This window comes from Arvicola amphibius, chromosome 10 (genome assembly GCF_903992535.2).
Source record: "Arvicola amphibius chromosome 10, mArvAmp1.2, whole genome shotgun sequence".
Classification (NCBI taxonomy): domain Eukaryota; kingdom Metazoa; phylum Chordata; class Mammalia; order Rodentia; family Cricetidae; genus Arvicola; species Arvicola amphibius.
Genome location: NC_052056.1, coordinates 98,939,682 through 99,074,344, shown reverse-complemented (window position 1 = coordinate 99,074,344; position 134,663 = coordinate 98,939,682). Strand labels below are relative to the sequence as shown.

Here is a 134,663-nt window from a genome sequence, read left to right as displayed (position 1 = left end):
TGGTCTAACTGGAGACTGAGGTGCTCTGGCTGTGATGGTGTCCTCTTGGTGCCAGACCTTGTAGCTTAGAAGAAAGGGAAACCTCAGTGAGGCAAGCAGATTGCTGGGTAGCTACCATAGGGAGCCCTCAGGGCTCCCCCTGCTCAGTCTTGAGTGACCTCCTGTAGTTAGAAACATCACTGAAATGTCATCACAAGTGGGGTGCAGGAGACAGTGAGTCACGGCAGCCTTGCACCCCGGCACCCAGGCAGGACTCTACATAGATCAGCACAGTCAAGTGAAAGGAGACGGAGAAAAGGGCTAGAGGTTGTCCAGCAATGACAAGCACTTGCTGCTCTTGAAGAGGAACCAGATTTGGTTCCCAACACCCACGTCGTGGCTCACAATCTTCCAAAACTCCAGTTCTGGGAGACCTGACCGCTGTGGGTGCCAGGAATGCACGTGATGCACATACCTGCACACAGGCAAACACTCATACCTACAGAAAAGTCAATCAATTTTTTTTTTTTTTTTTTTGGTTTTTCGAGACAGGGTTTCCCTGTAGTTTCTAGAGCCTGTCCTGGAGCTAGCTCTTGTAGACCAGGCTGGCCTCGAACTCAGAGATCCGCCTGCCTCTGCCTCCCGAGTGCTGGGATTAAAGGCGTGCGCCACCACCGCCCGGCAAGTCAATCAATTTTTAAAAATGGAGACCCAGAGAGAAAAGGGCTTATTGCCAAGCCTGCCAACCCTGAGTTCAATCCCTGGGACCAGCATGATGGAAGGAGAGAATCAACTCCTGAAACTTGTCCTTTGAAGCTCCATTTGTGTGCACACATATTCACATGTGCACAGGTATACATGCATGCACACATGCACACACACCAAAATAAATAATTTAAAATTTCTTTTTGAAAAAGTGGACAGACAGCGGGCTCTGGCAACACATGCCTGGTAATCTCAGCACGGAGGAAGCTGAGGCGACGGGGGTCTTATGTTCAAGGTTAGCCTGGGGGTAGGAGGCAGAGGAGGCAAAGAATCCAGGCCAGTGGGTATATGGACTGATATAAGGAAGGTGTCCTGGGCCTGTAGGGACATCATCATGTGTGGGAACCACTGAGTACAAAGTCCCTGTGCTTCTATATTGGCTCCTTCAGCGAGAGTCTGTGGGGAATTTCCTGGAAGCCATACCATGCTGAATAAGAAAGGTTCAACTGTGTAGGGAATTGGGGCACCTATGTCAGAGTTGGGCTGGGGAGGCGGTGTGTGTTTCCTCAGATAGCTAGAAATCCCAGTCTGTGAGAAGTGTGGGGTGAGAGGGAGTCCACCTCTTACCTCCTGGGTGCAGCAGGTGTCTTAGCTGGACTCACACACTTTCTGGTCTTTTGGGGAGCAGAGGTCCTCATTACATCGATCCTGTGACGACCCATAGCCCCAAACCTGAGTGAGGTCTCAGATATGTGGAGTGGCTCCTATCATTCATGGAAGGTTACAGTTTGCCCGAGTGGTACCCAGTCGGTCCCTCAGTCCAGGCCCCTCCCAGGCACCGAAAAAGAAGCTTGGAGCTGCTGTAACAGGTGTGGAACCAGCTGGGCAGATTTACCAAGAACCGATCCTTTCCCAGTTCCCAAGGTCAAGGTAACAGCTCCCTCTGATGTTCTGGGGCTACCATCTGTTCCCAGGCAAAATGATGCCTGAAGTGGATGTGGCGTGTGGCCTGAGGGCTGTGGGGGCATCACTCAGGCCTGGAGAGCTCAAATCAAAGGCTCTGAGGCTGATCAAAAAGCAAGGCCACTCACTCAGTCTCCAATTCCCTCATGAAGGCTTTGCCGGGTCCTCACAGGAACCTCAGTGGCTTTTCTTCCAAATAAGGTCCCTTTCTCTTATTAAAATAAGAAGTGTTTCGTGGGGGTTGTTTGTTTGCATTCGTTTGTTGTTTGTCTGATAGTATGGCACACCTGTGGAGGTCCGAGGACAGCTCGCCGGAGTCAGGTCTCTCCTGCTACCCTGCGGGTCCCAGAGACTAAAGTCGGGTGGTCAGGGTCAGGCTTGGTGGTGAGTGGCGTTAGTCACCAAGCCCCTTTTAGGGGCAAGAATGTCAACGACCTTTTGGGATGCTGTTAGCCTATCCAACTACCAAAGACAGGACCTCAAAACAGGCGGTAATGATGCACGTCTTTAATCCCAGCACTCCAGAAGCAGAGGTGACAGATCTCTGTGAGTTCGAGGCCAGCCTGCTCTACAGAGAGAGTTCCAGGACAGCCAGGGCTACATAGAGAGACTGTCTTAAAAACCCAAAACCAAAAACAGCAAACACACACACACACACACACACACACACACACACACACAAAGACAGGACCTGAGAGGCCAGTTCTTCCCTCATTGTTAAATAGCTCTCCTGCCTTAGGAGTCATGGGTGATGACGTCTTCTCCCGTAGAAGACTGGGGTAGACAACCCTCCTCATGGTGCAGGTGTGCATGCCCACTCAGAAGGCCTGCCTGTTGGAATCGTCACCTGCAACCCCACCCCAGATGACAGACAGACAAACCAAATGTTCCTGTGCTGCTCCCGTTCACGCTGAGGCCCCTAGAGAGCAGCCTGATTTAAGAGACATCTATGTTCATGACCCTTCCCCCTCGGACATGCTGAGGACTCTGTGCGTGGCCTTCTCACACCCAGCCCTCAAGTCCAGGCACGAGGGCTGGGCAAGGGGCCACTGGATCTTCCGGAGTGAGGTCAGGCTCCCTGGGAATGTCCCAGCAGCCAGAAGGCACAATCTGCAGTGCGCTCATCCACATTCTCCCTGAACGTCTCATCCGTTACAGGGGTGTCCTACCCTGCCCTGTGTGTGTGGTGTTGGGAATGGAACCCCGGGCTCCGTGCATTGCTAGGCAAGCATTCCAGTAACTGAGCCGCAGCCCCGTTCAGTGTTCACTGGCCAAAGACGGAAGCGAAGGCCAAGAGGTCTGAGACCCTCGTCCGGCAGATGCAGTTTGGGCAAGCTTGAGCAGCAGCTCGCCCCACCAGCTGCTGCCCTGATTCTTCCGTGGCTTTGTCTGGGGAGGCGGTGGGAACCAGCCTTTGCTTGGCCTCCCAGCCCCCAGGCTGTCGCCCCCTGGGAGGCCTGGTCAGCAAGCTCAGGTGTCTCACACAGCCGGTTCCTCTGCCTCCTGCAGAAGAGCCAGGGAAGGTCACTCCCCAGAGGCCACAGGCGGCTCTGGCCCCGCCTTCAGGGACAGTGGACAGGTGGGGTGGCCGTCTGGTGGCAGGCGAGGCCAGCCAGACCTGATGCCATCTCTCCGTCCCCTGAGAGGAGAGGCCGCCCAGGTGTGTCTGCAGAAATATCCCCTGAGGTCCCTTCCCACGACCTCTGTGCCCACCCCACCCCCCAGGGCCACCATGCCTGCCCATGTGAGCTGTCATTTTCCTCTGTCACCCACTTCTCCTTGGGGAGCCAGGGTTATGACCCTATTTCTTTCAGATAGTGAAAGAAACGACCCTAGTTGTATGGGAGGGGGTGAACCCACACACCCCCAAGCTGTTTTGTGAAATCCATACCTGCCTTGGGTTTGATCTTGGATCCCAGTGAGAAACCGAGGCTGAGAGAAGCTTTGCTCCAGGGTGTCCACCTGTTAGCTATCTGATTCTTGAAGTCACACTACTAACACTAAACTGCTAAAAAAAACGGGCTGGGGATGTGGTAGAGCGCTTGCCTAGCATGCACAAAGCCCTGGGTTCCATCCCCTGGGCCGCAGAATCCGGGTGTGGTGACGTAACACCTGTAAGTGTAGCATTTGGGAGGTAGAGACAGGGGGACCAGGAGTTCAATGCATGTATCCTTGGCTACAATGCAAATTAGAGGCCAGTCTGGGCTACATGAGGTCTCTGTCTCAAAAACAAAACAAAAAAGCAAAGCAAAACAAAACAAACAAACAAAACACCCGACTTAGCTTTGCTAGTTATTTGCTGTGTGACCTTAGGTGAGTGGGGCAACCTCTCTATGGCCAGCATCTTCAGCTATAAAATGGGAATGTTAGGAGGATCCTGTGAGATTGATAAACAAGTACATGTGAACCCCACATACAGTTAGGGTGCCGGAATTGGTCACATCTGCCACATGACAGTCACTACAGAACTCCAGAGCCCAGGGTCTGTGGGCAGGAGCTTGAGCCTTGCTTTGACCCCACCTCCGTTGTGACCTGCCACACTGATAATCTAGAGAACCCCCCTAGCCAAGCCCTGTGTTCCTTCTGGGGTTCCACCCAGGCAAGCCCCACATGGCTGCTTTTATCCCTAGCAAGGATTTGAGCTGAGAAACCAAGGCTCAGCGAAGGCTGTGCCAGCGACACTGCTGGTCCACAGGCCAAGGAGAAGCAGGAGGCAGGATTGGGGGTGGGGACTTCCAGCTGCAACAGGCAGGAAGCTATGTGGCTTCCCAAAGTGTGGGCCCGCTCCGACTTGCAGACCAGGCTCCATTCCGTGCCCAGCCGCCCACACAGAGCAGATCCCTGGTCTCTGAGGGGCCTCTGCCAGCCTTCAGGAGAGGCTGCCTGGCTCCATCCACCACGTGGACAGGGGTCTGAGGGCAAAGGCTGTCTGTCCTCTGCCGCCCTACGGGAGGACACCCAAGAGAGCCATAGCCCTCCAATTGGACATTCATTCATTCCCTCATCCACTGGCTCACCGGTTCATTCACTCTCCCGCTCCTTCCTTCATCCACACATTTGTGCATTTTGCAGACAGCAGGAAGAGCTTCCTATGTGGCCTTGAACACATCTCTCGTCCTTGTTGGGCTGTGATGGCTCCCATTTGTCACGGGACCCTCACCTCCGCAGCTGGCTGAGGACCTGGGGACATGCAGGAAGTACAGAGTGGAGGTGATCAAGGGCCCCAACATGGTGGTTTCCAGATTGGATCTTTGTGGTCTTCCTGGATAGTTTTTGGATTCTGGCTCTCGCCCACGCACTGCTGGGAGAAGTTGTCTGCCTTCCCAGCTCCTTCTCAAGAAGGGCAGCTTATGCCCCCTTCCCTTGTTGGGTTGTAGAGGGGAGGGGAAGGTGTGCTGCTGGATCTCTGAGGAAACCTGTGAAGACAACGACTGCCTCTCAGGCCCTGTGACAGATGAGGACACTGGCTGCTTAGGAATCTGCCCAGGCTGAAACATCATTTTATTTTTTAATCAGTTTGTTGTATGTGTGTGCACACATGTGCACACACATGTATGGATACATGTGCACATGTGTGGATGCCAGAAGATAACTTTAGGTGTCTTCCACAGGAAGTTTCATGAGACTGGAGCTTGCTAGTAGGCTAGCCTGGCTGGCCACTGGGCCCCAGGGAACCTCTAGTCTCTACCTTTCCTTAGCTGGTATTGTCACTGGCCTGCAAGAGATAAAGATACTATGATTTTAAATTGTTTGTTAGTTTAGTTCGCTTTGGGTTTTTTGGTTTTTGTTTGTTTATTTTTCAAGACAGGGTTTCTCTGTGTTTCCCTGGCAATCCTAGAACTTGCTCTGTAGACTAGGCTGGCGTCCAACTCAAAGATCCGCCTGCCTCTGCCTCCTACTCCGAATGCTGGGATTAAAGGTGTGCACTACAGCCTGGCCAAATTTTTATTTTTAGGGGCTGGAGAGATGGCTCAGAGGTTAAGAGCATTGCCCGCTCTTCCAAAGGTCCTGAGTTCAATTCCCAGAAACTACATGGTGGCTCACAACCATCTGTAATGAGGTCTGGTGCCCTCTTCTGGCCTGCAGTCATACACACAGACAGAATATTGTATACATAATAAACAAATAAATAAATAATTTTATTTTTATCTTTAATTATGTGGTGTGGGGGGAGTGTGTGTGTGTGTGTGTGTGTGAGAGAGAGAGAGAGAGAGTGTGTGTGAGTGTGTGTGGTGTGTGTGTGTGTGTGTGTGTGTGTGAGAGAGAGAGAGAGAGAGAGAGAGAGAGAGAGAGAGAGAGAGAGAGAGAGAGAGAGAGAGAGACGACCCCAGATCCCCTGGAGCTGGAGTCACAGGTCTATGAGTGCTAAGACTCGAACTGTGGTCCTCTGGAAGAGCAGTATGCACACTTGACCCCTGAGCCACCACTCCAGCCCCAGATGAAAATATTCTAAAGAAACACCTGTGCCCCTCTCTTCTATCAAACTTTTGAAATGATGGGCCCCAAGAAAATGGAGTTCTCCCAGGAATTGCATGCTGGGAGAAGAGAGGCTGAAAGCCTGGGCCAGTGGAGGGTGACACTTTCTCCCTGGGAAGAGACCCTCACTGTGGCAGACTGCCCTATGGGAGAGGCAAGAATAGGTCAGGGGTGGACAGGACCACTCCTTGGCCAGAACTGCTGAGCTCTGCTTAACTCTGGCCCTTTAGTGAGTGCTCAGTCTCATTTCAGGCCCCCAAACATGGACCTGGGTGGGGTGGGAATGTCGCAGGATCTCTGTCCATTTTTCTGAGTAAGTCTCCTTTTCTGCTTTTTACTGTTAATTTGGCTGCCTTTATTGGCTTCTAAAGGATGGGGGTGCTGAACCTGGTTTGGGGCTAAGGTTGCGATCCTAATCACATGCCACGGTACTCAACTATCCCACACGGGTTCTGGGAATGGGATTCGGGCCTTCACATGTGTGTGGCAAGCCCTTTACCAACTGAGCCATCTCACCTGTCCTTTCCCCAGTGTCCCCTCACCCAGGCACATGACCTATGAGCCAAGTCAGTGACAGGCAACAAGACTGGCTGTCGGGCTGGAGAGATGGCTCAGAGGTTAAGAGCATTGCCTGCTCTTCCAAAGGTCCTGAGTTCAATTCCCAGCAACCACATGGTGGCTCACAACCATCTGTAATGAGGTCTGGGGCCCTCTTCTGGCCTGCAGGGATATACACAGACAGAATACTGTATACATAATAAATAAATTTAAAAAAAAAAAAAAAAAAAAAAAGACTGGCTGTCCCTCTCTAGCCAGAAGGCCAAGGTTCTGTCTACTGCCTGAGGTTCTACCCCATCCTCTGAGATTTAGTTTCCTCTGTTGTAAAAAGGAAGCCATTCGCCTCTCAAAATCACCATGACATTTCGTTCATTATCTGTCTATCTGTCTGTCTGTCTGTCTGTCTGTCATCTATCTATATTCATCCATCCATCTATCATTTATCTATCTATCTATCTATCTATCTATCTATCTATCTATCTATCTATCCATCTATCCCTCTCTCTTTCTCTCTCTCTCTCTCTCTCTCTCTCTCTCTCTCTCTCTCTCTCTCTCTCTCTCTCTCTCTCCATCTGAGACAGAATCTCTCTACAAAGCCCTGGCACTCACTATGTAGATCTCAATCTCACAGAGATCCACTTGCCTCTGCCTCCCAAGTGCTGGTATTGAAGCCTGTGCCACAAAGCCCAGCTCACTGTGACATTTCAAACAGTGACCACAGCTATAGACTGTTCGGAACACAAAAGTCCTTGTACCCACTGAGCACTCCTCAAAGGATAAATTACCTATTTAATACCCAGAAAGTTGGGAGTGGATTTTGTTAACTGCCTGGTGACCATTTTGCTATCTGTGGAGGCAGAACTCACCCCCCTTGTGCTATAGAAGCAGGCCTCACCCAAATGCCCCAGAATGATCACCCCACACTCTTCCCTTTCTAGACTGTTACCCATCCTTAGAGGAGATGCCATGTGTACTTTATGGCCTGCTGACTTCTCTGCAATAGGTCAGAGACCACACTAGATTCTAGGCCTTGTAGAACCCAGCCTCACGGTCACATGCACGTTGTAAAAGAGTCTCTGTGTAGTCACACCTTAAGATTTATTGTGCAGCCGGGCGGCGGTGGCGCACGCCTTTAATCCCAGCACTCGGGAGGCAGAGGCAGGCGGATCTCTGTGAGTTCGAGACCAGCCTGGTCTACAAGAGCTAGTTCCAGGACAGGCTCCAAAGCTACAGAGAAACCCTGTCTCGAAAAAAAACCAAAAAAAAAAAAAAAAAGATTTATTGTGCACCTGTCCTGGGACCGATTGTTGCCTGGAAACCTTCTCCCAGATTGTACGGGGTTTTAATCTGCTGACGATGAACCACCTGGCATTAGATGCCCTGGATCCAACCCAGGTTGCCGACATCAGTGTGCACTGAGCTTCATTCTGACCCCCTCCCAGGCTCTTCTCCCTGCCTGGGCACTTGCAGGGTCTTTCTTAACTGGAGCCCAACATGGGGCACATAACCCTTAGAAAATGTAAGAAAAGTTTTATTCAAATAGATATTGGAGCCGGGCAGAGGCGGCACACACCTTTAATCCCCACACCTGGGAAGCAGAGGCAGGTGGATCTCTGTGAGTTTGAGGCCAGCCAGGTCTACAAAGCAAGTTCCATGACAGCCAAATGACCCTAAACATGCTTCTACCATTTCACCTGAGGTATTTATGTGAAGTGGCATTCTCAGTATTGACCATCAGAAAATCAAAGTATTGCCGGACTGTGGTGGTGCAGGCCTTTAATTCCAGCACTTGGGAGGCAGAGGCAGGCAGATCTCTGAATTCCAGGCCAGCCTGGTCTACAAAGCAAGTTCCACGACAGCCAAAGCTACACAGAGAAACCTTGTCTCGAAAAATAAAAACAAAAACAAAAACAAAATGATCGACTCTGAAAAATAAATATTTGGTTAAGATTTTATATAAAAATAAACAAATCTGTCTCATTAGTATGCAAATTTGCTTTATTGTTATATGTACATACGTGTGTGGTGCGTGATATTGTGTGTGTGTAGCAGTAGTTGTGCATACACATGTATGCTCATGTCTGTGGAAACCTAAGATGGGTGGAGAAAATCTCAATCATGCTCATCGTTCTTTTGCTAGTTTTGTTGCAACAAGGTCTTGCTGTATAGCCTTGCCTGGACCGGGACTTGCTCTGTAGACCAGGCTGGCCTTCAACTCATAGAGATCCTCCTGCCTCTGCCTCCTGAGTGCTGGAACCAAAAGCATGCCCCACCCTGGCTCGTTTCAATTCAACCTTTTTTTTTTTTTTGAGACGAAATCTCCAAGTGAACCTGAAGCCCATGAACCTCGAGGATCCTCCAGTTACTGCTGGACACCCCAAACACCCAGACTGGGGTTACAAGCATGCTCCACCATGCCTGGTTCTTCACATGGATTCAGGGGATCTGAACTCTGGTCCTCATGCTTGTGTGGCCAGCATTTTACTGACTGAGTTATCTCCTAGGCCCCTCTTCTTTAATAAACTCTGGGGTCCTATGTATACTAAAGAATTGTCTTTATGATTTATTGTCAGTAAACTTTGATTTGTGGACCTGTTTTTATGTACCTATATATCTGAGATTATGTAAAAATTTCTCAAATGTTACAGTTTTTAAAAGGGGGTCATGAGAGGAAAACATTAGAAAAGTCACATTTCAGTGAAAACTGGAATCCAGGATTCTGGACCTCTATCTTCTGGGGACGGAAGAGGAGGAAGAGAGGGATCGCCTGAGTTACATAATGACACCCTGTTCCAAAGGGAAAAAAAATCTTAGAAAGGGGGCTGGCAGTTTAGCTCAGTGGGTACAGTGCTTGCCTGGTACACAGGAAGCCCTGGGCTACATCCCCAGTCCCTGTAAACCAAGACGATCACTCATATCTGTAATCCTAGCACAGTGCAGATGGGGTCCAAGGATCAGGAGTTCAAGGTCATCCTTTGCTATAGAATAAAACTAAGGACATCCTGGGCTACCGGAGAGCCTGCTCCTAGAAGTTTCAATGAAGGTACAGGGCCTGTGGCTTTGGAAATGGTGGCATTTCTGTGAACACTTGGGCCAGACTAGTGGAAGTAAGGGCCCTGAGGCGAGAGCTGGCCTGGTGCTCTCCTGGAGCAGAGACCATATTTAGAACAGAGCCTGGGGACATAAAAACAAGGTCACTAAGTGACCGCCTGATGAGCAGATCACGGCCCAAGGGGACAGGACTGGGATCCTCTTCTCCACAAGAAGAGAAATCGGCCACCTGGCTAAGTCCAATTCCCGCCAAGCCACTGTAGTTCCCAGAGAACTGGAGGGCTGGGGACATGGGGACAATGCCAGGGACAAAGAGCTGGGGCCAGGGGCCCTGGGGGTTGGATTTATGGCCTCTCCTGACCCCAGCAGAGAAACTAGCCTTGTTGGGCACAGCCAAGTCACAGAGACCAGCCTGGGGGTGGGACAAGGGCAATGAAAAGCCCAGAGAAAGGATTAGTCCAAGCCCAAAGGCCTGGCAGGTGCCATGGCAACCTGGAGCCTGAGTTGGGACAATGGGCCTGTGTTAACACCCTCCTCCGCCTCTGTGGGGCTGGGGGCTGGTTAACCAGCTTACTAGGCTGAGGGCGGCCATTCACATGGAAATACGGGCTTTGGGGCTGAGGGAGTGGGAGGTAGTAGGGCAGGTGCTGGGACACAGGGGAAGGGAGTCCCACCTTCTTGCTTGGCCCACATCCCCCAGGGTCCACACTGCCTCCTCCTCAATCCTGTGTTCTGGAGAAGAGTTTATGGGGCCCAGGGTTGTCTGGCTTGACACTGACAAAACGGGGGTGGGGGGTGTTAGTAAGGGTCCTGGGATAGGCAGTAGGGTGGGCTCTGTAGGTGGAGGTGCTTTGGCAAGGGGACATAGGGACTCCATGAAGTAAGGTGGGGAAGAAATGGACAATCAGGGCTGGTGCCCCAAGTCCTGAGGACTTGAATGATGACCCTTCGCTCTCAGTTTGCTCTCAGCTCTGTCCCTACCTCCAGCCTCCAACCCCACCCCTCTCCACCCACACCCCCAGTACATCTGGCTCCAGCAATGGCCTCTGTCTGCCAGGGGAGGCTGGTCTCAAAGTTTAGTGTTCTCCTCCTTGCCCTCTCAGCCGACTACCCTCCCCTCTGCTTTCTTGGACTTCTTTCTGCCCAGCCCCCACCTAGAGCTCTCCCACAGCCCAGCCCTGGGCTCCCTGCCTACCAGAGACCCCTTTCCAAGTCCCCTGTCCTCTACCCTGACTCAGGCACTTGGTGGGGACCTCTGATTCCTTTCAGTTTTCCCACACTACCCAAGCGGGCCACTCTAAACTGGCTCATCCTCACCTCTGGGAGAGTCTAGCGAGGGCACTCACACAGGACATGCAAGAGGACCAGTCCTGGATCGGGAGGGAGGCATGGCAACAGATCTGGTGTCTCCAAGCTTCTTCTGAGGTTGCATGATGCTCAAACAGGTGGGGGAGGGACAGAGCCCTGAGGCTCCACCATGGCGCTAGGGAAAGCCCCTTGCAAGCTGAGATGCCCTGGAATGCTTGGGTAGCCCAGAGTGACAGGGAAGGAACCAAGCAGGTGTCTAAGCCCCTGTTGATGCAGGATTACCGCCATCTGGCTGCATCTCCGGGCAGGGTCCCTCCCTCCTGGCTCTGGGAAACCACCAGGCAAGGGGAGGGGCGTAGTTCCAGCAGTTCCAGGATTACCTCAGTCTCCCCCATTGTTCCCAAGGGAGAATTTGAGGTGTAGAGAGCCAGGCTGGGGCAGCAGTAGCCTGTGTGAGGACCTCCGGCAGATGTTTTCCTTGGTGAGGAGAGGGAGGGCAAGGCTCCGAAGGAGAAAGAAGCCTTGAGAGCATGTCCAGCTGGAAGCTGTGGCAGCCTCCCTTTAGGCTCAAGGGTAAACTCTTGCAGTTTAGAAAATATTCTTAAACAGGATGGTGGTGGCGCAAACCTTTAATCCCAGCACTTGGGAAGCAGAGGCAGGTGGATCTCTGTGAGTTCAAGGCCAGCCTGGTCTACGGAGTGAGTTCTAGGACAGGCTTCAAAGCTACAAAGAAACCGTGTCTTGGAAAACAAAATGAAATATTTTTGTTGTGCATAAAGTGTGTGATGAGAGCCCGCACGGTACAGCCACAGAGGTCAGGAGTCGGTTCTCTCCCTCCACTCCTCAGATACTGATGCAGGGCATCAGGCTTGGCAGAAGTCCTTGTACCACTGAGACATCTTGAGACGGGGGTTGGGGGGGGGGCTCGTGTACTCCCAGCTGACCTGGAACTTGCATCTGATCCTCCTGTCTCCACCTCCCAGTGCTAGGGTTACAGGTCTCTGCCATCACAAATGTTTTCCTTGCAAATCTATGCAGTTATTTCTGTTCTCAGGTTCTCCATACCCCAACCCAGCTTCAAGCTCCCCAGCCCGGGGGACATGTGAGCACACACAGACAACAGACACAGAGCTGGGTGCCGTGTGGAGAATGTAGGGGCTGCTGAAGACTTAGAACTTATGATGAGATCTGAGTCTACACTGTGCTGTCTAGTTCCCCTCCCCCCCACCAGGTGATGTCACCTGTCAGATCCCAGATTTGCGATCTTCCTTGTCACCTCTTTTACCAACAGATTGTCACAGCAGGTCACTAGTTAGGAGTCAGGAAATCTAGGAGACCTCAGGTTCCTGAATCCCAACACACACACACACACACACACACACACACACACACACACACACGTTGGGTTTCCTCGGAGCAGACTGAGGCCCCAGCTGCACACAGCTGGCAGAAGGGAGAGGGCACGCTGGAAACATGAGCAGGCTCTGCCTCAACCCCCAGCTCCCAAGGATGAGCTTTGGGCATCAGAGCCTCTGGCAAGGCTAGCCACCTCCCCCTCTATCCTTTCCACGCCCCCCACCCCAGCCTGCCATCTGCCTCTGTCTCTCCTGGAGAGGGGGAGGAGCTGCCCACATTCCTCAGCATGGCTCCTCCTCACATCTGGCGCTTCCTTAGTCCCCTGCCTTCCCTACCTTGTCCAAAGGATCACGCTAGTCCAAAAAGAAGCACTCAGAGAGGCAGGCACCTCTCTCCACACATGCTGCCTTTTGGTGGGTCCCCAGATTCCCTCCCAAGGGTAACCCTCAGCCCTTTGAGAAACTTCCTAAACTTGCCAGCTCCTGCTGTGCTGGGACATTCAGGGACAGAATGAAGAGGGCTAACTGTACCCACCACATGTCTGACTCAAGCCTTTCTTTTTTCCCATGAGGGACTGAGATGGCCCCATGAGGAAGGTCCTATGGGCTAAACTGGCAAGAGTTTCAAGGAAAACGCTGGCCAAGAGTCCTAGACCCATCCTGATTCTGGAAGGCCTTCCGTGAACAGGCAACAGGACCCATCTTGTCCTTGAAAGTCTTCTGTGTAAGCACAATAGAACTTGGGGCATCTAGAGTCCCCAGAGGAAACAAAGATGCTCCAGGCTGCAGCCAATCCCTGTGCTGAGCTCTGCTGAGCCCCAGAACCACTCTGGGCATCATGGAGGAAAGGACAGGACTTAGAGGACAACACCCACTCAAAAGGGCATATCTGTTGCATTCAGCGCCCCACCCCACCACGCCATTGGTTTCCGAAACAAAATCTCAAACAGAGCGTACACACATCTCCAATCCCAGCACTCAGGAGGCAGAGGCAGGCTGAGTTTGAGGCCATCCTGGTCTACAGGGTGAGTTCCAGGACAACCAGGGGTGCACAAATATAACCTGTCTTGGGGGGGCAGGGGCAGGGAAGAAAGAAAGGAAAAGGAGAGAGAGAGAGAGAGAGAGAGAGAGAGAGAGAAGAGGAGAGGAGAAGAGAAGAAAAGAGAAAAGGAAAGAAAAGAAAAGAAAAAAAAAGAAAAGAAAAGAAAAAAAAAGAAAAGAAAAGAAACAGAATCTCATATTGCCATCGAGGCTAGTCTTGGCCTTGAAATCACTGCACAACCCAGGCTGGCCTTAGCCTCCCTGCTCAAGACTTTGCCATTTTCTTAGCTCCTATATAGACCTGACAGTTATGTTCAAACTGCCTGGGAACTTTACCAACCCAGCCTCATTGACTGAGCACCTCCTGCATACCAGGCCCCTTGCTATTCAACAAGGACAGTATAGTTCACAACGGCTATCTCTCCCTCCCAGGGAGCATTCTAGGTACTAGCTACAAGAAGAAGGCTTGACTCAGTTGGGGCAAGGTGCTTGAAGGGATGCTTGGCAGACAAGATATATGCAAACATCCTGTGGTCAAAGAAGAGTAACGAGAGAAGTCGTTGAGAAAGAAGGCTTGTTTTAGGGAGGCTGGGGCTGGGGGGTGGGCAACGCCATACCACTCGAATAGAGGATGGTTTAACACAATTTGCGGTGGACGCCAAGCCAGGAGGACAGGAGCCAGGAACTAACTTGGGGTGAGCTGCTTGTCAATGTGGTTCTGGGGCTAGGGAACACACCAATGTCACCTATGCAGACCCACATTTAGAGACATCCAGAGGTAGAGGCCAGGGTAAGAACAGCCTATGACCCATGCTGGCTCTGATCCCTGCACCCCTCCCCCTCCCCAGCTCCCCTTCCCTCCCCATCCCCCCCAGCACACAACAGCCGCCAGGCGGGTCCTCTTTCCCCTGGGCCCCCTTTCTCTAGCTCCTAAGCGGAGCAGTTGCTTGAGACTAATTGAATGTTCCGCCTGGGAAGGGTCTGGGGAGTTCAGGGCGGAGCTGGCTGGGAAGGCCTTGTTAACAAGGCGGGTGCCCTCCCTCAAGCCCTGCTCTACCCTCCCCTTCCCCTAGCGCCTCTTGTGGAATGGGGGTAGAATGCTGGGGAAGGGGACCTGGGAAAAAATGGCCCAGCCGTCAGCCCCACCCCAGGAGAGTCCTAGTCGACAGAGGAGACTCAGTTGGCAGCCCTCGGCCTTAACTGTTCTGGGAAGAGGCTCAATGGGCCTCAGTTTCCCCTCTTGCCCCAAAGAGAATTGAAACAGAGGTTGGTGCTTTTGTAGAAGCAGACTGGTCTTGTAGCCATTGTGGAGGCCACCCTGCCTTAAGGGGACTCACCCTATTGCTAAGTGTAGAAGGGTCGAAGCACCAGGCAGGGGGCCACACACAAGGATTTAAATGTGCAGAGGGCCTGTGATACTCAGTTAGATTCTTACCCAGCAGCCCCCTCTTTTATAGGCCCCAGAACCCTCACCCCTATTTGGACAATACTCCAGACATTCATAGGTGCCCGACCCAACCACATGCTATTCCTTTAGGAGCCCTCGACCCCATCAGTCTCCCAGGACCAGGGAGGCCCACGCCATTCCCTTGGAAGCTGCAAGGATGCTGGACAAGAGCCTTTGGAGACTAGTCAAATTAGGGGATTCCTCTGGCTCCTGGCCCCCAGAGTGCCTCCCAGGAGGGGGAGGTGGTGAGGGACTGTGGTGTGGCTGGCGGAGTAGTCAGGTCTCACAGAGTTGGTGACTGGATTCCTGTGCCTGTGAGCTTTGTAGGCCCAGGGCTGGCCAAGCCCAAGGAGATAAGAGACACTAAGGCCTTGTGATGGGACAGCTGCCGTCTCCATACATGTGGGAGAGGAATCCTGGGACCCGGACCAAGCTGAGAAGGTACCTGTCTGTGGCTGCTTACCTCTTGCCTCTGCCCGCATCCGGTCCAGGGCAGCATGGCCGCTGGGGAAGATGACCATTGCAGGCCTGTCTGGGTTCTGATACAAAAATTGGGTGATCTTAGGGAAGGGTGCCAGGATAGGGCAGGGACTGGGCAGGGTGACTGTGACGGGGGTGACTGGTGTTGACCTCTGAGGGGTTGTGACACAGCCCACCTCCCTCCCCCTCTCCGTTCTGGCCCTCAGGGTAGTAACTCCCCTTTCTGCCAGCCTTGAAGGACTCATGCTGGGATTCCACAGGGTCTCAATGATCTGCATAGTTAAAGGTCATTTGAGAAACTCATAGGGGACTCTGAGTCATCCAGTGGGAGCAGGACAAGTTTTGGGGACAATGGCAGTCACTGCCCAGCAAGGGTCAAGGAAGAAGACTCTTCTCCACTTTCTGTTTGTGGCATCTCACTCCCACCCCTCCCTATCCAATCATCTGTTCTTAACCCCCACCCCATCCCCAGAACTTTCCTGAATGCCTGGCACTGACCTGGGAGATGCTGGGGCACAGGCCCTGACCATACATATATCCTTCTCTGGGATCCCAAGATGACCACAACTCAGCATTCCAGGCAGGCAGACAGGGAGATGACGTGTGTGAACTGGTCCACTCCTAGTACCCATAAGGCCTGTTGACGGGTGGATTTTCTAGTGGATCTTGCGGCTGGGCAGGAGGCAGGAACCCCAGCCATTGCAAGGCAGAACATTTATAGAGTGGAGCCTTCAGAGGACCTTGGGTGTCCTAGATGAAAAAGAGGGTTTAGTGGGCAGGGAGGTGGATAGAGATGAAGACAGAAGTGACAGAAACAGAATGAGGGACAGAGACAAGAAGTCACAGAAAGAGTCGGACAGTCGGGCATGGATTAGGAGGGACAGACGGGCATAGAAGAAAATAAAGTATTCTCAGAGTCCTGTCCTCAGGGTAGGGTACACGGAGTTTGGGGCTGGAGGACTAGGGGCATCTTTGCTCCAATCATCTTTGCTCAGAAATAAACCATCCACTGGGGAGGACATGGTAGTCTATTTTTCTTTCTTTCTTTCTTTCTTTTTTTTTTTTTTTTTTGGTTTTTCGAGACAGGGTTTCTCTGTAGCTTTCGAGCCTGTCCTGGAACAAGCTCTTGTAGACCAGGCTGGTCTCGAACTCACAGAGATCCGCCTGCCTCTGCCTCCCGAGTGCTGGGATTAAAGGCGTGCGCCACCACCGCCCAGCTCTATTTTTCTTTCGTAAGCATTTTTTTCCTCATCAAATCACCCTAGGCTAAGTCCAGAGACAGGGTGATAGATATTGCTCGATAAGATGCCCTATAGTACCCTGCCAAGGGTCTTCAAGGACCCTCTCCTACAGCCTGTCTTAGAACCCAAGGCTGGCACCTTCCCCAAGCTCACAATAGTGACAGGCAGTCACACTCACTTGTCCTAAAACAGGCAGGCATTTTATACTGTGAGTATTGTCATTGGGGTCAGGACAACGCTCACGAGCTTCTGGAGACCCACGTCAAGCACAGGAATGCTCACCATGCCTCAGTTTCCCCTCTAAGAGCTCCTTCTCTGAACAGGAAGGAGGCTACAGAGGAAACCATTGGTCCCCAGGATGTGTGACCATAGTCCAGAAAGGAGCTGTGAGAAGAGGAAGGGTAACTAGGGGATGGGAGGCTTCAGCCTATCCTGTCTTCTCTCACATCCCCCATAATTCTCTGATTCTTCCCACTCAGCAGCCTGTCAACATGAGTGAAAAGAGAAACAGGGCAATGGATGGACAGAGGGATAAATGGATGGATGGACAGATGGGTGTCTGGCTGGATGGATGAATAGCTGCAGTCATGGATCAGGTGATGGATGGGAGGACACATGATTGAAGGACACATGATTGGGTGGGTAGTTAGATGGAGGGATGGATGGGTGGAGGAATACGTGGAAAAGTGCGTGGATAAGTGCATTTTGTGATGGCTAATCTTTCTTTTTAAAAAATATTTATTTATTTATTTATTTATTTATTATGTATGCAGTGTTTTGATTGCATGTATTCCTGCAGGCCAGAAGAGGGCACCAGATCTCATTACAGATGGTTGTGAGCCACCATGTGGTTGCTGGGAATTGAACTCAGGACCTTTGGAAAGAGCAGGCAGTGCTCTTAACTGCTGAGCCATCTCTTTAGCCCCAGTGTGATGGCTAATCTTGGTTGTAAACTGGACACATCTGGGAAGAGGGACTCACAAGCAAAGAATGCATTCATCCTATTGGCCTGTGGCCAGGCGGTGGTGGCGCATGCCTTTAATCCCAGCACTCAGGAGGCAGAGGCAGGCGGATCTCTGTGAGTTCGAGACCAGCCTGGTCTACAAGAGCTAGCTCCAGGACAGGCTCTAAAGCTGCAGAGAAACCCTGTCTCGAAAAAACCAAAACAAAACAAAACAAAAAAAAACCCGATTGGCCTGTGGTTATGTCTGGCACTTTCTTGATTACTGATTAATGGAGAAGGGACCAGCCCACTATGAGTGGTACCACAGTGGTAACAAAGGCTGCTGAGTGTGGCCCTGGGAGTAAGCGATCCAGTTATCAGTACTCCTCTTTGGGCTCTGTTTCAGTTTCTGCATCAAGCTCCTGCCTTGAGTTCCTGCCTTGGTTTCCCTCACTAAAGAACTGTAGCCTAAATTCTGCTATAAACTCTTTCCTGTCTTAGTTGGGATTTCTATTGCTGTGAAGAGACACCATTATAAGCAACTCTTATAAGGGAAAACGTTTCATTGGGGTTAATTTACAGTTAAGAGGTTCAGTCCATTATCATCATGGCGGGTGGCGCGCAGGCAGACATTGTGCTGGAGAAGAATCTGAGAGTTCTACATCCTGCTCCACAGGCAGCAGAAGGAGTCTGTGTCCCACACTGGGCACAGCTTGAGCACAGGAGACTTCAGAGCCTGCCCCTCACTGCAGTGACACACTTCCTTCAACAAGGCCACACCTACTCCCACAACACCACATCCACTCCAAAAAGACACACCTCCTAATAGTATCACCTCCTACAGGGGCCATTCTCTTTCAAACCACCACGCTGCCCAACTTGTTTTCGGTCGTGGTGTTTATTTATCATAGCAACAGAACAGATGGGTGGGTGGAGGGATAAATAGGCAGGAAGATGAATGGATGGATGGCCCCTAGGCTCATTCCTCGTGGGTACCTTCAGATGAAGCCTGCTGCTACAGGCTGGGTGACAGCATCTCAGGCTAGACAACTGAACAGAGGTCCAAGGTTTAGACATTCCAAACTTCTAAGAAAACCCCAGTCTCTAGGAGTGTCAGACTGTGTGTCCCAGAGCCTAAACACGAACTCGTTGAGATAGAGGTACCTGAATAGGGATTTGGAGAGGGTGGGTCAGTGGTTAAGAACACTGGTTACTCTTGTAGAGGACCAGGGTTCAATTCCCAGCATCCACATAGTGGCTCACAAACATCCATAACTCCAGTTCCAGGGGATCTGATGCCCTCTCCTGGCCTCCATGGGCATCAGGCATGCCTGCGGTATACATACACACATTCAGGCAAAACATGTGGGCGCACAAAGTAAATAAGCAAATCTTTAAAATAATTTTTTAAAAAGTCTAATAAGACTTCCTCCAGGACCACAGAGAACCCAGAAGGCCCTTGTGTGGAAGGTGGTTGGGGCCTCCAAGCAGAAAACAATCTTCCAGCTTCTCAATTTCTTCCTGGTATAAGCCCTGTCAGAGGGTGGAGGCCTGGTCAGCCACATGAGGAAGCCAAGCCTTCAAGCTCACTCCACGATAAGCAAACCCTTTAGACCCCAGAGTCTCCCCACCCAGCCCCTGCTTCCGTGGCACAGACCCAAGGATGAGTGTGTGTAAATGCCTTTCTGTGAACGTGCACTCTACACGGCTGCAGGTGACTACACCCTACCCTGCCTCTAACCTGTGACCTTGGCCATCAACTGCCCCTTCCTGGCCTCTGTGTTCTGCTAGGGACTAAGAACATGAGTCCTTCATCGGTCGAGGATAGAGGGGCTGGCCTATGTGAGGACTGTGGGGCTGGGTGTGGACCAGGTCCTCCTGGGCCAACTTGGCCCCTGCTCCTGTGTCTGACCCCCACGCTTCCTCCCTGCACCCCCTCTGGGGAGGGACCTTAATTAACATCTTCCTGTTCAGCTTCCAAAAACATATTTGGGAGGATTATTTTGCAAAGGAAATGTTTTTGAAAGAATCTCGAGGCCCGTTGTTCCAACCCAGGGAAGTGGGGGCAGCGGTCAGAGCAGGTTATTGAGTGGGGTTTAGGGGAGACCCTGATGGTCAGGTGAACGGAAATGATAAGCTCTATCCCTGAGCCCCCTTTCAGAGCTGCCATCGACTTCGCAAAATGACAGGGTCCGGGGGTGACCATGGGGAGGCTGGAAGTCAAAGGATCAGGAAAAGACAGGAGGAGGAAGGGGGCAAACAGGGGAACACGCCCTTCGCAAGCCCCAGGTGCAGCTCAGGCAGGCCCTGTGTCTGGATCCCTTACCCAACTCCTGGGCAATTACTTCCACAAACTCCCAACCTGCTCTGTTTCTCCTCCTCACGCTCCTGTCCTTCCAAAGTGACCCTGGGATCTGTGTTCAACCCACTTAGACCGTCCTCTGATCATGAAGCACCTTGGGGACTTGTCCTGTGAGGAGCCCGTGTCTGTGTGTTCACCAGCTGGGACACCTTAAGTGCATGTTGTCTTTCCCTTGAACTTGGTCCATAAAGACCCTTTGTCTACTGCTTAAGTTGCATGCATGTCTCAATCCTTCCTTCCTTCGCTCCCTCCCTTCCTCCTTCCTTTTATCTTTCTCTCTGTAAAATAAACCAGATTCGTTTTATTTCTATTTGTGTGGTATTCACGTGTGGCATGTACATATGTAACATGTAGGCACCTGTAGAAGACAGAAGAAGGCATCAGACTCCTTGAAGTCGAAGTTACGAGTGGTTGCTAGTGGGTTCTGGGAGCCAAACTTAGGTCTTCTGCAAGAGCAACAAACAAGAGCTCAGAACCACTGAGCCATCTCTCCAGCTTGCCAGCCTTCCTTTCTTTCTTTCTATGGGTTTTCAGGTATGTGGGTGGGACTCAGGCCCTAATGCATATTAGACAGACAGTCTATCAACTGAGCTACATTTCAGCCTCTTTCTCCCCACTTCCCAACATCCTTCCTTCCCTTGCTCAAGGAAGACCAAACTGATGCATCTGCCACCACCTCCCAAATGCTGGGATTATAAGCGTATACTGCCACACTTGGTTTGCGTGTTGCTGGGGAGTAAACCTGGGGCCTGGTGCATATGAAGATAGCGCTCTACCCACTGGGCCACACCTCCAGGCCACTGTGCTCTTCATTCCCCATGAACACGTACAACCTTCTGCTCACTCTATGTTTTTGTCCCAGTCTGTCACCTACCACTATTCCCTGTCCATTGTGAATCCTCCCACTAGATTTCATTCCGCAAGGTGTGTTTCATAAACTTTGCTGAATGACTAAATGGTGACTCAGGCATGGACCTAGAGTAGGGGCTCCTAAGAAATATCCGGACTGGAGAGATGACTCAGAGATTAGGAACCCTGGCTCCTCTTCCAGAGGTCTTGAGTTCAATTCCTAGCAACCACATGGTGGTTGACAGCCATCGATCAATGAGATCTGGCGCCCTCTTCTGGCCTGCAGGCATATGTACAGGCAGAACGCTGTATACATAAAACAATAATCTTACTCCCCTCCCCAAAAAAACTAGGTGGTGGTGGCACACGCCTTTAATCCCAGCACTCTGAAGGAAGAGGCAGACGGATCTCTGTGAGTTCGAGGCCAGTCTGGTCTACAAGAGCTAGTTTCCAGGACGGGCTCCAAAGCTACAGGAAAAACCTGTCTCAAACAAACAAACAAACAAAACAAAGCAAAACAACAACAAAAAAAAACAGGAAAAAAAGACTTTAGCTCAAAAGGGCACCCCTCAGATGCTCCTCAGTGCCAGCGTCTTCCTACGCCTGCCTCAGTTTCCACCCTAGCTTGACCTCCTAGCTACAAGCCAGTCTCAGTATCCACTGGCCTCTGGCCCCTCAAGCTGGGGAAATTCCACAAGCTTCATCCAGGGCTGGCCACTCAGAGGACATTTCTCAACCCCCTTGGGGACCCGAGACAGAGTCTGCAGCCAGCTGTGTGGACAAGTGTGAAGAGCACGAGGCAAAGGGACTTCTCTCTCTCTACGGGGTGGAGTTCCTCTGGCAACTCTCCTAAGTCTATCTGGGCCTCAGTTTCCCCTTTGAGAAAAGAGTTCACTGGGGCTGCCCAACTTGGGAAGGGAACTTATCGGTCTCTGTCCTCTTCCGTTTTTACCCGCAGTGTTCCTTCCTCTAGTGTTTCTACCTATCCGACAATAATGCTTTTCTTCTCTCTTCTTCCTCCCTTCTTAGGAATGAGCCTAAGGACTCACGCGTGCCAGGCAGACATCTTCCACAGGCCCTTCGTCCTTGGCCCGCGGTTTATTCTTTCTTTTTTGTTGTTTTTCTGTTGTTTTGTTTTCGTTTCATTTCAAGACAGGGTTTCTCGGTAGCTTTGGAGCCTGTCCTGGATCTTGCTCTGTAGACCAGGTTGGTCTTGAACTCATAGAGATCCACCTGTCTCTGCCTCCCAAGTGCTGGGATTAAAGGCGTGTACCACCGCCTCCCTGCTCTCTGTTTATTCTTTATATTGAGACCGAGTCTTACCATAAGTCGCCCAGGCTGGCACTGAACTCATGATGCTCTTGCTTCAGCTTCCCATAGAGCTGGGAGGCCAAACTGCTGACACCAGGCCCTGCCTTGTCTACTTTTTTCTATCTGTTGCTTCCTCTTTGTCTCCGGGTCTGCCCTCCTGTCCCCATTTCCAGCTCTTCCCGCCTCTTCAGTGTCCCGTGGGGGCCCATAGCTCCTCCCCATCCCACAGATGTCCTGGAACTGGTGTGAGGTTATTTTGGGAGTGTTGGTGGCTCCCCTGGGTCTTTCCCAAGCGCCTTGGCGGGATGAGGCACTTTGGAAGCCAGTGGACTCTGCAGCTGCCTAAGCAGGCAGCCTGTGCTGCCTGAGGCTGAGGGGAGTGTGGTTCAGGGACACAGCCCAGACTTCCTGGTGACAGAGGCTCAGGCAGTGGCCAGAGCCTGTCCCTAAGGATTCCAGGGAAGGGCTCATTCCCAACCACGGGTCCAATATAATATTTATCTTCTTTCCCTTTATCTCTTTGTTATATTTTATTTTTTGAGACAGGATCTCATGTAACCTAGGCTGACTTCCAACTTGCTATGTAGCCAAGGATGACCTTGACCTTCAAGTCTTCCTGCCTCTACCTCCCGAGTACAGGAAGGATGGGTGAGCCCCAATCAGGCCCAATTTATGCAGTTTCGGGAATGGAACTCAGGGCTTCACCCCTGTTAGGTTTCACTCTGTTAGACTTCCAAGCTGTCTGTCCACCAAACCACACCCTCAATCCCATTCCTTTTGTTTGTCTTTTTTTTTTTTTTTTTTTTTTGGTTTTTTGAGACAGGGTTTCTCTGTAGCTTTGGAGCCTGTCCTGGAACTAGCTCTTGTAGACCAGGCTGGTCTCGAACTCACAGAGATCCGCCTGCCTCTGCCTCCCGAGTGCTGGGATTAAAGGCGTGCGCCACCGCCGCCCCCTTTTGTTTGTCTTAAATACGACTGTATAACCTAGACAGACACGGACCTCCAAGTCTGCCCTGCCTCTGTCTCCCGACTGCAGGAACTGCGGGTATGGACCTGTTGCAACTGTCACGTACATTTTTTCCTAATGTTTAAAAAGTAATAATAAAGGGGCTGGAGAGATGGCTCAGAGGTTAAGAGCATTGCCTGCTCTTCCAAAGGTCCTGAGTTCAATTCCCAGCAACCATATGGTGGCTCACAACCATCTGTAATGAGGTCTGGTGCCCTCTTCTGGCCTGCAGACATATACACAGACACAGAATATTGTATACATAATAAATAAATAAATATTAAAAAAAAGTAATAATAAAAAAATTAAAAAAAAAAAGATCTGCAGGTGTAAGGGAGACAGCCTGGTGGGCAAAGTGCTTGTCATGTAAGCATGAGGGCCTGAGTTAGATTCCCCAGTGCCCCTGTAAAAGTCAGCAGGGCACACCTGTAACCTTGGTGCTGGGGTGGGGATGGGCAGAACCCCGGAGCCCCCCCTCCCCCAGCTTACCATGTTAACCAATTGGTGAGCTTCAGGTTCAGTGAGATTCCCTGCCTCAAAAACAAAACAAAGGTACCAGGAAGGCAGAAAGTGACAGAGGAAGTCACCCGACACGGGCAACCTCAGACATTCATGGACACACACACATATATATACCACACATCCATGAACATACACTTAAAATTTTGAAAATATTTTTTATTTTATTTTACATGCGTTAAGTGTTTTGTCTGGTCACCATGTGCATGAGCAGTACCTGAAGAGACCAGATGAGGACATCGGATCCCCTGGAGTTACAGACAGTTGTGGGCTGCCATGTGGGTGCTGGGAACTGTACTAGAGTCCTCTGCAAGAGCAGTCAGGGCTCTAAACCGCCGAGCCATCTCTCCAGCTCCCTTCTCCAACATTTTGTAAATGCACAGGATAGATTTAATTATATACTTCACCTAATGCAGTATGTCATCAATATAAAGATCGTCACTGGGATAATTACCGGAAGATAGTAACTGCACAAATCTATGGGTGTTACTGGGACATTTCCGTTCATGCTTGTATCGAGGGTTGATCTCGCCTACCCTTCCCTTCCTACCCACTTCCTACCTGGAGTGATGGGAGCGGCGGGTGCTACTCTGTAGAAGGAGCTGAGGGCTGCTTCCTGCCACCTGGCTAGCTTTACCCAAAATAATTACACAGAAACTGTGTTCATTTAAACACTGCCTGGCCCATTAGTTTCAGCCTCTTATTGGCTAATTCTCACATCTTGCTTTAACCCATATTTATTAATGTGTGTAGCACCACGAGGTGGTGGCATACCAGGAGAGATCTTAACCTGCATTGACTCAGAGAGGAGAGGCATGGCGACTGCCTGAGGCGACTGCCTGAGGCGTCTGCCTGACTCTACTTTCTTTCTCCCACACTTCTGTTCTGTCTCTTTAAAGACTTTACCCTTTTTTTCCTAAGGCATTAACTTTATTCTCCCTATATTTTTTCTCTCTCCCAAGCCTACATACACTCATCCAACATTGTGACCCATTATTTAAAGGTCTTTTATGTCTGAATCTGTCCTATTGTGAATCTGTAATTTTTTTACTGTCCAGGAACATTTTTTGATTTGTGCCTTTAAATCGCTAAGCGCTTAAGAATCTAAGCTGTGACATTCCTAGGTCAAAAACAGGTACTGCCTGCTTGTCCCACCCAGTCCAACATGGCAGAGCCACTTGTGCCTCTGAGCCTTGCACATTGCACCACTAGCATGGCGGAGCCGCTTGTGCCTCTGAGCCGCAGCACGCAATGTCTCCCTTTTAGGCACACAGCAAGTCTAGTTGCCATCAAACAAATGGTAGCACTTTACTCCAAATGCTCCATTCAAAAGCTCTGTCTCTCACAGGAGCCAGACAGAGATCGCAATGGGGGCACAGCCCAGAAACTGGTATTTCAAAACCACCACTTTCTAGTAGACCTGATCCCATGGCTTACCCAAGGCAGGAAGAGCTGAGCCACAGGCATGGTCTCAGCTACTTTGTTCCCGACCCCGAATGGGCCCAGAAATGCTCCATAGCCGGAGTTCGCACCGGCAACAGGGTCCAGGAAGCCGCGTTTTAAAACGGCTGGCTCAGCTTTTTTTTTCTGCCACTATTGCTGAATCAGGAAATCTCTCTACAGCATGCCCTAGCAAACAGCAAAAAGCTGTGTTAAACTCTGTTTCTTTCTGTGTTTGAAATTAAGCTCTCTCAGGTTTTATGTGGAGTTTGTTACCATATTGGGCGCCACTCTGTAGAAGGAGCTGCGGGTCGCTTCCCGCCACCTGGCTAGCTTTACCCAAAATAATTACATGGAAACTATATTCTTTTAAACACTGCCTGGCCCATTAGTTTCAGCCTCTTACTGGCTAACTCTCACATCTTGATTAACCCATTTCTATTAATGTGTGTAGAACCACGAGGTGGTGGCTTACCAGGAAGGATCTTAGCCTACATCCCTCTCAGGTCGGAGAATCATGGTGATTGACTCACTTCCCTTTTTCCCAGCATTTTGTTCTGTCTACTCCACCCACCTATATTCTGACCTATCAGGCCAAGCAGTTTCTTTATTAATTAACCAATGAAAGCAACACATGGACAAATGACCCTCCTCCATCACCTACTCCATCCCCAGCTCTTACCATCCTTAATATCCCTTCTTTATGCTTTTTGGTCCTTCTTGTTTTTGAGTTTTCCATTTTTTGTTTGTTTGCTTTTGTTTTTTGAGACAGGGTTTCTCTGTATAACAGCCCTAGCTGTCCTGGAACTATCTCTTGTAGACCAGACTGGCCTCAAAGTCACAGAGATCCACCTGCCTCTGCCTCCCGAGTGTGGGGATTAAAGGTGTGTGCCACCACCACCAGGTGAGGTTTTCCATGTTTGAAAGAAAACGTGTAACACTTGTCTTTTAATTTTTTAAAAAAATTTTGCTTGTTTTTGAGACATGTTTCATGTAGCTGAAGCTGGCCTTGAACTGCTGATTCTCAGGTGTGGTAATCAGTCAGGCCTAGTGATACATGACTGTGATCTCAGCACTCCAGGGACTGAGGTAGGAGGATATCAGAGAACTAGCTTGGGCTAAAGAATGAGACCAACCATGTCTCAAAAAAGGGAAGAGAGGACTGGCCATGTGGCACACTGTCCTTTCCTGTCATGCATGAAGCCCTGGGGGTCCATCCCCAGCACCACATGAGCCAGGAAAGGAGGTACATACCTCTAATTCCAGCACTCAGGAGGTGAAGGAAGGAGGACCAGGAGAGCAAGGTCATCCTCAGCTATTGTGAGTTTGAGGGCAGCCTGGGCTATGTATGATTCTGTCTCCAAAGGAAGAAAGGAAGAGATTATTGATATTAACTTGCAAGTTTTTGTCCTGATTTCAGAATCTAAGATGTGTTATATTCTCACATCTCCATGGAACATTCTAGATGCTTAATGGATACATTTTGTCAGTCTCTCTTTGCAATATAAACCACATGAACATAGACAGTCGGCCCTGTTTTCCCAATGTCTACCCATGCACGAATGCAGTCGGTATCCTATAAATGACCTGGCAGGACTGTATGTGACAGTGTGTGTGTGTGTGTGTGTGTGTGTGTGTGTGTGTGTGTGACCTTTGCATTCAACAATTTGAATTTCCATTATTCACATTCAATAATGAAGGAAAGAAAGAAAAAAAGGAAGAAAGAAGGAAGGAAGGAAGGAAGGGAGAGAGAGAGAGAGAGAGAGAGAAAGAAAGAAAGAAAGAAAGAAAGAAAGAAAGAAAGAAAGAAAGAAAGAAAGAAGCTGGGCATGGCTGTGCCTACCTGTAACTCTAGTGCTGTGGGGAATGGAGACAGAGACAGGAGTGCCACTGAGGCTTGGGGTCATCCTAGCCCTGGGGTCAGTTAGAGACCTTGTCTCGAAGGAATAAAGCAGCAAGTGACAGAGGACACCCTACGTCCTCCTCTGGCCTAAGCAAGCGTGCATGCTCCCATGCACGCACACACACACACACACATGCTCATGCATGCGTGCACTCACACACTCATTAAAATAAATCTTTAAAATAAAACAATCCTTCCCTCTGGTGACCCGTGTCCTCTGTCCCTCCCGGTTCTGGACGGGTTCTTAGAATTCCTGTACCTGCATCTTTAGGACGACGTGAAAGGGATCCCCCAGACGCTTGCCTCTGATTGTATTTGCAGCTCTTCCTTCCTCCAATCCAGTCCTCAGGTCTGTTTATAGCCCTGGCAGCCTGCAGTGTCCCTGGAGCCCGGCATGCATCTGGAGAAAATATCTGGCTCCCTCCAGGTCAGATGTTAGAGGGCGGGCATGCCCTGCCTGCCCAGCTGGCCCTAATCTGTGTTCTACTCATGTATCTGTATGATGGGCAACTCTCTGTACGCCATACCCGGGTGGTAGACCTCAAAGATGGCCGCACCTATGGCTCATTCACTGTTAGCATTGGATGAATTATTTTTCACAGAACAACCTCTTGTGCCTTGGATGCTTGAGATGGACTCCCTCCTCCATCCCTCGGCCTCCATCACCATCCTCTCCTGCCTTGTGCCATAACTGACTTGGGCATTTGGGCGGCTTCCTTTGACTTGGCTCCTTACTGCCCCCTGGAGGCTGTTCATAGCAACATGCCACCAGGGTAACCTCTCACACCGCCTAGCAGTGGCCTATTTCTTCATCCATGAAGGGGAAGGAAAGTTCTAGTCCAGCAGGGCTGTGGACAGATGTGAACACTCTTTGATGATTGGGAAGTTAATGGAATATTGATGAACTTGGCCCAGAATCTGACAGGTATAGCCGAGAAAAGGGATTCCTCTTCATTCTGCCCTCTCCAGGGTCTTTTCCTGGTCTCATTATGGGAAACCCTCACATGAATGTACAGCTCACTCTCCTCCCGGTCAGCTATAATGCTGTCTCCTCCAGGAAGTCTTCCCAACAGTTCATATCTAGGCCAGGTATCTCTTCCTCACCCCTTCTTTTTATTTATTAATTTTCCTTTTTCTCTTGAGATATACATACTGACCCTATACATACCGGAACCCCTATGTAGACCAGGCTGGTCTCAAACCCATAGAGATCTGCCTGCCTCGGTCTCTCTAGTTCTGGGACTAAAGGCGTGCACTGCCACGCCTGGCTCTTTCTTTCTTTCTTTCTTTCTTTCTTTATTATGTATACAATAATCTGTCTGTGTGTATGCCTGCAGGCCAGAAGAGGGCAGCAGACCTCATTACAGATGGTTGTGAGCCACCATGTGGTTGCTGGGAATTGAACTCAGGGCCTTTGAAAGAGCAGGCAATGCTCTTAACCGCTGAGCCATCTCTCCAGCCCCCTGGCTTTTTCTTTTCCTTATTCCCTCTTCCTCTTGTTCTTCTGGTTGTCCTTTTCCTGAGAAAGGGTGTCACTCGGTAGCCCAGGCTGTCCTCCAACTTTCAATCCTGCCTCTGCCTCCTGTGTGCTGAGATTACAGTTCTGGGTCACCACACTCAGGCTGTTGTTGGTTTGACACCTTCCCGCCACCCTCTAACTCCTGTTCATTCTACAATACCCACCCTCAGTGTCTCCTCCTCCTGGAAGTCAACCCTGGTAGACCCCCCCGTCCCGTGAGGGGCTGTGCTTCTGGGGGACAGTCCAGTACTGTGTTTAGGGTGGGGACTCAGGCACACGGGTGGCTTCACAGTGTTAGCCTAGCTGTGGGTCTATGCTTATACCTTTTCAAGACTATGAATTCAATTTTAGAACTAACCCTACAGGCCGTCATCTATGTAAACTGCCCAGCAGGTGCCTCACAGAGAGCAAGCCTAGGCTATGCATAGTGATCCTTCCTTAACAACAACCTGGTTGGAGGGGCATAAATCCAAAACTCAGCACTGAGTAAGTCGGAACAAGAGGGTGGAAACTTGGAGGCCAGCCTGGGCTACATAGGGGCATTCTTTTTCTTAATTTATTTTTAATTTTGTGTGCATTGGTGTTTGCATAGATGTCTGTATGAGGGTATCAGATACCCTGGAACTGGAGTTACAGACAGTTGTGAGCTGCCATGTGGGTTCTGGGAATTGAACCTGGTCCTCTGCAAGTCCCAGCCACTCAGAGAGCTCCCAACACAGGCCTGAATAACAACATGGAGTGGAGCCCAGATGTGGGCGCAAAGCTGATCTCCTCAGAGCTGCTTGGGGTTCCCAGGATCTATAGGGCTGTGGAGACTGGGCATGGGCAACGTCCAGCCAGCTCTTCTGCAGCCCAAACCGCGTTATAGCTGCAAGGGAGGTTGAGGCTCACAAAGGAACGAGACATTTGAAAGCAAGCCCTTTGGCCTCCCTGCCCCAGGTAGCAACACCTGGGCCTCCTGTCCAACAGGCCTGTGTCCCTCACCATGCCCAGGCCTCCCCTCGGTGGTTCCTAACTCAGGCCTCTAGGCAGCCAGACCCTGAGAACAAGGTGCCTGCACCAGAGTTCTTCTCATCCTAGAAATGATGGAGGTAGGGTGACTGATCCAACTCCCCCGTTCAGCTGCATCTGTCTTTGCTCACTTTCCTTAACCAAGTGGACAGGCACAGTGGGGGAGGCTAGAACTGGCAAGGCCAGTGTGAAGCAGAGAAGCCAAGAGGCCACTGGCTCAAGGTAGCATGGCCAGAGTTAGAATACGTTCAGCACTCCTGGCTGTGGGCGCTTCCCCAGCGGTGAGCCCTGGGCACTGACCAGCCCTGGGCACTGACCAGCACTGCCTTACATGTCCGGAGAATATAAAATGGACATCTAGTCTCAGCACCACTACACAGGGAACAGGAAAACGGGGTGACCATGAAACTGGCCTGTAACCTCCTACGAGGCCCTGTGGTCCAGGGGTGTTGAGTGTAAGCTTTTTGAGAGTCTCTCACTGGGGCTTCCTGATCGATTTGGGCATCCTGGCTGGCTAGAGAACTCCAGAATCCACTTATCTCTGTCTGTCTGGTGCTGAGATTACAAGCCCAGTCCACTCACTGTGTTCTGTGTTTTAGCCTGGGTGCTGGGCATCAAACTCAGATCCTCGTGTTTGCATAACAAGCACTTCTCTGACTGTACTGAGAAAGGGGTTTCACCACATTTCTCTGGGGAGGTGAGTGTGTGGGGTCTACCCACAGCAGCTAGCCAGGTGTAGGGGGCTGTGGGGGGGGGGGCTGTGGGGGCAGGCCCTGCAGGCTCACCCTGTGGAGGCTCCGTTGCCCTTGGCTGCCCCCTGCAGGCACAGCCAGTCCTGCCCCCTTCCCTGCAGCTGAGAAATACTAGGTCGCTGCGCTGCCCAGCTGGTGAGGCAGCTCAGTGTCTGGCCTTGATACCCATCACTCCCTGCCGGACAGTGTCCATGCAGCGGTACCCCAGAAGTGGCAAAGCAAGCCAGAGGTTCAGCCCTGCCAGGGACTAGAGAGGAGAATGGTGGTAGAAAGGACCCATGGGGACGGGAGGAAAGGGACGCGAGGTCAGCACACACTCATCTGCAGGCAGTAGTCCCGAGTCTAGCTACACTCTGGCACAGCTTCCCTCCTTGGAGAGTCCCACAGGCCCCCACAGCCGCCCCCACAGACTTGGGCTTCTCTCCTCTGTCCTTGAAGTGGCCTCGAGGGCCCCAGTGGACCCCTCTTATTGGCTCAGCCTAAGAGGCAGCTGGCCAGGAGGGACGTGGGGGTGTGGGAAAGGACCTCCCCATCTGTAGACTGGGGACTGGAATGTGCTGAGCAGAGCCCAGCCTAATCCCCCATTCATCCCCTTGAGGCCACTGAGCCATAGCACAGGGCAGCCCCAAGGGGGGGATTGGGAGGGGGAACCCCGTCCCAGCATGGTGGACAGTGGATGGATGGTTAGACAGAGCCCCTAAGGCCAGCCAGGGTTCCATAGGACAGCAAGTCTCTCTTACCCTTTGAGACAGACGGGCCAGTTTGGGGCTCTGGTGTAGTGCAGGGGTCATACCCTTCCTATAAAGATGGGCGCTATGTCCTCCAACGTGTGTAAGACCCTAAAACGTCACGGTGGCAGAGCCAGACAGACCTGAGGAAGTGTGTGAGAGGACCAGCGACCCCGCTGAGGATGAGCCCAGGGCAAGAGCTCTGCTATTAGGTCCTTCCCAGCTCCCTCTCCAGCAGGGGTAGCCCAACCAGGGAGGGAAAATGGGGCACAGAGGTTCATGTGACCCAGACAAGGCCCCCCGGAGGTGGGGCTCCTGTGCCCCGCCCCAGCGGGCTCTGCTATATCCCTAGCTGCCTGGTCCTTCCCAGTGACTAAGGGCAATGGCATTGCAGGTAGGTAAGATTCACTGTCGCGGTTTCATGTGCTGGAGAAGAAAGGGTGGGGGCATCTGGCAGGCCACCTGGGGAACAGCTATGTCTTCTCTTCAGACCCCAAGTGGAGGAACTATGGGGGTAAGGTCTCTGGACCACCCCACCCAGAGCAACATCAAGGTGAAGGCCTTGGGCTGGGTGGGAGTGAGTCACCCTGAATAAACAGTACACTTGGAGTGGGGTGGAGGCTGCAGCCCATGGGGCTCTGTTCCCCTGCTTTGCCTGCAGTTTGAAGCCTTCTGTGCAGGAGGCCTGGCCCCAGGCTGGAGCTTGACAGTGCAGGGACATGCAGATGCTGGAGAGGACAAGTAAGCACCTTCCTCCCTTCCTGGGGCCGTGGTAGGGACCCTCCAGCCATACTGCTGACCCTGAGCATGCTCCTCGCCCATAGGTTTGAGATCAACTTCCTAACTGATGCGGGAGACATCGCCTTCCATGTCAAACCCCGATTTTCCAGCGCCACGGTGGTGGGCAATGCCTTCCAGGAAGGACGCTGGGGACAGGAGGAGGTGTCCAGCATTTTTCCGCTGACTCTGGGAGATCCCTTTGAGGTGATGGGCCCTGTGGGAGAAAGGAGAGGTGGGGATGGGGTACCCAAAGCCAATGGAGAAGAGGACAGTGGTGGATATTTGTATGGGTTGGTGCAATGACCTCCCTGCTGGGCCTGGGTGGCCTTCCTTTCCTCAGTTTCCCTATTTGTTCACTGGGACGCTTCTCTCTGGCTGCCAGTCTTCCTGTCTTGGAGAAAAGTGGGGTCCCCACCTGCGAACTCAGGGTGAGGTAGACCATACTGTGCTCTGCCAAGTAGTCGGGCCTCTGGGGCTGGGGCCCGGGGTCACCCCTGCTCTCCCTCCCCTGCAGATGGAGGTGAGCGCAGACACAGAACACTTCCACATCTACGCCCAGGAACACAAGGTCCTCCAGTTCCCACATCGCCACCGACCACTGGCCGCCATCACCAGAGTGCGGGTACTCAGCGACCATCCGCTGGCCCAGGTGGAGCTGGTGAAACGGAGCCTGAGCTGGGGGTAATGTGCCCACCCTGCCCTCCCATACACCTCATCAGGGGGACTCCTATTTATCCGCACCCTGGGTGGTCACAGTATGCCACCCTCTCTTGGCCTTCCACATCTGTCCGCCACACTCACCCTGAGTCGTCCACATCTGGTCAGAGTGAGCGGAGGGAGTTAAGATCAGAACCTTGGACTCTTGCAGGGATGGGGGCTTCTGAGCGGACCACAGCCTCCAAGAGCCAGCCTTGGCCACCCTGTGTCCTCTGCCACCTGAAGCAATGCCCTCTGGCTGCAGGGGAGCTGAGGTTTGGTGTGAACCTCCCAGCTTTACCTTCAATAAAATATAAGCAGGTTACAGAGCTGGCTGCTGTGAAGGTGGGGAAGTGGGGCGGGGCTTGCCAGGGCAGTGGGCTGCCTGAGACCAACACCCCTTCAGACACTGCCCAGGTCCCCCCGCTTGTCCCTAAGACCCTGAGATCTGGGGTTGGACTTCAGAGGAAAACCTCTGACACTCAGGGTAGAAAGGAGACTCCAGGCGGGGTCTTGAACACACGTTGGGAGAGCTGGCACAGAGCTCTGTCTGGCCCAGTCTAAGACATCACTTCAGAGGCCTCTCAGGCTTCCTGGAAGCTTCCTCCTCCCCCTGCTTCCCTTTGGAGTCCGTCCTGTTTCCGCACGTCCCACCTGGAAGGGAGACGTGCTCCTGTCCCTGTCGCCTTTGTGTGTGTGTGTGTGTGTGTGTGTGTGTGTGTGTGACAGTCAGGCATAGGGTAGTGGGAGGAAGAGAGGACCCTGAAGGCCACGGAAAGGAACCAGTCTCCAGCCTCCGGGCTCCGCACCTTCCATGTATCCTCTTTCCAGGCTGCCCTGGAAAGCCCATGCCTGCCTGAGAAGGGCCAAGCCTTCCGATCACAGCCCAAGAGCTCCCAGGGGCAGGCAAAGGGGTTTCTGGGGCTCACTTTGACAGGAGTCCTGGTGTCTTCCACAATGTGTATTAATTTTAAGATGCTAGAATGATATTGTCCTCCACTCATCTCTTATTTGCCCAATTACCCATCTATATACCCAATTATCTATTATACATATAGTTACACAGATATATATACGTACATGCACACACGTGTATGGCACATGTGTAGGTACACACACCTGAGTGTGTACATGAGGAGGCCAGAGCAGGACCCATGTCTATCTGCCATCTCTGTCTTATTGCTCTGAAAAAGGGTCTCTCCTTGGACTGGACGCTCACTATTCGGCGAGGCTGCCTGGCCAGAAAGCTGTCCTGCACTGCTGGGGTTACAGGCATGTACAGCCAGGGCCAGCGTTTTACAGCGGTGCCGGGATTTGAACACGGGTCTTCATGCTTGCAGAGCAAGCACTCTTAATCACTGAGTCATCCCCAGCTTATTATCATTCTTCGTTCTCTTTAAATATCTGTCTGTCATCTTATCATCTGCTATTTCCCTCTCTATCTGTATCATCTATCATTTGTAAATCTTATTAGCTAGCTATAATTTATCATATGTCTCTCTATTATGTATTTATCATCTATTATTTACCATCTATACCTATTGTCTGTATCAGTCATCTTCCTATTTATAGTCTATGTTTTGGGAGATGGGCGGAGGAGGTGTTTCGAGCCAGCGTCTCCCTGTGAAGCCCTGACTGTCCTGGAACTTGCTCTGTAGACCAGGCTGGCCTTGAACTCATAGATCTGTCTGCCTGTGCCTCCCTGAGTGCTAGGATTAAAGGCATGCGCCACCACTGTCTGGCAACCTATAGTCTATTTTATGCTTATCCATTGACCTATCTGTCTGTCTGTCTGTCTGATACCTACCCATCTGTCTACACTTCCTCTCCACCTGGGAACACCCTGAGCCCAGCTCTGCTCCAGGGTCTAACCCCAGTACCAGAAGACACTGGGTGGGAATGGGACCTTCTCAGGTGAGTTCGTGTGAAGAACCTAGTTGGTCAGGCAGGGAGGACGGAGGGAAGCCCTGGACTTTGGAATAGTAGCCCAGGTTGAGTCGGAGCTCCACTTCACTCTACGGGGAAGTCACAGTAAGGTGGCAGAGCCCACCACCCACGGGGTGCCGTGAAGCCCAAACGTGTCAATTCAGGAGCTGTGCTGAGTGGGACAGCTGCACTCAAGAGCTGTCTAGGGCTTATAGCGGGGGAAACTGAGGCTAAGAGCAGGAAGCCAGCAGGAGCCAGGGAGGCACCTGGGTCCACAGCTGGGCAGGGTTTACAGAGCGGCTGGCGCCGACCCCCAGGTGAAACAATGGCGGCCCAGACTCCAGCTGTGCAGTTTCCTGTCTCTGCTCATTTCCCTAGCCTGTGTCCCGGCCCAGCTGGCCTGGGCCCCCTTCCTGCCTCCCCTTAGGAGCTCTGGCCTTTGTGTCAGCCCCAAGGGGCTGGGGGCTGTCCACAACGTGTCTTTCTTGGGCAGGCTTTGGCTTTGGTAGAGTGTGGAGTGGGTGGAAGGAGGGGACACGTATGGGACCCCCTCAGGCTGCCTGGATCCTGGGACTCTGAGTGCCCCCCAAGGTGGGTGCCGGCTTGTAGTCCCAGGCTCTCACCTCATAGCCTGAGCTGGCTTCTTACTCAATGTCTCTGAGCCTCAGTTTCCCCACAGAGCAAAGCACCGCCTCTTCATCAGCATTACATAGTGTAAGCCTGGAAAAGCTGCAGAAGGTGCCAGGCTTGTATCTGACAGGGTGGAGAAGCCCAGGGACAGGTTCACAGCAGGAAAGCCTGACACAGGTCCACCCCCGGGGTCCCCAAAGACTTAGCAAGAGAGGTTAGGTGACCTGTGCTCAAGGTTGCTCAGAAGTGAGAGAGCGCACTAGTGAAGAAATTAAGAGCCAGCACACATACCTGTGTGCACACTCACACACGTCTTTGCTCAATGAATCTGTGTGAGTGAGTACACTCATCTGTGTAAGAACACCTACATGCATGCACACCCCCCCGGGCACATGCACAGACACATCTGTGCACACATGCCTACGTGCATGCACAGACACATTCGTGCGCACATGCCTATGTGCATGTACATTCCTCTCTGTGTCTCCACCTTGGTCTTCAGTTAAAGGCAACTGTGCATAGACCATTATGGGAGGTCTCCCACTTCAACTGAGGGAGGCCCCTAGTCTCTCCATCTTTAGAATGGGGTGCAAGGGGCTGGGGTCCCAGAGCACCCTGCTGCGTGCCTTGCTATCACATCTGCTATGGCTCTCACTATCCTCTGTGCACAGCATGGGCCCAGCACTGCAGCTAGGTCAGCTGAGCAACTTGTTTCCTTGGCTGGATGACACCTCACCCAGGAAGCCTTCCCTGGTCTCCCTCCAGCTCCTGCAGTCTAGGTTTTCTCCAAGTGCCACCTTGTCCAGAGGTCAGAGGCCAGTTCTAAGCCCGGCTGCAACCCAGCTCCACTGAACTCTGGGAATATGTGTTGAATGAAAGAGCAAATGAAGACTTTTCTGGAAGAAAGCCTCAAGCCTTGAACAAGCTAGAGTCCTCTCCTGTCCAGGGCCATGGGACTCTAGGGGCATCTATTGTGAGCATGCATACATACACGCACACGTGCAAGCAACGGGAAGGTACTCAGTGCCTTTCTCCCGAGGCTTTGTGGCTCTGGCTTCCTCTCCTTCCAGGATGGCACCTCCTTTCCACCTCAGACACTGACCCCAGCTGTGCCCCAGGACATTTGCCTCAGCTTTCTCTGCACTTCCCTTTGCATTTTTAGCCTGGCTGGCTTTTCCACATCATCCCGTCCTTTGGGGGACACAGGATAGGAAACGCCCTCCTGTCCCTTCTCCCCATATTCCACAGGACAGGAAATACCCTCCTGTCCCTTCTCCCCATATTCCACAGGACAGGAAATACCCTCCTGTCCCTTCTCCCCGTATTCTAGCCCCTTACTCAAATCCTAAAGTCTGTGAGTAACAGACTGACCAGCAGAGGGTGGGTGGGACGGCAAAGGCCTGTCTGACTCTCTACCTCCAGTTTCAAGATGCTCTTCCAGCCAGCGTTGGTGGCGCACGCCTTTAATCCCAGCACTCAGGAGGCAGAAGCAAGTAGATCTCTGTGAGTTCAAAACCAGCCTGGTCTACAGAGTGAGTTCCAGGACAGCCAAGGCTACCCAAAGAAACCTGTCTTGAAACACCACAAACAAACAAACAAACAAGCAAAAATGCTCCTCCACTATCAGGATAGTCTAGCTGCATTCCTGAGCCTGTAGCCCCTGCAGGAGCCAGGACAGACCTGGTGGGAGCCCCAGTTTTCTCATTTATGTGCTTATTTGGAGACAGAGTCTCATTCCAAAGCCCAAGTTGGCCTCGAGCTCACCGCAGTCCCCCTGCTTCTGCTTCTTGAGTTGTGGGATGATGGGCTGTTTGGCTCAGCTTCATCTTTAAAACATGATGCTGAGCAGGGTGGTGGTGATGCACTTTAATCCCAATACTCGGGACACAGAGGAAGCCAGTCTGGACTCTTTAGAGAGAGGGGACAGCCAGGGCTACATGGAGAAACCAAAACAAACAAACACCAATTCTGCCAGGAAGAGCACGGGCAGTGGCCAGCAAGTGTCGTGGACACAGACCACCATGCAATGCCTGATTTCATCTCATTAGACAGCCAGAGGTTAGGCCAGCCGCACCGTCAGGCCTGAGGTCACCAGACTCCACCAGGGCCTAGAGTTCCTGTTTAGAAGGACCAGAGCTCTGGCCTAGGGTCGGTGCCGAGCTGTGTGTGATCTTCCTAACTTTTCCTCTCTGGTTGCCTTGGATTCCAGCATGGCAGATGAATAGAGACTGGGGACAGACATGTCAAGTTCAAATCAAATGTATAGGACTGGTGAGATAGCTCAGCAGCTAAAAATGCTGCCGCCAAGCCTAATGACCCAAGTTCGATCCCAGGGTCCTACATGGTAGAAGGAGAGAACCAGTTCTCAGAGATTTCCCTTTGACTTCTATACACACATCATGGAAGAAGCCCCACAGACACATATAATAAATAAGTAAAATTTAAGATTAACACCAGATATAGTGGCACACACTTTTATTTATTTTTATTTTTTTAAATATTTATTTATTGTGTATACAATATTCTGTCTGTATGTATGCTGCAGGCCAGAAGAGGGCACCAGACCCCATTACAGACGGTTGTGAGCCACCATGTGGTTGCTGGGAATTGAACTCAGGACCTTTGGAAGAGCAGGCAATGCTCCTAACCGCTGAGCCATCTCTCCAGCCCCTGGCACACACTTTTAATCCCAGCACTCAGGACGCAGAGGCAGGTGGATCTTTGTGAGTTCAAGGCCAGCCTGGTCTACAGAATGAGTTCCAGGGCAGCCAGGGCTACATAGTGAGAACCTGTCTTGAAAAGAACCAAAACCAACCAACCAAACAAACAAAAGCTTAAGATTACTATAAAGGAAGCCAGTTACCAGAGAAAGACTGGACAGCCTTCTCCAGCTTAGCTTCATCTAACAGAGCATGCATGAGCACAGCCACTATCAATGTAAAGTAATAAAAATGGCGGATGGCATGCAAACATGCAATCCATGTGCCTAGGTTCCTAAGGTTTTTGTGGCTTTTCGCTCAGCTCAGTAGCCCACTACCATTCTCAGGGTGCTTTTCTTCCTTCCTTCCTTCCTTCCTTCCTTCCTTCCTTCCTTCCTTCCTTCCTTCCTTCCTCCTTCCCTTCTTACCCCCTCTCTCTTTCTGTTCCTCTCTCCCCCCCTTCTCTCTTTTTGGCTTTTTTGGGACAAGGTCTCACTTTGTAGTTCTGGCTGTCCTGAAACTCACTCTGTAGACCAGGCTGGCCTCAACTCACAGAGATCCGCCTGCCTCTGCCTCCCGAGTGCCGGGATTACAGGCATGCACCACTGTACCTGGCTTCTTTTCTTTATTTCTAACCATGTGTTCTTGGTCACAAGAATCTGGATATATCCTTTTCCCATTTATTTATCTGTTTATTTAGTAGCGAGGCGAGGTGGATGCATGCACAGGGCGTGTGTGGAGGTCAGAGGACAATTGGCAGGAGCCATTCTCTCCCTTCACCTGTGGGTACCAGGGATGGATGTCTCAGACCATTGAGTTTGGTTGCAAGCACCTTTACCTGCTGAGGCATCTCACCAGCCTAAACCCAGATATTTGAACAGGTGCCCCTTGAGCGTTCATCCCAGGCTCTGGCCTGTGCTATTAGACCAGGACTGGTTAATACATAGGGATCAAAACCACCTCCAAGCCATGGGAGCCTGAAGGGGCAGATGGACGCAGTCTGTGATGGCAAGACTGCACCCTGGTGCAGAAATGATCACCTCCAGAGAGGCTCCTGGAGGTTCTCAACCCGTGGGTCGCAGTCCCTGCGGCAACCCCTACCAGTTACAACAGTAGCAAGATCAGTTATGAAGTAGCAACAGAAATAATCGTGTGGTTGGGGTCAACACAACACGAGGAGCTGTGTTAAGTGGTCAAAGCATTGGGAAAGTTGAGAACCACGGCCCTAGAGCAATGACGGCAACGCTAGCCCATTTTTGCAGAGCCTGCACCGAGAGGATGATCAACCGGACTCCACCTTGGCCCAGGCTGCTCACCTCTCACCCCTGACCCCATTGTTTTCCTGTTCAAGTGCGTCGGTCGGTGCCTTGAAGACGGACCCGGACCCGGAGTCATCAGGTGGATTTATCCGTTCCCCTTCCCAGCTCACTGGTTCTATTTGTGTCCCTGTTCGTTTTTGTCAGCTTGGTACAAACGTGAGTCCCTTAGGAAGAGGGGACTTGTGCTGAGGAGTCGCCCCCCTCGGACTGGCCTGTTGGACGCATCTAAGGATCCGTTTCCTTGACCGAATGATTAGTGAGGGAGGTTCAGTCGCTGTGGGTAGTGCCGCCCCAGGCAAGTGTGTGGGTGGTGTGAGAAAGGGCTGAGCAAGCCAGTCAGCCACGTTCCTCCAGGGGCTCTGATTCAGTTTCTGCCTCCAGGTCCCTGTATGAGTTCCTGCCCTGACTCCCCTCACTGGCAGACTGTGATATGGTCGGGCCATGGAAGCCAAACAAACCCATTCCTCTCCCAATTTGCCTTTGGTTGGTGTTTATCATGGCAACAGAAAGCGAATTAATACATGTCTGTTCTCTAGTTACCTACTATACATACGTGTCTGTTCTCTAGTTACCTACTATACATTCATGTCTGTTCTCTAGTTACATACTATAAATACATGTCTATTCTCTAGTTACCTACTGTACATATGTGTCTGTTCTCTAATTACATACTATACATATGTGTCTGTTCTCTAGTTACATACTATACATACGTGTCTGTTCTCTAGTTACCTACTATACATACAGAGGCGCTGGATTCTGTCCCAGCAGAGCACAATTCAGATGTCACCTCAGGCTGTAATCTCAGCACTTCTGAGGCAGAAGGAGGAGGACCAGAAGTTAAAGGTCATTCTCACCTACGTAGGAAGTTCAAGCCCAGCCTGGGCTACATGAGACCCTATCCCCCCCCACAAAAAAAATCTTAGGACAGGTCACTGTAACCTGTTGGGGCTAGTGGAGCTGGGGCAGACTGTTTCAAGAGCAGAAAGTCTCCTGTGGGAAATCAACACTGGGGTAAGCCCCAAGCATAGCTCCTATTGGGAGAGGCGTCTCTGGACCAGTGGGTAGGTACCGTCAGTCCTCAGAGTCTGCAGGGGTATGTGTTCACAAGCCCCACACATGGGGTGTCCTGCAGAAGGGACAGAAAAGCTGGCAAGTACAGTCTGAAAAACCTTGGTGCCCATAATGAGGGAATCTGATATGATAAGCCATCTCTGTGGGGTGTGACTCAGTAGTAGAGCACCTGCCTAGAATCCCCCAGTGAGGGGCTGGGGTGTGACTCAGTAGTAGAACACCTGCCTAGAATCCCCCAGTGAGGGGCTGGGGTGTGGCTCAGTGGTAGAGCACCTGCCTAGAATCCCCCAGTGAGGGGCTGGGGTGTGGCTCAGTGGTAGAGCCCCTGTCTAGAATCCCCCAGTGAGGGGATACAATACAGCCTGTAATCACCATTCACAGTTCAAAGTGAGCCTTGGTTTTACAGGGAGTTCAAGGCCAGCTCCATCTACATAAAACTCTGTCTCAAAAAGATTAGAGGAAATAAAATAAATATAATCATTAAGACAACAGTTGCCGGGGGTCCAGGAGGGAGGGACAGTGGCTCCTCTGCAGCTCTGTGGCCGGAAGTCCAGCACCCCGGCAGATGCCAAAACCATTGAACTCCACAGTACAAAGAGGCACCTTCACTGTATGCAAATTTTTAAAACAGCAGCCAGGAAGCCAGGGGAGCGGGAATGGAATGCAGCCTGCACAAGGGACACTAATTGAATTACAAACGTGTGACATCATTCGTGAACAGGGAGGGAGAAAGGGGCTGAGCTAAGCAATCTGGGACGCTGTTTTGTCCAAAGGCTGTAAGACTGGGGAGGGCCCTAACCCTGTCCCAACACCAGGCTTGGGAGGGTGAGGCTGTTTCTCACAGGCGACTGTGGCTTAGCGGTTCTGAAACCCACAGACTAGGATGGAATGAAGGGGGAGATAGGACTGGAGATGAGGGGAGCCACTCCGCTTCCCATGCCAGAGAAAGAAAAAGAAAGACAGACTCAGACAGACTAATGAGGAACGCTGCGACAACAGGACAGCCCCAGGCAGGGGACAGGCGGGACTCTTGCCTTACCCCGTAGGCAGAAATTAATACAGGCGCCATCAGAGACCTTAAAGTAGTGGCTAAAACTATTCAAGTCTTAGCGGCAAAAAAAAAAAAAAAATGTGGGGCGGAGGGCTATGACTTCATGAATAGAATCCCAAAAGTCCAGGCAATCAAGAAACATGAGAAGTTGAGCCTGATCCCAGTTTAGAACATGGGTGGATCAAGGATTCTACCAGGAGCTTGAAGAGGCAGTTCATACTGTGGGGAAAACAACTGGAAGTCAGATAACTAGGGGGGAAGCTGGATGTGGGGGCACGTGACTGAAGTCCCAGTTCTTGGGAGGACGGGTCAGGAGGACTTTGTCTGTCAATTTGTTTGTTTGTTTGTTTGTTTGTTCTGAGGCAGGGCTTCTCTGTGTAGCCCTGTCTGTCCTGGAACTTACTCTGTAGATCAAGCTGACCTCAAACTCATAGTGATCCAGCTGCCTCTGCCTCCTTAGTGCTGGGATTAAAGTTGTGCACCACCACACCTAGCAGAGGCAGGAGGATTTTTACAAGTCCTAAGCCAGTGTGGGCTACTACATAGTGAGACCCTATCTCCCAGATAAAATGAAACAATGTAGCCGGGCGATGGTGGCCCACGCCTTTAATCCCAGCACTCGGGAGGCAGAGGCAGGAGGATCTCTGTGAGTTCGAGACCAGCCTGGTCTACAAGAGCTAGTTCCAGGACAGGCTCCAAAGCCACAGAGAAACCCTGTCTCAAAAAACCAAAAAAAAAAAAAAAAAAAAAAAAAAAAGAAACAATGTAGGCATGAATCGCAAGCCAGGCAATCCTGGTACTCGGGAGGCAGGGGAGCCTTGATGCAGAAAATCCCAACCAAGATAAACAAACAGACAAATAGAAGCTGTACATGGACTAGAGAGAGTTTGATCGCTACAATAGTCTATGTTAGAAATGAGTAAAAGGGGGGATGTGGTGGCGCAGGAAGACACCTGGGTGCACACATTAACACGCATGTGTGCGCGCGCACACACACACACACAGAGAAAATAGCCTTTTTAAAAAAGGTTTATTTATTTATTATGTATACAACATTCTGCCTCAATGTATGCCTGCACGCCAGAGGAGGGCACCAGATCTCAGTACAGATGGTTGTGAGCCACCATGTGGTTGCTGGGAATTGAACTCAGGACCTCTGGAAGAGCAGTCAGTGCTCTTAACCTCTGAGCCATCTCTCCAGCCCCCAGAAAATAGCCTTTCTGATATGATATATTATTTTGAATTTTCTTTTCGAGACAGGGTCTCTCTGTGAGGCCCTGGCTATCCTGGAACTCACTATGTAGACCAGGTTGATCTCAAAACTCACAGAGATCCACCTGCCTCTGCCTTTCGAGTGCTAGGATTAAAGGTGTTACCACCATGTCTATCCTTTCTGTTCTATTATTCTATCACCACGACAGCACTCAGCATAGCTGGAGAGATGGCTCAGGGGTGACTGCTCTTGCTGAGGACCTGAGTTCAGTTCCCAGACCAGTCCAGTGACTCACTACCACCTGTAATTCCAGCTCCAAAAGATCTGACACCCTCTTTTGGCTTCTGAGGGCCCTAGACACACATGGCAGACACAAACCACACACACACACAAATTAAAAAAAACCTTACATTTTAAAGTCGCACAGTAGATTGGGATTACTTTAGTACAATCGGGATCTGAGATTGAATTCTGAAAACCAGAGCTCAAGGACATCTATAGCAACCCTGGGGACATTGGAACAACTGTGACATTAAGAACAGAATTCCCGCCGGGCGGTGGTGGCACACGCCTTTAATCCCAGCACTGGGGAGGCAGAGGCAGGCGGATCTCTGTGAGTTCGAGACCAGCCTGGTCTACAAGAGCTAGCTCCAGGACAGGCTCTAAAGCTGCAGAGAAACCCTGTCTCGAAAAACCAAAAAACAAAACAAAACAAAACAGAATTCCCAATGTCACTTTAAAAATAGTTTATTTAGGGGCTGGAGAGATGGCTCGGAGGTTAAGAGCATTGCCTGTTCTTCCAAAGGTCCTGAGTTCAATTCCCGGTAACCACATGGTGGCTCACAACCATCTGTAATGGGGTCTGGTGCCCTCTTCTGGCCTGCAGGCATACACACAGACAGAATATTGTACATATAATAAATAAATAAATAAATAAATAAATTTAAAAATAGTTTATTTATTGAAGGCACTTGCCACTAAGCCTGAGGACCTGAGTTTGATCCCCAGAACCCACAATGGTGAGACGAGTGGACTGGCTTCCGCAAGTTCTCCTCTGACCCCCACACATGCTTTGCAAGGGTAAAGCACTTGCCACATAATCACGAAGACATAAATCCGATCCCCTAAACTCCAGGTACGAAGTTGTATGGTGACACACAGTTTCCATCCTGGTGAGGTGGAGAGAGGCCGATCTTTAGCACTCCCTGGCTAGCTGGATTAGCCTGTCTGGTGAGTTCCAGGCCAAGGATCTCCAAGCAAAGGTGGGGAGTGTCCCAAGGAACGGCAACTTACATTCTGGTCTCTACGTGTACGTGAACACACGTGCGTGCACACCTGCACGTGGAGAGGCAGAGATACCAAGGTCCACACATGGGCATGTGGCTTCTTGCTTGTAGCTCCAGATGGGTGTCCAGGAGCCAAGAGGCAAACATTCCTACCTGGGGGAGATACGGAAATCAACCTTGGAGTTTGCCCCTCTGGGAAACGGGGCAACAAGTATGTCCCCGAGTTTGGAGTTTGTGGGACCGGGGACTACGCAGGAGAGGACACCCCCTGTGGCACATGTGACAGTGTAGTCAGATGTAATGCTGTCTCCTGTGTGCCTGGATGCTGAGCCCTCACCCCTTTCCTGTTGGGTCCCCACTGTCCCTTGCCCATTTTATCAGGTCAGTCACCTCTAGAAAAGCATCCTTCAGGGCCAGATACCTGCTGTGCAGAGCTGTCTTTTCAGCAGCAGGTGGGGCCTTCACTCCACCAGGGCTTTCAAGGGACCTGAGTCACTCTTGCCCCATTTAGCTATTCATGGGGGTCCCCAGGGCTGGAGGACAGAAGCAGAGCAGGCCAGGAGCCTAAAGGGCAGGAGTCAGAATACAGGGGAACCATGAATGCTTGTAGGCAGACAGGACCTGCTGGAAGTTGGAGTTTGGGTGTGACTGAGGGGTCTGCATACCTGCCTGGAACAGAAAAAGGCTGTGGCAGGGACAGGAGCAGGACAGTTGGAGTCTAGGGGCATGGGCATGGCATGGGGAATTATCCTTCTGTTAGTGATGTTCAGAGGACAGTGGTGGCCTTTTTAGGGCCTCTCTTCCTAAGTGAGACTCCAGGCCTCCACTCTTCACCCTCACCCCCGTGCTTAGAAGGCAGAGGTAAGAGGGACAGAAAGTCCCAACTTCAGCCCTTCCCCACCCAGCACCCTTGATCCCCACAGGAAGCCTTGGAACACTATAGATACTGCTCAAGGATAGCACTGCCCCTCAGTCAATGGACAGGAAAGAATGTATCCACCAATCTTACATCCATCCTGCCACCCATGTCTGCTCAGGGACATGTATGTCCCTGAAGTCACACACCTGCAGCCTGCTAGGTCTCTGGTTATGGTTGGTTCAAGCAGGGATGCTCCTCTCGGGAGGTGGCATCCCTGTGGTGTCTCTGAATCACAATTGTGTTTTTGTTAAGGGAAAAGCTGTGTTTGTAGGTGACAGGGATGGGGTTGCTCCAGCCCTGTGTTCATTAGAATCTTCAGAAGAAACTGGACAACCAGCATCTTACAGAAAGAAGAGTTTTGTTCTATTTTGTTTTGGCTTGTGATTTCAGAACTTATAGTCTGTGTTCAGCTGCTTCTGTTTCTGGGTCATCGTAGACTAGAACATCGTGGATAGACATGGTGAGGAGGGGCAGGTGCAAGAAGGAAAAGAGGGAGGGAGGAAAGGAGAGGGAAAAAGAAGGGGAGGAGGAGGAAGAGATGGAGGAGGATGGGCCAGTGAGAGGGCTCAGTGGGAATAGGAGCTTGTCACCAATCCTGAAGATCCGAGTTCGATCCCTGGGACCCACATAGTGGAGGGAGGGACCTCACTCCCAGAAGATATTCTTTCCAATTCAACCCATAGCAAGCCCCATGTGTGTTTGGACCTCCTCAGATAGGGAAGACTCACGATGCAACCCTGGAAGGCTGTGGCTTGAACCACAGCAACCAGTCTCCAGAACCTTCTTAAATATTTGAGTGACTTTGATTGGAAAAATACATATTTTAGAGAAGTAGTTTCATTTTTTAAAAATTGTGTGTGTGTGTGTGTGAGTGAGAACACACACTCATGAGAGAAAGCACATATTTGTGTGTAAGCACAGGGACATAAAAGCCATTGTCACGTTTGTGTCTAGTACCTATCAAGATCAGAATAGGGCATCAGATCCCCTGGAACTGGAATTACATATGGTTGTGAGCCATCATATGGATTCTGGGAACTGAATCCTGGGTCTCTGCAGGAGCAGCCAGTGTTCTTAACCACTGAGTGATGCATCTCTCCAGTCCCCTCTCAACTTATCTTCTTATAAAGGAATTATAAAGAGGTATTACTTTGGAGAGGACACTGAAGACCCACAGCTGGGGAAGTAGGTAGGTCACTCTGGGCTCTGGCTGAGTTTCTGCCAGTTTGAGGAGACAGGCAGGGAGTGGGAAACAAGCACAGCCAGTGGCCGGATGGAGCAGCATCCAGACCTCAAGAGTCCAGGGGAGGCCCGGAGGGGACCCATTGTGCTCTGGCCAACTGCCTAGAACATCCCGGAACTTGGAAATGGGGGCCACCTCCTTCTGAGAGCACACCAGGCCCTGTCTTTATAGAGTGGGCAATACCAGGGGTGGGGGTGGGGAATCAGGCGGCAGTACCATGGGTGTGTCAGGAGGTGAAGTTTGCCACCAACAGTCAGTGATCCAGGCTGGATCCCCCATCTGTGCTTGTGACTTGAGGACCTTGGAAACCATTCAGCTGCCCTCCCTCCACCCAGCCTCTCTCCAGCCAAGAGCCCCTTCCTTCACCATGCACTCTGCCACCCTGACAGCCAGCCATTCAGAGCCTGTCAGCATGGGCCCAGGGCCAGCTCAGGGGACAAAGCTGTCCCCAGGGCCACAGCCTCGCTGACCCTGGATGGGTAGTTGGCACCGCTGCTTGGGCAGCCCCTCACCATGGACACCACCACCCACGTTCAGCTCAGAGGTGGCCATTGTTTCCCTGCCAGTGTGTGGCAGGCACCCAAGAGCCCAGGCTGGCACAGCCATGGTGGTGTCTCAGGCCACGGAACGGAATTGAGTACTTTCCCACGCGCTAGGATCCAGTGGTCCTAGGAGGGTGAGCTAGTAGGGTTAGGACACCGGGGCATGGAGAGGAAGTGTATTAGCCATCAGTACGGGGAACTGGTCAGTGGTCACCGTACATAAAAGCCCGTTCACCCCTTCTTTTGAGGCCCACACAGTGCTCCCCCCCACTCATTGTTGCTTGAGTGACACTCTCTCCGGTCTTCCACATCCATCCAGAGGGTATCACCTATCTCTTGCCTCCTTCCTAATTCACCCCAGCTTTTCTTTGGAGACCTTCCTGGGCCACGTTGTCTTGTGCATAGGAAACTATGGGGTCTGGTCCCATGTGGCTCAGACTGAAGGATCGCTGAGGAATCTTCCAGGCTCCCTCTTTCCTCACTGGTTGAACTGCAGCCAGGCTGCTGGGCTGCATCTGTGGGGCCCTGGGTCTCATGTAAAGGCTGCAAGGGTGGTTCCGTTTGTGCTAACTCACACAAGCATCAGGACTGGGCAGGAGGCAGCTTTTCCTTAGAACCTCTGTGCCCAGCAGGCTGAGGTGGAGGTCCAGGAAGAAATGGCAGATGGAGAAGCCGTCTGAGCTGGGTTCAAATCTGTCTCTACCCTTTCCAGCAGTAATCTGACTCTTGTATTTATTCTAATCTTTAATTTTGAGGGTTTTGTTGTTGTTTGGTTGTTTTTTGGGGGGTTTGTTTGTTTTGGTTTTGGGGTTTTTTGGAGGGGTTGTTTTTGTTTCTCTCTCTCTCCACCCCACCCCCCTGTCGCCGAGACAGGGTTTTACTATGTGACACCCTGGGTTTTACTGGCTGTCCTGGAACTCACTCTGTAGACCAGGCTGGACTCAAACCCAGAGATTTGCCTGCCTCTGCCTCCTAAATGCCAGGATTAAAGATGTGCACCACCATGCCCAGCACAGATGAATATTTTAATGAACCCAAGGGAAAAAGTTGGAACTTAAACTAAGGCATAACAGGGAGGCCCTATGCTAGGCAGGGTCCAGAGAAGTTGGAAGGTTCCAGAACTGTTACTGTTCAGGGACCCAGGGAGGATCCAGAGAGCTCCGTGGAGATTGGGAACCAGTTGAGGACTCAGCAAAGGAAGGGATGGAACATTCAAGAAACAGGATAGTCTCTGAGTAGGAAGCAAGGTGTCTAGAGACAGTAGTTCTGAGATTCCACACGATGGTAAGTGGACACTGGGGGAGGCTTTGACTCCCAGCGGAAGTACTCTGGTTTACAAAGGGACCCCACTTTTAAAAGGGGCTCCCAGCAGCTGTCCCATGGTGAAAAGGTGGGATTTCAAGCTCAGAGACCCTGGCAGAGGAACCTAAGCAGAAACACCAGTGTCTTTGTGGTCACTACAACCTCATCTAGACAAGTCTGTGCTGGAGGTTAAGTTGGAGGCCAGCCAGTCACAACAGAGAGAGTCGTGTGTTCACATGCCTTGGGGATGGCTGGAGTCACTCTCAAGAGAAAGGTTCAAAGGACATCCGTGAGCCACAATGTGGCAGGTATCCAGCAGGCTTGACAATCTGAGTGAGGTCAAGCCAGAGGATCCCTGGAGTCCTCAAGATAGGGATCGAACAGTGACCCCAATAGCAAATAACGGAGGTGGTGTGAGCTTAGGTTCTGCAAGGGCTTCTGGGAACAGTATCCCTCAGGGAGCCTGTCTGGATGGGGGAATACATTCAGCTGAGCGTCAAGAGTCACCCTGGCCTCAGAAACCAGGATGGAAGGGCCCCAGTTAGGGACAGGAACCTAGTCTGTTAAGAGGATCCTCCTGACCCAGGGATGTGAGCTGCCACTTCCTGTGCCATTGGTGGCTTATTGGGATCACACACCTCACCAGACACTGCCTCTTAGACAATGGGAGGGTGGTTTCAGGACTGGAGTTGGCAGGGGCGGACTTTGCCTGCCGCCTGACTGCTCCATGCAGATTAATTTAATGGTGACCCCGATCAGGCTCATTCCTGAGGCGAGGCTGCCCCCTACTGGACAGTGCAGGGTATACAGTCCTTAAACCAAGGCTGCATCCTAATGGATGCAATGGAGTACAGGAAGCCCTCAGCCTGGTGGGCCTCTCCCAGGGAACCACTAAATAGACTTTAAAGAGGCTGGACCTGCCCCCAAAAGGGCCTGTCCTGAGGGGCCCTGGTTGCCTTCTTCGCAGACATCTGGCAGCTGAGGCCACAGACCTCATGGGTCAGTGGGAAAGGCGACATCAGTACTGACTTGTTCCTTCCCCATGATGGGCAGGTTGTAGGGGGTCACTCCCAGGGATCCAGGGCCAAGGGTCCTTGCTTCTGACACAGGCAGTCAGCCATGGCTTCTGCACAACCTCAGACAATCCATAACCTCTCCGAGGTTCCGTTTCTCCATCTGTACATGGTTGTGATAATTCCAGTACAGTGGCCACAGGCCATGTGTAAAGACATGCTGAGAGTAAATACGGACTGGCTTTTGAAGGCGCGGCAACCCCCTCTCAAAATGCAGAAAGGGAGCGGGGTGGTGGTGGCACACATCTTTAATTCAAGCGCTCGGGAGGCAGAGGCAGGGGCGGATCTCTGTGAGCTTGAGGTCAGCCTGGTCTACAGAGCGAGTTCCATGATAGGCTCCAAAGCAATACAGAGAAACCCTGCCTCAGAAAAAATAAATTAAATTAAAAAAAGAAAAGGAAAGGAGATGTGAGAGGGCAGGGAGGGGAGAGAAAGGGAGAAAAGGGAAAGGAGGTCATGAGCTGGCTTGGGAGGTAAAGGTCCTTTGAGATTCCTGATTGTTTAAAAAAAACTTTATTTTAATTTTTGTGCATTGGTGTTTTTATCTGCATATATGTGTAAGGGGGTAGATCCACTGAAACTGGAGCCAGAGACAGTTGCGAGCTGCCGTGTAGATACTGGGAATTGAACCTGGATCTTCTGGAAGAGAGGTCAGTGCTCTTAACCACTGAGCCATATCTCCAGCTCCTGGTAAAGGTCCTTTGGGCTTCAGTCAAACCTGAAGACCTGAGTTCATCCCTGGAGCCCACAATTTGCGCTAATCACTGAAGCCCACGACCTTCACAAGTGAAATACAGCAAGCATCCCCACCCCCAAACACTAATAAATGTAAAACAACATGTGGGGGGTGCACACACCAGGTGTGGTGGTAAATGCCTTCCATCCCAGCATTCAGAGGTTGAGGCAGGAGGATAGCCATGAGTTCCAGGCCAGAGTGGGCTATAGAAAGAGACTGTTTTGTAAAGAGAAAAAATTAAAGCCAGAATATAAAACATATTTTTATAAACAATGAAAATAACATCAAAACAAGGTATGAAATATCCTAACGGCAATTTTTCTAGGAATTAGAAATTTAAGATTACAAATTTTGGCTTGATTAGATCACATATATTACCAAGACTTTTGCTTGTGGTTGTCAGAACATTTCAGGCTGGCATGTCACTAGCTTAGCTGGGCTTGATGACGACACAGGTCTCTCATTCTACCTACTCAAGAGATTCACAAATTCAAAGACAGACTCAGACCGGACAAATTCCTCTCTCAAGAGAAAAAGTAAGCTGGGCAGTGGTGGCGCACCAGGAGGCAGAAGCCCAGAGCATCTCCTAGATGAGATGGGGTCTACTGAGAAAGGGCTGGGCTAGAAACCACAGAGCTTCTACCTGTGAGTGTGAAGTAGGCTCCCTTCCGGTCTGCAGGGAGTGCGGGCTCTAGGGGAAGCATGGTTAATTGCTGGTGCAGAAGAAGCTGTGGCGGACAGCATCGCTGTATCATGACACATCTAGAGCCCATGCGTCCATCCGGCTGGACCTCTCATCCTGAGAGGTAGTGTATCCCTAGCCCAGCACAGGACTCCTCGCTGCCAGCCTGGAAGTCATCACAAACCAAGACGAATGAACCCAGTGGGGCAGCAGAGCAGACCCCTCTTCTCTGGACCTCTCTCCCTAGACTGTTGTAGGAGTCCAGCTCAAGCCAAGACGACCGGTGGAACCCAGTTGTTAGAATGCCTGCCTAGCAGGCACAGAACCCTCAGATCTTTCCCCAGCGCTCAATAAACCAGGCATGGTGGTGCAAGCCTATAATCAGGAGATCAAGGCCATGCTACACAGTCAGTTTGGGGCCAGCCTAGGCTACCTGAGTCCTTGTGGGGAAGTGGCTTGGGACATGGCTCAGTGGTTAAGAGTATTTACTGTGCAAACACAAGGACCTGAGTTCAAATCCCCAGCGCCCACATAAAAAACTGGGCACGGGGGGGGGGGCGGCTGGAGAGATGGCTCAGTGGTTAAGAGCATTGTCTGCTCTTCCAAAGGTCCTGAGTTCAATTCCCAGCAACCACATGGTGGCTCACAACCATCTGTAATGAGGTCTGGTGCCCTCTTCTGGCCTGCAGGCATAGACACAGACAGAATATTGTATGCATAATAAATAAATAAATATTTTTAAAAAAATGGGCACGGCACAAGTGTAACCCTAGCCTTGTAACTCCAGCTCCAAGGGATCTGACACTTCTGGCCTCCTCAAGCATTGGCACTCACCTGTACACACTCACACACAACCTCACACCTACACACAATTAAATAATACAATAAAACAGAAGGATCCTGGACTAGCTCTCTATCCTCCTGGAAAGTTCTGACCCCCAAAGTCTTGAGCTGTCAAGGTGGCCAACTTAGATGCCCTTGAGGGCCTGGCAGGAAACATGAGGGAAGAGGGGCTGGCCGTGGGCTCCAGGAGCAATGTCGTGGCCTAGGGGTGTGTCCCACCCTCGGACACTCACATCCAGCTCTATGGGAAAGCCTGTTCCTCTTTATCCCGTACATGCATGTGTGCTTGTGTGTGTGTGTGTGTGTGTGTGTGTGTGTGTGTACAGGTGCAGTTGCCTGTGTCCCAGGTTGTCAGACTTGGCAGCGGGTGTTTTCAGCCATCACACGGACCCAACCTCTTCTCCTTCCATTCTTTCCCTTTATTTTTAATCTTTATTTATTTTTTATTTACTTTCTGAGACAGGGTTTCACTTTGTAAGCCTGGCTGGCCTGGAACTGACTATGTAGACCAAGCTGTCCTCAAACGTATAGAGATCCATCTATCTTTGTCTCTCGAGGGCTGGGATTACAGGTTTGCGCCTGGATCCTGGCCGTCACTGAACCCGGAGCTCCCTGGCTGAGGAGCGAGTCCCATGGTCTGCTGGAGTTATAGAAGCTTGCCTTCTATGTCTGGCTCTACATGGGTGCTAGGGATCTGAACTCAGGTCCTCATGCTTGCATAGCAAGTACTTTACCCACTCTGAGCCGTCTTCCCAGCCTAGTTCATCGCTTTCTATCTTCCCTCTTCCCAGTATTAACACTACTTCTTCTGGTCCCATAGTTCCTATGAGGGGTGGCTCAGTCATGCAGGACCTAAATCTTACCAGCAGGGGGCGATGGTGACGCCAGCTCCAAAGCCGTTCTACGGACTCCTGGCGCCATCCAACCCTTCACAGCATATATAATAAGGAATGATGGTGAGTTATTATGGCCCCTACCTCCTCATGGGTGACGTTGTTCCAGAACCTTCTTTTGGTTGTGCCTTAGAGGTCTGTCCCTGGGGAGCGCGTTAGAAATTATGTACACGCTTCCAAGGAATGACAGTCCTCAAGGAACAGTCAGAAAGGCAGGGCCCCCGGGCATCTTGGCAGATAAGGGGCCGGTGACTCAGATGCAGGCACCCCCAGATCTCCTTTGCTGCTGCCTGAGCACTCTCCAGCACCCCTCTGCTGCCTCCAGTGTGTGTGGGGACTGCTCTAGGAAGTGTCTCTTTCACAATTTCAAGAGCCCTGCTCGCTGCTTAGGGTGGAGCTGTGCCCCTGTGCTGGGCTCCGGTCGATGCCAGGGCCACTCCCTGGGACGGAGATGTTTTTCCTAAGAAGTTAATGTTTTCCTGTCTCCTCCCTCTGGCTCTGAGCCTCTCCACCAAGCTAGCCAACATCATAGGGCCCATTACTCCCTCCCCACCAGCACGTGAGGCCACTTTCAACTATTTGGCCTCTCTACCAGCTCCCGACTTTGCCATCAGCGTCCAGGGCAGCCATCCCAGGTGGCCTGAGGCTGAGCCTACGTGCTGGCTCTTGGACCCTGCCTCGTCCTATCCTGGCTCTTCCAAAGGTGGGGCTGGGACGTGGAGCCCAGGGCTTACTGGGAGTGAGCTGGCCCGTGCAGATCCAGTCCGGTTGGGTGCCTGCTGGTGGGCGGAGCTCCGCCTGCTGGTGGGCGGGGCTCCTGGTGCTGGGTTTTCAGAACTTCTGGGTTCAGAGCAACAGTGTGGGCTGTGTAGTCATGCCAGCTGGGGCCTCAATTTCCCCAGCTCGAACCCTTGCCAAAAATCCACAGGATTCCTTCGGGCTCAGTTCGGAATTGTCAAACACAAGTCACTACTCGTGCTTGTGTGCGCCCGTAGATTGTTTCGGGGAACAATGTCCATTGATGGGGGGCCAAGAAAACCCAGCCTTCAGGCTGAGGTCACATAAAGTGGAACCAGGGTAGGAAAGCAACTCCCCAGAAAAGAGAGCACCTTTCTTGGGTATAGGGGGACAGTGAGCGACCAAATAGCCCCTGGGGTCAGTTTGGTGGTTGGTTTTGGTTTGTTTTTAACTTTAGTCTCTCTGTCTCTGTCCTCTGTCTCTGTGTCTCTCTGTCTCTCTCTCTGTCTCTCTCTCTCTCTGTGTGTGTGGGTGTGTGTGTGGGGGGGGGGGGTAAGTCGGGGAACAGCTTATAGCTTTCAGGACTTGATTCTCTCCTGTACACTGTGGGTCCCAGGCACCTGACCTCATGCAATTGACTTGACCACAAACGCCTTCATCTCCTGAGCCGTCTCACTCTTTCTAAAGACACAAACAAATGCACCTGGCCAGAGTTACACACCAAACAGGGTAGACCAAGCCCCTTACCACTGAACATACCCTGCTGAGCCGCAGTGATCCTTCCCACCTCGAGTCTACCCACCAGCCCCCCTCCTTAAACCAAGGTTGGAGCTCTGGGCTCTGGAAGAAGTTTCTGGAACATGTCGGAACCAAAACATGTTTTGGCCCCCAAACAAACCTTTGAGAGGCTCTGAGTGTTTTCAAAGGCAGCCCAGAGTGGAACCTGACTCTTTAAAAGCCGAGCTTTGCAAATCTGCGCCCCAAGTTTTCAAAACCCAGAATTTGTCAGGAAATGGACTACAAAGGCAAGAAGCTGAGGAATAGAAGCAATTGAGATGGCAGAAGCCACCTGGAGGGATTCTCCAGCCCCACCCTAACCCCGTGTTTGCACACTGCTCTGAAAGGGGCGTGAATTTACCCAAACTGAGTACCCGTGGCTGAAATGGAGTTGACCAAGTTCTTGCTCCACGAGGATGCATTTGGAGCCATCAGAATCTAGACATCTGGCATTTTGACCCGGTGCACATCCCTTACAAGCCGTCCCCTCAGCCAGCTCTCCTCGGGTGTGCCATCAAAGGCAGAAAAATTCATTCTAAAACCAGACACAGAGCTGGAGGGATGGCTCCATTGGTAAAGCACCTGCCTGGGAACATGAGGAGAACCCACATTTGACCCCCACCCCCAGAATACATGTAAGAAAGCTGGGGCTAACTGGCCAGTCAGAGTAGACAGAGTCCAAGGGTAGAGAGAGACAATGTCTCGTAAAACAAGGTAGGGCCGGGGAGATGGCTGGGTGGATGCTTATCGCACAAGCTTGAGAACTGGAATTTGGGTGCCCAGAAACCATGGAAACGCCTGGAGGCTGAAGATCCTCAGAGAGTTGGCTAGTGAGGCGAGCCAGAGTTGCCAGATCGGGGCTGGGTTCAGAGACCCTGCCTCATGATGGAAGTTGATTCCCAACATCAACTTTGGACACGCAAAGGCACAAAGGCATCCACATGCACACATGTGCATGCACAGACAAGTGTGCAAAAATCCTCATGCACACATACATGCATACCGCATACACACATAAAATGGAAAAAGAAAAAGTAGACAGCACGCCCTCCTCTATTTCAACAGGTCCTCATGTATTCCAGGGTGGCTTCAAACAGTAGCTAAGGGTGACCCTGCACTCCTAATCCTCCTGCCTCTGCCTCCTGCGTTCTAGAATAATGGATGCGCATCACCATGCTGGCTTAGGCGGTGCTGGGGATGGAACCTGGGCTTGTATGTTAGTCAAGAGCTCTACTGACTGAGCCTCATCCCAGCCCAGACGCTGTTTTTCCTGTAGCCCTCTTTTCACGGGAGCATCAAACACTTGGTCCTCACTGCTGGCGTCTTTCTTCTCTGAGCACGGGGATGCCTCGTGTTTCAGGAGATGGTTGAGGTGTCAGGTGCTCTGGCCTAGGACCGCCATCACCCTGGATGGGACACCATGCAGAGGTCTGCTCCAGAGTGACTTATCTCCGACCGGGACCGGAGGTGTCACTTCCAGCCTAGGAGACCCACAGCCTGTGATTGACACAGAAGAGGTATGAGCAAGGTCTTGGGTACGGTGCTGTACCCACGCACCCTTTACCTGCCACCAGGAGCAGGGACTCAGTGACACATGGTGTGGTGTCAAAGCCAGCAGGAAGACAGCAGAGTGGCCATTCAGCTGGGAAGCTACTGACAGATTTCATCCCAGATCTTCATGTTAATAAAGAGTCGGAGGGTCAGAGTGGTGGCCAGATGCATAAGGTCTCTACTGTGCAAAAATGAGGACCAGAGTTCAGATCCCAGTGCCCAGATAAAAGACCAGACAAACAGGCATGGCAGTGCACCCCTGTCATCCCAGCACTGGGGGGCAGAGACAAGAAGACCAGCCCCACGCTCCTGTGAATTCCACCATGATACACTGAATACTCTGAACTGTCAGCCAAAATAAATCCTTCCATCTGGGTTGACAAGACGGCTCAGCAGGTAAAGGTGCTTGCTGCCAAGTCTAACCTGAGTCTAATCCCCGGAACCCACATGGTGGAAGCAAAGAACCAACCCCTACAAGTCAGCTTCTGAATCTACATGGAGGTTGTGGTATGTACATGTGTGTATGGACACAGGCAGGTACATATGCACACAAAATAACTGTAATTTAAATTTATTTATTTTTATTTTATGTGCATTGGTGTTTTGCCATGGGTGTCGGGTCCCCTGGAACTGGAATTACAGACAGTTGTGAGCTGCCATGTGGGCGCTGAGAATTGAACCCAGGTCCTCTGGGTTAAGACCAGTCAGTGCTCTTAATAATTGAGCCATCTCTCCAGTCCCAAATAAACGTAATTTAAAAATCAAATCTTTTCTCAAGCTGTCTCTGTCAGATGTCTGGCCACAGTGTTGTATAAGAACTAGCCCTCTCCCTGGTGATTTAAAATGAACTCTCCAATAGAAGGCCTTGGTCTCCCTGGCTGGGTCTTGGCAGAGAAAGGAAATGGTCATCAATATTCATCTGTCTTCATGAATATTAATGATACTATTAATATTTTTTTAATACTGATGAGTATCCAATGCCTGCCTGCACAAACACCACCTCAGAAGGTTCCATGCCATTCATTTTCTTTCCTTTTTTTTCCTCTTTTCTTTTGGTTTTTTGAGACATGGTTTCTCTGCTGTGTTGCTCTGGCTGTCCCAGAACTTGCTCTGTAAACCATGCCGGCCTTGAACTCACAGAGATCAATTTGCTTCTCCTTTCCAAATGCTGGGATTAAAGGCATGTGCCACCGCACCTGGCTCCATTTTCTTTTCTTTTCTTTTTTGGTTTTTCGAGACAGGGTTTCTCTGTGGCTTTAGAACCTGTCCTGGAACTAGCTCTTGTAGACCAGGCTGGTCTCGAACTCACAGAGATCCGCCTGCCTCTGCCTCCGAGTGCTGGGATTAAAGGTGTGCGCCACCATCGCCCGGCTCCATTTTCTTTTCTTAATGGGACATTTTCAGCCCATGATGATAAAATGGTAGTTTATCAAATACCAACATACTAATTCTTTTTTTTTTTTTTTTTTTTTTTTTTTTTTTTTTTTTTTTTTTTCTTTTTTTTGGTTTTTTCAAGACAGGGTTTCTCTGCAGCTTTTTTAGAGCCTGTCCTGGACCTAGCACTTGTAGCCCAGGCTGGCCTCGAACTCACAGAGATCCGCCTGCCTCTGCCTCCCGAGTGCTGGGATTAAAGGCGTGCGCCACCACCGCCCGGCCCAACATACTAATTCAACAGCATCCTCAGGACCCAGTGTATTCAATTAAACACCACACATCTACCTTTTCGCTGGGAGATTCTAGGCAGGGGCTCTACCACTGAGCCACACCCCAGCCCCTCACTGGGGATTCTAGGCAGGTGCTCTACCACTGAGCCACACACCAGCCCCTCACTGGAGGATTCTAAGCAGGTGCTCTACCACTGAGCCCACTTTTAATATTTTATTTCTAGATAGTGTCTCACTGAGTTGCTGAGGTTGCCCTTGCCTTGAATTCACTCTGTAACCCAGGCAGGCCTTTAACTTGTGACCCTCCTGCCTCAGCATCCCAAGTAGCTGGGATAACAGACCTACATCACTAGGTTGGGGCAACGGCTGTGAATCTGATAGTTAGGATAGAGAGTCAGCTTTGCTTTGAGCCTCTGACCTGACAACAGCTTACCTCTGACCCCATTTCTTCAGGGAGCCCTAAATATGGTGTCAGTGCTTACCTTTCTCAAATGTATCCCCACTTCATAAAAGGGCTTAGGGGCTGAAGAGTTGGCTCAGCGGCTAAGAGCTCTTCCAGAGGACCTGGCAACCACATGGCCACTCTCAGGCACCTGAAACTGGATTCCAGGGGATCTGACGCCCTCTTACGGCTTCTGTGGGTACTGCATGCACATGGTGCACAGACATACATGCAGGCAAAACACAATCATACATAAACAAATTTTAAAAAACATACTACAGGCAAAGCCTTTGATGACTGGGGATGGTTTGGCTATGTCACCCAGGGGTCTTGTCCTCAGGGGCCAGGGAATTCAAAGCTGAAGGAACCGATGCCCTCAGAAGAGGCAGAAGGACCACAGCCACACTGTTTCCTGTCTGGTGAGATCCTTCCCTCCTGCACATATTCTAGCTGCTGCCACTTCCCTGAGGGCCTCACAGGGCCTCATCAGGCCCTTAAAAAATTACTGAACCTCAGGATGTTTGTTATAGTAACAGCAAACTGAGACAGCTATCTTCAAATTTAGGCTGTTGTCTAGTGAAGACACTTTGAGAATGTCCCCCTCTGGGGGAGGTGTGTGTGCTGTTGCCTGACCCAAAGAACCACAAGAGCGCAAGGGTGCGGGCGCCACGCTTTACTCCAGCTCTCTCCCACTTTCGTATTAAATATATCTGAAATATATTAATCTTAGAAAACAGTATTAACAGTGTCCCATGAACACAGGCTGCGGAATAAACAAATCCAGACTGCAAAAGGGTGGGGTGTGCAAAACCCTGGAGTGTGAGGTGGTAGGGTCTTGACTGTTCTATGGTCTCCTGTTGAGAAAGGTGTGGCACCCTCCGCCTGTCACACCAGAAGGCCAAGGAAGCCAGGAGAGACCCCATCCTCAAAGGACCCCCACATTAGGACAGTCATTCAGTTTAATGGGATAGCGTGGGTGCTTATTTGGTGCTGGGGAACTCAGTCTCTGAGCAGGTTTTCTGGCTTGGGATAGCCAAAGAGAACAAAGTCAGCTTCGTAGAGTTTATAGAGCTGCTGCCTCCAGGCCAGGGGGATGTTGGCAAACCAATCCTCCTCCCAGCTGCTGGCCGTCCTGTTCCGGTAACTCGGGGGGAAGTGGAGCTGGGAGTCCACTTTGAGGGACCTCAGGAGTTGGGCAGCATCCTCATCCAGGGTCTCCAGCTTCCCCACGAAGTCATAGTCTATCTGGCACGGGTGGCAGAGGCGGTACACCTGTCGCCAGTGCTCGTTGAAGGGCGCCAGCTTCTCGGTGTGGGGGTCCAGCAGGTACTGGATGAAGTTGGCGAAGGAGACTTTGAGACCGGCGCTGAAGGCCTCGCTCACCGAGGCGGGCAGGCTGGTGTGGTTGGCATACAGCCGGAGCATGGGCACCGCGAACTTGCGGTAGAATTCCTCGTTCTCCAGCTCGAACTTGCTGCGGAAGGCCGAGATGAGGCGCACGAAGGGGTCGCGCACGAACAGGAACTTGGTGTACTTCTTCAGCTTGACCTTCATGAGGTGTCGCGAGAACTTCCCGTAGCGGCGCCAGAACTTGTTGAAAGTCAGGTGCGTGCTGGTGTTGTGCACATGCTCCCGGGGGATGTCCAGGGGGTCTCGGTAGGGGCTGCCCCGGTCCAGCAGGCTCTCGCTCAACACGATCATCACTCGCTTCCAGTTGGTACAGGCTACCTTGGGCACGTAGCAGTAGATGACCCCGTGGCGATCGTCCACGATCAGGTGGTTGAGTTCATAGTTGGGGATGTCATCAAAAGAGCGGTCCTTGGTGGGGAATGCCAGGCTGGCGTTGGCACAGAAGTCTCTCAGCAGGCTCCTCCTCTCAGCCTGCTGCCGGTCCCGGTCTGGGTTCTGCTGGGCATCATGGGTGGACCAGTCGTAGCCTCTCACATTCTCCTCCATGTGGTCCAGGACCGGCTTGCTGGGGGTGAGCACTGGGGGCTGCTCAGTTTTTCTTCTGGAATGGTCCTTCTGTTTTGCATCGGAACTAAGTAGTGTGTCCAGAAACTCGTCCACATCGGAAGTGAACACATTCTCACCACCCAGTCCTGGGGTGGGCAGGGACTCCAAGATGTGTGGTCTGGATAAGGACGTGTGCAGATAGAAGTGGGCGGTGCCCACGTTGTCCCAATAAACAATGATCAAAAGAATCATGAGGGCCGACCCCAGTACCAGCCATAGCCGGAAGAGCCGAGGCTTGGTCATGCTGCCCTGGGCAGGGTCCACACCCCGCCCCTCACTTCAGTCCTGTGTACAGCTGGGACATGGTGCTGGGAGATGAACCTGGAGAGGCCAGAACACACCAGTTAGAGGTTCAGAACAGCATGAGTTTTCTCGCACATAGAGGGCCTTGGGTGGTGTGTATTTGCTGACATTGGGACCCCCCCTCCAATACCCACCAAACATCCCCACCTGCAGGTCTAGCCTCTAGACTCCAGCTTGGAGGGTCACCTAAGTAAATAGAGACTCTTTGTCCCTTAACTGAAAAGGCCAAAGGACTAGCTAGGCAGATGTCCCAGGGGAGAGAGTTTATTGGGCGAGTATCAGGATCTGAGTTAGATCCTCAGAATCCACTTCAGCCATGTATGGCTGGCACATTGGCGCACGCCTTTTATCCCAGCACTCCAGAGGCAGAGGCAGGAGGATCTCTGTGAGTTGGAGGCCAGCCTGGTCTACACAGTGAGCTCCAAGACAACCAGGGTTATGTAGAGAGACTCTGTCTCAAACAAACAAGCAAACAAAAAGAATAAAAATAAAAAACCCAGGTGTGGAGGTGTGTGCATATAATCTCAGTGCTTGGGATGCAGAGACAGGAGGATTCCTGGGGAGCAATGACCAGTCTGTCGAGTCTAGTACGTGTTGCGGGAGCTCCTTCCGCTCCTTCAGCCAATAGCTGCTGAGATACCAGTCCATTGGTGCATGGCCTCTCTTTCTTTAAAAAAAAGCAGCAACTCGGGGCTGGAGAGATGGCTCAGAGGTTAAGAGCATTGCCTGCTCTTCCAAAGGTCCTGAGTTCAATTCCCAGCAACCACATGGTGGCTCACAACCATCTGTAATGAGGTCTGGTGCCCTCTTCTGGCCTACAGACATACACACAGACAGAATATTGTATACATAATAAATAAATATTAAAAAAAAAAAAGCAGCAACTGCCCTCTGCTCCCTCTCTGGCTGCCGGCTCTGCTTCCGGCGACTAGGCTCCCTTCCTGATTGTGAAGAGGGCTGTTGTCTGGGACGGTGATCTGTAAGTTTTTCCCCTTTAAATGTAAATAACCATTATTTTAATTATATTTCCAAACCAGTGTGGGATTGTTTGTGACTTATGCCTTCAAGTATGCAAGCCTCAAGTCAAAAAGAGAGACCCTGCTTCAAAAGAGAAGGTGCATGGTCCAAGGGACACCTGAGATTGACCTATAACTCACACACCCTACACACATGTGCGCCCCCCACACCCACTCACATACATCCACTCACAAATCCTGAGATGGCACTGAGGTTGACCTATGACCTCTAGCCTTCATATACACACTTTCTCGTATGCATACATACACATAATTTTTTTTAAATAAAAAAAGGAGAGAAAATGGTTTCCCAGAAACTAAACACACAGGAGATGGCAAGGAGGAAGGGGAGGAGGTTGACAGAAACATCCGTCGCCAGGAGGTTACGGCTGAAGTTTATACAATGTCCAAGCTATCCTTCCTCCCAAACCCCTTCCATTGTGCATTCTCAGACCAAACAAGTGCAGCTGAGCCAGGCCCTGCTGCAGCATGCAGGAGGATGCCAGCAAAGTGACCCACCACTGGAACAGCCTGGCTCCCATGCAGACAGAGTACCCAAAGGGCATGGACCTGAAGCCCCGGTCTTGGGCAAGTGCTTTGGTTCCCAGGTTCCAAAGCTGGTCTCCAAGGAAGTGCAGCTGTCCCATCACTGAGGCCAAAGCCATGCTCACAGTAGCCTAGCAACAGGAAAAATCGGTTCAGTGACATCCATTCCTCTTAAGCTAAGTACCATGGGAATGCACAGCAGGGACTTCGAGAACACCCTTCACAGAGGTATGGTATTCCCGCTCCCGCTCACCACATGCCATGTGGTGATCATGGGGCCAGAGCAGACAGCTGATCCACAACCCTCACCATAGGAGCAAGAGATACTGTGGCAGCCAGCATGGTGGTGTGGTAGCCTGGACCTTGAGTCCACCTGGTGTCAGCAGCTAGGAGGAGATGGACACCTGAGGGTGACCTCTGACCCAAACACACACACCCTACACACATGTGCACCCACGCACACACTCATATACACCCACTTACAAACCCTGAGATGGATTTTCACAGCAGGACCCAGAGCTGGGCTGAGTCCAGCATGACTCCCCTCCCCACTCTAGTGGGAGGACAGGGGACATGGAGACAGTGCTGGTTGGCACTCGGCTTTCTCCGTCCCTCTCCACTGGTACAGAAAAGATTAGTCATGCAAACATTAATCAAAAGCAAGCAGAAGCGGCTATATTAATATCAGATGAAGAAAACTTCAGAAGGAAAGAACTTAAGCAAGACGAGGAGAGATATTGCGTCATCACAGAAAACTCAACCCACAAAGAAGACATAACAACCACAAATACATATTCATCACATAATATAGCTTCAAAATACATAAAGTGAAAATTCAGACTGGGGATGTAGCTCAGTTAGCAACTACCGAGCCCTGGGTTCTATCCCTAGCACTGCATAAAAACAGGTGTGATGGCACATGCCTGTAATCTCAGTAATAGAAGGTGGAGACGGGAGGGTCAGGAATTTAAGGTCATCCTGGGCTACATCATGAGTTTGAGGATAGCCTGGGCTACATAAGACCATGTCTCAAAAAGTTATTTCATATATATTTATATTTACATATATTGTATGTGTATGTATATATAGTTGAGTTGTACTTAGGGGGAAAATTCACAATTATATTTGGAGACTTTAACTTTCTACTCTTTTCTTTACATTTGATTTTGTTTGGTTACATGTTTTTGTGTGTCTGTCCATATGGGTGTCTGCATGTGAGTGAAGGTACCCTCAGAGGCCGGAAGAGGATATCAGAGGCCCTGGAGCTGGAGTTACAGGGAGCTGTAATCCACATGATGTAGGTTCTGGGAACCAAACTTGGGTCCTGTGCCATGACAGGACACCCTGTGAACCGCAGAGCCACCTCTCCAGCCCTGACCTTCTGGTCGTGATAACCGAGAGGAGCACAGGATAGGGCGTCACTGACACGCGAATGCTTCCTGATACAGCTGATTTCACTTGTCACCTCAAGCAACACAACATTCAGCACAGGCCAGAGGTAGACACGGTTAATGGAACTGAAACATCTGGAATTATTTAGTTACAATGCTATAAAAACAAGATAACAGTATCAGAAGGGTAACAGGAGAAGCTTCAAACACAGGGGAATCAAAAGGCTTACTTCTAAATTAATCTATGGGCTACCACAAAGGGAATTTTGCTTGTTGCTTGATGAGACACTGTTTTAAAGGGAAGTTTTATTGTGTGAGGCACTTCTTCAAAGGGGATTTTTGTCGTTTGAGACATTGTTTCAAAGGGGATTTTTGTCGTTTGAGACATTGTTTCAAGGGGGATTTCTGTTGTTTGTTTTCTGAGACACTGTTTCAATGTACAGGCTCCGGGGCTCTCAATCTGTCAGCAATTCTCTTTCCTCAGCTTCCTTGCTGCAGCATGCACCAGCACCCTTGGCCTCAGAAGTTTTCTTTCAGTGCATGCATGGCTACACGCATGGGGGTGCATGCTCATGTCACAGAGCACAGGTGGAGGCCAGAAGACTTCTCTGGAGCTGATGCTCCCCTTCCATCTCGTTTTGAGGCAGGACCTCTCATGACAGTCATGGTGCTTATTACACAAGCTTCTAGCCACTTCTTCCCTCTCTGCCTCCCTTTCCACCTTCTGAGTTCTATATTAGATATTCACCATTGCATCTGGCTTTTTATGTGGGTTCTGGGGGGGTCAAACTCAGGTCATCACACCTACACTTTACCCACAGAGTCACCTCAGTCCCTTCAGAGAAAGATTTAAAAAGACACCGGAAATGAAAAATGAGAACACGATGCATCAAACCCCATGGACTCCAGGGAAGCAGGGCCCGAGGTACTGGAAAGTGAGAAATGACAGATCCGTGATCTAAACTCAGCCAGGTGTCGGGCACACACCTGTAATTCCAGCAGAGGCAAGAGGATCTCTGTGAGTTCAAGTCCAGGCTGATGAATATAATGAGACGCTGTTTCAAACAAACTAAAACAAATAAAATAAATAAATAAAAGCTCGCACCTCTCATAACTGGAAAGAGTAAGACAAACCAAATCCATGAAGGAAAAAATAACAAGAGCAGGGCAGAAATTGGTAAAATGGAAAATAGGTAAAATAAAGAAATTAATGAGGGAAAAACCTAATTTTTAGGCAAGGATGGTAGTGCCCCATGTACTGTCCCCTGGGGGTGACTGAGGTAATAGGACAGGCGAGACTGAGCTCCACAGTCACACCCTGTCATAAGTAATTCTAGAATCAGGTCTGCTGGAGAGCCACCACAGGAAGACACTGAGGGGAACTACTGCAGCCACAGCTCACTCTCCCTATGATGTCTCAAAAGGTCACAGGGCTGACAGACCTGTTTATTAAAAATATGTGGTGGGGAGCTGGAGAGATGGCTCAGCGGTTAAGAGCATTTGCTGCTCTTGCAGAGGACCAGGGTTTGGTTCCCAGTATCCACATGGCAGCTCACAAGTGTCTGGAACTCCAGTTCTAGGGGATCAGACACCTCTTCTGGCCTCCACCAGACACACAGACATACATGCAGGCAAACTTCTCATATATGTAAAATCAATAAATCTGTTTGAAGAATTTGTGGAATGAAGGAAAGCATGAAAATAAGACTGACAATGAATCCTACCTGGGTTCTTATAGGGAGAAAGACATGGTACCAAATCCCAGAGTTTTCCTTTAATGCCACACTGTGGGTTTTCACACATGATAGGTAAGTACTCTCTGGCTGAGCCACAACCCAGCCCCTCACTGGGGGATTCTAGGCAGCAGCTCTACCACTGAGCTATAATCCCCACCTAACGATTCCCTTCTGACAGTCAAACCCCATCATTTCCTCATCCAGCTTTGAACTTGCCCCTGTGAAACAATGCCTGGTCCACACAGGGCCAGACCTGGGCCAGCTGCAGCCCCTCTCGTGACTTTTTACACAAAGGTGACAAACCCATGGACTCTTTCCACTAAGACACATTCTCCTTCCAGTCTGAGAGGCCAGAGTTCATTTTTAACATCAATGCAGTCCTCTCTTGTCATGTCTGACCTCAGACAAACCACATAAACAGCAGTTACAGAAATGAGTCAGCTGCAAACAGGAGAGGGCTCTGTGACAGCAGCCCTTTGAAGGGGCCCACTCTGCCACTTTAAAGTCACCTCTCCCAGGACTGCGAGGAACAAGAGCAAAGGAAGGAAAAGGCCCGCCAGGTTAGCGCCACCAGCAAACAGCTTTGCTTTACTTTTAAGTAGTTTGGGATCTAGGAATGTCTAGCCTTGTTTCCAGACATCTGGGGGGACAACTATGCTGCCTTCTGTGAGGGGTGGGGAGTCAGCTGGGAGCGGTGGGACAGAGAACCACAGCCCTGGTCCCTGCCTGCCTCCAAAACAGTCAGGGACCACAAACGACCTCAGAGAGTAATTTTCCATTCAAAAAAATAAGGGCGTTATTTTCAAATCCAAAATCTCCCAACTCTTTCAAAACAGCAGTCAACAAAAGGCCCCGTGTGCTCCGAAGCAACAGGAGCTGCCGACTGGGGCAGCTCAGCCAAAGGAACTGCTATCAGGTAGACAGACTTGCAACAGCTGGGGGACCTGGGCTCTCCCTTCAGCAGGACGTGTCAGAGGCTGGGAGACTTTCCCAAGCCTGGGTCTCTTGTGCTCCTAAGTGTCCTGATAACCCGGGGCAGGTTCAACACCAGGCTCAACAGCGGGGAGGTGTGGTTGCATGCGACAGGGCCATCAGACACTTCTCTCACCACACACGTAACAAGGGCATAGGCAAGTCAAGCAGCTAGAGGGCAGGTGCCATGTGGGGACCCAATTGTTCCAAACCACCCATCACACCAACATGGGCGAGGAGCTGGGGACAGAAGGGCGGCCAGCGGCAGACACTGCAGTGGCCTCTGACCCATCATGCCTAGTCACCATTAGCTAATGGTGACACTGAAAGGCAGAGTCACACTTCCATAAGGACAGCATTGCTCTTTTAGAGCTCATGACCATTAGGCAAGAATGTCAAATAACATAGGAGGGTTTCTTTTGTGTGCCAACAGGACTAGACCAGTGGAAGCCCAGATATTTAGACAAAGGTTATTCCAGGGCTGGAAAGATGGCTCAGTGGGTAAAGTGGCAATCCCAAAACACAACTCTCCTCCTACAGGGGATAAGATAGTTTATTCTGGGGCCAAATGAGAAATCATAGCCCTGGCACAGATTCCAGGCTCCAATGTGGTGGCAGTCTGAAGTTGTTAATAACATCAGAACAAAGGAAGTTATAAATCAAGGGCTTAGACACACTGTTTCTATTAAGTTTTGGGTTTTGTTGTTGCTGGTTTTTTTTTTTTTTTTTTTTTTTTTTTTGTTTTTCGAGACAGGGTTTCTCTGCAGCTGCTGTTTTGGTTTTTTTTTTTTTTTTTTTTTTTTTTTTTTTTTTTTTTTTTTTTTTTTTTTTTTTTTTTTTTCTTTGAGACAGGGTTTCTCTGCAGCATTTTTAGAGCCTGGCCTGGAACTAGCTCTTGTAGACCAGGCTGGCCTCGAACTCACAGAGATCCGCCTGCCTCTGCCTCCCGAGTGCTGGGATTAAAGGCGTGCGCCACCACCGCCCGGCATGCTGTTTTGTTTTTTGAGACATGATTTTTCTGTGTTGCCCTGGCTGTCCTGGAACTTGCTCTATAGACCAGGCTGCCCTTGAACTCAGAGAACTGCCTGCCTCTCGAGTGCTGGGACTAAAAGTGTGTGTCAGGGTGATTTTCAAACACAGTGAAAGAAATGTCAGGCAGGCAGTCATAGCAAATCAAAGAGATCTCTGCCACAGGCCTCAGATGCTGGCTAGGGGAGCTAGGTGTCTTCTGTACATTCCAGAGGATTTGCCCAATAGTGGAGAGGATGTCATGCCAGACAGCCAAAACTGCTCAAGATAAACTACAATCAGGCTCTGGAGCCACACATCCCAACCTCCTCACAATCACTAACACACACTCACACGCACACATACAGACACAACACACGTGGTTATCCTGGGTGGGAAGGTGGATAAGATGAACATGGGAATGGGGAAACTGACTGCAGCTGGGATTAGTGCTATACGCTTGGCATCCCAGCAGTCAGGATACTGAGACAGGAGCATCACAAGATAGGAGGTGTACTTTGGGCTACATAGAGAAATCCTGTCTTGAAAAGAAAGGAAAGGGAAGAGAAAGGAAGGGAAGGGAAAGGAAGGGAAGGGAGGGGAGGGGAGGGGAGGGGAGGGGAGGGGAAGGGAATTAAATGGAAGGGAAGGAAAGGAAGGAAGGAAGGAAAACAGGGAGGGAGGGAAGGAAAGAAAGTGCTCTACCACAGAGCCACACCCAAGTCCCTCACTGGGGGATTCTAGGCAGGTGCTCTACCACTGAGCCACACCCCAGCCCCTCACTGGGGGATTCTAGGCAGGGGCTCTACCACTGAGCCACACCCCAGCCCCTCACTGGGGGATTCTAGGCAGGTGCTCTACCAACCACTGATCTGTCCCCCTCTTTTTCCTTTTCATTTTGATACAAGGTCTTATAAAGTACCAGGGCTGGTATTGGACTCATTATGTAGCCAGGCAATCCTGGAATTTGCCATCTTCTTGCTTCAACCTCTCAAGTAGCTGAGATTATTGGCATGAGTCACCAGGCTGGGCTTATATTAGCCGACTTTTTTACACTCAGTCTCTTTGTGCACACACACTCCTGGCACTGGCTGTTTCCCTGCAGAACTCTACCTAACTAGCAATGTTTTCTTTGCCACCTAGACTGGGGGTCTCTTTGTCTCATCACACAGAGTCCTCTGCCACTGAGAAAAGCGTGAGAAGCATGGAGGAAGGAAGCAAAGCTTGGCTGGGAGGGAGGGGAGTAGAGGCCAGCTCCTGTCTGACACAGGTATGTCAGGGGACAGCTCTCTGACACAGAACCCCAGAGGATCCAGATTCTCATTCCTTCCCAACTGAGTCACTCTGGGCTCTCTGAGCTTTCTCTTACAGGCTTATTGAGGAATGACTGACACAGAATAAAACTCCCCCTTCCTGTTTTAGTGTGTAGTTTAATATGCCACTGACTGAGTTTTGGCATATGTATACTACAATTAATATTCCCAGCTGAGCGTGGTGCTGCAAACCTATCATCTGGCACCCCGGAGGTGGGGGTAGGAGGAAGAGGAGTTCAAGGACAGCTTGCAGCACACAAAATCCAGCCTTTAAAAATGAATAAGACGTGCCTCACTAGGAGGTGGTGGCCCACACCTTTAATCCCATCACTCGGGAGGCAGGGGCAGGCAAATCTCTGTGTGTTCAAGGCCAGCCTGGTCTACAGAGCAAGTTCCAGGACAGTTTCCAAAACTACACAAAGAAACACCCTGCCTCAAATAACAACAATAATGAAATAAATAAAAATAAATAAGTAAAATTAAAATAAATAAGTTGCTGCCAACTTCTGACACTTAGCCATGGCAATTTCTACTGTTTTCTAGAAGGTAAATGGAATCATATACCAGAGAGGCTGTGCTTGTATGGCTTTCCTCAGCATAGTGCTTCTGAGGTTCACCCAGGCCATCACTCATGTCAGGAGAATGTACCTTTTCTTATTGCTGGGTGGTATTCCACAGTACTGTACCAGAGAGAGGGCTCAGCAGGCAAAGGCGCTTGCCTCCAAGCCTGACAACCTGAGTTTGACCCCTGGTATCCACATGGTGGAAGGAAAGAACTGGCTCCCTCTAACTATGTCATATATGTGTATGCACACATGCACATACACAAATATTTGTAATACTTTTTTATATAAAAAAACCACTGGGGATATAGGCCCATGATAAAGTACCTGTCTATAGTTCCCCACTGAGGGCCTTGGGTGTGGCTCAGTGGTAGAGCACCTGCCTAGAATCCCCAGTGAGGGGCTGAGGTGTGGCTCAGTGGTAGAGCCCCTGCCTAGAATCCCCCAATGAGGGGAACAGAAAGCAACAGTAGACCATGCTTGACTTCACTGTGGAGCCTGCCCATAGCCCCTCCCCGCCTAGGCCCTCTACCCACCCAAGCTCTCACAGCCCAGACTTGTATTGCTCCAATGCCCCTGCCCCTCCTACCTTCCTGCCATATTGCTGTGATGAAAGCCAATTAGGATACATCTCTTTCCCCAGTCTCCCCTTCCTGGTGTCCCTGGGTTCCTCTTGGTCACTCCTGTTTAGCCACAGAGAGGTTCCTTGTCATTCATCAGTGGCCTGGTGGGACAGGCTCCGCTGCACCGACGTCCCTCGGCTGGGTCAGTCACACCCTGGGGCACTTCAAAGCTCACTCTGTTCCAAGGCCTTCCTAGTCACGCCTCAGAAAGTGGGGCACAACTGCGGGCCCCCAACTCTGTCACCGCCCACCGTGTAACCATCTCTTCTCTCAGCACCCGTCACAGATCTGTCACTGTGTGGAGACCATCACCACTCACACTAAGCGACTCTGAGAGGGAGGACCCATCTTATTTGTCCCAGCACATCCTCAAGGCACAGGGCACTGGGGCCCACGTGAGGTAGGTGACTACAAGTCTCTGCCATCCTAATTCTGAAAGTGGGTGCCAAGCGAGAAAGGGTCACTAGCACTCCTGCCACTTGTAATTACGTTTAAAAGCTCCTTTACAGGAGCCGAGACGGCTCAGAGGGTGGGAGCGCTTCCTGCATAAGAATGAGGATGTGAGCCGGGCGGTGGTGGTGCACGCCTTTAATCCCAGCACTTTAAGCCCAGGGCTGGGTGGCAGTAACTGAGGATTAGGTGCACAGGGTGAACTGGGTGAACTGGCAATCAAAGCTGGGCATACGTGGTAGCCTTCAGGTGGCAGAGGCAGGCGGATCTCTGAGTTCGAGGCCAGCCTGGTCTACAAGAGCTAGTTCCAGGACAGGCTCTAGAAACTACAGGGAAACCCTGTCTCGAAAAACCAAAAAAAAAAAAAAAAAAAAAAAAAAAAAGAATGAGGATATGAACTTGAACTCTCTCATCTATGTAAGGAGCTGACATGTCTACACATGTACCTGGAAAACCAGCGCTGGCCAGCCAGGCCAAAACAGCAAGCTCCAGGTTCAGCAAGGGCCAGCTCACCAGTTAAAAGCACGGGCTGCTCTCTTCCAGAGGACTTGAGTTCGAGTCTCAGCATTCACATCAAACAGGTCACAACTGCCTGTAGCTCCAAGACCAGGAGAGCCAACAGCCTCTCCTAGCTTCTGTGAGCACTTGGACACAAGTGAGTATCCATACACATACACACGAATAAAAACACATCTTAACAGAAACAAAAAGGGGCAAAGATGACCAAGTGACCAGAGCTGAGACGGGACACAGAGAACAACAAGAATAATGAGGGAAAATGCACAGGAAAGCCCCACCAGCTAGCAAGAACCGAACACAAGCCGACCAAGGAGGGAAAGTTTCTTGCTCCAAGACAGCTATGCTTGGCTGAGACTGCTGCAATCTGTAGTGATGGAGCCCGGCAAGTTCCTTAGCAACCAGTATCCCTTCCTCTTTCCCTATCTTCACAGCTGCTTCTCCCTCATTCTGCTCTCTCTCTCTGAGATACGGGCTCACTGTGTAGCCCAGACTGGCCCTGAACTCAGAAATCCACCCACCTCTGCCACCTGAAGGCTACCACGTACGCCCAGCTTTGATTGCCAGTTCACCCAGTTCACCCTGTGCACCTAATCCTCAGTTACTGCCACCCAGCCCTGGGCTTTGGGTCTGACTTCCCTCTTCACAGCAGGTGACATCACAGGGTGTCCTCTTTCCTCAGGCCCCTCCCGGGCATGTCATGATTCCAATTAGAGCAGCAGCCTGTGTTTACACACACTGCCGCAGCTATGGGGGAGACTATCCGCAGCTGGGACTGCAGGGACGCCGTAATTATTTTTCTTTTCCCTCCCGCACAACAGTTTATTTTCCCGGGAACTAATAACAGTCTTGTGTTTTCGTTTGCTTTGTTGCCTGTGTTCTCAGGACTAATCCGGCCTCAACCCTGCCAACTGCGTCAAGACCCTGGCAGCTGTTCCAGTGCACAGACCTATGGGTCCATCCCCTCCGAACGCAGCATCTCCCGGAGTCCCGTGAGCTGCTGGGTCAGGAGCACCTGTGGCCATGTCGCCCTTCCGGTCCCCTGGCCACCTCTGCCTGCAACGGCTCTTCTCACCCATCTCCAGGGAGCACACTGTCCCTCCAACTATCTTTTTATGTCTAAGCTCAATACTTTACACAGGGACATAAGCTGGCCAGTTACCCTCAAGTTCAGGAGAGACAACTTTGGACAGTCTATCAAGGGCCGAGACTGTATGCTTGAGGACAGAGCTCAGCAAGGTTTTCCCTCAGGAATTGTCTACTCACTGACTTTTTTTGTTGTTCGTGTGTGTGCACACACAGATACCAGGGGCTGATGTCTGGGTGTCTTCCTCAGTCACTCTCCACTTCATGTTTTGAGACAGAATTTCTCACTGAACTTGGCACCCATCGATTCTGCCAGACTGGCTGCCAGTGAGCCCCAGGGATCCTCCTGTCTCTGCCCCCTTCTCTGCCAGCACTGAGCCTTGGGTATACATGGCCATACTTGGCTTTTATGTGGGTGCAAGTGATCCAAACTCAAGTTCTCATGCGTGCACGGTCAGCACTTATCCACTGAAATAGCTATGAAATCTTGTGTTAGGTTTCTTTATTTGAGACAGGGTCTCATGTAGCCCAGGCTAACCCCAAACCACTTGATAAGCGGCAGATGACCCTGAACTTTTAATCCCCCTATGTTCCTATTCTATGTCCACCCCCAGCCCTCAGTCAGCCTCCCAAGTGCTGGGATTGTATGTGTGAATCACCAGGCCCACTACAATTTGGGCTTTTTGAGACAGGGTCTCACTATGTAACATAGGCTGGCCTCTCCCCTCTTGCCTCAGCCTCCCAAGCCCTAGGAAGACAGCATGTCCCACCACGCCTCCACCTCATCCTGCACGGAGTTATTAATTATTTATGAGTTCTTCTTCCTTTTCATTTTCCAAGACAGGGTTTTACCATGTAGCCCTGGAACTCACTATGCAGGCGAGGCTGGCCTCGAGCTCACCTGCTTCTGCCTCCTTAGTGCTGGGATTAAAGATGTGCGCCACCACTTCCCAGCTCATTTACGAGTTACTTCAGAAACAATCGAGTATTCGAACCAGGGACTGGCCACCTGCTACTTCTAGGTCTCTTCTCTCGGGTTCTCCAGTTGTGAGAAGACCATTCATCCTCCTGGCTAAAGGGAAAGGCTGGGACACAGGTGGGCTGGTCTGGCCTGGGAGCCAGATGCTCTCACCCGTGGCTCTTCCTGGTGCTCTGAGGGCAGCACCTCCCCCACTTGCAACTGGGTCTGCAGTTTCCCATTTGGCAAGTTTCAGAGTTTCTAAATAGTTTTAGAAACCTCCCTGGCTAACAGCAGGAAGTATTATGTGAGAGGGTTAGCTATTTCCAGCCGCATCTGTGGGCCAGCATCAACCCTCAGCAGGGGTTGCACACACCAAAGGCGTGTGTGAAACTCACGGTTAGCCCCTCTAGCTCTAGCCCCTCCCCAGCTCCTCCTCCTCCTCTACCACTTCCACCTGGTCCTCCTGCTCCTCTGGCCTCCACCTTATAGGGATTACAGGCTTCCTGCTACTTGAAAGAAACTTTTTTTCCCCAGGGAGGAGTGGTAATGGTGAAGTTTCAAGGCAGGGTTTCTTTGTATAGCCTTGGTTGTCCTGGAACTAGCTCTGTAGACCAGGCTAGACTTGAACTCAGAGATCCACCTGCCTCTGCCTCCCCAGTGCTGGGATTTAAAGCTGTACACCACCACTGCCTGGCTGAAATACAAACTTTTTTTATTGTAAATAAATTTTTATTTAAGGGATTTGATTGCATTGCTCGAAATACAAACTTTTAAAAAACTGGACAGTGAAGACGTAAGCTGTTTTAAAACGATGATAGTCCAGGGCTGGAGATGTGGCTCACTTGGTTGAGGGCTCACCCAGCATGTACAGAGCCTCTAACATTGCATAAACCAGGTGTAGTGGCTCATGTCAGGAGTGCCGGCACTTGGGAGGTGGAAGCAGGGTGATCTGGAGTTCTGGGCCATCCTTGGCTACAGAGGTGAATGAAGCAGCCTGGGTTACCTGAGACCTTGTTTCAAAATCTGTATAGTGAGCTGGGCATAGCGGTGTAGGTCCTTAATCCTAGCACTCAGGAGGCAGAGCAGGCATATCTCTCTGACTTCGAGGCCAGCCTGGTCTACAAAGCAAGTTCCAGGACATCCAGGGCTACATAGAAAAACCCTGTCTTGAAAAAAATACAAACAAAAAGAAACACACATATACACATACACACATAAACACACACACATGCTTTCTCACCTGATTTCTTTTTCAGAATTGTGAGTGAACAGGCTATTTTCACCCCTACCCCCAGCATCTTCTGGCCTGCCTTCCTAGAACAACCATTGCCCCCGCCCAGCCCTGGTGATCATGTGGTAATGACCATAAACTGGTAAGTGCACAGTCTCTGAGTGTGCACTTCTCTCCTTCCTCAGGTTCTGAACCCCTGAGGTTCCAAGCCTGAGCACACACACCTCGTGCTGAAGGTCTGCAATGTCACACCTTCTTAGCATCTGAAGTTCTCACCCTGTCCCGTGCCTCTCCCGGCACCCAGCATGGTGGAGTGGCTGCCCACCCCAGATCTCACGTCACTTCTGCCTTCTGCCTAGTTCCTACCATATTCTAAGGAGAGCCTCAATGCCTCACTGCCCAGAGAAGCCCTTGGGGACTTCAGACTCCTCATCCTCTCCTTAGCTACTGTGTTATGCCCACGCTCCATGCACTGCATCTCCCTAGACCCCGAATTCACCTGCCCTTCCCTCTAGGATCATGGGTTTACCTCTAACAGACCTGGTCCTCGCTCATGCCAGACCTCAACTGCAATCTCCAGCAACTGAACTTGGGCTCCAGAACGGCATCCAGGTCCTTCTCAAGCAAAAATAGGTCTTTTCAGGGCCAGGTGGATGGCTGAGTTATAAAGGGCTTGCTCCATTCAGATCCCCAGAAGTCACAGAGTAAAAATGCCTGGCATGGTGCCGTACGCCTATAACCCCAGCACTGGGAAGGCAGAAACAGGGGGGATCCTGGGGCTCACTGGTCAGCTAGCCTTGCCAAATTGGTGAATTTCCAGACCTCTGTCTCAGTGGAGGAGGTGGTTAGCATTCTGGTTTCCATCGCACCTGCACACAAGCCTGGCCCCCACAGGGGGACCTTAGTCTCCCACTCCACCCAAGTCCCATCCCCTATGAGCGCAGCAACTCAATGTCTCCTGCATTAGCTGCTTCTTCCCCTCACACTTGGTCTCTTCTGTTTGGCTAGTTTCTTAGAGACAGGGTTTCACATAGCCCAGGCTAGCCTGCAGCTGCCTTCAGTTCTTCAGCACCACGGTTACAGGTATGTACCACGGTTACAGGTATGTACCACGGTTACAGGTATGTACCACGGTTACAGGTATGCGCCACCTTTTCTGGCGTCCTCTCTGCATAACGCGAACATCTTTTTCACACAGTGGCACTTGAACTGTATCACCGAATGGAGCAGACCTGAGCCAGGTGGACCTGAGCTGCCCAGGGCCCCTGGCTTCCAGCAAGCCACCCAATTTAGTGGTTTGCCTATGCAACAAGAAACTGATGATGCAGGACCACAGACACCGGACGACAGTAAACAGTTACTGCAGATTCAGTCCCAAATCCTAGCAACTCGTGTGTAAGGAAATTACACATGAAGATTCCCGGCAGACCCTTGGTGGGTTTTGAGATCCAGTCTCACCCTGTAGCCCAACCTGGTCTGAACCTCACTATGCAGCCCAGCAATTTCCTTGCCTCAGCTCAAAAGTGCTGGCACCACACTTGGCCTCAGGCAACTCTTGAAGTGCACTATCATTCCCTGCATGCAGGAGTTTCCCGATAATCTTTTTCCTCTCCTTCGAATCCAGACACAGGGCCCTAACTCATGTTACTAGCCTGGAGCCACACCGTAGAGCCCCAGCAATCCAAAGGCTCACAGCGCCACTCCACCCCGAGGCTCACATTCTTATTCAACCTGGGGCTCCCATCGCAATGTGGAATTATAAAATAAATAATTTAAGAAGGTTGCAAACGTTACAGGTCTCCGTGCAACAGCCAGGCGGATGTGCGGAGCCCAGGGTCTGCTAGCGATGTCTTCAGATGTCTTCGTGGCCAGAAGCCCAAAAAGAAGATAGGTCCTACTGTTAGCCACTAATGTTTGGCTTCCTGTGGCCCACCAGGCATGAGGCTGCTGCTGGGGGCAACCGCAGCAGTGCTCAGCCCCATCTATGAGATGGGGTCTGCACTGCTGTCTGTGGCCAGCCAAGTTCAGGGACAGGAGGATGCTCAACGGACTGGGGTGAGATGTGGAGCCAGTGATTGCTCTGTGCAAACACTCGCTTCACAGACAGCCTCCTGCAAGGTCTTGCCGGGACACTGCAGCACGCCAGTCCCAAAACAATTGCTTTCTCGCCTGTCCCCCCACACAGCCAGAGACAAGACTGATGTGCCCCCCCACCACCAACCTCAGAGTCGGGCGTTTCTACTGCAAGGGAGATTGGCCAAGCGACCACACCCTCTTCCACGCATTCTGCAGGGCTTCACAAGAAGATGGCTCAGAGAAGGTGTACGCTGGACCAAGGTCACAAAGCCAGCTGGCCAGAACCGGGATTCGAACCCGGGAGCACGTGGGAGCTGCCAAAACCGTGCAGAATGGGGTACGGATTTGCGTCGCCCACCCGTGGGCCCTTGCCCCCACCCCGGACCCGGGAGTCCCTCGCACACCTCACTCCACTCGAGCCTGCGCTCCTCACCTAGCGTCAGCTATTGCCACCGCCGCCGCTGCTGCTGCTGCTGCTGCTGCTGCCGCTTCTGCGGGCGATGTCGCCTCCTCCCGCTAGCCGCCCCTCCCGCTAGCCGCCCCGCCCGAGGCGCGGCCCCGCCCCCTAGCCCGACCTCCTCCTCCATCCTCTCGCGAGAGCTAGCTAGTGGGACTACGCCCGTCCTTGATGCGCCTGCGCACTCCTCCCCACCCGTGCCCCACGCCTGCCCGTGCCATGTGGCGCCTTATTTACGGCCAGCGATTGGTCCCACCCACCATCCACTGGGAGCCCCGCTCCTTCCACAGCCACCAATCCGAGGTGGGGGCGTGGCTGATCTCACGAGGCGGGGCCGGTCTCGCGATTCGAACTCCTGAGTGGGCAAAGTTGGCTGACAACCGTATCTGAGTTTATGGAGCTAAAGAGAGAGCATGCAGGTAAAGCTCTTAGTGAGAGCCAGGCATGGTGTCTCAGGCCTGTCACCCCAGCTACATGGGGGCGCTGAGGCATATAGCTGGAAAGTTCCAGGCTAGCCTTACTTATTGAGATTCTCTTCTCAAAAGCCAACCAAGGTTTGGGGAGAGGGCTCAGGGGGTAGAGTGCTGGCCTGGCGACTGTGAGAACCTGTGTTCGGAGCCCTACCACCCACGCTCATGAGCCAGGCTCCGCGATCCTGCCTGTAATGCCAGCGATGCCAAGATGGGCAGAGACAGACGATCGCTGGAACTTGCTGGCTACCCAGCCCACTCTATTGGTGAAGTTTCAGACCAAAGAGAGCTCTGTCTCAAATGAAAGTTGGAAGGTGCCTGAGGTTATCTTCTGCCCTCCACACACCGCGTGGGACCAGCTCCCCCGAGCAAAGCAAGCATCATGGCGCACACCTGGAATCCTATTTCTGAGCAGCCTTCTCAAAGCAGGGGACTCTTTCGATGCCAGCAGACTCTCCCGAAGCCCAGGATAGAGGCCTCTTTCTGTAGCAATCTGACAGGACGGCAGAGGGCAGAGCCTAGCAGGGTTGATTATATTTCAGTGGTGGGGGATTCCCAACTTACTACTAGGACTCAAATCTTACAGCTAACTACCCTGAGTTGCCTAGTGTGCGCATGACCGGCTCAGGCTGCTGGAGGCCACAGCAGGATTCGAGGTCCCAAGCAGGCTGGTTCCTACAGAGAGTTCTTCAGAAAGCTTGTGGGAGGATCTTCCGGTCCTGTGTGCTTCTGCAGACAGGATCAGGACCACCCCATGATCTCATTTTATTGCCACTCTACTAACCCAGTGCCCAAATAAAGTCACTTAGGAGGCACTGGGAGCTAGAGAGCCAACATCTCTTTCTTTTTGCGGGGGGTTGGGGGGGGATAGAGCACAGTAAGTTTCAGGACTGAAGTGTGACTCCGTGGGTAGGGTGCTTGCCCAGCCCTGGGTTCCATCCCTATTAGTGCATAAACAATGCGTGGCAGCACACATCTGCAACTCCAGCACATTCCAGAGCTGGAGACAGGAGGATCAGAAGATCAGGATCAGCTTTGGATACACAGTGAGCTTGAAGGCAGTGTCTCCAAAACCAAGTATAAATGTCATGAAATAAGTTCTCTTTTCCTCTCTCTCTCTCTCTCTCTCTCCCTTTCTTCTTGACAGGATCACTCTTTGTATCTATGTAGCTCTGGCTGTCCTGGAACAAGGCTGGCCTAGAAAACACAGAGGTTCACCTGCCTCTGCCCCTGCCTCCCGAATGCTGGGATTAAAGGCATGCATCACTATGCCTGACCAATAAGCCCCACTGCATTTTATTTTGGCAGGTGTTACGGCACTCGCTTATAATTCCAACGCTTGGGCAATGGAGGCAGGATTGCAAGTCTGAGGTCAGCCTGGGCTACGTAAATGTTGTTTTCTCTTACATATCAGCTGGAATGGCTTATGCCAGTGTAAACACTGACAACTCCAAATGCAAGTGAAACGGCAGAGCAAGTGGGTGGCCTTCCATGGCAGGAGAAAGTGCAGCATTGTGTGCCTCTTTGAGAAGCTGTGTGGCAGTGCTGTACAAAACATACACCTTGGGGCTGGGCAGGTGGCTCATTGGGGAGGAGTAGTGCTGGCTGAGAACGCATTAAGGATCCAGGTTTGAACCGCAGCAACCATGTGAAAGACTGGGCCTGGCCCCATGCATGCCTACACCCTCAGTGCTGAGGAGAGGGGAGGAGTAGAACCAGGAGGCCTGAGGGAACTTGCCGGCCACCACCCTAGCTCCAGGTTCAAATGGAGACCCCTCTCTCAAGGGACTAACATAGAGTGTGATAGATCAGCGTTGGGAATATTATGTTAAGGCATGTTACTTTTGTTTATGTTACTTCTGTTTAACTCTGTGAAGCTGTGATACTTTGTCCAAAATGCCTCATGGTCTAATAAAGATCCGAATGAACGGCCAATAGCGAGCTAGGAAAAAGGACACTCAGGGCTGTCAGGCAGAGAGAATATATAGAAGGAGAAATCTGGGAAAAGGTTGGGAGGAGTAGTAGCCCAAGAAGGAGGAGGACATCAGGGGCCAGCCACCCACCTACACAGCAATTCTTGGAGTAAAAGTAAGATTTAAAGAACAGTCCTTTCAGTGTCTGTATGAATTAAAAAAAAAAAAAAAACAACAGTCCAGTGGTGGCACATGCCTTTAATCCAGCTCTCAGGAGGCAGAGGCAGGTGGATCTCTGTGAGTTCAAGGCCAGTCTCATCTACAAAGAGAGTTCCAGGACAGCCTCCAAAGCTACAGAGGGAAAAAAAGGGAAGAAGGAGGAGGAGGAGGAAGAGGAGGAGGAGGAGGAGGAGGAGAAAGAAGGAGGAGGAAGAAGGAGAAGAAGAAAAAGAAGGAGGAGGAGGAGAAGAAGAGGAAGAAGGAGGAGGAGGAGGAGGGTAAGGAGGAGGAGGAGGAAGAAGAAGAAGAAGAAGAAGAAGAAGAAGAAGAAGAAGAAGAAGAAGAAGAAGACGACGACGACAGAGGCCAAAGGATAGATGGGAAAATATAAATTAAGAAAACAAGGCCAGAAACAAGCCAAGCTAATGCAGGATGTTTATAAATAAGAATTTGGGAGCTGGGTGGCAGGCCTCCCAAAAGAGTCCAAAGAAGATAATAACATCATACTACCACAGATCAGGGCACTTCAGGCCTTTACTGCTGCATGCACGGGCATGGGCACACACCCTGCACACACACACACCCTGCACAACACAGCCATGCACACACGCCCTGCATACACATGCTCTGCGGACACACACACAAGCCTTGCATACACAGTCCTGCATGCACACAGCTCTGCAGGCACAGAGCCCTGCACACATACACCCTGCACACACAGCCGTGCACACATACACACCCTGCACACACACAGGTGCTGTTCTAGCTTGCTTTCTATTGCTGTGATAAAGAATGACCAAAAGCAATTTGGCAGGGGCAGGAGTGGAGAGTGGGTATTTTAGCTTACAGGTTATATTCCATCACTCAGGGAAATCAAGGCAGGAGCTTGAAGGTAGGAACTGAAGCAGATCAATGGAGGCCCTGCTTTGTTTCCCCTGGCTTACTCAGCCTACTTTCCGATAAGACCCAGCCCCCCCCCCCCGGCCCAGTGGTGCAACCACCTACCCATATCTGGCTAGGCCTCCCCTATCGATGGACAATCAAGATAAAGCCCCACAGACATATCCACAGGCCAATCTTTTTTTTTTTGGGGGGGTTGGTTTTTTGAGATAGGGTTTGGAGCCTGTCCTGGAACTAGCTCTTGTAGACCAGGCTGGCCTCGAACTCACAAAGATCTGCCTGCCTCTGCCTCCCAAGTGCTGGGAGTAAAGGCGTGCGCCACCACCGCCTGGCTCCACAGGCCAATCTGATGGAGGTAATTTCTTAACTACAGTTCCTTCTTCCCAGGTGTGTCTAAATGTGTGTCCAGTGACAAAAATTATGTCAGACATGTGCACATGCATGCATATACGCGCGAGCACGCGTGCACACGTGCACACACACACAAATACACCTTCCTGATGATTCCACAAACCTTCTTCTAGCTATCCGTCTAAGGAAGGTCTGTAAATGAACATCTTCATGCTTTTCATCATGGATTACTAAAGCCAGTTTCCATAGTTTAGTGATGATCATGCTTGCCTAACACACAGGCAACTCAAACTTGAGACAACCCAAATTTTCTGTTCTTTTAAAATCTGTTATTGCATTTCTCTCTCTCTCTCTCTCTCTCTCTCTCTCTCTCTCTGTGTGTGTGTGTGTGCGCGTGTGTTTGCTGTGCATATTGAGGTCAGATGACAATTTGCTGCATTGGTTTCTCTACCATGTAGGTTCTGGCATTGAACTGAAGGTCCCAGGCTTGGCAGCAAGTGCCTTTAACCCTATACTCTTTTCATTTCTCCTCTATTTGCAAACCCACTTTCTAGAGAACAACGTGCAGAAACTTTCTGACTCTGAAATGGCTACATGGTATCCAAGCATTTACAGATGAAGAGGTAGCAGTTCAAAGAACTTGACCAACCAGCTGAAGGCACACAGTCCTGTAAGTGACAGAATTGGACCCTAATCCAAATTTGGACTCCAAAACTTGAGCTACACAACTGTCCAATGGCTTCTGGGTAGGGAATGCATATATCAGTAGAGGTCAATTGGGGCTGACTGTGCCCTGGAGTTTCCACAACACAGATTCTTCTTTGTGTGTGTGTGGGTTTTTTTTTGGGGGGGGGGGGCGGTGGGAGATGGAGGTTGTTTTGTTTCAGTGCTGTGGATGAATGGGTTCTGAGTGAGGACATAGCTAGTAAGTGCTCTACCACTGAGCCACACTCCAGCCCTCACTGGGGGATTCTAGGCAGGGGCTCTACCACTGAGCCACACTCCAGCCCTCACTGGGGGATTCTAGGCAGGGGCTCTACCACTGAGCCACACCCAGCCCCTCACTGGGGGATTCTAGGCAGGGGCTCTGCCACTGATCCACACCCCAGCCCCTCACTGGGGGATTCTAGGCAGGGGCTCTACCACTGAGCCACACCCCAGCCCCTCACTGGGGGATTCTAGGCAGGGGCTCTATCACCAAGTCATGCCCCCAGTCTCATGTCATGTCATTTTTCTAAACTCCAAGCTCCTTTATGTAACTGGGCCTCCCAGGCTATTCTTCTGCTCCTTGGGGCCCCAAGTGTGTCTTATCTTAGACAGAGGGCATGTGCCCAACTGGTTTCATAACCAGGGTTGCAGCAGAGGAAAAACATAACCAACTGTGGGTCTCGCAAGAATAATCCAGAAACTATCTCTTGGTACTGAAGAAGTCCTGACACACCCTGGACTCTGGGTTGCTAGGAGGGTGCAGAGAGTAACAAAAAGGAACAATCAACAGATGGGACCACATGAAATTAAGCTTTCTTCACAGTTAAAGAAACAGCAGGGCACATGGATACCCACAGAATGGGAGATCTGGAGCTACACCTCAGACAGGGTACTGATATCTAGAAGTTACAAAAGTTACCCACAGATATTAAATACTTAATGCAATACAATTGCCTATTAAGAAATGGGCTAATGGGGTTGGGCAGTGGTGTTGAACACTTTTAATTCTAGCACTCAGGAGTCAGAGGCAGGTGTATCTGTGAGTTTGAGACCAGCCTGGTCTACAAGAGCTGGTTCCAGGACAGCAAGAGCAACACAGCAAAACCCTGTCTCAAAAAACCAAACCAAACCAAACCAAACAAAACAGAACAAAAAGCAAAACACAAAACAAACAAAAAAGAGAGGCAGCATTCAAAAGAAAAAAAATGAATGAGTAATAACTATTCCCTAAAGGGTTCAGCATTAACATTACTCTGAGCTACCACCTCACCTTTGCCAGAATGGCTCTCATTAAGAAATCTGAACTGAGACCAGGCAGGTGACACATACCTTTAATCCTAGCATTCAGTAGGCAAAGGCAGGCAGATCTCTGTGAGTTCGAGGCTAGCCTGGTCTATAGAGTCAGTTTCAGGACAGCCAGAGCTACACAGAGAAACCCTGTCTTAAAAAGAAGAAGAGAAGGAAGAAGAAAAACCTGGTAACATGGATCTAGAAAGATGGCTCAGTGGTTAAGTGCACTGGCTGCTCTTACAGAAGACCCAGGCTTGCTTCCCAGAACCCACATTACAGCTTATACCCATCCTTCACTCCAGTTCCAGGGGATCTGAAATCTTCACCTGGCCTCTGTGGACACCAGACACTCACATGGTACACAGGCAAAACATACACGAATTATTTTGGGAACTTTTATTATATTTTTAAAATTGTTATGTGTGGGTGTTTTGCCTGCACATATGTCTGTGCACCATGTGCATGCAGTGCCCTTGGAGGCCAGAAGAGAGCGCTGGATCGCCTAGGACTGGAGTTATAGATAGTTGTGAGCCACCATGTGGTTTCTGGGAGTTGAACTCAGGACCTTTGGAAGAGAAGGCAGTGCTCTTAACCACTGAGCCATCTCTCTAGCCCTAAAAATGAAACCTTAAAAAAAAAAAAAAAAAGAACTGACAGCAAATGCTGGAGAGGACGGGGAAAGAGGAATAATTCACTGCTTTGGGAGGTGATGAGACCACGAGGGTGGAGCCCTTGTGAATGGCGTCTGTGCCCTCAAAAACCAAACTCTCATACCCATACCCTCCTCCCACCACAAAAGGTCCTCAAGAATCTGCAACCCAGACACACCTCAGCCCTCACCTGGACTCGGCAGCCTCCAGAACTAAGAGAAGTTGCAGTTGTCAAGTTTTGTTCTGGGAGCTGTGGACTCAGACACGCATCTGTACAAGAGCCACAGAAGCACAGGCCAGTCTAGGGTGTGTCTTCAGCTTCCCGGTGTAGTGGCTTGTCCTCAGGAATGTTTGAGCCAGAGAGGTCCTTAGCCGTCTGCCACCTAACGTTATGGCCACCAGTGTGCCTCTTAATCTCCTTGCACACCCCCAAATCAAGAGCTCGCTCTTCAATAAACAGCCCATTGGCCAAACAGATGCCATGTTTCTCCTCCTATCCAGGGGGCTCTACAGGCCGCTTCCTCCCTCCCTTCTGTCCTTCCTCCATTGGTCCTCTTCCTCCTCTATTAACTACTGTTATTTCTCATTACCACTATTATTATTTGGAGATGCTTGGGGACGGACCCCGAGCCTCAGGCAGGCACTCTACCACTGAAACAACATCCCAACACCTTTCTTCTTTTATTTTTGTTTATTGACTTTTTGAGACAGAGTTTCTCTGTGTAGCCTGGCTGTCCTGGAACTCACTCCGTAGACCAGGCTGGCCTCCAACTCACAGGGATCCGCCTGCTTCTGCCTCCCAAGTGCTGGGATTAAAGGTGTGCGCCACCACCTCCTGGCATCAGTATGTGTGGGGGTCAGAGGATACCCTCCGTGTCAGCCCTCGCCTTCCACCCTGTTCCCATCCTATGCCAGCCAACTGGCCCACACATGTCCAGAAATCCCGTCTCCATCTTTTAGTCCCCCGCTTGGAGCACTGAGATGACAGACATGCATTATCTCATGCTACCAGCTTTTCCACACGCTCTGAGGGTCTGAACTCTCAGGTCCTCACAATTGCCCAGCAAGTGCTCTACCCACTGAGTCATCTTTCCACTCACTTTTCTTTTTGAGTTCAGCCATGACTGATGAGCTCCAGCCTCCAATGGGCTGGCGTCATTATTTTATAATAAACATTTTGAAAGATCTTCACAATCAAAAAGTTTGCCTGCACAGGTGGCTCTCAGGGTTTGAGGCTAGTATGGTCTACAGAGTGAGTTCCAGGACAGCCAGGGCTACACAGAAAACACTGTCTTTAAAAAAAAACATATACATACACACCCAAAGAAAGAGTTTGCCTGCTACTGTAGCCTTAGAAGTCACCTTACACTGCTTCTAAAGGTTCTTAGTGTGGGACTTGGGGCCCACGGACCTGAGCCTGAGGGGCTTGAGATCCTAGCTGGTACACCCCAGTCACCTCACTATAGTTGAGGTGGGATCAACAGGGCTCACAGAGGTCCCAGAAAAGCCCCCAAATATAGAACCCCCCAACAGTTTGGAAAGTCCTAATGGACAATGGTTTCAAGAAAGCCCTAAGCCATCTTTCCTGGCATAAAGTATCACAGTAGGGAGGGAGGGACAACCCCAGAATTCAGCTGTAACATCTGTTCAATATTTCTGGGCCAGGTACATGCATGTCTAAAACCTGCTTCCTAGTCAGTGAAGTTGCCGCCCAACTCCACCTCCCAACACTAAGGAGGTACAGTCACAGTCCACCTAGCCCTTGGCCCCTCTGTGTTGGTCCTGAAAGTTCCCAGCACAAGAAAGAAAGGACAGTATCCTTGTCTGCTGTCTGTTGCTGTGATAAACACCTTGCCAAAAGCAGCTTGGGGAGGAGAGGGTTCATTTCAGCTTACAGCTGCCAGTCCATCATTGAGGGAAGCTGGGCAGGAACTCAAGCAGAAGCAGAGTTAGGAACCACAGAGGAAAGCTACTTACTGCTTTGCTCTCCTGGCCTGTCAGCTTGATCACCCCAACCCTACCACTCCCTAGCCCTCTACCATTCCCCCTCATACCCACATCTCAAAAATCAAACACAAAAACCAGACAAGGCAAAGAAAATGTCTTGCCAAACACGGAACTAAATTTTGTTTCTTCTCCCCCCCACCCCATTTTTTTTTTGTTGTTGTTTTGTTTTGTTTTGTTTTTAAGTCAGAAGGCCTTGGGAATGCGGCAATTGGTAGAGCACTTGCCTAGCACACACAGGGTCCTGGGCTATATCTCCAGCACCATATAAACCCGGGGTAGTGGCCCATGGCTACAGTCTCAAAAGTTGAGAGGAAGGCAGGAGGATCAAGATTCATAGTCATCCTCAGCTACATTGCAAGTTCAAGGCCGGCCTAAGCTACATAAGACCCTGTCTCAAATAAATACATAATTTATCAATAGACTCAAACTCCTTAGGTCTTCCCCATGCAGGTCCCCAGTAAAAGCAGAGTGCACATATCTCACTAGCCCTGGCTGTTTCCTCTTGCCTACCTCCCATCAACTCCCTCGTCAGCACAGCTGAATCGTGGGAAGCTTGTGTGAGCTTGAGGGCAGAACCAGGTAGTAGGAGAAAAGCCGTCCTGTCTTCCCTGGTACTGGCACCCCAGAACCACCTGCACACTGCTCAGAGGCCAGTAGTGATGGGGACCCATTCTCCCATCCCACAGCAACCCCTGCAGCCTGAGTGTGAGCCATGGGCTGTCAGTCATCGGAATCCAGGGATATGGAGCAGTCCCAGGGGCATCCTCAGCAGTCAGAATGACCCAAGAAAGGCCCAAAGTCAGCATGGGGTCTTGAACAGGTCCTTTGCCATGGGAGGTGATCCCTGTGTCCTGCACCACTCTCCATCTCTGGTCCAGCGCTGGGGTCCCCTGGACGTCTGCTGCCATCTACTTGGGACGCCTTGGCCTCTTGGCACTACCACCCTGAGGCTTGGGGGGATTGTTGGGGGGCAGTGGGCTGTGACGCCGGCCTCTGCTGTCTGTAGACCCTGCGATGGATGGGAGACTTTAGTTTGTGGCCAGACCAGTGAAAGAGAATCCAACACTCGCTAAACACTGTGTCTTTAGCCCCATCATGACCACATGCAGCTCACAGGCCTGGACTCCCCTACACACACACACACACACACACACACACCACACCACACACACATCTGGGACAGGCAGCTGACTTCATCAATACCAGAGTCCTTTTCAGCTATCACGTGTGACCTCCAAGGCTTTTCCTCCTCACCCTTCAGGCTGAAGTGGCCTGCCTGCTCCCTGGTCACTCTGGACTATATTTGAGAACATACCCAGCAGCTCTGGCCAAATGCAACAAGGATGGGGGCCCGTGTGGACCCTTCCCTGTCCTTCACACTCAGAGATACAGTATTAGGCAAGCTGTCATTCAGCGTGTATGACTGACCAGTCAGCACCTGGGAGAGCCCTTCCTCCACAGCCCTTTACTCTTTAGTGCAAACAGCAGCGTGGGGGAGGGTAAGATGCAGCAGCAGAAAGTGAGGTCAGACAGCAGGAAGGACCTCCCACTTGGCCCCCACCCCTAAAATCCTGATAGTCCAACAGCCCAGGGACGTTTGACTTCATTCAATGGCTTGGTTATCAGGTGGTTCAAGTGTTGACAAGATGGTACGAAAGGTACCAGAGGATGCTTGCCACCCCAGGAGGGGATTGGGGTAGCTCTGGCTTCTCCATCTGAGATGAAGATGACATGAACGTGGACACTCATGTGGCCATCCTCCTAGCTGGAGCTCAGTAATGCGCAGGAAGAGTTAGAGCCATAGGGATGAGGCTGTGACCCTCGGGACTGATGTCTAGACTGGCCACTGTCCTGCAGAGTGGATGCTTCCTGTCGAGGAAGGGCCTTAGCTGGGATCTTAGTCAAGCAATCCACAAGAGCCTCGGCTTTGGAGGAAGAAGCCAGAGTGAGCAATGGTGCAGGATTTTCACCCTAACACTCATGAGGGAGGAGGATTGTGACTTCCAGGCGGTCTGGACTACATTGTGACTATATACATGGCTGGGGAAGGTGCTATCCTAGATCATAAATTGGAGTTGAAGTTATACAGTGAAATAATAATAATAATAATAATAATAATAATAATAATAATGTGTGTGTGTGTCATGTGTGTTCAGGTGTGTGTGTGATGTGTCTACATGACAATAAACATCTTCGTAGAGACGACAGTACGCTCCCAGAAGCCGTTCCTTGGGCCCTAGGCAGGCTACTGACCCTCAGGGATCTCCCCATCTCTGTCTCCTCAGATCTAGGATTACAAACACACACCACCTCAATGGGCTTTATTGTATATATTTCAGTGATCAGTCTCTGGTCCTCACACTTGAACAGCAAGCATGCACAGAGTTAACTATGCCCTCAGCCCCAGTGAGAATCCTTTTTAAAAAACCTGGAGGATCTATGTGCAGTGGGTAGAGAATGGACTCACATGGGTGCCCAGACACTTAATCCTTGACTCCAGTCCCCTGGTGTCACCTCCCCAGGACAGAGCCCTGAGACATGCCTCCCCCACAATTCTCCTCATCCTGACCCTTGACCCGCTCATTTCCACCCATTGACTCAACTGAGCAGGATGCCTGTTCTATAAGTATCACATTCCCAACTAGGTCGTCCCCTACAACACTGAAGGCCGCCAACCCTCCTCCTTCCAGCTGCATCTGGCCCTCTCCTGCCCACCTCAACCCTTGACCCTCAGCTTCCAGCCATTCACTCTGGACTAGGCATCTCATTCAAAGTTAAGGGAAATGTTTGAGAGGGGAGTGAAGTGCTCCATCAGCAATGCCAGGAAACTTTGGCTGGGATGAGGTCAGTTTGGAAAGCCACCTGGTCCCCACTGTCTCCTCCCAGTCAGCAGAAAAGGCTGGGCTAGGGAGACAGAGGGCTCAACTTCCAGTCCAGGCTGTCCACTCACTGCCCAGGTCACCCCCAACCCTCTGTCTCTGAGACCATTGCTGTCTTCCAAACAGTTCACAAGCAGCAGAGGTCCGGAGCACGGAAGGCTGTATAGCATGGAGGCTGCTGCTCTACCAGTTCTCCCACAGGTGGGACACGAATATCCAAGATGCCAGTGGGGTAGAGATGGGGGCACAGGTTTGAAGGTACAGTCACTGACCTCGGATGTCACGCGGCAGGAGGGGTGGCCGGTTAGGGGCTGCGTTGCTCTGCCACATGGCACTGGGGAAGGTGAAGCTGACCTCCGGCACATGAAGCGTGTTTTCATCTGAAGGAGACACCAGCAATGGGAAATGTTATCTGGAACGCCCTACCAAGATGAGAGGCCAGACTAAGGAGTGGGAAAGAGGTGAGTCTCTTCCTCAGCTCCACAGGAGGCTAAGGGAGAATGAAAGATGGGGAGGGGGAGGGGGAACAGAGAAGGGGGAGGAAGAGCAGCAGGGAATGAGAGAGAGAACAAAGAGGAGGGGAAAGAAGAGGAAGAAAATGGTAGATTTGGGGATGGATTTTCCTAAATGGTCTGGGTTGGCTTCAAATTCTCAATCCAGGGCTGGAGAGATGGCTCAGAGGTTAAGAGCATTGCCTGCTCTTCCAAAGGTTCTGAGTTCAATTCCCAGCAACCACATGGTGGCTCACAACCATCTGTAATGAGGTCTGGTGCCCTCTTCTGGCCAGGAGGCATACACACAGACAGAATATTGTATACATAATAATAAAATAAATATTAAAAAATTCTCAATCCATCTGACTCAGTCTTCAAGAGTTGGCAGAACAGGCACACATCACCTCACCAGCCATCACTCGCTGTGGAGACAGGGTCTCAGTATGCAGCCCAGGCTGGCCTACTACTCGTGATTCTTCTGTGTAAGCCTTCTGAGTGTTGGGATCAGATGCTTAGAGTATAATTATTTTTTTAAACTTTTAAAAATTTATTTATTATATATACATGATATTCTGTCTGCGTGTTTGCCTGCAGGCCAGAAGAGGGCACTAGACCTCATTACAGATGGTTGTGAGCCACCATGTGGTTACTGGGAGTTGAACTCAGGACCTTTGGAAAAGCAGGCAATGCTCTTAATCGCTCAGCCATCTCTCCGGCCCTAGAGTAATAATTCTTGGAGGATCACCTGGTGCTGTTGTGTTTTGTCGTTTGTGTATATGTGTGTATGTGTGTGTATGTGGGTTTGCGTGGGTGTGGAGGTCAGAGGTCAATATCGGATGTCTTTCCTTTATCACTCTTCACCCTTTGTCTGTTGTTTGTGAGACTTGGCCTCACTGTGTAGCCCTGGCTGGCCTGAAACTCATGCAGACAAAGCTGGGCTCTGAACTCACAGGGATCTGCTGGCCTTTGCCTGGAATTAAAGGCAGGTACTACCACACACAGCCTCCCACTTTGGTTTTTTGAGACAGGGTCTCTCACTGAACCTGAAACTCATTGCTTTGGATAGGAGCTTCGTGTTTCTGCCCCGGGGACTGAGGCTGCAGAGGTGCACTCAGCGCTGGGCTTTTCCATGCCTGCGCAAAATTTGCGGCACTTTAAAAACCAACTGTCTCTGTGATCATTGAAATCCACATCTATAAATAGAATAATGATGCCTGCAATCCCAGTCCTTGGGAAGCTGAGGCAGGAGGGTGACAGTCTCAAGACCAGACTGAGCTACATAGCAAAACCTTTCTCTTAAAAAAAAAAAAAAAGTTTCTTTGTCTTATTTGAGTCAGGCTCTCACATAGCCCAGGCTAGCCTAAAATTCACTATGTAGCCAAGGATGACCTTGAGTTTCCAAATCTCCTGCCTCCTCTGCCTAAGTGCCGGGATTATAGCCATGCACCATTACACCCATCCATGGTCCTGGGAATGGAACCTGGGGTTCCGTGCTCGCTAGGCAAATGCTCAACCAGTTCAAATCCATCCCAACTGCTTATATCTACACGGAAGTAAACTCTGCATCCAGATCTGAACAGATGGACCTAACTTGCCAGGTCACTGGCACATGCACCCAACAGTCAATTTAATCAAACTAAGAAAAACAAAAGCCAAAACTCACACCAAAAAGCATGGCCGGCAGGGGACAGATAACCCACACTGCTCCCTGTCTTTGTCTTGTATGGCTTGAGAAACAGAAAACCTTATTTTTCTTTCTTTGATCCCCCCCCCCATGTTGTGGGATATTAGTTTAATGATGCAAAGATGTGTTGCATTTTTTATGTTGCATTTATTTAACTCTGTAAAGCTGTGTTACTTTGTCTAAAACACCTGATTGTACTCCTAAAGAGCCCAACAACCAATGGCTAGGCAGAAGAGAGAAATAGGCAGGGCTGCCAGGCAGTGGGAATAGAAATGAGGAGAAACCTGGGCTAGGGGGGTTGGTGGAGAGAAGAGCAAGGAACGAGAAAAGGAGAAGAGGACAACAGGGGCCAGCACCCAGCCACACAGCCAGCTACAGAATGAGAAAGAAAGAAAGGTATATAGAATAAAGAAAATTAAAAAGCCTAGAGGCGAAATGCAGTTAAAGAGGAACAGGATAATTTAAGATAAAACAAAACAAAACAAAAACAACTGGCTCGAAACAAGCCAAGCTAACTCTTGGGATTCATAAGTAAGAATAAAGCTCTGTATTTATTTAGGAGCTGGGTGGTGGGCCCCCAAAGAGTAAAAACAAAACTAAGCAAAAACAAACAAACAAAATCCAACTCCACTCATACCTGCGTGAAAACTGAGACTGGGTTTCATCTTGGAGGCCACAGGGACAGCAGGGAAAAAGCTCTTCCCTGACGGCTTTGGAGGCTGGAGGTGTGCTGGGGACAGCTGGCTCTCAGATGGATGTTCCGTCGAGGGCTGATGTTTCTCTGTCGTCTGCAGTTTGGAAAAGGTATATGGAAGGAAGGGCAGAGGATGCTGAGGTCATTTTCAGAAAATACCTGCTGTGTGCCAGAGTAGCAGAACCAGCCCCAAGTAAATGAGCAAAGAATGGATGAGTCTGACTCCTCCCCTCTCCTTATGGGGGGGCTCTCAGGGGTGAGTGACACATGAATGGGTAGGCGTCATCCAGTCTGGTAAAGGCCTGAGTGGGACAGTCAGACAGTCCCCAAGTAAGAGAACGCCCCTGTCTTCCAAGTGGAAAGCTTGCTTCTTCTCTCCTTTCTCTCTCCCCCTGGTTTCTGCTACTTCCCTTCTTTTATATTGAACAAATCAGCTGATTGCTTGCTTTATTTATTTATTTACTTATTTTAGTATTTTGGACACAGGGTCCTAACATGTTGCCCAGGCTGGCCTCAAGCTCCCAATTCTCTAGCCACAGTCTCCTAAATGCTGGTACGAGAAGCCTGCATCACAATGCCCAGTCTTCTATCACTCTCACGTCAGGGAATACCCTGCCTGTGTCTAGTAGAGGTTTGGCCTTTGGTGCCCAAAGGCAGGATGTAGGTTGGCCAGACCCTCTGTCACTAGTCATTACCAAACACTGGGAGCACAGAAACGGATGATAGTGGTGGACCCGAGGAATTGATTCTCTCATGCCACTCAGCAGACTTATTCTGAAGCCAACCGATGACCCTTTCCTTAAATTAAACTACAAGTACCAACTGATGCCATAGGTCCGTGGTCAGCCCCTGCCTAGAATCCCCAGTGAGGGGCTGGGTGTGGCTCAGTGGCAGAGCCCCTGCCTAGGATCCCCAATGAGGGGCTGGAGTGTGGCTCAGTGGCAGAGCCCCTGCCTAGAATCCCCCAGTGAGGGGCTGGGTGTGGATCAGAAATAAATTTCTTGCTTAATGTGCAAGGTCCTGGGTTCTATCCCTAGTACCACGGAAGGAAGGAAGGAAGGAAGGAAGGAAGGAAGGAAGGAAGGAAGGAAGGAAGGATATTTAATCCTGGGATTGGCACATGGAGCTGCATTTCTAGGGCTTTAACTGAACAAAACATTAAGTGGACACCGTGAGTTTGGGTCATGCCGTGGGCTCAGGCACTGTGAAAGACTGGTGTCAGGCCGCATACTTTTCTGCTATGCAGGGATCCCATACATGTGTGACAGTGTGAGTGCCCATCTGCTCTCTGCCTTCTTCTTCTCCTGCCCCAGTTTTACCCCAGCAACCAGACAGACATCTACGTACTTGTTGCAGGCTCCAGGTGAATGAGGGTGACCTTTTCCTCCCTGCCTTCCTCTCCAAAGAGCGGTCCCTGCTGGGGCTGGCATGGGGCCACCTCCAGTCTGCAGGGCTGGGGTCCCTGGAGTCTAAGCAGCTGCCCTCTTTGTCATACACTTTGCAGCGACGGCTGGCTGCTATGAGGGCGATGCTCTTGGTGCCCAGGGCCATCTCCTTGAGGGCCTGGACACTCAGAGGGGGGCTGTTCATCTCTCCTGCTGACTGTGGCAGTCTCAGCTCCAAACCAGCTGTGGGCGGCAGTCTAGAGACCAGGCTCTTTACACCAAGAGTATTCGGCTTCTGAGGAAGAAAAGCACAGGTCACCTACAGTCACTATAGTAACAGCATGGGACCCCAGAAGCAGTCCCTCCCCATGCAGTCTATCTGAGAAGGGGCCTCCCTCTAGCTAGCACCCTGCACACCAACCTCAAGCATGGGAGGCGTCAGCAGGATGCGGAGGGCTGGCGGAGGGAGAAGAGAGTCTTGCTTCCCAAGCCTCCACAGTGGAGTGCTTTTTGAGGACCTGTTCCCATCACTGTGGATGAAAGAGGAGATACTCTGGAGGCCCTGGGTCCTTTGCCACAGCCTGGGCAGCTAGGATCCAGCCTCAGCTGCTGTTCCAACCCAGAGCACTACAGTCCATGCACTGGGCGAGATGTTGGCCTCAGCTGTGTTGCTGTGGCTGTGACTAGGCTGGCTCATCCATGCTGGTCACCTACTGTGGGTAGCCAAGAGGCAGCACAGGTTTGCAGTGGATCATGCACTGCCCTCTATACGAGGCGGAAATACACAGCCATGATGTTCAGTCTGGGTTTGTCAAGTTATTTTCCGGATAGAGACTCATCATGTAAATGAATCTCTAGGCATGTCTGTGAAGGGTTGTGTAGATCGGGTTAACTGAGGTAGGAAGTCCCACCCTAAATCTTGTGGCTCCATCCCACAGGGTCCTGGACTAGATAAAAAGGACAAAGTGAGCTGAGCACCAGCGTCCTCTCTGCTTCTTAACTGCAGAAGTCATGTCTTCTCCACCATAATGACGTGTACCCTCGAACGGGCTTGGTAAGAACCCCTGCCTAGAATCCCCAGTGAGGGACTAGGATCATGGATCAGTGTGAGGGCCCCTGCCTGGAGCCCTCCAGGCAAACACTAGGGCCTAGCTAGATTCAGTCCCTAGTTCCTGCACAGGGGGAAAAAGGCTGAGGCTGTCTCACATAGTACGGCACTTGCCTTGCATGCACAAAGCCCTGGGCTCCGTCTGCACAAACTGGATATGCCTATAATCCTAGCACTGGGGAGGCAGAGGCAGGAGGACTATAAGTTCAAGATCATCCTTGGTTACATAGTGAGCTTAAGGCCTGCCTAGGCTGCATGAGACCCTATCTCAGGACAGAAACAAACAAACAAACAAAACAGTAAACAAAAAGATATTGAAGTCACCTTTGTGTTCTGTCTCCTTCCCTCTCTGTCCTACCTTAGTATGTAAGAAAACAGCAAGAAGTCGGCCATCTTCCAGCCAGGAAGAGGCCCTTACCAGGTTCTGTCACACCTCTGGGCAGCTAAGCTGGCCGGCTTCCATAACTGTGAGACAATTCATGTCTCACATTCATATCACACTTTGTTAAGGCAGCTGCAGTGACAGATAATCTTGTCAATTGGTCAGACGTGAACTCTTTTTTTTCGAGACAGGGTTTCTCTGTGTAACAGTCCTAGCTGTCCTAGAACTCACTTTGTAGACCAGGCTGGCCTTGAACTCACAGAGATCCGTCTGTCTATGCCTCCCAAGTGCTGGGGTTAAAGAAATGTGCCCCCACTGCCCGGCCCAGATGTGAACTCTTAAACTTCCAGACAGAGCCCATGGGTGTTGAACTTACTGGGGTGAGTTTTCATCTTGGAAAGTGCCACAGAAAAAGAGGATAGAGGAGGAAAGCGAGGAAGGCTTTGAGGGTAGGGCTAAGTGGCACTGAACACACTCTGGACAGAAACACCTAGGAAACGGAAAGGCCACTTCCAGCCTCAGACTTGTCAAATGCCTCAACTCACCACTGTCCCATGCAGCTGGTACCTCTTGTAATGAGTCTACTCTTCTTCTTTTTTTTTTTTTTAAATATTTATTATGTATACAATATTCTGTCTGTGTGTATGCCTGAAAGCCAGAAGAGGGCACCAGACTTCATTACAGATGGTTGTGAGCCACCATATGGTTGCTGGGAATTGAACTCAGGACCTTTGGAAGATCAGGCAATGCTCTTAACCTTCTGAGCCATCTCTCCAGCCCGAGTCTACTCTTTAAGTGTGTGTATATATGTATGCATGGGCACACGTCTGTGCAGATGCATGAGGAGGAAGTATATATGCATGTGTGTTCATACGAAGGACAGAGGACATACCAACTGTCATTCTCCAGACTCTGTTCACCTTGCTGTTATGAAAATGGAGCCTGGAACTCTCCAAGCAGGTGCGGCTGGCTGGGCTAGGGAACGCGAAGGCGGCCGCCTGTCCTCCACCTCCTCAACACAGAGACAGTAATTTACATGTGCCATCCGGCCCAGTCATTTTATGTAGGTTCTAGGGATTGAACTCGGTTCCCTGTGCTTGCAAAGCAAACCCTTTCCCCTCTAAGTTATCTACTTAGCACCTCCTTTGTTTAAGACAGGCTCAGTAAGAGGACAGGAGACAGGCGGCTGGCGGAGAGAACGTGGGCTTCCAGGTGAGCCCCCGAGAACCACGGCCTCAGCCCCACCCAGGACCTGCTGTTAGCTTCACTCTCGCCCAGGCTCCGTGCCCACCTGTCTCTCTCTAGGAGCATCTGAGGCAGCTCAAATGTGGCACCCCATGGGAGGTCCCGCCTGTCACCCGGAGGCTCTCCACTGGTCTCTTCAGGCGGTGGGGGTGATATGTTCATAATGGAGCCATCCTGGAAGCAGAGAAGAGGCAAAGCATCAGGGACAGAGGAGACAGTGTCACCAAGCCGAAGGTCTCTGATGGGCCATGGGAAAGCTGGTGTTCTTCCTCCACCAGGGCTCAAAGAACATCATGACCCAGGGGCAAGCAGCCGCACCTGCTTGGAGAGTTCCAGGCTCCATTTTCTTTTCTTTTCTTTTTTTAAAATTTTGTTTATTAATTTATAAATAAATAATTTTATTTACTATTTATACAGCTCCTTAACCTGTATCTATCATGGGACAGCGGAAGCTCCATCTTCATTCTAGGAAGTCTCCTAGGACAGTCACTCTGCAGACTACAGTATTACAGGGTTCTAGGGACTGGGAAGGGAGAGCATTATTATTCAGTAATAATGAAATGGAGAATTTTGATTTGGGAAGAAGAGAAGATTCTAGAAGATGGAAATGGCTTCACAGTGGTGTGGATTTGTTTAGTACCATGGAAGTTATAGTGGCATGCGCCTTTAATTCCAGCACTCAGAAGGAAGAACCAGGGTGATCTCTGTGAATTCAAGGCAATTCTGGTCTACAAAGTGAGTCCCAGGACAGCCAGGGCTACATAGTGAGACCTTGTCTCAAATAGACCAAAATAAATAAAATAGTGTAGTATAAGTAAAATAGTGGAGAACACTTGCCTAGAATATGCAAGGTCCTGAGTTCACCCCTCAGTGTTCCTCCTGTCTTAGGCTATTGCTGCAACGAAACACCATAACCCCAAAAAGCAAGTTGGGGAGGAAAGGGTTTATTTGGCTTATACTGAAGCACTGCTGTTCATCACTGAAGGAGGTCAGGACAGGGACTCAAACAGGGCAGGATCCTGGAGGCAGGAGCTGATGCAGAGGCCATGGAGGGGAGCTGCTTACAGACTTGCTTCCCATGGCTTGCTCAGCCCACCTTCTTTCAGCAGCCCAGAGATGGCACCACCCACCAAGGGCTGGGCCTTCCATTGGTCACTAAATGAGAAAACGCCTGACAGCTGGATCTCATTGAAGCATTTCCTCAGCTGAGGCTCTTTCCTTTGATGACTCCAGTTTGTGTCAAGTTGACACACAAATCCAGCCAGTACAGTTCCCTCCCAAAAACAATGATAAATTTTATGCATAGTTTCCCATGCCGAAAAAAAAGGAGGAAAAAAAAAGGAAGGGAAATGGATGCTTTGATTTGTCAACCAGACACAATTTAGAATCCCATGGAAAGAATGCATCAACGAGAGACTGTCTACATGGTGGGGGACCGGTGGGCACGCCTGTGGGAAAAGTCTTGATTACACAAATTGATGTGGGAAGATTTAGACCCAAGTGGGCAACACCATTCCCTGAGTCCTGGACTGTGCAAAAGGAACAACACAAGCATGTATGTATTCCCTCTCTGCTCTTGACTGTAGATGTGGCTAGTTCAAGTTTCTGTCTTGACAGTGCGAGGCCACACCAGGAATAGGACCAGTAAATCCTTCCTCCAGTACAGGCGCTTGTATCCGAGCATTTTATCACAGCAGCAAAGACGAAGCCAGAACAGAAGTAGGGGGAGGTGGAGGGGGTAAGGAGATGAAAGAAAAAAAAGAAAGGAAAAGGGGGGCTGGGGTGTAGCTTAGTCATTAAAGTGCTTGCCTTGAAAGCACAAGGCCCCAAGTGAATCCCAGAACCCATGTAAAAAATAAATGCTAGGCAGCAAAGGGAATGGGGAGATGGCTCGTGGATAAAGCTTTTGCCATGCAAGCCTGAGGACGTGCGTTTGGATTGCCAGCACCCACATAAGTGCCAGGTGAACATGACACTCCATCTATAATTCCAGCGTTCAGGAGGCAGAAACAGGAGACGCCTAGAGCACAGGGGGTCATGTCCATGAGGTTGTCCTCTGGTATTCACACCCCCAATGCACTTGCACACATGTGCAGAAAAATACACACACACACACACACACACACAAAGGAAGAACTCTGCAGGTACAGCTGATGGTTTAACAAGGCTTGTCCATGGGCCTTGAGCAGTCCAGGAGATACGGAGTCCTGGCATCCTTCAGACACTGAGAAATCTTTAGCACATCTGTCACCAGCAGAGGCCAACATGTGGATGACACCAGAGAGAGTAGGGCTAAAAAGGCTCACTGCGGTAAATACACCAAACGGTCTCCTCCCACTGGTCCACTTAGCCACCCTGGCGAGAACTCCAAAGGCTGCTCCTGCACCCTGGGCATCTGCTTGAAGAAGTTGACCCTAGAGATGCGCAGGTGTCAGTGAGGGGATGCCCTGTGCTGTGAGTGGCTTCCATGTGCTGAGAACCAGCCCAGAGCCCAGTGTGCTAAGCAGAGTTTCAGAAAAGCCAAAGGCACGTGTGGTCTCTACGTGCCAGAGACAGTCCTTTCAGAAGAGCAGTAGGGTTGGGGGCAGGTCAGTGGCAGAGCCAACCACAAGACTCTGAGTGGCATCCTTAGCATTGAGTCTCTCTCTCTCTCTCTCTCTCTCTCTCACACACACACACACACACACACACACACACATACTCACAGAAAAAGAGCAACAAGTAGGACTGAGGGCAGGTCAGTGGCCTCTGAGTGGCATCCTCAGCATTCCGAGTCTCTCTGTCTCTTACACACACACACACACACACACATACACACACACACACACACACACACACTCATGGAGAAAGAGCATCAAGCACCACCTCAATCCAGAAATCAAGGTTAATAAGACACACTCTGTGCCCTGGGCTCAGTGTTCTCTGTCCATGTGTGTGACCCTTACACTCAGCTCATCAAGTTGATCATGAGATGCCAGGCCAGCCCCAAGTAAGGGCCATACTGGGGAGCAGCCCAGTAGCCCCAAGTAAGGGCCATCCTGGGAGCAGCCCAGTAGCACCCTCAAGTGTCAGGCATGGGGGGCAGAGAAGCTAAGGACTCTTCCAGATTGAGGAGATAAAGGAGACACAATGGCTAAAGAAAACACAGATCCCAGGCTGAACTGCAGACTGGGAAAAGACAAAGGCACAAAAATCAAATGTGGGCTGGGAAGTGGGAGGGGGGAGTGCAGCTGGAGAGTTGGTTCATGGGATAAAAGCACTTGCTGCTCTTACAGAGGACCAAGTCTTGTTCCCAGGACCCATGTCTGGCAATTCACAAGACCCTGTAACTCCAATGTCAGGGCACACACAGAGACACACACACACACAAAAACACACATACTTACACATGCTATAAATCTAAACAACAGCAAAAACCACTAGGGATTAGGTTCATGACAAAGTGCCTGCCTAAATCCCCCAGTGAAGGGGTGGAAGCATTGTTCAATAGTAGAGTCTCTGTCTAAATCCCCCAGTGAGGGGCTGGGGTGTGACTCAGTGGTAGAGCACCTGCCTAGAATCCCCCAGTGAGGGGCTGGGGTGTGGCTCAGTGGTAGAGCACCTGGCTAGAATTTCCAGTGAGGGGCTGGGGTGTGACTCAGTGGTAGAGCCCCTGCCTAGAATCCCCCAGTGAGGGGATAGGAGCATGGCTCAGGGGTAGACTGCTTGCCTAGCATTCACAAGGGCTTGGGTTCCATCCCTAGCATCTCAAAGTAACAAGAACAACAAATGATCCCTGGTTATTGGGAACCAGTGGAGAGGGACGGAAAACCAGCAAAGCATGAGATGTTTCGGGCAGGTATCCTGCCTGGTGTGGTCCTACAGTGGTCAATATTTGTTTTACCTGTTGGTGCAAACACACAGAATTAGAAATCAAGAGTGTTCTGGAATGTAAACTATGTCATGAGGGGACAACGATAAGCTGATACAGGCCCACTGACGACAACAAACAGACCCTCTCTGGAGAGGGATTTGATAATGGAGAATTGCAGACTGTCTTGTCTAAGGGCCAATGAGAACTCTAATATGACATGGATCCAGAACTGCTAAACATTAGAGCCAGGTATAGTGACTCACACCTGCAATCCTGGTACTTGGGAAGCTGAGGCAGGAGGATTGCAAGTTTCAGACCAGCCTGTGTTATGTAACTAGACCCTTTCTAAATAGCTTTTCCCCAAAACACTCTTTAAAAAGAAAAAACAAAAAACAAAAAAACAAAGGCAGGTGGTGTTGGTGCACACCTTTAATCCCAGTACTAGGGAGGTAGAAGCAGGCAGATCTCTGAGTTTGAGGCCAGCCTGGTCTACAGAGTGAGTTCCATGACAGTCAGGACTACACAGAGAAACTCAGTCTCAAAAAACCAAGAGAAAGAGAGAACTTGAAACTATTCTTCCCTACAGGAGCCTGCAGGAACCCAGAGGAAGAGTGGAAAATTCAAATATTTCTCTGAGTTCCCCAGAGGATGCATCCCAGAGTCACTGAGACAGGAAGGCAATGCTCAGGACTCCCTCCCACCAGCTTTGACTCACCTCAGACTCTTCAGGAATAGCCAAGGACTAGAGGCATGATCAGGGAGAGAGCAGTAGAGGCCGGACCCAAGGGAACAGCACCCAGACCCACCCAGATCTCCAGGATATCCTGCTCTACTAGCTCAGTGGACAGGCTATGGTATTTAAACCTGCTGAACTCCCCTAGCTACTTGGCATGTGTGTACTGTGCACTATGCATTTGTATGTGTACATACATGTTCATATGTTCATGCACAGAACATCGTATAGAGGGCAGAAGTAGACTTTGGGTGCTTTCCTCAATCATCCTTCTTTTTTTTTTTTTTTTTTTTAGAAAGGGTCTCTCACTGAACCTGGGTCTGCACTGGGGTAAAGGGTAACAGGCCTTTTCTTTCTTTCTTTCTCTCTCTCTCTCTCTCTCTCTCTCTCTCTCTCTCTCTCTCTCTCTCTCTCTGTCTCTCTCTCTCTCTCTCTCTTTCTTTCTTTCCTTTTTTTTTTTTTTACTGTGTCAGGGCCTTGGGTCCCATGCTTGCACAGTAAGCACACCACTGACTGAGTCATCTCTGCAGCTCATCCTCTGGTCCTGGTCCCTGTCTGACTATGCAGCCTGTGGTTCAGCACATGCTCCCCCTGGAACTGACTCTGGGCACTTGGTCCATGAATGTCTCCTTAGTCTCTCTCCTCATGTCCTTGGTGCCTAGAACAGCCCAGCACAGGCTGGCCTAGGGCAAAGAATCAGGGGATGCTGTCGATCATGGCTTTGGGCAGAGGTAGGGGAAGTGAGGCTCACTTGGATCGAGCTGGACATCACTGAGAGCTGCAGCAGCAGGCGGTCCAATGTGCCCTCGCCCAGTTCCCGGAGGTACAGTTGGTATTGCTGCTCCAGAGGTTCTGGGGCTGAAATGCCACTGTCTGAGGGAGCAAAGAAAGCAGCCATCAGAATGTAGTACAGCACGCCACCTCAGGCCATGTGAAAACCACCATCGTGTGCCAAAAGGGGCAACACCCTTCCTGGAATGTTTGAAGGAAAGGAACTTCCTAGACAGTTTTTCTTCTCCAGTATACTATCTTTTATATTCCCATCCATTTTAGTGTACTTTTTCTGAGACAGGGATTCATGTTGTCCAGGCTGGCTTTGAACTCACTATGTAGCTGTGGATAACCTTGAACCCCTGATCTTCCTGCCAGTACCTGTCAAGTGCTGGGATTACAGGTGTGAGCACCATCCTTGGTTTATATAGTGCTGGGAATGGAACCCAGAGCCTCACAAATGCTAGGCAAGCACTCCACCGACTGGGCGGCATCCCCAGCTCTACTTTAATTATTTTATGATGAATTTTTTGTGTGTGATAACAAAAACGGAGTTCAGGGTCTTTAGGGGATGTGGTCTGGGTCTCACTGTGCAGACCTGGTTGGCTCAGAACTAACTATGTAGACCAGGGTGACCTTGAACTCATAGATATCTATAAGCCTCTGCCTCCTGAGTGATGGATTAAAAGCGTACACTTTAGCATTTAGGCATCTGTACTGGCCTGCCCTTGGGCTCCTGACAGGATATGTCCATATGTCCTCAGCTGCAGCCACTAAGTGCACCTCCCATCTCTCTCTCTCTCTCTCTCTCTCTCCCTCTCTCTCCCTATCTCTCTCTCTCCCTCTCTCTCTCTGCTTCTCTGCCTGTCTCTCTGTTTCTCCCCCTCTCTGCCTCTCTCTTCTCTTCTGCTGCTCCTGTCCCCAGAGATTGGTTTCCCCCTCCCCTTCCCTTTTCCCTAATAAAAACCCCTCCACATGAGTTCTGCCTCAAGGCATCTTTCTCTCGTGTGCTGTTTTTTTTTTTTTAATTACAATGTACACCATCACACTTGGTAAATCCTGTATGTCAAACATGCCAAGAAAACACTCTCCCATTGAGCTACACCCCAACTGAAGTTTAAGTCTTTTTCTGGCCAGGTGGTGGTGGTGCACACCTTTAATTCCAGCACTTGGGAATGAGAAGCAGGCAGATCTCTGAGTTTGAGGACAGCATGGTCCATAAAAAGAATTCAAAGACAGCCAGTGCTACATACAAAAACCCTATCTTGAAAACAAACAAACACATCTTTTTGTGTTGTGCTGACATATTCCTTTCAATCATAAAGTAACAGTATTGAGCTGGACACATAGCTCAGTAGTAGAGTGCTTGCCTGGCACAGGTCATGCCCTTGGTTCCATCTCCAGCATCACCAAAACAGGAAAGGGAAGGAAAGAGAGGGCGAGAAAAGACTGATAATGGCTCCAAAATATAAACAAAATTTTAATTGAAAGTTAAAGGCCAACTCCTGGTACATACACCCAAAAGAACCGAAAAGAGGTGTAATGCATAAAACTAAAGATAGCTGGGCAGTGGTGGTACACACCTTTAGTCCCAGCAGAGGCAGGCGGATCTCTGAGTTCAAGGCCAGCCTGGTTTACAGAGTGAGTTCCAAAGCAGCCAGGGCTACGCAGAGAAACCCTGTTTCTATAAATTTAAAAAAAAAGAAAGCTGAATGTGAATGCTCTCCAAAGTGTTGTTCACAATAACCATAGATGGGGACACCATGAAGAGATGAGCTCTTAGACATGGGCTGTCCGTGTGGTGGGATATGACTCAGCTACAAAAAGGAATGACATTGTATGGTATCTGCTACATGAATGAGTCTAAAAAATGGTATGCTAAGTGAAAGAAATCAGACACCAAAGATCACATGATTGAATTCACAGGAAATATCCCAAACAGAGGCAGGAGGATTGTGTATTAGCGAACAGCCTGAGTTACACAAAGAGATCTAGTCTTAGAGAGAAAAAAAGGGCTGGAAAGACGACTGTGTGAGGAAAGTACTTTCTGCACAAGCATGAGGACCTGAGTTGGGTCTCTAGTGCCCACATGAAAGGGTATGGCATAGCAGTACGTGACTTTAACTCCAGCAATGAGCAGACAGAGACAGGAAGATCCCTGGGGCTGGCTGGCCAGCTAAGTCCGTCTACACAGTGAGTTCCAGGTTCAGTATGAGACCCTATCTCAAGAAACAAGGTGGTATGTAGTACAAGAAGACATAGATATTGGCCTATGATATCCACACGTGCACCCTATGTACATGTGCACACATACAAACACACGCATTCACACACACAATGCAAAACAAAGCAAATATTTTTAAGAAGTGAAGACAAGTTTGGACATGGTGGCACACCTTTAATCCTAGCACTTAGGAGAAAGAGAACACAGAGTTCTCTATGACTTTAGAACCAATCTGGTCTACACAGCAAGTACTAGCCAGGGCTACACGGTGAGACTCTATCTCAAAATAAATAAACAAATTAAAAAAAAAACACTAGGGTATCTGAAGCAGGAGGGTTATAAGTTGGAAGACAGCACGAATTAAACAACGTAACTCTGGGAAGGAAGAGAAGAAAGAAAAGGTAGAGGAGAAAAAGTGAGGGGAAAAGAAGGGGGATAGGAAGGGTGGGAGGGATGGAGTAGGTACAGGGGGCCAGTCACAGTAAGCAGGATGGTGGAAGGTTAGTGTCTGTGCTACACTCTTGGGGGGACTATGTTTTCAGACAAAGGGTTTTTAGCTTTTCTGTGGTGCTAGGAATTGAACTCAGGGCTTTAGCTACCAACAAGCTATGTCCCCAATCCCTTTCATCTCATGGGGGGGGGGCGTGTGCATGCACATGCCTGCATGTAAATAGAGGTCAGGGGGCAACCCCAAGTGTCATTCTTCAGACACCATCTTTTGTCTAGGACAAGGTCTCCCATTACCCTGGAACTCCCATTAGCCTAGTAGGCTAACCTAGCTACCAGCCAGCTCCAGGGATTCACCTGTCCCCACTTCCCACCTGGCTGTCGATGGTATTATATTCATGAGCCACCACACTTGCCTTTTCAATGAGTTCTGGGCCTCAAACTCGAGTCCCCACACTTGCATAACAAACTGAACCATTTCCCCAGCCCTCGGCCTGTGGTTTTTCTGTCTAGAACGCAGTACCAGTTGGTCCGAGCTGGCCTCACCCTGCATCAGCTGCCGCTGCCCCTGGATGACCTGCTCGCACAGCATCCGGTGCTGGTGGTAGCGCTGGATCACGAAGTCCTTCTGGCACAGCAGGTTCTTGCGGCACAGGTTGTCGGCCTGCAGCTCTGTGTTCTCCACCTCCAGCTCGTGGGCCCTGCACAGCAGCTGCAGCACCTCCCGCTGATCCTCACTGGTCACCTGCCTGGGGAGCAGCTTCTCCATCTGAGAGGCCTTCTGCTTGGCGTGGGCCAGGCGCTGCTCTAGGCCAGCCTGGGGGAGACAAGGACAGCTTGGGGCAAGCACCGATGCCAGTTAGTGAACCTCATGAGATGTGTGGCTACTGAACCTAACGATGAGCCACCCACCGTGACGGTGAATACTGATGAGGCCCATTTGACAGGACTAGAAGACACACGTGGACAGCAGTGCAAACGAGGTGGCCTCTGGCCGTGGCAATGAGAGACTCTGTTGATTACGGCATTTGAGGTGGGAAAACCCACCTTAAACAGGGGACCCACCATTCCCTGGACTGGGGTCCTGGGTTACTTAAGGAGACAACGAGCTGAGCACCAGCATCCATCTCTCTGCTTCTTGACTGTGAACGCCATGTGAGCAGCCGACTTCTGCTCCTGCTACCAAGCCTTTCCGGCCAGGAAGGACCGTGTCCTTGAAATAAGACCTAAAATAAACTTTTCTTCCCCCAAGGAATTCTTTACTCTCAGAATCACATAATACAGGAGATCTGAGCTGGGCGGTGGTGGCGCACGCCTTTAATCCCAGCACTCGGGAGGCAGAGGCAGGCGGATCTCTGTGAGTTCGAGACCAGCCTGGTCTAAAAGAGCTAGTTCCAGGACAGGCTCCAAAGCTACAGAGAAACCCTGTCTCGAAAAACCAAAAAAAAAAAAAAAAAAAAAAAAAAAAAAAAAAAAAAAACAGGAGATCTGGGGCTGGTGGGATGGTTCAGCGGTTACGAGCACATACTGCTCTTACAGAGGCTGTGAGTTCTGTCCCCATCACCCAGAATCACCTAGAATCTCTAGTTCTAGGGGATCTGGTGCCCTCTTCTGGTCGCCTCAGAAACCTGCCCCCACATGCATATACCTTCACACACACATAGACACATAAATAAAAATAAATACTTTCTAAAGAAAAGAAAGGGAACTTGGTAGACAGGGTGTTGGCAACTTTACAGAAAATGTGGCCATTCTAGTAGGCACCCCTGAGAAGCCCCTAATAAACTCATTTCATTCCTCAAGCAGAACTTGGATGAGTCTCTTCTTCCCCCTGCCTCTTTTTTTTTTTTTTTTTTTTTTCCAGAGTTACATAGCCCAGGCTAGCCTCAAACTCACTATATAGCTGAAGACGACCTTGAACTCCTGATTCTCCTGCTTCCAGAGTGCTGGGATTACAGGTGTGCCCTACCAACAGTCCAGTTTAGTCAGTGCTGGGGATGGGACCTGGGGCTCTGTGCAGACTAGAAAGAGCTTTACTAACCAAGCCACAGTCCCAGCCCTTAAACGAGTCACGGGCCATTACTGCTGCTCCAGTTTGGGGTCGAATGTTGCTTCCTATCTATCTACCCACCCCATCTGCTCCTTCCTGCAGAAACCACAGAGTCCCTCGGCCACCTTGTCTACTCCTCTTATCTCCTGAACCACCCCAGCACTTCTGCATGGGGCCATGTGTGGCATGGAACGGCAGACCCCTCTCCTGGGAACTGACCACCTTTTCAATACTGGAAACCAGAGCCACCCACCTCACACTGTGACATGCCTCCAGGGTTTTCACAAAGCTGTGGGTGACCCTCTATGTCCTGATTCTCTCAGTCAGCATGTGAGGGGACACAGGGAGAGCTCAGGCCCAGCTTGTCTACTGTAGGCCCCCTGAACTGCTCACCCTGTATAAAATGAGCTAGGAGCCCTTGAGATCCACCTGCAGCCTGTAGCTCGGTTCTGCACACCCACCAGGCGAGGCTCCCGCTCTCTGTACATAGCTATGGGTATATGGTTGTTTCTGTATGTGTCTGTATGTTCTGTATGCTCGTCACACGGGTGTGTGTGTGCATCTGATGGAGATGCTGCTGATCACGTCTAGGAAACACCTTCCCAGCGATTGTATCCCTTCATGTGGAGCCTGCTCAGGTGACTCAGCAAAGAAATGATCACACCACTCAACTAACCCCACAAGGCCCCAGAGAGTCACATGGTACTCAGGCTGCCTAGCACGCCCAGAGTCTTGGTCCCCAAGGGATGGGCAGATAACAGCAGATAACACCTTCCTTCTGATCAGGGACCGATTCCACTCCCTTCCTCCCAACTCCTCCCCAAGCAACCTCCCCTCTGTTCTCCCTAACTCCATCCCGACTCCTCTGAAGCCCTCTTCCATTCTGCTCCATACAGCCTCCTGAGTTCTCCTCAACTCCTGAGCCGAGAAACAGCCCCTCCTCTGCCCACTCACACCTGTTGCAGTGGCTGTTGCTGCGCTGACCACAAGTCACACCTGTGTCTCTTCCCTCAGCTCTGAGCTTGGGGCACAGGATGCAGCCAGTTTTCCTTGAAGCCCCAGGGCCTGGCCTCCAGCTAGATACTTAAAACCTTGCTTTTTTAATTGATCATTTATTGACTGACAAGCTCGCCTCTGCAGGCTCCTGACTGACAGGCTTGCCTCTGCAGGCTCTTGACTGACAGGCTCACCTCTGTAGGCTCCTGACTGACAGGCTCACCTCTGCAGGTTCCATCATTTGTTGATATCTGAATTTGCCCTTGATGTTCATATCACCTAGCTGAGCACATCACTGGCTTAGACAACAAGCATCTATCTTCCTCTTGTTGTTGTTGTTGCTGCTGCTGTTTTTCAAAACAGGGTTTCTCTGTATAACGGCCCTAGCTGTCCTGGAACTCATTCTGTAGACCAGGCTTGTCTGGAACTCAAAGAGATCTACCTGCCTCTGCCTCCTGAGTCTGAGTGCTGGGATAAAAGATGTATGCCACCACTGTCAAGCTATCTTTCTTATTTTCTTTTTCTTTCTTTCTTTCTTTTTTTTTTTTTTTTTTTTTTTGGTTTTTCGAGACAGGGTTTCTCTGCAGCTTTAGAGCCTGTCCTGGAGCTAGCTCTTGTAGACCAGGCTGGTCTCGAACTCACAGAGATCCGCCTGCCTCTGCCTCCCGAGTGCTGGGATTAAAGGTGTGCGCCACCACTGCCCGGCTTTATCTTTCTTATTTTAAAAGCTGTAGGAAATCTAATCATTAATTTGAAGTGAGGAGGCAGAAGTCTAGACTGGAGTGGGCAGGAGTAATAATAACATGAAGGGCCTCTTGCTTTGGTTACATAGCTTTTAAGAGAATTAAACAATGCCTGCCTTTAACAACTTGACATCACTGAACATTTTTCCTACTTTCTGAGAACATCCACCAGCATTTAGCTAATGAGCTGCCCAGTTCCTAGCATCACTAGCCTTCCCACAAAGCTTCTTCAAGCAAGAGTTCTCTAATTTTCCTAACCCGAGTTTACTCACTAGCCAGCTATTAAATAGCTCATTAAAAAAGCTCTTTTTTTTTGAGACATGTTTCTCTATGTATCCCTGGCTGTCCTGGAACTCACTCTGTCTGTAAACCAGGCTGGCCTCAAACTCAGAGATCGGCCTGCCTCTGCCACCCAAGTGCTGGGATTAAAGGTGTGCGCCACTAGCACCTAACTTTCAGCATCTTACTCGACCAGTCTGACCAAGGATGACCTTGAACTTCTGGACCTTCTGCCTCTACTTCCGATTATGGGTGTCTGGCACCACACCTGTTGCTGGGGACGGAACCCTGGCCCTTGTGCTTCCTAAGCAAACCTCTACCAACTGAGGTATGTCCCAGTCCTTGACCAAGTCTCTGTGTCAGAGACTCGGGTGGCTGTGACCACATAGCTGCTGTGTTTCATGGGATGGGCAGGTACTCTCAAAGGGTCGCCAGGCTCAGACAATAAGCACCATTGCCACGGCGGATCATCCCTCTCCCTCACCTTGAGGGCTGCGGTTTTCTGCTGCTCAGCCAGAAGCAGGTTCACCTCCTCTCTGGCCAGAGCCACCTCCGGGGGCTCTGAAGCCCCGACCTCCTCTCCGTCAGCATCCCCCGGCTCCTCGTCCTTCTCACTCTTGTTGTCCGTGTTTGCGTGGGGGTGGGTCTTCTCTCGCTCCCAGCTGCAGCCAGGACACAGGTATCAGGGAGCAATTGCGCCTGAGCGGAGAGTTCTACACCTCACACCCAGAGCTTTCCAGGCCCGCTAGCCTCCTCACAGGTGTGGGGAAATGATGGAGAGAAACCAGGTCTCACTCATGATCTTCTCCACATATGCATCCACTCCAGCCCCACATATGACCCCCGGCCCCACAGAGCCAGCCACAGCCACCTCCTGTGGAAACATGCTGTCCTCAGGAGACAACTGTGTGACAGGGACACTAGGAGCATGTCTGGGCTCTGGTAGCAAGGGTAACACATTGAGCCTAAACAGGATCCATGGAAACAGGGCAGAAAAGGAAGACCAAGGAAGCCTGGCAAGCAGATACCTGGCCAGAAAGGGCAAGACACTGTGACTGCATTGGTTTTGATATTTTGCTCACCCCCACCCCCCGACAGGGTTTCCAGGCTGGTCTCGAACCTGGAGATCCACCTGCCTCTGCCTCCCTGGTGCTGGGATTAAAGGCCTGCGCCACCACAGCACAGCTCTGATTGCATCGCTGAAGTTTAGAACGACAGCAGTGTAAGCGGTGTTGTTCGCATTGTTGGAGAGAGAGGAGGAAGGTGAGCGTGGTGATGACAGTGACCATGACAAAGGGTGGTGACGTACACTTGTCATTCCAGCGCCCAGGAGGTGGAAGTGAAAGGTCATAAATCCCAGGCCAGCCTGAGTTATATACAAGATCTTGTTCCAAACAAAGGGGGAAGGGAAGGAGAAAGGGAGAGGAGGGAAGGAGAGAGGAAGAGGAGGGAAGGGGAGGGAAGTAGAAAGGGAGGCGAAAGGAAGGAGAAAAGGAGGGGAAAGGAAGGAAAAAGGGAGGGGAAGGAAAGAAGAAAGGGAAGGGAAGGGAAAGAGAAAGGCAAGGGAAGGTAATTGAGAAGGGAGGGGAGGGAAGGAGAAAGGGAGGGGAAGGAAAGGAGAAAGGGAGGGGAAGGTAAGAAGAAAGGGAGGGACAGGAAGGGAGTTGAGAAGGGAGGGAGAGGAGGAGGAGAGGAGGGGAATTATGGGGAGAAGCTAGAGTAGAGGTGAAAAGAAGCAATGGGTCTGAGTGTGACAGTGCTGTATGAAGTCACCCCTAAGCGGGTGGTCTTGTGTCCAGGTTACTCCAGGACAATTGGAGGGATACCCACTGTCCCAGTGTAATGATTAGGGGATACCCTTCACCTCCAGAAGTCTGGTGTGGGCATCCAGGGTCACTCTGTCTTCAGAGTCTTACACATATGGGTAAATGAACCATGGGAGAGATTGTGTTAATGTTTATTGAACCCCTGGGCTTGCTCTGGACCCCAACTGTAAGAAGCCCAAGGGATCTAGACGTGCTTGGCCCAGTTTACCAATAGGGTTGTAACGGGAGAGAAACAGAGACAGGACCTGTTTTGTTGAGGACCAGTGCCCGCTCTGTTCCTTGGCTTCCCTTCCCTTAGGGGGTGTGCTGTGCCTATCAGCAGGGCACTCACTCTGCAATGGTCAGTAGGTGGCGAGACATGTCTATGTGCAGCTCAATGTTGGTATTCTCCAGCTCCACCAGGCTGCGCCGCATCTCCATTTGCTCCTTGAAAGCCCCAATAAGCTGTGCCCGGATCTTGTTCATCTGTAGATGACTGTCCTCCTCTGCATCATGGGGGACTGTGACTGCAGGTAGGAAGAAGACTGGCTGGGCTGAACGCCATGCTCACTCACAGGATGAGCCATGGTCCATGGACATGTATGGATGCATGGAGGATGGGTGGGTGTGTACATAGAAGGATGTGTAGATGTGGTATGTGGATGGATGGGTAGTTAATTTTTTGGGTTTTTTTTATTTGTTTGTTTTTCAAGAAAGAATTTCTCCGTGTAGCTTTGGTTGTCCTGGAATTCATTCTGTGGACCAGGCTGACCTCGAACTCACAAAGCTTTGCTTGCTTCTGCATCCCGAGCTCTGGGATTAAAGGCGTGCACCACCACTACCTGGCTTGGATGGGTAGGTAATTGATGGTGCATAAATTGATAAATGGATGGATTTTGGTGTGGACAGATGGATATGTAGATGCGTGGATGAGTAGGTAGGTGAGTAGCTGAATAGGTATGTGTGTATGTACGTATATATGTATGTATGTATGTATGTATATTCGGGTGGATGGATGCATGGAAGCATAGGTGGATGGATAGATAAGATGGCAGAGGGATGAATGGGTAGATGAATGTGTATTTGGGTGGAGAGATGGATGGATGGGAACGTAGGTGGGTGGATAAATGGATGTGTGAGTGGATGGATGAATAGATGGAGGGATGGATATGAGGCTGCATGTATGAGTGTATGGAAGGATGGGTTGGTGGATGGATGGACAGATGGGGAGATGAGTGGGTGGAGGAACATGTATTTGGGTGAACGGCTGGATGGATGGGGAAATGGTTGGGTGGGTGGATGGATGGCACATAGATGACAAGTGAAAGGATGGTAGATGGGTATATGTCATGGTCTTACTTCTCTTTGAAAACCTTAATTTTTGTCTAACTGATATATTGCCAATGTAATACATATTTCTTATTTCCCCAGCGCTTTACTTTTAGCTAGTCCAAGAAGTGAAAGCTATTTCAGCTTACACCTCTGTTTCCTAAAGTATTTGAGACTTTTTGATATGTTTCCTGCCACTAAGAATTCTGTATGGCTGGCAAGATGGCTCAGTGGGTAAAGGTGCTTACAGCCAAGCCTCACAACCTAAATTTAATCCCCAGAACCCACATGGTAGGAGAAGTAAACCAATTCCTGCAAGTTGTCCTCTGACCTACACACACACACACACACACACACACACACACACACAAATAATAAAATGAAAATAAGGGCTGGAGAGATGTCTCAGTGGTTAAGAGCACTGGCTGCTCTTCCAGAGGTCCTAAGGTCAATTACCAGCAACCACATGGTGGCTCACAACCATCTGTAATGAGATCTGGTGCCCTCTTCTGGAATGCAGGCATACATGGAGGCAGAATGTTGTATACATAATAAATGAATAAATCTTTAAAAAAATAAAATAAAATGAAAATAAAAGTAATTCTTCTGTGAGTTGTCTATTAAATGTCTTGCTCACTCTTAATCATTGAGCTGTGTGCTTATTTTTATTGATTTTAGAAGTCCTCTGTAAATTACAGCAAAACCTATCTTCATAAACCAAAGAACATGTGTGTGGTATGTCTGCATATGTCCTTTTTGGGGGGAGAGGGTTATGTGTGTATATGCTGTGTACATGTCAATGTGGGTCTGTGTATACACACATGCAGTCACATGTGCCCATGCCAGGCTAGAGGTCAATGCTGGGTATCTTTCAGAGTCTCTCCCTGCCTTATGCTTTGAGACAGTGTCTCTCACTGCTCTGCAGCCATTAACTGGCTAGACTGGATGGCCATCCAGCTCCAGGAATCCTCCAGACTCTTCCCTTACCCACTGCTGGGGTTAGAGACACCCAAGACCCCCTGGCTTTTTGTTTATTTTATTTTTGTTTCTCTGTGTAACTGTCCTGGCTGTCCTGAAACTCACTCTATAGTCTATGCTGGCCTCCAGCTCACAGAGATTGCCTGCCTCTGCCTCTTAAGTGCTGGGATTAAAGACATGCACCACTGCACCCAGCCTGCTGCACTGGATTTTATGTGAGAGCTGAGGATCCTAACCAGTCCTCATGTTTACACAGAAACAATGACTGGGCCACCTCCCCACTCCACACAGGTATCTTAAAATCTGTTTTTGCAAGTTTTTTCTTTCTTCCTTCCTTCTTTCCTTCCTTCCTTCCTTCCTTCCTTCCTTCCTTCCTTCCTTCCTTCCTTCCTTCCTTTCTTCTTCCTTCCTTCCTTCCTTCCTTCCTTTCTCCTTCCTTCCTTCCTTCCTTCCTTCCTTCCTTCCTTCCTTCCTTTCTTTTCTTTCTTTCTTGAAAGGGAGAAAGAGTCAAGTCAGTCTCTTGCCTCCATGGCTGGCCTCAGTTCTCTATAACCTGAATTCAGACCACAAAGCCAGGTATGATAGTGCCCTTCTATAATCCTAGTGCTGGAGCACAGGAGAAACAAAGACAAGTGGATCCCTAGGGCACACCCGCCAGCCAGCATGGCCCAATTGCTAAGTTCCAAGCCCAGAGAGAAACCCTGTATCAAAAAATATTAAGGGGGCTGGAGAGATGTCTCAACATTTAAGAGCCCTGGCTACTCTTCAGAGGACCCACATGGTGGCTGACAACTATCTGCAGTTTCAGTCCCAGGGATCTGTCACCCTCTTCTGGCCTCCTTGGTTACTGCAAACATATGGGGCATAGACATACATGCAGACAGAACACCCAGTACACATCAAATAAATCAAAAAGTTTAAACTCAATTAAAAAGTAAGAGCCAGATGTGGAGGGCAGGGCATACCCATTTAATTCTAGCGCTCAGGAGGCAGAGGCAGGAGCCAGTCTGGTCTACACAATGAGTTCCAGAAGAATCAAGGCTACACAGAATATACCTTGTTTCAAAACAAAACAAAAACAACAAACAAAAAAAAAAAAAAAAACAAAGTCAAACAAGAAGGCAGTTGCTCTGAGCCACTTTAAGGTTCTTTTGGGTCCACCTGCTGCTCTGATGCCTGACTCAGCGAGGTCTAGTTTTCTTCTTCCTCTCCTTCTGTCTTTTCCCTCACAGGCTGCTCAGAGCCTGAGCTGCCTCTTCTGGTGCTCTGGCTTCTTTACTCTTTCGTGGAAGGCCCCCTCCCTCACTTTCCATGCAGCTCAATGTCAGCTACATGGCTAACCAGCACGCCTACATCTCAAGCTTCTACCTATGAATCTATGATAATTTTCTCCCTAAACTCAAAACAAACAAACAAACAAAGGTAGAGAGTGAGGAAGATACTTAACACTGACTGACCTTTGGCCTCCACACCAAAAAAGAAAAGAAAATGAAATTTAAAAAAAGAACATAAGCCAGATGTAGTGGCACACGCCTTTAATCCCAGCACTTGGGATGTGGAAACAAGGGGATCTCTGTGAGTTCAAGGCCAGCCTGGTCTACAGAGTATGTTCTAGGAGAGCCAGAGCTACACAGTGAAACCCTGTCTCCAGTATATATATATATATATATATATATATATATATATATATATATATAATAGTCTAGCTCCCATATCTTGTAGGCACGAAACTAGAGCCAGCCTGAGGCTCCCAGGGAAGCAAAAATAATATCCCTTAGCAGGATCACTTGGTCACTGTGAATGTAGATCATCAGGATGGCCATGGCTAGGCACTTGGGCCAGGAGAAGCCATGGGCCCATGGAATATGGATGTTGGGCATAGGGCTCCAGGGAAGAGAGGGTACTGAGCCATCAGGGCCTGCTGGAGGTACAGCTATACTCAGCACTACCTTGTATATCCAGGACGCCGGGGTCACTTTTCTTCTCCTTATCCTGCTTCTCAATCTTTGACTTGAGGTGCTCGATTTCCCTGCGCAGGTCAGAGATGACGTCAGTGTACTGCGCGATGCGGTAGGAGACATTCAGCAGGTTGCGTTTGACCTGATGGTGAGGACAAGCGCCCAAGGTCAGGCACGGCGAGAAGTGTCCTGAAGGACAGGTTTGAGAGGTGACGTGGTGGGTGTGGTGATTGGCTTGTCAACTGGACACAACTTATAATCATCCTGGGAAGAGAGTCTCCAAGAAGGATTATCTACACCAGGCTGGGTATGTCTGACGGGACTGTCTTAATTAAGTTAATTGATGGTACCCACAGTGGGCAGCACCATCCCCTATGTATGGGGGGGGGATGGTCCTGATCTATATAAGAATGGAGAAACTGAGCAGAGCATAAGCAGGCAAGCATTAATTTCTCTCTTTGCCCTGATTGTCCCCCAATAGGGACTGTAATTTAGAATTATGAGTCAAAAGGAGCCTTTCTCATTTTGGGATTGCTTGTGTCTGGGTATTTTATCACAGCAACAGAAATAAAATGGGAAAACAGGGATGGGGGGACCCAACGTCATTGCTACATCATGTTATCTATGAATGTGCTGGGCCACATTCTGGGATACATGTGGCCTGTGGCGGGACAGGTTGGACACCTGCTATATCACAGAGGAGCATTGAGAACACAGGGCTCGGTGTATTCAGCCAGACACACAAGCAGAATGCTGTGTCTATGCAGCATCCAGAGAAGTAAGATTCTCAGAAGCAGAAAGCAGAGTGGTAGAGCCAGGGCCTGGGGAGAAGCTAGGGGTCTTTAATGGGAGACTGAGTTTTGGTTTGGTTTGGTGTGTAAGTTCTAAAGGTGGACAATCGTTCTGGTAGCACCACAGGGTGACTATACCAAGGCTACCATGCTGCGGACTCACAGGGATAAAAATGGAAATTTGGGTGGCCATAGGGATGACTCATTGGGGTAAAGGCAATTGCTACCAAGGCTGTCGTCCCAGAACCTCCATGGTGGAGGAAGAAGAGCGCTGACTGCCACAAGTTACCCTCCGACAGCCATACGCTTGCCATGACATGCATATATGCACACACTTGTATGCACACACTAAAGAAAAATGAAATAAAGAAATTACTGAATGAAGCCTGGTGGTGGTGGTGGTGCACATCTTTAATCCCAGCACTCAGGAGGCAGAGGCAGTCACATCTCTCTAAGATCCAGGACAGCCAGGGCTACACAGAGAAACCCTACCAAGAAAAACCAAAATGAAAAAAAAAATTGTTCCACGTATATCTTATCATAATAAAAGACTTCAAGTAATCCATTAGGAATTTTTAGAAATCTTCCCACCGGTAACTACTGCAACCACTGATTGTGGGGGAGGGGGAGATTCATGTTCACGTGGGTGTACATGTGTATGTTCGTGTGTGTACAGGCCAGAAATCAACTTCAGGTGTCATTCTGCAGCCTCCATCCACCTTATTTTTATATTTTAACTACTTACCGTGTATACCTGACTGACCCGCGTCACCCTAAGGTAGATCAGGCTAGCCTTGGACTCACAGCGATCCACCTGCCTCTGCCTCCTGAGAGCTGACATAAAGGCCTGCAGTATGATGCCCAGCTCACCTTGTTCTTTTGAGTGGGGTGGGTCTCTTGATGTCCTGGAGTTTGACAGAGAGGCCAGGTTGACTGGCAGGGATCTGTCTGTGTCCTTTCCAGCACAAGAAGTATGGGTGAGCGCTGCTGCATCTGAGTTTGTTTGTTTTGTGTTGCTATTGTTGTTTTTAACATGGGTCTAGGGACTGAAGTCAGGCCATCTTTCCCACTCCCTTACCCTCGTCTTGATGTTCTTCGCCCTGTACGCATAGAGCAGTGTGGTTCTTGATTCCTCAAAACTGGTGCTGGCCGGGCTGATGTGAGCGATCATCACTGTACGGCTGTTGCCTCCCAGGGCATCCTGCTCAGTGAGAACCACAGACCTGGGTTGATGGGAGCCATGTGCTCGCCACGTCACCAGTGGCCCCAGCCCTCTGCCAGTATCATCAGAGGTCTGGGATCAGGGCAGCTGACACTGGGGACCAGAGTGAGGCCTGGGAAGGAGACCCCCAGGATAAATGGGTTGTACTCCAGCCCCCCCCCCCTTCTGACTGCTGCTTTGGTGGGAGCAGTTTAGACCCAGAGGGCAGATGTAGGGGCATTTATTTACTGCTTGTTCATTTATCTAGGCAGCATCAAGCTCAGTATAAAGAAAAGTTTTCACAGGTTACAGCTACCCACAGTGGGATCGGCATCTTGGGAAGTAGTGAGCTCCCTGTTACTAGGGGCATGTGAGCAAGGATAGACCACACTCAGGAGAGTAATAGAGAGTCAGGCATTGGCCAGGTACTCGGACTTCTACAGAGTGATGCCTTCAGGGTCCTAGGCCTCTGTGCTGGCAGTTAATTCCTGGAAGATACTGACAGCTGCGGTGGCCCTCCCTAACCCCCAGCTGGGGCACCTACCTTCAGCAGGCGCGTGAGTTTGCTGTCACGGAAGTTCACATACTGAGCTCGGCTGCCACCCTTCTCGCTGAGGGCATTGATGCAGTTGCCCAGCGCCAGCAGCGAGCGGTTGATGTGTGCACCCTCTTTCATCCTCTTGCCTCGGTTCTGGGTCTGAGCAGAGAGGCCAGGCTGAACATGGACCGAGTCCCTTCCTACTGATATCTTCCCTTCCCCATCCCCAGGGAGGGGACTCAAGTCCAAAGGGATGGGGAAGGGCCCCACCTGCCCTGGTACTGAGGCCCATAAGTCCTAAGGACTGGAAACCCCTAGATAGGACATCACAAGTAGAGTATTAAGCATCTAGTCTCAGATATAGAGCTGATTGACATAGGAAAGCTAACTGAAATAAACAGGTTGGAACCCAGACAACACTGCTTACAACAAAATGCAAGTGAGTGTATTTTGTCTAGGAAGTACCCTACCTCCAACTGGAAGACTTACCCTAAGCTCTACGGGTCCCCCTGGTGGCTTTCTGAGAGTCCACAGCCCCAGCGCCTGATCTTCCCAATGCAGCCCCACTTATTTCCTCTAATGCGCAGACACTATAGCAGTCCCCTGCCTCCGCATGTGGGCAGGGCTGTGTCATCTGCTGCCCCATAAGATGCAAGCTCTGGGAAGTCACACCCGTCCCTTTGGCCATGCGTCTGGGAGCCTGCCGGCAGCTGGCATAGTAAGTGTTCAATGGCATGAGCTAAATGAGCGGGTGAAGATGTGTGCAAAAGCCAACAAACACATCTGAGCCCAGCATCCACATGGTGGCTCACCATTGTCTGTTGCTCTAGTTCCAGGGAATCAGACACCCTCTTCTGGCCTTCGCAGTACCAGGCACACAAGTGGTGCATGGACGTAGAGGTTGGATTTAATGTTGCTGGTCTCGAACTCACTATGAAGCTGGGCTGGCCTTGAACTTCTGGTTCTTCTACCTCCACCTCTGGATTATATACATGCACTACTATACTTGTTTCACACAGTGCTGATGACGAAACCCGAGGCTTCACGTGCGCTACGCAAGCACTCCACCACCTGAGTTACATCCCTAGCTCTTTCTTTTTGTTCTCAGAGTCTTACTATGTCATCCAGGCAAGCCTGAAACTCACAGTCCTCCTGCCTCGGCCTCTCAAGCACTGGGATGACAGGCATGTACCACTACAACTGGCTCCAAGTCTGTACCGTGAAGCAGGCACACTGCTGGACTTGAACTTGTCCAAGGAGGGCTATGGCTATGGAGATTGCAAGCATCATTGCCTGGTGTGTGTACTAGAGGGGCAGGGAAATGCTGCCTACTGGTAACATTGGATCTGCAAAGGCCTAAATTGACTCTTTTTCTAGCTCAGCCCTGAGCTGGGTCCCTGGCCTGAAGGAACACCTGAACCACAGGGTAGCATCCAGGAAGCACAAAAGCAAAACCAAGGGACCCACAGCTGGGAAGGGACTATGGCTGTGCAGCCTTTCCTGCCAGGGTCCCTGTGCACCTACCTGCCTGCCCACAGTGTGGAACTCCAAACGTTTTTCCTTGTATTCCAACCCAACTCCTCAGGATCTGTCTAGGCTCAGCCCTAAGACCCCTGCCATAGCCTCTACAGACCATGAAAGCCCAGGCCTCCCTGGGCACTGCTACCTGATGACACATGACACCCCAACACATGGGGATCACCTTCAGTAGATGCAGGAAGGAAGACCCTCTGAAAACATTGGCTCCCTGCCTTCCTCACTAAATGCTTGCAGGATTCATTACCTAAGACTCTGCCACCTCTTCTGGGTCCAACACTGTCCTGGGTGTCAGAGAACATTTAAACAAGGACAGCCAAGGTCCCATTCAGACTGAGAATGACAGACCCCAGGGTGAAAGACAGTAAGGACATCTGAAAGTGGGTGCACCTCAGAGGGGCTGTACCTGGGCTGCACGCTCTGCACCTGCCAGGTCCACCATGAAGAGCCTCCCGAGGTGCACCTCCTCTGCCAGGTCGCCACCTCGGCTTTTCTGGTGCACAGTGACCTGCAGTACAGCATGGGAGCGGGAGGAAGTCTTGTTGGTAGCTGTGGGCTCCTGTGTACGCTGCCGGTTGCCTTTGGTGAGTAGTTGCATGATCTGAGGGCGGAGGGAGAGGAAGGCAAGTCATAGACCTGAGTGGCCACACATTCCTTCTAGAAAGACAGAAGAAAAGGGGGAAGGGAGACTCTGGGGCTCGGACTCTTACAGCAGTCTAGTTTGTGGCATGAAGTGATTAATTAGTTAAGTAAATTAGAGGAATTAAAGATTCTTTTTTTTTTTTTTTTTTTGGTTTTTCGAGACAGGGTTTCTCTGTAGTTTTGGAGCCTGTCCTGGAACTAGCTCTTGTAGACCAGGCTGGCCTCGAACTCACAGAGATCCGCCTGCCTCTGCCTCCCGAGTGCTGGGATTAAAGGCGTGCGCCACCGCTGCCCGGCGGAATTAAAGATTCTTGATGGGCACCCCATCTGCCCTTCCTCTATCCATGATAGATATCACTAATGGATAATCTCTTTTTCCCTCCTTTTTTTTTTTTTTTTTGCTTCTCATCTCAGTTTAATGAACAGGATTTCATTGGTAAGGTTTTTATATTTTTCTTACACATATATTGATCCTATTAGTGTTTTTATTCCCTCCTTTTTTTTTTTTAAAGACAAAATTCTTCCTGTGGTGGCTAGTCTTTTGTCAACTTGACACAAGTTAGAGTTACCTGAAAAAAAGGAACCTCAGTTGAGAAAATGCAGCCATAGGATCCAGCTATAAGGCATTTTCTTAATTAGTGATTGATGGGAAGGGCGCAGCCCATTGTGAGTGGTGCCATCCCTGGGCAGGTGGTTCTGGGTGCTATAAAAAAGCAGGCTGAGCCGGGCGGTGGTGGCGCACGCCTTTAATCCCAGCACTCGGGAGGCAGAGGCAGGCGGATCTCTGTGAGTTCGAGGCCAGCCTGGTCTACAAGAGCTAGGTCCAGGACAGGCTCTAAAAAAAAGCTGCAGAGAAACCCTGTCTTGAAAAACAAACAAACAAAAAAAAAAAAGCAGGCTGAGCAAGCCAGTAAGCAGCATCCTGTACCAGCTCCTGCCTCCAGGAGGGTTGCTGCTCCAGTTCTGTAGCTGCTTGCATGGCAGAGGGGTTCACTTCTATTGCCAACCCCAACAGCCCTGCAGCTGTAAGAGTTCCAGTCCTGACCTCCTTCAGTGATGAACTGTGATGTGGAACCATAGGCCAAACAAACCCTTGCCTTTCCAACTTGTCTTCTGGTCATGGTGTTTCATCACAGCAACAGAAACCCTAACTAAGACACATTGTCTGGGTTCACTAAAACTCACTATGCCACGAGGGATGACCTTGAATTTCTGATCCTCCTGCCTCCAGCTCCTGAGTGCTGGGGTTGCAAATGTGTGCCACCATGTTCAGTTTATACAGTACTGGGGATGGAACCCATGGGCTCATACATGCTAGGCAAGCACTCCACAGCTGAGCTATATACCCAGCCTAACTCACCCCTTCCCCCACAGAACCTAGAGGAACCCTGACCGCTTTCCAGGAAGCGGAAGCTACAGAATTGTTAGGGTTGGCCATGGGAGTGAACCCCTCTGCCATGCAAGCAGCTATAGAACTGGAGTAGCAACCCTCTGCTCAGGCCCTTCTGTTGTGCAGGGATCAGACCAGGGCTAGGACTGCACAGTGTGGACGAGGCAAGAGTGGGGGGTGGGGGCTGAGGTGTTCACTGTCATCTAGGCCATGATAGCTTGGCTTGCACCTGCCTGTAGGTCGCTGCAGCAAACTTGAACAAGGAGAACTTTATGGGCTGGGCTGTGACCCTCACCTCTTGAGCATTTGAGGTGGATACTTCCGTGATGCCTGCAATTTGGATACTGCCTCTAGAATCTTCTCTCAGCTCCAGAAACCCAGAAGACGGATTCAGGAGGTCACGGATGACTTCATTATAAATCTGGAGCAGACAGAAAGGTTGGGACAAAGTAGCAAAGACTCATAAAGAAGGGGCTGGAGAAATGGCTCGGGGATGAAGAGCACTGGCTGCTCTTGCAGAGGACTGGGGTTCAAGTCCCAGAACCCACATAGTGGATTTCAACCATCTGTAACTCCAGTTCCAGAGGCTCCAACACCTTCTTTTGGCCTCTGTGGCTACCAGGAAAGCATGTGGTACACAGACATACATGCAGGGCAACACACACACACACACACACACACACACACACACACACACACATATATATATATATATATATATAAATTTTTAAAAAATCCTTTTGGTTTTTTGAGACAGGGTTTCTCTGTGTAGCCCTGGTTGTCCTGGAACTCTCTCTGTAGACCAGGCTGGCCTCAAACTCTGAGATATACATGCCTCAGTGCTGACATTAAAGGCATGCATTACCAAGCCCAGCTTAAATAATTTTTTGGGGGGGGGGCAGGTTTGAGACAAGGTTTCTCTGTAGCTTTGCTGGCCTCGAACTCACAGAGATCCACCTGCCTCTGCCTCCCAAGTGCTGGGATTAAAGGTGTGCACCACCACTGCCTGGCTCAGCTTAAATAGTTTTTAAATTATTTTATTGGCATGGGTGTCTTGCCCATCTATGTCTGTGCAATGCTTGCATACAATGCCTCAGAGGCTAGAAGAGGATGTTGGATCACCTAAAACTGGAGTTACAAACATTTGTAAGCTAACATGTGGATGCTGGGTATTGAACCCCAGTCCTCTGAAAAAGCATCCGGTGCTCCTACCTGATCAACCATCTCTCCAGCCCCCTAAAACACTTTTAAAAGAACCAATTGGAAGCCTGAGCTGCAGGGGAGTTTACACCTGAGTTCTGCACAGGCAGTTAGTATTGTACCCATTCTGCAGTTGGTCCAACTGATGCACAAGAACCAGCTCACCTCCAGGTAAGACATAGATACACTATATTCCATGTTGTCCTGGGTCTTCTCGATGGCCTGGAAGAGGTCAGTGAGGGTCTGAAGGTAGATGCCAGGCTCTGCGTCCATGCCCAGCATGGTGTGGGTCTTCCCAGCACCTGCGGAAAGGTGGGGCTCAAATGTGCTGTGCAGTAAGAGGCCTGACCTTCTGCATAGTTTCAGGGGGTGTTCCTTATAAGGGGGATATCACCGGCCCCCTCAGCATTTGCCCCCAAGAAATACAGCATGGCCTGTTCCTCCCCATAAACCTGGCATATCACTGACTGGTGTACAGATGAAGCAGCCAGGTCCCCACCTACACAGCCAGGGGTCCAGTCCTCATCCAAGGAGAAGAGAACTGACTTCATTCTGTAGACCCTGGACCAGGCAAGCACTTCTTACCCAGCTAGATCCTTGGCCCTTTCTTTTTCCTTTCCTTATTTATTTGAGACAAGGTCTCATTATATAGCCCGGGCTGGCCTGGGACTTGTGAGCTTCCTGCCTTAGTTTCTCAAAGAGCCGGGGAACTGGGGTGACCCCTAAGCTGCCTGTTTGCAAACACTGCTTGAACTTTACTCTAACTTCAGAGAAGAAATTCCTGGTCCTCCTGAGCAGAAAATCACAGGCTGGGGTGGAAGCTCCACCCCCAATGGCTATGTGCTCTAGGACAGCTATCTTTTATAAAATAATTTATTTAACATGCATTGGTGTGAAGGAGACAGATCCCCTGGAACTGGAGCTACAGACAGTCGTGAGCTGCCATGTGGGTGCTGGGAATTGAACCCAGGTCCTCTGGAAGAGCAGCCAGTGCTCTTAACCACTGAGCTATCTCTCCAGGCCCTGGGACAGTTTTCTTATTCCCTGGACTCTTTTCTGTGAGGAGGAAACATTCTCACCTTTCAGAGGTGTGGATGACAAAGCCCTGGTGCTTATGATGAGGCTCAGTGCTAGAGGCCCAGGATGCATGAGGCCTTAGGTCCAATCTATGGTACCACCAAAAATATACAAATATATAGGTATTTGTATATGGACTAGGGATGTGACTCAGTCGGTAGAGTACTCACCTAGAATACACAAACCCTGGATTCCATCTCCAGCATGGCGACACACGCTTATGATCCCGGCACTTGGGAGATGGAGGCAGGAGGACTGGGAGTTCAAGATCATCCTTGGCTACACAGTGAGCTTAAGGCCATCCTGATCTACCTGACACCTTATCTCTAGAAAGGAGGCAGAGGACCTCTGCTGGCACCATGCCCACACCGCCCTGAAAACAACGCCCAAACAGTACCTGAGGGCCCATAGGCAAAAACTGTCGCATTGTATCCAGAGATGACACCCTCCACTAAATGCTGAATGGTGGCATGATAAACAGCTTCCTGCAGACAGACAGGAGGACAGACAGTCAAGTGACAGCCCAGCCTGAGTCAAGGGACCTATTGCCTAGAAAAGACAGGGACCAGCACTTGGGAGGCAGAGGCAGGCAGACCTTTGTAAGTCTGAGGCTAGCCTGGTCTGCATAGTGAGTTCTAAGACAGTCAGAGTTATACAGAGAGACCCTTTCTTGAAAAAAAAAACAAAACAAAATAACAGAAGCAGAGTAGTAGTGGCGCACACCTTTAATCCCAGCACTCAGGAGGCAGAGGTAGGTAGATCTCTGTGAGTTCGAGGGCAGCCTGGTCTACAAAGCAAGTTCCAGGACAGGCTCCAAAGTTACACAAAGAAACCCTGCCTCGAAAAAACAAAAAGTAAAACAGAAAAGGCAGGGGCGCCGGGCGGTGGTGGCGCACGCCTTTAATCCCAGCACTCGGGAGGCAGAGGCAGGCGGATCTCTGTGAGTTCGAGACCAGCCTGGTCTACAAGAACTAGTTCCAGGACAGGCTCCAAAGCCACAGAGAAACCCTGTCTCGAAAAACCAAAAAAAAAAAAAATAAAACAGAAAAGGCAGGGGCCAACATTCAAGAGGCAGAGGCAGGCAGATCTCTGTGAGTTTACAGCCAGCCTGGTCTACAGAGTGAGTTCTGGCTCAGCCAGGGCTACAGAATGACAGTACATCTTATAATTAGACAAACAAGAATTTGGGAATCCCCTCCCCCTAGGAGGCCTGACATATGCTCGGAACTAGTCATTCCCCAGGCTGCTGTGAGGATTGAGAGACTGAGGACTGGGCTTAGAACTCCATCAGAATCCCTCTTTGTGGGATGAAACTGGCCATGGCCAGGAGGGGATATACAAGTAGTGAGCTCCCTGCCCACAGGGGAGTTCAAGGAGAGACACCTGGAGCTGGGGAGTGAAGCACAGGTTCATCTAGCTTGACCAACAGCAGCACCTACTGCTGCACCTCCTGAGCGCCCACTCTGGTACAACACAGGCTAGGTCTGAATTTGGGCTCCGCTGTGTGTGGTGTGACCTCAGGCGAATGCCTCACATGTAGAACAAGGGTGTGTGTGTGTGTGTGTGTGTGTGCATGTGTGTGTGGTGTATAGGGTTCCATGTGGTCCAGGTTAGCCACAACTTGCTATGTAGCTGAGGATGACCTTGAACTCCTTATTCTCTTGTCTCTACCTCCTGTTGGCTGGGGTCATGGGTGTGTGTCATCACATCCAGCTAGGAGGAGGAAATATTTCTGAACATTTTGTATTGCTTGCAAGGGACATTGGGGTCTTAAGTATAGCACTCAACATAAAGTAGCTTTGCTGATGACTGTCAGTGACCCTCTGTGGAATGCCATCGTGACCTTGAACATGACCTCTTTTCAGAGAGTAGCTAGGGAGCCACCTGCTTTACAATGATGGCTTAGTCCTGAACTGAGGGTGACAGTGGTACTGTCAAAGGTAGTCAGTTGGGCCTGGTGGCATAAGTCTTTAACCCCAGCACTCAGGAGGCAGAGGCAGGCATATCGTGGAAGTTCAAGGCCAGCTGGGTCTACATAGAAAGTTCCAAGACAGCCAAGAATACATAGTAAGACCTATCTACCAGAAAAAAAAGTGACCACTATCCCCAGAAGGCCCTTCTTCTGTGTTCATCATCCTTCATGAGATGCTATGTCCCTAGAGTAGACATAGGAAGCAGCCTGGCATGAGTGTGGCTAGCTGAGAATGGCCCTGGACACTTAGCTACTTAACTGAGGAAGTGAATATATCCCCTATCATGATACCCACAGGGACCATACTAACACGAGTCAGCCTTGAGGGTTGACCAGCCAGCATAAATACATGTACCCTCTGTTTGTCAGGCTTTGGAAGCCCAAGGGGGCTCCCATTGGCCCTACTAAAGCTCTGAGGTTACCATGCTGAATGAAACCACTGTCCTAGGGAGACAGCCTGTCCCCAGGAGTGTGAACTATCTCCTAGCTACTGGCTGCTGCAGGATATGCCACTCCAGTACCAAGAGCAGACCAAGCAAGTGGCCATCAGTGACATGTAGCTCAAAAGAGCTTCTTATGATCACAGCCCCTTGAATGCCTAATCATAGAAGCAGGAGGGCTTCTGGGCACAGCAGTCCACATCTATAACCAGCATGTGGGAGGCTGAGGCAAAGGGATTGGGAGTTTAAGGCAGTTCTAGGTTACAAGGTGAATCTGTGCCAGCCTGGACTATAAATGAGACCCTCTCTGGGAGGGAGAAAAAGAAGGGGCTGGGAAGGTGGCTCAAAGGTTAGAAGCACTGGCTGCTCTTTTCTTTTTGTTTTTTTAAGACCAAAAAAAAAAAAAAAGTGTAGCCTTGGCTATCCCGGAACTAGCTCTGTAGACCAGGCTGGCCTCGAACTCACAGAGATCCACCTGCCTCTGCCTCCCAAGTACTGGAATTAAAGGCAAGCACCACCACTGCCTGGCTACACTGGCTGCTCGTCCAGAGGGACCTGGATTCAGTACTCAACACCCACACTGTAGCTCACAACTGTCTGTAACTCCAGTTCCAGAAATCATGACACCCTCTTCTGGCATCTGTGGGCATCAAACATGTACATGGTGCATTTGCATAAATGCAGGCAAATCCTCATACGCATAAAAAAATCTTTAAAAAACAAAGAAGTGCTGGGCGGTGGTGGTGCACGCCTTTAATCCCAGCACTTGGGAGGCAGAGGCAGGCAGATCTTTGTGAGTTCAAGGCCAGTCTGGTCTACTAGAGCTAGTCCCAAGACAGCTAGGGCTGTTACACAGAAAAACCCTGCCTCAAAAAAACCAAAAACCAAAACCAAACCAAACCAAACCAAACAAACAAAAAACCCAAAGAAGTGATAAATTTGGTACTGAATACAGGGCAGCTGACCCTCCTCACAGTAGGACAGGAATGCTTGGCAGCCCATCTTACACTGTCTCACTTGAGTCTAAATGCTGCTATCCCCAGATGCTGTTACCCTGGTGCTGGGACATCCCTTTCAGGAGTCCTAAGTTCAAATACCTTCATTGCTATCCCTGATGAGCCCTGGCTCCCCTCTGTCATGCGTGGTTAGGTTGCGTGTGGTACCACCTTCTGGTCTTACAGAGGGTAGTCATGACATGATGTATGAGAAAGACAAATGCCTAGTGCAAACGTCCAGCACTGAGTCTTGCTGTGTGACCTCCTAGAGGCTCCCTGTCTGTGAGATGGCATCACAGATTCCTCTTGCCAGCCCCCTGCCAATCTTTACAACAGCTCTCAGCCTTAGGTGTCCCTCCTCGGAGAGGGCCTTGCTGGCCGCTGTGTGTTATAATGAGAAAGACACATGTGGTCAGTTTTCCTTTGCCCAATGGTGGTGTGGGAAAGGCCTGTGTCCTGATATCACATGCAAAGAAGGAACCATTGAACAAACTCGAGAGAAGCCCCCAGCGTGGGCCACAGGATCTGGCGACCCCTGTGTCCACAAGAGGATCTCATATGCTTGATCCCTGGGAGAGGTTTTTCTCCCCACAACCTCCCTTCCCTGCTCAGGGAGACCATAAAGGAGACAGATGAGACAGCCTGGGATGCAGGTCCAGGGAGCTCCCGGAGTTAGTGGCAGAAGGGGTGGTATGAACCTGCGATGCATGCTGGTCAAACACGGTGTCGAATATAAAGGTGCGCTCCCGGGACCGGTGCGCCCGAAGCGTGTCCTCCGGGTCTTCGCCTGGGTCCATGAGCACGACCGCCTGGATGCAGCAAGACACAGGGACCAGGGGAGGGACAGTCAGACCCTAGCTGTGCATCCTAAAGATTGAAGCACATCTTTAATCCCAGCACTTGGGAGGCAGAGACAGGCCTGTGAGTTCGAGGCCAGCCTGGTCTACAGAGTGAGTTTCAGGCCAGCCAGGGCTGCACAGAGAAACCCTGTCTCAGAAAAAAAGAAAACCAAGATGAGCATCAGCACTGCTCGCCTCCTTTGCTTCTCCACTTCAGACTTTGAGGCAGGGTTTCCCCTGAGCCTAGAACTTGCCATTTCCACTAGACGGGCTGCCCAGTGACCCTGGAATCCTCCTGTCTCTGCTCTCTAGTTCTGTGGATTCAAACTCAAGTCCTTATGCTTCCACAGTGGACATCTTACCTCGCCTGCCTCACTCACTGGGAACAGTGTCTCCTGCTGTCACTCGCCCAAGGCATACCATACAGTTCCCCTCAGTCAGTGGGCTCCACAGCCACATAAATGACTTAGATGCTGGGAGGTGGTGGCACACATCTTTAATCCCAAACTCTTGAGGCAGGTGGATCTCTGTGAGTTCGAGGCCAGCCTGGTCTACAGAATACATTTCAGGACAGAAAGAGCTACACAGAAAACCTATCTCAAAAAAACATTAAAAAAAAAGGGGGAGTTCCATCTGGACTGAACCCTCATCTGGCGATGGATGGAGCTAGAGACAGAGCCCCACACTGGAGCACCGGACTGAGTCTCCAAGGTCCTGACGAGGAGCAGAAGGAGGGAGAACATGAGGAAGAAAGTCAGGACCGTGAGGGAATCTTCATCTGGCAATGGATGGAGATAAAGACAGAGCCACACATTGGTGCACCGAACTGAACGCCTAAGGTCCAAACGAGGAACAGAAGGAAGGAAAACATGAGCAAGGAAGTCTGGACTGCGAGGAGTGCTCCCACCCACTGAGATGGTGGGGCTGATCTATTTGGAGTTTACCAAGCCCAGCTGGACTGGGACTGAAAAAGCATGAGATAAAACCAGACTCCCTGAACATGGCGGACAATGAGGGCTGCTGAGAAGCCAAGGACAATGACAAGGGATTTGGACCCTACTACACATACTGGCTTTGAGGGGGCCTGGCCTGTTTGGATGCTCACCTTCCTAGACCTGGATGAAGCAGGGAGGAACTTGGACTTCCCATAGGCAGGGAACCCTTACTGCTCTCTGAACAGGAGAGGGAGGGAGAGTGGAGGAGGGAGGGGGGTAAACGGGAGGCGGGGAGGAGGTGGAAATTTTTACTAAATAAAAAAAAAAAGAAAGAAAAAAAAAAGCCCCAGACAACCTCAAGCCCAAGGGAAAACAGCCTGTCATGCTTTAACAACCCCACCCAACACAACAGGCCACAACCATTCTGGCCCCATAGTGACAGACTGTCCTATGAACTAATATCATCAGAGAAGGCAAGAGGGTATGGAAACTGTAGAGTGCTGGGCTGGCCACTCCACAGGGCAGAGGAGATAAAGGGACTGTCCCAAAGCCCCCACCCTTAAGCTCCATTTCTCTGAGAGCCTATCGGTCCCTCGGGCTCCTTCAGTCCCTATATACACTATTATCAAGCAAACCTGTTAAGATCCTTGTAGCAAAGGGATTAAAGGAGTCTGCCCCAGGGACAGCAGGGGGCAGGGAAATGGGTAGAGGCGAAATGCAACCTGGCTGGTGGAGAGCACCAGAGAGGAACCAAGAAGGTGGAGGCAGAGCTGGGTGGTTCTGAGAGTCCTGTCACGTGACCACTACTTGCCCCTCCTGTGTTCTTAGCTTTGGAAACTGTAGTCCTGGGAGGCCAGGCTCTGCCAGGGCTTCTGGCTTCTGGCCAGTGCTTGCTCCATGACATAAGCTGACTTTCTCTGTTTTCTCTTCTCCTGGGGATACGCTGTGTGGCAGGGCAGCCTACCTACTGTGGGCCAGGCCGGGCTGCAGGAGGACTTAGATGGGTCCCCAGCCAGGGTCCTTTCAACAATGGGTTCTGGGTGGGACTGTGGGATTAAGATCATGGAAGTGGACTCTCCAAAACTTGATTTCTGATCTCAGCCTGGCTCTACTGCTCACTCTGGTGTCTCTCAAGCCTCACCTAGTCTTCACATTTGTAAAGTTACAGTCATCACGGAGACTACTCAAAAGGGCCACAAAGGCTGAAAAGAAAACATATGCACAGACCCTTGGGTACTCAAAAGGTACCTGTAGCACAGGATCTGGATCATAAGCAAATATATTTTATCTATCTATCTATCTATCTATCTATCTATCTATCTATCTATCTATCATCTATCTGTGTGTTATGGTTGTGTGAGTGCAGGAGTGTGCATGCCATAGTGGGGACAACCTTTGGGGAGTTGGCTTCCTCCTATGACCTTATAGGATCTGGGGATCGAACTCGTATCATCCGGCTTGCACACAGCACCTTTCCCTGCCAAGCTATCTTGTCAGCCTCAGAAAAATATTTTTGTTGTTATAATGAACACTACCCTTATTTGCAGATGATATGATTCTATGCAAAAGAGACCTTAACCACCCCAGGAGAAGAATCTTAGAATGGATAGACACAAAGTGGCAGGATACAAAGTTAACAAAGTAGCTGGGACCAGTGAGATGGCTCAGCAGATTAAGGTGTTTACTATGCAAGTTTGAAGCCTGAGTTCCCTCCCCAGGGGACTGTTGGGTGGTAGTTTCTAGGAATTGTCCTGCACAGGATCTGATATTTGAACACAGATCCCCAGTGGGTGCTGCTATTTGGGAAGGATTAGGAGGTGTGACCTTGCTAAAGGAAGTATGCCACTGGAGCCTGACTTTGAGGTTTCAAAGTCATGCACCATTGCCAATGTGTTCTCTCTGCTTCCTGTTTGCAGGTCAAGATATGAGCTCTCAGCTTCCAGATCCAATTGCTATGACTCTACTCTCTTCATCATGGTCTCTATCCTGGCTAGTTTTATGTCAACTTGACACAGGCTAAAGTCATCTGAGAAGAGGGAACCTCAGTTAAGAAAAAAAATTTTTTTTTCCACAAGATCAGGCTGTAGGCTAGCCTATGGGGGCATTTTCCTAATTAGTGATTGAATGAGGAGGGCCCAGCCCATTGTGGGTAGTGACACCCCCCTGGGTTAGTGGTCCTGGGTGCTGTAAAAAAGCAAGCTGAGACCTGGAGGTAGTGGTGATGATGCTCACCTTTACTCCTAGCACTTGGGAAACAGAGGCAGGTGGATCTCTGTGAGTTCAAGGCCAGTCTGGTCTACAGGGCAAGTTCCAAGACAGCCAAGACAGCCAGAGAAATCCTGTCTCGAAAAACCAAACAACAACAAAATGTGGGCTGAGCAAGGCACTAAGCAGTACTTCCTCCACGGCCTCTGCATTAGCTCCTGCCTTCAGGTTCCAGTTTGAGTTCCTGTCCTGACTTCCTTTGATGATGAAGGGTGATGTGGAAGTTTAAGCAAAATCGGCTCTTTCCTCCCCACCTTGCTTTTGATCGTGTTGTCTTATCACAGCAATAGTAATGCTGCCTCAGACAGACTCATATCCCTCAGGAAACATAAGCCCAAATAAACCCTTCCGTAAGTTGCCTTGGCCATGGTGTGATACCACAGCATCAGAGGGACAAATACACCTTGTAAAGGTGGAAGGAGAGAACTCACTCCACAAAGCTGTCCATGTCTCCGCTGTGACATGCATGCCCACATACATCACACACAGATACACACAACAGCAATAATACAGTAACAATAATAAATCAGTAGCCTTTTTATGTTAGTGTTTCTCAACATGTGGGTCCAGACCCCTTTGGAGATCAAATGATCCTTCTACAGGGATCGCCTAAGAGCATCAGAAATACCAGATATTTATATTGTAATTCATAACAGTAGTAAAATCGCAGCTATGAAATAGCAACAAAAATAATTTTATGGCTGGGAACTAAAACATAAAGGATTGTATTAGAGGGTCACAACATTAGGAAGGTTGAGAACCAGTGTTATATAAGAATAACAACCATCTAAGGACAAAATCAAACAAATGCATGCTCTCATTCACAACTGCTTCAAGAAAAAAAAAAATCTTTGGAATAAACCCAACCAAGGAAATGGTCTCTATAACAACTTTAAAACACCTGGGAGAGTTGGGCACTGGTGGCACACAACTTTAATCCCAGCACTGGGGAGGAAAAGGTAGGAGGATCTCTGTGAGTTTGAGGCCAGCCTGGTCTACAGAGTGAGTTCAAGGACAGCCAGGGCTACATGGAGAAACCCTGTCTCAAAAAGTCAAAATAAAATAATAATGATAGGGGGCTGGAGAGATGGCTCAGTGGTTAAGAGCATTGCCTGCTCTTCCAAAGGTCCTGAGTTCAATTCCCGGCAACCACATGGTGGCTCACAACCATCTGTTATGAGGTCTGGTGCCCTCTTCTGGCCTGCAGACATACACACAGACAGAATATTGTATAAATGAATAAATAAATAAAATAATGATGATAACAACAAAATCTTTAACAAGTAAGACTATGTGAGAAAAAAAGGACATTATGGGAAAAAGCAGAATTTTGAATGTGTCTACAAGGTTAGATGATGCTAGATCAACTTCCTGATTTCTTTGTTGAAGTCAGATGCCAGGATGCGTAAGAAGCGAGTGAAGTCACCAATCCATGTGTGCTGTTAACATAGACACAACCATGCCCAGGACTCTAGTGCATCAGCCCCATGGGATTCACAAAGCCTTTCCTTAGCAAGGATCAGAGAGATTACAAAGCCTTCCTCTGGTCCAAGTGCAAATGCTACCAGTGTGTGCAGACAATGCCTATCATAGATTTCTCCCCCTGGATGTTTTATGGCCTGAAGACTGCTCCCTATAGAGGCTCCCTGCCCCCTTGTTTATTGGTTTGCAGTTACCCAGCCTTCCTGTTCATCTGTAAAAAATAAACAGACTGAGCTTCTGAGGGGCTTCAGCTCCGGCATGTGAGAGCCAAGTTGATGTGTTTGTCTTTTCTTCATTCTCTCACTGTTCCAGTCAGGTTAATCCCCGGAGCATGCTGGATGTGGCAAGAATGTTCCTGGCTTTTTTGTTTTCTGCTGCTGCTGTTGTTTGTTCCATTTTTACTTGTTTTGAGAGAAGGGTTCTCTGTGTAGTCCTGGCTGCCCTGAAACTCACTCTGTGGATCTTTGCTTCTGCCTCCTGAGTGCTGGGACTGAAGGCCTTGAATTCATGATCCTCCTGCTCTGACCAGCCAGTGACAGAATTACAGGCATGAGCAACCAACCACATCCAGATGAGAATGTTTTTGTTTTAAAGAGATCTATGACGGAATGTTTGGGTAGGGAAGGGTGTTGTGCCTCTAAATGCTTCAGAAATGGAGTTGGAGCCCAGGGGAGTAAAACAGTATACCAGACCTTAGCACAACTGGCTCCATGATGGGAGTACCATTCAGGCCATAAAACTCAGCATGTAGTCAGCACCACCTGCCAAAACTAAAACAAAGGCCTAATCCATCAAGGTCTGTAGTTCTGGGAAACTCTAAATGTACTAACCTTGCTTTTTGGCTTTTGTAGTTCTGCTTCCGGCTAACTGCTCTTATTAACTGAAATATGGATGTGGTTTTCATGCTTAAAAGCGCACCCTGAGAAAGGCTCAAGGCTACACTGGGATCCCAAACACCCAGTGGAGTTAGACAGTTTAATAGGGACTTTGTATTGGTTTAAGTCCATATCTGAGTAGTCTTCTCTAGTGAGTACCCTACAACAGGGAGAGGACAGAGTGGAGACACATCTGAGATTTAGAGGGCACTGGGTTCGTGGCATTCCTGCAACCTCTCTCTTGGTTTGAAGTCATTTCAAAATAAAAATAGAAACTAGGTTTGAGGGTACACACCTTTAATCCCAGTACTCAAGAACCAGAGACAAGGGGATCTCTATGAGTTTGAGGCCAGCCTGATCTGTCTAGTCAGATAGAAGGAGGATGATAGAAGGGAGAGGAAGGAAGGGGGAGGAGAAGAGGAGCGGGGGAGGAAGAGGGGAGGGGAGGAAGAGAACTGAACTTATCACAGCTTGGGTGATCCTCAACAACACTGAGCCACACAAAGGTCACACACCACACATGCGTGACTACACTGACATGGAATGTCCAGGAAACCAGAGTCAGAAGTGGAGTCGCAGTTGACAGGTGTGGGGGATCTATGTGGATTGTATAGCTCAAAAGGATTAAATGCCCCTTGATTATTTACTTGAAAAGGGGAAATGGGGGAAATAATATAATTATATTTTTATTTTTAAATTTTAAAAAGGTGAAATTATGAACCACGAGGTGGTGGTGTACTCATCCCAGCACTCGGGAGCTGAGGCAGGAGGACTTCAAGGCTAGCCTGGGTTACATGGGGAGACACTATCTCAAGGAAAAAAAAGTAAATTTTCTGTGGTGCTAATTTCACTTCGGTTTTGTGTGTGTGTGTGTGTGTGCATCAGATGTGGTCATGTGTGTATAAGTGCTTGAGGAGGCTGGCATCTGCTGTCTTTTTAACTGTTCTCCACCTTTTTGTTTGTGTTTTGGTTTTGGTTTTTCGAGACAGGGTTTCTCTGTGTGGCCCTGGCTGTCTTAGAACTCGCTTTGTAGACCAGGCTGGCCTTAAACTCAAGAGATCTGCCTACCTCTGCCTCCCAAGTGCTGAGATCAAAGACATGTGCCACCACACCTAGTCCCTCCACCTCATTTTTAAAAACATGATCTCTCACTGAACCTTGAGCTCACCAATTTGGCTAGATCAGCTAACCATGGAACCCCAAGGATCTTTCTGTCCCCACTACCCTAGTGCCAAGATTACCAACACTCACCACCACGCCCAGTTTTCCCCTTGAGTTGGGTTAGAATTCAGGTCCTTATGCGTGCACAAGTAGTTACTGAGCTGTCCTTAGAGCCCTTTGCCTTGATGTTTCAGCAGAGGCTGTCTTTTGAAGATTTATTTTTATGTTATATGTATGGGTGTTTTGCCTGTTATGTATGTGTGTGCACCACATGCATGCTGGGTGCCCATAGAAGCTAGACGGTGTCTGATCTCCTGGTACTGGAGTTTATAGATGGCTGTGAGTCACCACACATCTCTCCAGCCCCATGCGCTATCTTCTGCACTGCTCACGGTCACACATATACACATCTGAAGCACCGGCCCTGCCCTCCCTACTCAACCCATCTTCTCAGGTGACATATGACTTTACTGTTGTCTGAACACTGACACCTGGTGTGCACTGTTAAGCAGCCCATGACCTCAGTGCTGATTCACCCCAAAGCCAGCTTTGCCAATGCACCCCTCCCCTGGGCTCTGAGCCCCAGTGGGCAGCCCTTGGCAGGGATGGATGTCTAACCACATTTTGGGTTGCTGCCTGAGCTTCGTCTCACAGACCACCTCACTAATCTCGCTAGTGACCAACAGGGACATCATGTCCATCCCACAAAGTCTGGCTTTAGACTCCTTCTAAGTGAGAGCCAAAGGCAAAAGTTTCTAAGGTGTTGGTAGCTGAGTGTTGAGTCTTTCTCTGAAGTCCCTGGTAATGGCAACCATGCGCTCCACCCTGCAGCTAGCAATCACCTGAAGTTTCTGAAGTCAGACCTGGCATGCTAATGTGGCCTGCGAAGTCTCCTCACATTCTGTCTGTCCTATGTCCCCATTTTGGTATCTCAGCAGACCTCTGTGGAGCAGACAGCCCCAAGGAACTAACGCAGTTTCTGTTAATGAATGGAAATTGGGGGGTTGAGGCAGAATTGCTCAAGTGCAAGGCTAGCTCGCCTGGGATACACAGTGAAGTATAGTAAAGTACCAGGTAAACCAGGGCTAGATAGTGAGATTCAAAAAGTATTAAAAAAAAAAAAAAGCTAAGCAGATAACTCTAGTCAGTAGAGTAGTCACCATGCAAGCATAAAGACATGAGCTTGATCCCCAGAACCTGAACATACCCAAAAGCTGGACATGGTAGCACACAATTCTACTCCCACTACTTGGGAGGCAGAGGCAGGAAAAATCCCCGGGGTTCACTGGCTAGCCAGCCAAATCTAATAAATGAGCCCTTGATCTCAATGACAGTCTGTGTCTCAAAAACCAAGAACAGGGCTGAAGAGATAGCTCAGCAGTTAAGAACACTGCCTGCTTTTCCAGAGGTCCTGAGTTGAATTCCCAGCAACCACATAGTGGTTCACAACCATCTATAATGAGATCTGGTGCTCTCTTCTGGCTTGCACACATACAAGCAGGCAGAACACTGTATACATAATAAATAAATCTTAAAAGGGGGGGAGGCTGCAAGATGGCTCAGTTTAACTACTGTTAAACCTGAAAACCTAAGTTTGATGCCTGGAACACATGGGGCGGAAGAGAAACAGCTCCAGCAATTTTTCTCTGACACACACACACACACACACACACACACACACACACACACACACACACACACACACACACACAGTTGTGTAGGAAGTGTTTGTCAGCTCAGTTCTGCCCCGATGTACCTCTTGATTGAGTGAATGCCTCGTGTCCTCTAGTCTCACCTGGTCCCCCACTTTGTGGGCAATGACAGTGGCTCCTTCCTCCAGTTCTGTACTGTTGAGTGGGCGGATCCGAAGAGCTACCTGTGGACAGGGCACAGGCAGCACCAAGACCCTCAGTGGGACTCCATTTTCCAACCACCTCCCTTACCCTCACTCAAACCTAGACCCTATTTGCATGGAGCTGTTCCTGCCTCCCAGAAAGGCTCTGAGGAATTGGTGGTGACATTGTCATGGAACAGAGGAACAGCTTGCCCAAGGTCACACAGCTGTCTGTCTTAACTGTGATCAGAAAGAAAACACACCTGCTTCTTCCAGTCCTCTATGAGCATTCAGAAGAGGGAACCTGGGTTTTGCATGTCCCTCAATTCTGCCCAGCCCATGTATAAGGGTATCTTTGATAGGTATATTTAGAGGACACAGGGGCCAGTCTCTGTCTTAACCAGTCAGAGGAGCTAGTGGGGTCCTAATGCAGCTCATCCCAAGGCCAAATAGGACAAGTAGCCTGACAAGTGGGTCAGGATGAGGGCTGCCCCACAGTTGGGGTCATAGTCCAAACCCCAGGCTTTCTGAGGATGGAGGATCAGACAAGGGTCTAGAGAATCAGGATGACAATGTATGTGAGCCACTGGGTCCCAGGAAAGTAGGAACCAGGAGTGGGACACTGGTCCCTAAAGGGCTCACTGATCCATGACAAGTATAGGGTTTAGGGTTTCTTGGCAGGGGTAGAGGCAGGAAGGGGCTGGAGTTAGCAGAGGACATGAGCGAGGGCACTCACCATGAACTGCTGATCCTTGGGTTCCATCTCCCTCAGGGCTGGGCTGCCCTGAGCTGGAGAGGGGTCTGTGGTCTGGTGGGAGGGCATGCTACAAGTCAGAACTCCTGGAGGGCCCTCAGCTAACCTAGCAGAGTCGGAGGCAAGGAGATCTTCCCAGATCAGCCCCGCCCTGCTCCCCAGGCTCACTCTGGTGACATCAGCTGGGTCCCCAGAGGTGGAGCTGGGCCAGCATTGAGCTCATTTACTAACCTGGTGTCACCCCTACTTGTTTCTTTGGACAGGACAGCCCTCATGGTTTGAGTACAAGTAGTCAGACAGACCTCACATATGGCATCATGATGGGGACCATGACAAGAACACTGTTCAACCTGTCTCTAAGTTCCTCTTATACCACAGAAGCCTCTGGGTCTAAGGATAAGTCCACTTTATAGAACCCTGCAGTGTGGTGCCCAGGAGCAATGGTCACCCACACAGGGGCTACCTCACGGCAGCAGGTCAGTGCTTGTGGCTTCCCACTCAAGGGGACAAAACAGCAACAGCGGAAACCAAATAAGCCAATTTCAGCTGTCAGTAACCTTGCCAGGGTCTTTCATGGATGACCAATTTCTGGTGAATTTCCAATCTTCAGTGTCTGTCTGAACACTTGAGAGGGATTAAGGATGAAACTGGTAGATTTACTGCTTCACATCTTCCACTGGATCCCTGGGGACATCCTGTTCTGTGAACTCCACAGCCCAGCCAAAGAGACTGCACCAGCAATGTCACACAGGTAACCAACCCGGGGTGGCACAAGCTATTAAGAGCCAGGCTTGGGAACTGGAGAGGGGGCTCAGCAGGTAAAGACACCTGCCATGAGGCTGACAACTTAAGTTCCATCCCTGGGAACTACACAGAAGGATAAATCAATTCCTACCAAGTT

General features: G+C 50.2%; 2 protein-coding genes across 3 annotated transcripts; both read right to left on the bottom strand.

Moving 5' to 3' along the window:
• Positions 1-57,686: 57,686 nt before the first annotated feature.
• Positions 57,687-75,319, bottom strand: Chst12 (carbohydrate sulfotransferase 12). 2 transcript variants are annotated; one of them, XM_038346115.1, is made up of 2 exons: positions 75,267-75,319; positions 57,687-59,363 (listed from the first exon to the last, which is right to left on the bottom strand). In XM_038346115.1, the coding sequence occupies exon 2, from the start codon at positions 59,283-59,285 to the stop codon at positions 58,026-58,028; it is 1,260 nt and encodes a 419-aa protein (XP_038202043.1). In that variant the 5' UTR covers positions 59,286-59,363; positions 75,267-75,319; the 3' UTR covers positions 57,687-58,025. The 2 variants fall into 2 exon arrangements, with proteins under 2 accessions (XP_038202043.1, XP_038202044.1); XM_038346116.1 differs by having other exon boundaries at positions 75,238-75,283.
• A 9,387-nt stretch (positions 75,320-84,706) lies between these two features.
• Positions 84,707-133,831, bottom strand: LOC119825543 (kinesin-like protein KIF19). The gene is made up of 20 exons (XM_038346463.1): positions 133,745-133,831; positions 132,970-133,050; positions 124,316-124,426; positions 120,608-120,695; positions 119,299-119,435; positions 118,229-118,354; positions 116,308-116,502; positions 114,372-114,524; positions 113,705-113,827; positions 111,827-111,977; positions 107,923-108,097; positions 106,250-106,427; positions 102,244-102,514; positions 99,007-99,128; positions 93,716-93,843; positions 91,356-91,464; positions 90,897-91,229; positions 89,493-89,643; positions 86,950-87,057; positions 84,707-84,807 (listed from the first exon to the last, which is right to left on the bottom strand). Exons 1-20 carry the CDS (start codon positions 133,829-133,831, stop codon positions 84,707-84,709), a joined length of 2,928 nt encoding a protein of 975 aa, XP_038202391.1.
• Between the last annotated feature and the right edge of the window lie 832 nt (positions 133,832-134,663).

What these genes read in the sequence shown, in the direction of transcription:
- Chst12 (XM_038346115.1), bottom strand. Translation starts at nt 59,285, where the DNA reads ATGACCAAGCCTCGGCTCTTCCGGCTATGGCTGGTACTGGGGTCGGCC.
- LOC119825543 (XM_038346463.1), bottom strand. Translation starts at nt 133,831, where the DNA reads ATGCCCTCCCACCAGACCACAGACCCCTCTCCAGCTCAGGGCAGCCCA. An exon ending in CCACCTCAAATGCTCAAGAG is followed by an intron (nt 116,503 to 118,228) that starts GTGAGGGTCACA and finishes CTCCGCCCTCAG; the next exon opens with ATCATGCAACTACTCACCAA. An exon ending in CGGCGTCCTGGATATACAAG is followed by an intron (nt 108,098 to 111,826) that starts GTAGTGCTGAGT and finishes TCCTACCTGCAG; the next exon opens with TCACAGTCCCCCATGATGCA.